The 144,179-nt window shown below is 42.8% G+C and overlaps 3 protein-coding genes and 1 long non-coding RNA gene across 6 annotated transcripts; 3 read left to right on the top strand and 1 right to left on the bottom strand.

Moving 5' to 3' along the window:
- Positions 1–26,794: 26,794 nt before the first annotated feature.
- GPR180 (G protein-coupled receptor 180) lies at positions 26,795–46,511 on the bottom strand. Its single transcript, XM_083435853.1, has 9 exons — positions 46,134–46,511; positions 43,742–43,900; positions 41,109–41,309; positions 38,203–38,383; positions 35,494–35,543; positions 32,982–33,139; positions 30,044–30,235; positions 28,887–28,964; positions 26,795–28,053 (listed from the first exon to the last, which is right to left on the bottom strand). Exons 1-9 carry the CDS (start codon positions 46,270–46,272, stop codon positions 27,895–27,897), a joined length of 1,317 nt encoding a protein of 438 aa, XP_083291979.1. The 5' UTR covers positions 46,273–46,511; the 3' UTR covers positions 26,795–27,894.
- Positions 33,146–98,945, top strand: LOC310675440. The gene is made up of 2 exons (XR_014510156.1): positions 33,146–34,524; positions 98,645–98,945. It is a non-coding gene; the product is annotated as an uncharacterized lncRNA (long non-coding RNA).
- Positions 47,516–65,888, top strand: TGDS (TDP-glucose 4,6-dehydratase). 3 transcript variants are annotated; one of them, XM_083435887.1, is made up of 12 exons: positions 47,517–47,682; positions 48,893–48,959; positions 49,924–49,992; positions 50,324–50,414; positions 51,038–51,180; positions 53,261–53,359; positions 55,775–55,834; positions 56,366–56,409; positions 57,333–57,498; positions 60,004–60,062; positions 63,554–63,651; positions 65,054–65,888. In XM_083435887.1, the coding sequence occupies exons 1-12, from the start codon at positions 47,594–47,596 to the stop codon at positions 65,137–65,139; spliced, it is 1,071 nt and encodes a 356-aa protein (XP_083292013.1). In that variant the 5' UTR covers positions 47,517–47,593; the 3' UTR covers positions 65,140–65,888. The 3 variants fall into 3 exon arrangements, with proteins under 3 accessions (XP_083292015.1, XP_083292014.1, XP_083292013.1); XM_083435889.1 differs by lacking the exons at positions 63,554–63,651; positions 65,054–65,888 and adding an exon at positions 61,535–62,228 and having other exon boundaries at positions 47,516–47,682; XM_083435888.1 differs by lacking the exons at positions 63,554–63,651; positions 65,054–65,888 and adding an exon at positions 60,241–60,360 and having other exon boundaries at positions 47,516–47,682.
- Positions 77,247–97,904, top strand: DCT (dopachrome tautomerase). The gene is made up of 8 exons (XM_083435843.1): positions 77,247–77,793; positions 83,490–83,789; positions 85,080–85,180; positions 87,748–87,914; positions 89,782–89,961; positions 90,043–90,178; positions 94,731–94,932; positions 97,152–97,904. Exons 1-8 carry the CDS (start codon positions 77,496–77,498, stop codon positions 97,331–97,333), a joined length of 1,566 nt encoding a protein of 521 aa, XP_083291969.1. The 5' UTR covers positions 77,247–77,495; the 3' UTR covers positions 97,334–97,904.
- Positions 98,946–144,179: the final 45,234 nt, after the last annotated feature.

The following is a 144,179-nucleotide window of genomic DNA, read 5'->3' as shown; positions in this document are numbered from 1 at the left end:
GAGAAATTACGATCAATTACTAAGCAAGGGGAATGTAAAGGAAACTTTGGGAGGGGAGGAAAAGAAGACGGGGGGAGAGCCAAATAACTGTCAGGTTACATAATCCAGTATTCCTTCATGCTTCTAACAAAGTAAACCCATGAAAACTGTGGCAGTTTTCTCACTGAACCAGGTATATGCAAGATCAGATTTTTAGATTCTATATTAATTTGTCTAGAACAAATGTTAAACTCAATTCTCTGGTTTGGTCTTGACAACTAATACAATTAAAAAGAAATATAGGTAAAGGGACCCCTGACAGTTAAGTCCAGTCGTGAACGACTCTGGGGTTGCGGCGCTCATCTCGCTTTACAGGCCGAGGGAGCCGGCGTTTGTCTGCTTCCACAGACAGTTTTTCCACGTCGTGTGGCCAGCATGACTAAACCACTTCTGGGGCAATGGAACACCGTGACGGAAACCAGAGCGCACGGAAACACCGTTTACTTTCCCGCTGCAGTGGTACCTATTTATCTACTTGCACTGTGTACTTTCAAACTGCTAGGTTGGCAGGAGAATAAAAAATATAGAGAACATTAACAAACCACCCTGCAATGTGAACTGTGTTTTTTGTTTTGCACATAACTCACTACAGAGTAGCTACAGCTTAAAACAGCTTTAATTACCATTTTGTTCAGAGTAGCTAAAGAATTGCAAAAGGTTGGGTATTTCCTGAACTTATCCAGTGCATGATTGTGGGACTCTTCTTTTAATCCCCTGTTGAGCTTATTTATTCCAGAAATACCCCTCATAGTCACCATAACTGATTAGAATGACTGGTCTATACGTTAAGACTTAAGGTTTAAGTGCTCCTCGGAGGACTGAAAAAATCATATTTATTTTATCATTTCTAACCTACTTCTCAGAAAAAATAAAAAAAATAAAAATGAATGTTCAGGGAAAACGACTTCATACAATCACATGAATGTCTACCTTGAGAGCATTGTACACACTATGACTTACTTCTGAGTAACATGCAGAGAAGTGGGACACACATGTCCAAGGTGCATAACTAGTTTCTTCTTCCATACTTTCCCCAAGTCTAGTGGATGAGAGTTGAACTATGACCAGTCATCACGTCCCTTTTAAGGGCAGAAAGTCAACACGTAAATTCAAAGATTAGGAACTCCGGTTAGGCATTTGGATGTAATCAAACTTTGTCAGATACCTTTGTCTAATTTTTTTATAGTAGTGTTGGTGGACTAGGTTTTTTAAAAAAATAGTGATAGTAGTAATGAAACCACGACAATATGACATTTTTTTGGATGTGGCAACTGGTCTTATGAATGCTACATTTACACACATCAAGACAGTGATAAACCGCTTGGTTGGAACTTAGTCCTAGAACATGTTCCTCAGGAAGGTCTACCTGTTATCATTTAGGCATCAGGAAAAGACCATTTTATCTCCTCAGGCTTTTCAATTACTTTCGTCTTTATCTGTGCTGGGTTATTTCTTACAATGTCTATAATTGGCCATACGATGTTTTAATTGCTATTTTATTATGATCAAAATATCTTAAATAATAAATTATGCCAAGGATATAGACTTGGGTGTCCAAAGTTTGTAGGGATTTTCACAGCCTCGTGCCAATTAGACCCTTGTCTGAGTCCAGCCAGCTGCAATGTCTGTGGCAACCTGGTTGTCCAACTCCCTTGTAATGAGGCTACCCTGGTGCTCATTTTATTACCTTTTAGGCACCAGGGTACAACATTTTTATTCTTCCAGGTGTTTGTACTTCTAAACAATGGAATTGGGTTTTTTGTTTTGCTGTTTTAGTTTGTGTATTGTGCTGTTAGTGTTATTTTTAACAAATATTTCTCAATGGTTGCCTGCACATTCCATTGCTTTGTTTTAAATCACACTGTGAACTGCACAGGGATAAATATTATGATGAGCATTATCTAAATACGTGGGCTGAGCAATCCTGTGGTTGAGAATTCACAAGCCCAAATGTATGCTTTATAGCAAAACAACCCAAAACCACCCCCAACTTAGGAGGGGAGGGGTGAAAACAAGAGAAAGGAAGAGGTGGACTTCCCACAGCCTGACTTAGAATTGGATCGGCACTTACAAGTGTACCTGGAAAATGTTATGTACCGTATTTTTTGCTCTATAAGACACACTTTTCCCCTCCTAAAAAGTAAGGGGAAATGTGTGTGCGTCTTATGGAGCGAATGCAGGCTGCGCAGCTATCCCAGAAACCAGAACAGCAAGAGGGATTGCTGCTTTCACTGCGCAGCGATCCCTCTTGCTGTTCTGGCTTCTGGGATTCAGAATATTTTTTTTCTTGTTTTCCTCCTCCAAAAACTAGGTGCGTCTTGTGGTCTGGTGCGTCTTATAGAGCGAAAAATACGGTATATCTGTATGCACACAGATTCAAACACAATATTCTGAAAGGGCTTTTAATCGGGTCATTTTAATTTTTTTACACATGCATGTATTCCAGAAAGCAACCTGCATGTGCATATATATATATATATATATATATATGGGAAAAGGTGGGGAGAAGAATGTTGCTTGGGAATTTAGGGGGTGAGACAGTAATTCCTACAGGTAGGTATCCGTGTTGGTCTGCCGTCGTCGAAACAAAATAAAAAAATTCCTTCCAGTAGTACTTAGAGACCAACTAAGTTTGTTATTGGTATGAGCTTTCGTGTGCATGCACACTTCTTCAGACACATTTCCTACAATTATGGCAGATAGACACTGATAAATTCAACTCTCCGCTCTCAAAACAAAAACATCCGGTAGCAAGGTTTTAACTCTGAAATGGGGTTGGGGTGGGGCAGTGATAACAAAAAATTAAAAGCATTAATTTTTTTTTAAAAAAAACCCCTTCAGGAAACAGTTTTTGAGAATTGACTCAAATATGTTCCACGGAAAACAACAGGATGCTTGGTCAGGCTGTGTGTTTCACAACAATCAGCAAGAATAAGGGTTTAATGTTAATTAACCTCTGTACATGTACTTACAAGGCATCTAGTTTTGAGCGGCAAATCTGCCGAAACATGACTAAGCATGGTCAGAATCTTCTTTAACTGTTCCAAGCCAGATACGAACTTCTCAAGGAAATCACACTTAATTCAGAGTGGGACCAGTTCGTATTTTGAACTGAGCAGTTACAAACTTTGGGACCTCGATCTGCAGAAGTGCTGTACCCTTTGCCAAATATTTAAGCCCTCACAGTTAGCTTTGTCAACATAAATTGATGTGTTCAAGAGAAACATACTGCAGGTTGTTCCTAAATGTGGATTTCTAGACCAAGATTCCCATAAAATAGATAGCTGGAAACAAGCAAATATTGAGGGCATGTTGTAAAGCTAAGTGCATACATATTCTTTTCCAATGATGAAGCATCACAGAGTACAATTTCCAAGATGCCTCATATCTAGTGATATCTCCTGTATTTCTGCTTTTCAAGGCAACATGTAATTAAAAAACTGAGTGCAGTACCTGGATCAATTTATTTTACTGCCTTCTTTATAAATTTATTTTGTCCTGCAGAATTCATGTAAACTTGAGAGTTTTGAAATAAAACTTATCCCTATATTTGAGTATTTTGAAAAGAGAAAGGGGGGATTTTAAAATCCACACAGGAGTGGAGTCAATTTTTCTTCCTCTACTCTCTATTCCTTTTCCAAAATTCCCCTTTCTTAAAGCTCCCTTTTAAATGCAAAGATAAAATATTATATTCACATTTCCTGGATTACTTTGAAGCAATGTGTGTCTTCTTGTGTTTGGTCACACCAAAATTGCAACAACTCTTGAGCTCATCACAAAATATATTGTAATAGTACCCATAATATTAACCAGAAATAACAATAAGCTATCAGCATCCAATACAATTTGGACAATACAAGTCTCTAACCAACACTAGATATCTCAAGAGGTCTATATCCCCTCACCCCTCATCAAATAACACATTCAGTTTTGCAATGAATCTACATAAATGTATTTAGGTTCTGGTAGCAGGGTATGGGTCCAAGCAATTTTCGGCATGAACTATATTATGGATTGCAGCTAGATTTCAGTATGGAACCATGCAGCGAAGGCAAGCAAGATGGGATTCAAACACAGGGTCTGAAGACTGCAAACAGATCACTTCATTAGCAGACTGGAGAGAGGAATTTCAATTGGCAATTCCACTCTGAAGTGGGGAATTCTAGTTCCTGAATCCATATCTGGTTATGTTCAGGTTACAAGACTCATGGAAATCTCTCAACTGGTTTCTTTGACAACCACATACAAGAAGTAGAGGCCACACCTGAGCACTGTCTCTTCAGAAAGTTGTTGACTGGACAGTTGTTTCTTGACCACATTATGTACCTACTTTGCTGTGACTTCTTTAGGACAACATATATATAATTTCAGAACTGAGGTGGAGGTAGCAGAGGTAGCAGAAAAGAGTTTAAAGCCTTTGTAATTGCTTGTTATGAAAATAAGCGCTCTGTGAATCCTCATAATATAAGTGGGGCCAAATAGAGACCATGTTCTCAGTGCTTCAATATATAATGACTATAGTTAAAACTTTGGTTTTCTGGTAATAAAAGCAGAGGCACTATTGCCTATGGAAAAGGGATGCATTTATTTTAAATAAAGTAGGATTGTCAACACTCCCATGAAAATTCAGAAGGCAAGACTATTCCTGGCATGCAAGTGATGGGGAATCACTTTACCTGCTTAATTGCTGTTTTGCCAGGTTGTCATTAGAGGCACGGTAGCAAGGCCCCAAAAGCAAAAATACAAACTGACATCTAGCACTAAGCAATATAGAAGACCTGCGTGTAAAAGAAGCCAATAGAAGGACAACATTTGTTTCACTGATATGACAAGTTTATTCACAGAATATCAAGGACTGTAGCCATGAGCTGAAATTTAACAGATGTGGTGTTGAAAATCAAGGATGCACCCTATGGGCCAACTAGGTTAACTGCCTGTTCTTAAACATGTACCGGTAATCCAATGCTCAAAGCTTCTACAGCAGATGTCTGGCAAACATTTTCCTGAAATCTTGTATCAGTCTTCCGAGGTGGTTTATTTCATTGCTAAATTGCTCTTAACCTCTAGGATGTTTTTGTTTGTGGCAATGACAATGATCCACTATTATCCTCATACATTCTCCTCTTAATCCTTTTCAAGCTGCCATAAAATCGAGGATGCTTAGCCAGTACTGGCTATAATAGCTTCTATTTCTTTTTTAGCAGTGCAATCCTATACAGCTTTACTCAAAAGTAAAGACCTAATGTGTCCAGTGGCACTTGACGTAATCCCAGAAAACCATGGTTGGGATTGCAATCTAACAGCACAACACTGTATTTACCTGCAATTACTGGTAAATTCTACCATAATCAGTGCAGCTAACCTCCAGATAATTTGAACAGGATTGCAACTGGAGTCTCTGAAATGTTTAAAGTAATTGTAAATGGCAGCATCACAGTTGACTCTAGTTCAGTTTGTTGAATCTCTGCATATTTCTTGAAAGTGTTGCTTGGTTATCATCTGATTTATATTATAAACTGGCACCTTATTTTGTATGATATTTGCATCTTATTTACATTTTGTTACATTTTGTTTAATTTTTTCACCCAGGAGGGCAATTTTTCTGAGCTAATTTAAACATTTTTATCCCCTAAAGTGATAGGCAGTGAGCAAAGGGCAGCTTGCAGACTATATCAGACACCTCAACCAGTTTAGTCCTACAGCACCTGCCAGCAAACAGAGGGAGTCTCTCACACAGCTGTTGTTTTTGTACCACATCCCTGTTAGGTAGGTTCATATTATATACAAATTTCAAGATGAGGGTGTAAGTGGCTTGTTTATGACGTAATACTGAGTTTATGGCTGAAGTGAAATTTGAATCTGGGACTTCGTAGCTTGCACTCTTAGGTACCACACAGCACAGTTATCATGTCACAATTAAGCAGTTACATTTATAATAAAGAAAGAAGACAGACAATGCTTTTCAGGAGGGATGGGGCCTATTCACCATTTGCTGACAGAAAAAAGTTAGGCTGAAGGATAGAGAAAGGAATAAATCTATTTCCCAAAAAATATACAGTGTTGTTCACAATTACGGAACATGGTGCCATTTTGTAGTAACATTATTAACTGAGCTGAGTGCCTATAAGAGGCTTTGTGCTAAATCAGCTGACATTAGATTTCAAATTTAATTTAAAATAGTATGTAAAAATTGTGAGCTATGGAGTGTACTCCTATGTATGTTTGCTCAGAAATAAGTTACACTGTATTCAATAGGGCTTATTTCCTAATTGGTGTATTTAGTATGGCAGCCACAGGCAAACATACATTATTGCTCTGTTTTAATTCCCAAACCTTGTGACAGTAATGCAAGCACTATTGGTGTGAATAGGCCTTGAGTAAGCAGTACAATGGTGCTAGCCCTGAAATTAAGATGAATCTACAGGGGTTTTTTTATTTCAGTGCAAATATTACTAAGAAACACATACTTTCCATTAAGATTGCCATGAAGTATCATCCCTCCTGCCATCAAATAATTCACAAATAAAATAACAGTATACTGTATTTTTTGCTCTATAAGACTCGCTTTTTCCCTCCTAAAAATAAGGGGAAATGTGTGTGCGTCTTATGGAGCGAATGCAGGCTGCGCAGCTATCCCAGAAGCCAGAACAGCAAGAGGGATTGCTGCTTTCACTGCGCAGTGATCCCTCTTGCTGTTCTGGCTTCTGAGATTCAGAATATTTTTTTTCTTGTTTTCCTCCTCCAAAAACTAGGTGCGTCTTATGGTCTGGTGTGTCTTATAGAGCGAAAAATACGGTAAATGGGAGAGCTATTCACAAAAGGCCAGAACGATGAGAGTCAACTTGGGGGAATATAGTTATATAGTTCAGCCACATCCCTGCCAATTGGTCATTTCACTTTGAGGAGCTTTCCCTCTAACAATCACCCAGTCAGAGAAACACAGTGAAGCTGGCTATTTTTAATTGTAAGATCTGGGCAGGAGCCAGCCTTAAGTATTAAACACGAGACACCACCTAATATGGTTTTTAGGTCACTTTTACTACTTCATTCAGTGCCTGATACCACATTTTCCCATGTTGTTATCTCTTCTGGGCCTGACACTATTTCATCTGGGCTGTGCATCTTTAACAGGGAATTCAAACTGGCAGTGTGGAGAATTAAGAGATTATCAGCCATCAGATGATAGGCAAGTTGGATTTATGTTTAAACATTACAGTATCGCTGGTTTAAGAAATATATCAAAAGGTACATTTCAATGTGGTTTGAAATGTGATTTGAAAAGATGACCCTAATCTTCTGAGAGTCTGTCTGGACACATGTGTATTTCACTAGATTGTACCTTTTCTCTCCCTCTTTCCCCCACCCTGAGGAATTTAAAGAGATATGCTAAACTGTTACCTAATGCAGCTTTTCTGTACAGGAAGTGTTAAACTACAGCTACTGATAGAAGCGGTTGATAAAGCCCATGAAATATATGCCACTGCTTTGCTAGGAAGCTCCATTTTTACATGTCTGAAGCTGAAGTAAAGAGCAGGTTGCCTGGAACCAAAACTTCCTATGCTGAAATTGTAAGGGGAAGAGAGATTTGGGATGTAATGAGTATCCTTATCCTCCCTGGTATCTTTTACAACTGCTTTAGATGACTTCCTAATGGTTGCTTTAATACATTTTAATTAGGACGACACTTCCTCATTTTCGAGGATGATATATTAATATTACAGATCATTAACATTGCTAAATGGCTGTAATGGCACAGAAGTCTTTAATTGTCCCAGTTAGACAGAGACCCACTTTTTCATTTGGCTTTTTTCTTTTCTTCCTTTTTTGCTATTGGTCATACAGAGAATTCAGGAATGACTCCCCAGTCTTTAAAGCATGTAGCAAGAAGCAGCTACACCCTCCTTATTAAATCATGGATAGAAGAAAGACTCTTGTGTCTTTCTTCTCGAGATTTCTTTCTCGAGATTTCTTTCGATTTCTTCTTGAGACTGCATGACAGTTAATATTGTCTTTCTAATATCCACTTCATCAATATCAGAAGTTAGGAAACTTTGGCTCTTGAGCAGAGCTTTTTTTAAAAAAACAATTAGAGCAGACTGTATTTAACATCTGCAAAATACTCATGCTTATAAGGAATGAGCTGTTCCATTCTGTTTGCAATGGTTTTAATCTCTTAACTTTAATATATGTCCTCTAGCAGGCTACACTACTTGGATTTCATTTTTAGATCCTTAAGGCTGCATATATCTGTCAAACAGACATAATGAATTTAAAGTGCTAATGCTTAGGAGGCAAGAAAAAAACAACAACATTGAAATATATCCTCGGTTGATTAAATTGCCACCTCCAGCTACTTTACCTCCTTATGTCCAAACTGATTTCCTTTTCTACTTTCCAGGTACTGGATCTAGAAGATGTGGAAGATGTAATTTAATGGTAAAACATGCACAAGTATTTAGACAAGAACATTTTCTTTAAGCATCTTTTTGACTCTGTGTCTATAAGATAGGGCTTCTAACTGACTTGAGGGACTTTCAATTATACTCAACCTCCAGGCTGACCTTAGGCTGAAGGAAGACTTTTGTATACCGGCACCAAAAGATGATTAGGGTTAAAAATATCTGACACCACACTTCAAATTTCAAACAGCCTATCTCCCTCTTTCTCAGTTTAACTTGTTCTGCTTATATCATGATTTATTCCATTATACACAATTGGTAGTGTGTGCTGTCCACACCTAATACTGTAACCTATTGTGCCCTACCTCTGTGTGATTTTGCCACCAAAATAAACAATCCTCTTAATGTGAATTTAATTATCACACTTTTTGGGGAGGAGGGAGAAAAGTGTTTACTATCAGATCATTCCCACTACTTAATTCTTCTACTATCAGATCATTGCTTCACTGGCAGTAGTTTTTGCAACAAGCAATTGCCTTGCTTTGCATCTATAGCTGGGCCATCATCATCATCATCATCATCATGCAGTAGCTCATCAAAAATAATCTATATAATGTCTTGCTCCTGCTGTCATTGTGAAGTGTAGTGCCACGGTTCACATGGTTCTTCCTTATTGCATGGGAAGTGTCCATGCCAATCTGGCCCAGTCTTGTGGTACTTGAGCTGTGTAGAAGAATTAAGTAGTGGGAAGAATTAAGCTGGAGATGGTACTCCCTGCTATGGTAGTAGACTGGATAAAATACTCTATGGAGGCTGTTACGGTGTGATCAAAATAATATACAGACCAGGCTTTACTCATAATAGTTGAAAGCAGGGAGCATGGGGAATTATATGGGTTAAGCAAGGTTATAGAAACGTCTTGGTCTCCATAGCATCATGGTATTGGAAGGACACCATGTTCTCTTGTCCTGGAAGGTGCTAAAGGTTTGAAAATATGCCTGTGCAACCACAACATGTATATATGTGCCATATACTCTAATAAAAACATGAATATTCAAATAAATTCAGAAACGCAAAGGCACAAATATGAAGGAAATTCTCCCATATGTACACATTTAGTCTACGTAAAAAAGTTTACACATGCAAGTAGCTACACAAACACAAATCCAGTTCAGGAATATTAACTCGCACAAGAGAGAGGGAGTGTGTGTAGATAGATAGATGATAGATAGAAGATAGATAGATAGATGATAGATAGATAGATGATAGATAGATAGATAGATAGATAGATAGATAGATAGATAGATAGATAGATAGATGATAGATAGATCGTACCCATTCAGGTAGCTCTACTACCCCATAAGTACACTTAAATGAATAAATGGCTGTTGCATCTAATATATACCATAATTAATCTTACTCTTTCATCTTTCAGGAAATACAGACATAAACATAGTCAGACCTTGCAAGAATGTGCTTGTGTAAATCTTCATAATAATAAAAAACGCCCTATCCTTCATATTCTTCTCAAGATAACTCACATCCACACAATCCAGGGGTTGCACAGTTACAAATATTTGTTTCCTTGGCAGCCTCAAACTATGCACAACAATCCTAAGCACAAATATGCATGTGGTCAAGATGAACTTGCATATACGACCCCTACGGAAGCGCTGTTGCTTCCTCCAGACACATCAATGCCCCTTCACCCCAAACACAAATGTGAACAACACACTCAGTTCGCACCAAACATGAATGCTCTCAGTTCTTGGCCTGGGCTCCTTTGGTAGGAAGGGTGGGATACAAATGACATAGTGAATGGCAATTTCCCTATTCAAACGCTCTCATCTTCTTTCATTTTCCTCAGAACCAGATCCGCCCAATGGACTGCAAGAAGATAAAATCTAGCCATTCTGAAGGAAATCAGCCCTGAGTGCTCACTGGAAGGACAGATCCTGAAGCTGAGGCTCCAATACTTTGGCCACCTCATGAGAAGAGAAGACTCCCTGGAAAAGACCCTGATGTTGGGAAAGATGGAGGGCACAAGGAGAAGGGGACGACAGAGGACGAGATGGTTGGACAGTGTTCTCGAAGCTACCAGCATGAGTTTGACCAAACTGCGGGAGGCAGTGGAAGACAGGAGTGCCTGGTGTGCTCTGGTCCATGGGGTTACAAAGAGTTGGACACAACTAAATGACTAAACAACAACAACATCCGCCCAAGCATCCTCCCAACATGGCGTTCACACTTTGTATCCACCCTCACAAAATATGACCGCAGCTACCTTGAGATGCACATTTCTAGACTTTCCCCACATTCGGATTGGAGCACACTTTATCATCCCAGAACAACCACCATCAGCACCGACCTCACACTTATTTACCATTTTATTTCATTTTTTACACTTCTTCCCCACTAAGGAGCTCAAGGTGGCACACATACTTCTGCTTGTACAACAACCCTGTGAGGTAGGCTAGGGGGAGAGCAAATGCAGGGCCCAACATCACCCAGCAAGCTGCGCTGCCAAGCGGGGATTCGAACCCTTCTCGGGGAAATTTGCCTAGAAATACCGCTCACCCCACAAAGCCTAATACGTGGCCCACCCACTTCTTCCGTTTGCTCAAAGAAGCGCCCCATGTTACGCTGAAGCACCCTCGCACCCCGTCACGCCTCACGCCAATGCCCCCATGCTCTCCCATCTCTCCCTGCACCCACACAATGCCCGGTTGGCAGAGCGCGAGACCCTTTTAACCTCAGGGCCGTGGGTTCGAGCCCCACCTTGGGCTAAAGGTTCCTGCATTGCAAGGCATTGGACTACATGGACTATGCCCTTTTAAAATGTGGTTCTTTTTGGAGTGTGTGTGTGTGTCTGTTATTGGGTTGCTGTTTTTAGTTTGATTATATATATCCTTCAGTTTTATGTTTTGATTTTGTTCTGTGAACTGCCCTGCGACCTCTAGGTATAGGGCAGTAATGAAATGAAATGAAATGTCAGGGTTTTCCAATCTCAGGTCTCCAGCTATTGCCGGACTATGACTCCCATCATCCCTAGCTAGTAGGATCAGTGGCCGGGGATGATGGGAACTGTAGTCCAGAAACCGCTGGAGACCCAAATTTGAGAAACCCTTGGGGTCCCTTCCAACTCTACAGTTTTGTGAGGCATCCCTTGGCCCTTCCTCTCAAATGCAAACAGGCTTAAGCAGTGGCGTAGCGTGGGTTGTCAGCACCCGGGGCAAGGCAAGTAATTTGCGCCCCCCCCACTGCACTGTCCCTCCCCCAGATAGTCCCTCGCTCTCTCTCCGCACCGCACTGCACGCCTGGCACCCTCCCCTCCACAGTGGGCGGCGACCCGGCGGCTCGGATCGGATTCGCACAGCCAGCACTGCAGTGAGAGAGAGTGAGTGAGCCAGGTAGGGGCAGAGAGCTGCGAGTGCGAGCGTGCCCCCCCCCAGATGTTGCGCCCGGTGCGGCCGGCCCCCCTGCACCCCCCACGCTACGCCACTGGGCTTAAGCCACACATAGTAAATGGCCACTTCTTCAAGTTTCTGTCTCACACACTCACAAGACACACTTTCCCCGCCCAGCAGTACAGATACACACACGTGTCGATCGATCTAGATAGGGCTCTCTTTTTCTCCCTCTGGAATCAATATGGTGGCGTTCCCTTGTGACGTGAGGGGCCATCTTCCCATGAAAAGCCACCTCGCCTACTCTGGAGAAAAGAGTTTTCCGCCAAAACTCCCTTGCCATAAAATTCCCTCCCCCCCCTTTGGAAAATTTATTTATTTGGTTTTTCAGTTGAAAGGTTTTACAATCACACGTCCAACATGCAACATGAAAACAAGATTCCAAAGAATGTTCTGGACTTCCCTCCTCCCCTTTGTGGGTCCCATTATTAGTCATTTCCTCCTGCATTTTATAATATTTTATTTTATATTTTATATTTTATAATTATTTTATAATAACCCAAATCTATTACTATTACTACTACTACTACTACTATTATTATTATTATTATTATTATTATTATTATTATTATTTATATACCGCCCTAAACCCAGGGTCTCAGGGTGGTTTTGCATCTCCATTAAGTACAAAATTCACCATTAAACTGTTGTTGTTGTTATTGTTGTTGTTTAGTCGTTTAGTCATGTCCGACTCTTTGTGACCCCCTGGACCAGAGCACGCCAGGCACTCCTGTCTTCCACTGCCTCCCACAGTTTGGTCAAACTCATGCTGGTAGCTTCGAGAACACTGTCCAACCATTTTGTCTTACATTCCAGGTTCCTATGCAATATTTTTCTTTACAGCATTGGACTTTCCTTTCGCTTCCAGGCATATCTGCAACTGAGCGACCTTTCGGCTTTGGCCCAGCCGCTTCTTCAGCTCTGGAATCTACTTGTACTTGTCCTCCGCTCTTCCCCAGTAGCATGTTGGATGCCTTCCGACCTGAGGGGCTCATCTTCCAGCGTCATAACTTTTATATGCCTGTTGTCTTTGTCCATGGAGTTTTCTTGGCAGGGATACTGGAGTGGCTTGCCGGTTCCTGCTCCAGGTGGATCACGTTTGGTCAAAACTCTCCACTATGACCTGTCCATCTTGGGTGGCCCTGCACGGCATAGCTCATAGCTTCTCTGAGTTATTCAAGCCCCTTTGCCACAGCAAGGCAGTGATCCATGAAGGAGACCCATTAAACTACAAGTGTAATTCCAACCCTACTAACGATTTTAGCTGTTTGCAATGGTTTTTTTTCAGATAAATTATAAATTTTCCAAATTCTTTATTGAAATTTTGGTCTTCCTGATCAGGAAAATCAGGACATTTCCTCTCCGCCACGGCAAGACAGTGATCCATGAAGGAGGCCCATTAAACTACAAGTGTTATTCCAACCCTACTAACGATTTTAGCTGTTTGCAATGGTTTTTTTCAGATAAATTATAATTTTTCCAAATTCCTTACTAAAATTTTGGTCTTCCTGATCAGGAAAATCAGGGCGTTTCCTCTCTTTTGCAATGGGAGGTGTTTACCCTGCCTTTCCCCCCCCCTTCCCCTCAGCCAGGGCCACAAGGGCCAAGCGGGCTCAAGTTTGCCAAAGGCCTGAGGGGCTCTCTCTCTCTCTTTGCCGCCATTTTGTTTGATGCACATGCCTTCCTCTCCCTCCTCAGCAGCAGACAGAGCTGAGGGGGAAAAAGGGGGGGGGACACAAATGGGGCCTTTCTTCTTCCTCCATTGCTGATGCTGGAGGGTTGGTGGGGCCTCTGAGGCGCCCACAACATGACCAAGGGAAGGGGCTATGACAGATAGACATATGTAGGCATCGTTGGATAAGGAGCTTTCCCTCAGTTTTTCGTTTATTTTATTATTTTTTGAAAAGAAAACGAGTGCCCCCAACAGATGAACAAAGTCCCCACAATTTGAAGTGGGTGGGTGGGGGTTAGGGGGCGATGGGTGTGGGGCAGCATGAGGTAAAAATGAACAGGGGACTGTGAAGTTGGGGGGGGGTGTAGGGAGAAGCAAATGGAAATGAGTGAGACAAAAAAAAAAAGGGAAAAAAGGCAGAGAGAAAAAGAAAAGAGAACAAGAGGGGGAAAAAGAAGTAATATTTTCCTTGATAAAAATGCACAAAAGGGAAGATGAACTTTGTTCTTTTTCTCTTTCTACTCTCCTCTCTCTTTCTGCTTTTCGCCTCGCAGCACGCCAGCCTAAGCTGAGAGCTGTAATGTCATTAAATTGCAAATGCTTTTTCATTTCCGACACACACTGTTTACTTATCTGGCAAAAACATATGTTGGAAGGAATCCGTTAAATTCTGCCCATTGCCTTGGGTAAAAGTGCAATGGAAACGGACCCAGTGAGCGTCTTCTTTCTTCTTCTTTTAGCACTTCCCTTATCTACAAGACTGCTTCGCAGCAAACTGGCTAGTTCAATGAAAAATGAAGATACAGCAGGAGATTAGAGAAGAACAGTGAGCAAAAAATTCCTGGAGAGAGGGTCACTTCATTGCAAATGATTTCACTTCTCTAGATCTGCATAAATTACTATTTTTAAGGCATCTCCAAAGTCTGTATATTTTTCTCACTCTGTCAAACATTTAATTTCACGCCCCGTGTTCTGAATATGCTAAAATGCATATCTCTGATGCACCTTTAAGCCAGAAAAACGAATGCAAAATTGAAGATAAAATGATGTGATTTGCACTACAAGCCTATTACTTGAGGTATTTACATATAGTTTACCTCTGCAGTTCTGAGAATGATTTATTAAAAAAAAAAATCGGGATTAAGCTCATATAAATATGTATAAATCTTTGTTTAGAAAATAGATTTTGCAGCTGTTGTGTCAAGAAGTTCTTTAAGATTCTGTGAAGAATTTTCCTTTTAGTGTGCCTTTCTATTTAAAAAACAACAACAAAAAGAAAGAAAAGAATTTGACAACCTTCTTTGGCAGGAAAACACATATTTTTTCCTAATGCCTTGGGGTTTCCCCCCAAAGATTCACTTGAAGTCCCCCCCCCCCTTTTGCCTCTCCCCACCTATTTTCCTATTGCCACTTGGGTCCTTTCTGTCTTATTTGTTTGGACCCTGAAAATAACCGCTATGGTATCTCTCGAATTCAAAGGGAATATTCCGGATTTATAAAAGTAGATCAAACCACTGTGGATTTCTCTTATTCCCACTAAACTATTGTTGTTGCATAGGCTCCAGCTATGGGAAAGAGAGCTCTTCAGATTTAAAAGATTCTTGAAACAGAAGCATCCTTTTTAAAAAGGGATGGGGAGGGTTGTCCCTTTTATTTTGAAATTGATGCTCCTTTAATCGCCTCAGTTTAGGTGAACAATGCTTTCCAGATCTGGCATCCTTTCACCTGGTGAAATAGAAAATAATGACATTATGACGTGTTCACCCTCCTTGTAATAAATCCCATCCCCACCTCCTAACACTGAGAGTCTAACTCTTCTCTCCGGCCTTTGCTTACAGATATCAAAGCGATGGGAGATGCAAAAGCAAGGCTGAGCCAATGTGCTGCCAGTCTCCAAACTAAAACCAGGAAGATGCTTCTGGTTTCCTCTGCTCTGGTGCTTGCTAGCTCAGCTAGTTCAGGTGCTGGAGGAAAAGCAGGTACTTCAAAGGTTACGTTAATGCAATTAAAAAGACGAAAGGACTTTGGCCAGAGACAGATTGTACTGGAGAGAGTGAGAGAGTTTGCTGTTTGCTTACAAAAGCTGCGATTGAGAGCTCTTAAGATGCGCTTGCTTGGAGTTGCCTAATGACCGCTGGGAAGAGGGGAGGGGGGAAAACACCCACAAACTTAACAGTTACTTCCAGAAATTCAATTTAATTTTCTCCCACACACAAAATGGTTTAACAATCCCCCTAGCGGTATTTCTAGTGCTACTGTAAGTACACACACAAAAAAATGCACATAAACAAATTCCTACTTGCAAGTGATAGCACGGTTAAAAGATGGAGATCGTATAGGAAGGATGTGTGTGTGAGTGAGAGAGAGAGAGAGAGAGATCATTCATGTTGTGAAATAAGCACAGCTTATGTTGTATATAAACTGCACATGCATATGCCTGTGAAGAGATATAAAAATGTATTTTAACAAATGTTTTTACCCTGCACATCTCAGATCAAACACATTGGTATAAACTAATTTGTCAGCATTCTTTATCAAATGGGGCAATAAATTAAAAGTAAGCATCCTTTGGATAATTAAATTGTGTCAATCTCTCAGCTGTTAACCATTTCCTGAAACAGGACTGACTATGACCACTGCCTATTCTCCAGTTAACCAATCCTATAACTAAGATTCAGAGTTCAACGCGACTAACTCCCGGTAAATGAGTATAGGAGGACTGTAGCCTAAATACTATACATCTGTAAAACGAATATAAAAGCTTTATTGGCTAAAACCCAAATTTGATTTTCAAGTTAGCTTTCTTACACTGGATTCAAGTATCAGGTTATGTATTTCAGCACAAAGTGTGTGAAACATGTGCTGTCATCATTTGTGAAAATGCAGTAGAAGAACCATTTTACATATTATGCAGAAAGAGTTGTTAAGCTGTGGTGGTAGATTACTGGAGCATACCACTTCAGACTCCAGGTGGAGTTCATATTATTGAATGCGTTCCCTACTTAAACAGCAAATAATAATAATATTAGTTACTGCTACCTCCATCTAATGTGCAGAAAGACTCTAACATATCAGCTCACTAAAGCAAGGAAGTATATAAACAATAACTTTTGATTGTTACTGTCTATAGCTGTTGTCTGACATACGTAGCTGAAATATTATAAATGTATTCATATGAGTTTGTACAACGTAAGGGCCAAACTGCATCCCTGTAGTAGCAGTTTATCTGAAACAATTAAAGTTTGTGTGGTCTTCCCATTCCAATGCTATCTTAACCTTACATTTTCCACACACCTGCGATTTCAAAGGTTAAAGGTGGGTTGCTCCTTTTGCTATAAGATTGCATCCTGTCACCTGTTTGCAGTTATTATAGAAAATTGCATGCTTTATTTTATCTATTGTCCATTTCCTCTGCTTTTACATGCACTTAAAAAAGCAACTTTGTGAGCTATCTACATCTTAGCCTCAAATGCTCCACAGTCATGTTTGGAAAATGTTGCTCTTTCTGATTTACAAAAATACAAAGGTAGTTTTGAATGGTGTTTGTGGTGGTTTAAGCAAGAGCAGAAGGCAGGCATGACCTGCAGACTTTCCTGGTTTTCAGAGCCCAAAGAAAGAAATTACTCTAGGGTAATGCGCATACAGTAGGTGCTGCAATACACGCTTTGTATATTAGGACTGATGCAGGAGCAGTGGCGTAGCGTGGGTTGTCAGCACCCGGGGCAAGGCAAGTAATTTGCGCCCCCCTAACCCGTGGATTTGCGCCCCCTAACCCTAACCCCCAGATGTTGTGCCCGGTGCGGCTGGCCCCCCCTGCACCCCCCACGCTACGCCACTGTGCAGGAGTTACACTGGGACAACCTTTGTACTTGTGGAACATCTCCCAACAACCACATTCATGTGACTAACGTAACAAATGAGACAGAAGCCTAAGACCTCTGCTCTCTAATGCACGTTAGACATATTGCTGTGGATGAGGTTCACACGGTTTGCTGCTAGGAAGAATGCCAGGAGAGCTTGGTGACTGCAAAAATTACCTCCGTGTAATGTTAAAATTGGTCCTTAGATATGTAGGTGAAAATGCCTTTTGCCTGACACAAGCAATTGATATTCATGATAGCCTTTTGCTCCAGTGGCAAATAATTCCAACCCTTTGGAATTCCCTCTCTTAAAATATTAGGCAGACACTATTACCGTAGCCTTTTGGGTACCTACTGAAGTCCTTCTTCTTTCAATAGTCCTTTTAAGTGGAGCTCTTTCCCAGTCCACATCTGTACTGAGATTGTTTTTAGATGTCTTAATTGTTTTCCTCTGGGCTCCTTTGGCAGGAAGTGTAGGATATAAATTTGAATAATGATAATGGTAATAATTTTCTTGTCTTCCATTTATATCCCACCTTTCTTTCATTGTGAAAGTATGTCCAAAGTAAGTGCACTTCATGGTATAAAAAGTAAACATGCATTTTGTGTATGTTAATGAGACATCGTGTGACTTTTTTAGACAAAGAAGCACAATGTGGTTCTTTTACCCGGGTGGAATCTACACACATGGTAAAAACGCTGTGAAAATGCTTTTTTAAAAAACGTTTTGAAAAATACATTGAATTTGGTATAACTCACTGTCACCATCTAGTGTTACAACACATTTAAACTGTTCTATTTGCAGCTGTATAGCTGAGTCCCAGGTTGCCACTTTCACATACACACATCTCTAGTTTTTGGATATCAGAGCAGCAGCTTTCTTGTTCCAGGGAATGACACATTCATATGTGATTGATATAAGAACTTTCAAGATTGTTGTTACTTCCATTCATTGTTTTCCTAAACACATAGTCTAAGGTCCACTTTTCTAGCAAATGTTTCCCATTTCTATCTTCATTCTCATTGCAACACACTATATGGATGGTGTCAAGCAATGTTTTCCTTTCCAGGAAGGAAAACTATAGTTCTGTAGAGATGATAGAGGTCAGCTCAATTCTACCCGCTTTGCTGTTCACTTCTGACAATATTGCATATGGCAACCAGATCAGGAACTGAGCTTGGACCTGCAGGGGAGCTGTCCAGCAGAATATAAAGCTGAGTTAGGTAGGCTATGTGGCAACCTTCTTCATTGCTTTGTACTGACAACTAGCAGGCCAGTATTTTATAGCAGACTTGGCAGCAGCAGCACCTCTTCCTGAAGCTAAGTAGGCCCAAATCCAAAACATGTACCGTATTTTCTGCTCTATAAGACGCACCAGACCACAAGACACACCTAGCTTTTGGAGGAGGAAAACAAGAAAAAAAAATATTCTGAATCTTAGAAGCCGGAACAGCAAGAGGGATTGCTGTAAAGTGAAAGCAGCAATCCCTCTTGCTGTTCTGGCTTCTGGGATAGACTCTTCTGGGGAGACTCCCCTTCAGGAGTCTCAAAGCGGCTAACATTCTCCTTTCCCTTCCTCCCCCACAACACACACTCAGTGAGGTGAGTGGGGCTGAGAGACTTCAGAGAAGTGTGACTGGCCCAAGGTCACCCAGCAACTGCATGTGGAGGAGCGGAGACGCGAACCCGGTTCCCCAGATTACGAGACTACCACTCTTAACCACTACACCACACTGGCTCTCTGGATAGCTCCACAGCCTGCATTCGCTCCATAAGACGCACACACATTTCCCCTTACTTTTTAGGAGAGAAAAAGTGAGTCTTATAGAGCAAAAAATACGGTATTAGTGCTTGCTTCCTCCTCCTAAGTAGGGAAGAGGGAAGAGAAGTCTTGGGTTGCTGAATGGGCACTGTATCTTCAGTGCCTATTCTTGTACAGGGCCTTCCTTGCCTTTGTTCCTGTGGTCACTGGAGTGATGGTATAGAGTCTAGAGCTGTTTGGGTCCCTAGTGCCCACAACCTCTTGGAGCAGGCGCGATCTGAAATCAGGGCATTAACTCCCTGTGGTCCTTGTATGAGGTGCCGCTCACAGAATGTGCCACCATCCGTGCTCTGCCAGCCCCCGCTAGCAATGGAGAGGCAAGAAGCAGCAGCAGTGGCTTCTTGCAAAATTTCATGGAGCTCTTGTGAGATCTTGCTGGAAGCCACTGTTGCTTCTCCTTGCTTCTCTGCTGCCGCTGTGGACATCCTGCCTGCCTTCTGCTGCCACAACTGGGGGAAATCAAGGCAGCTTCTGGGTTGTGGCAAGATCTGGCAGGACTCTTGCAAGATCTTGCCAGAACCTGGAAGTTGCTGCTGCTGCAGCTGCACATCCCCAATAAGTGAAACTTTGGTGGGGGCAGTGGCACCTTCCCATTTTGCCTCAGGCGGCAAAGCAAGATGCACCAGCCCTCGTGAACACACACAGACCAAAGGCAAATAAAGTTTATTTGCATCTGGATGTACCTAGAATTCCATGGGAAACTCATTAGCCCCAAAGTTGCAGCATTTCCTGTTTTCTACCCTGTGGGTAGAAATAACCCACGTAAGACTTTTCATAGCTGCTCTCAATCCCCTTGCATTTTAGATTAAATCCAGCCTCTCTCATACGCTTATCTTACTGCCATTTTATCTGAATATGTTTATTTAAAAGTCACCCACTGACCTCCACTACTCTTGTGCAGCAATTGCTGCCTATCACTCAAATACATATTTGAGCTTTGAGTAGCACCTTCAGTGTACGTTCGGCAGAAAACCTCCTGTGTCTCTGAAAAGTGGTTGCACTGTGTGTACAGCAGGCACGTTTCAAAGTAAAATATATCTTTTCAAATTATTTTTTTAAGTTTCAAAATACCCAAAGCAGTAAAATCATGTAATTGACTAATCACTTGCCAATTTTCCTTTTTTTAATCTAATCTATTTTAATTTTTAACTGTGCCAAAATGCAAATGAAACTGGTACGCTTCCAAGCTGCTTTATTTCTTTTACAGCACAATTTAAGGTATTCACAACTTAGAGAAAACATTCCCCCCCCCCCCCGAAAAAAATAATAACATTCCCTCTAGTATGCATGAACGTTGTTTTGCAAGTTTCAGCCTGAAGCAAAGGTTCATGTTGAGGGAACTGAATAGAGGCCTTTTGTAAATATTGAAACACCTTTGACTGCAATGTATGTTTTCAGCGTATGGATTGAAATTCATAACTCAATTGTCTTAAAGTGAATCACATGCCCAAGAAATGTTTGTTAAATGACTTACTGTCCTGATTGCCCTTTCAGCTCTACCTACCACATCAAACAAGCCAATAGATGGCCTCCTGAGACTGCCTGTTTGCAGACTTTTCCCTGGTGAGTTTTCTTAGTGTACCGTGAAATACTCATTAACCAGCCTAAACACACTCTTCAGCACTTTATCCTGAAGTGGGAAAACACAATTTAAGTAGGCTGCTTAAATGAACCTTGCCACCATTTTGTTTGTATTCCTTAGTACTCTGTAGAATTCAGGCTGGTTAGCCTAGTGCTTTAAATCAGCCTAGTTCATGGACTGAATACAGCTATCAATGTATGGATTATGCATCTGTCTGTCCAAGAATTCATCCATCCAGAAACATACACACACCACCCACACACTTCCAGAAATCACATATGCAGTCTATTGCAATATTTTTAAATTATGTACGGCAGGGATGTCCAACCGGTAGATCGCGATCCGGCTGATCCTGGTAGATCACGGGATCCTTATCATGTACAAAAAGTTAAGGGGAAATGGCTAAAAAACTCTGTGCGGTCCTCCCCCCAAAAGCTCAACTCTGGGCAATCCACCCACCCCACGCATGCTCCTCCCCCCTCCAATGACAATGGGTAGATTACAGCCAGGTTTTTTTTTATACTGGGAGTAGATCACAGTCTTTTGGGAGTTGGACATGCCTGATGTATGGCTTCTCTTGCCTTTCTTGCTCCAGAGAATTTTTTTAAAAAAGGGTTTTCACAAGGAGAAGGCAACAATGACATTCTGGTGTTTAGAGGTGACAACCATCTAGAGAACCAAGAATAGGATGGGGAATATCTTGGACCTTCTTATTTGCCCAGGTGTTTCTTGATTGCTCATTACGTGTAATTGTTAGACACAAATTATTTCCAGACTGAGGATGTCTCCATTTCCCCACTCTCTTAAGCCTGGGCCCCCTGAAGGCATCGCCACTGCTACTAATGGGTGGTGTCAGGGAACTGCCATCGCAGCCAGAAGGAGAGGGAGGGCTCCAGAGGGATTCCGGAGAGCGTCCCGGGAGGGAGAGAAGCAGCACATCTTCTGGGGAAGGAAATCAGCGTAGCACCAGTGGAGGAGGGGGGCAGATGGGGGAATTGGCGAGGTGGCTCCAAGACTCCTCGCCGGGGACCAGCGGGGAGAGCACGGGTCCTCCGATGCCCACACCCTCCCTGCGCAGAAGGCTTCCGCGCAGGGAGAGTAGGCGGCGACTAGGCGTCAAAGAACTTTTATGCTGGAAAAAGTTCAAGAAACGCCCACTGACGGATTTTGCCAGCGATTGAGACAGCCACGGGTGAGTGGCTGTCCAGACAGAAAGGGTTCACTCAGGCAACCCACCCAAGTGTGGCGCCGATTTACACACGAGCAACCGCTAGAACCATTACAGGTGGGCAGAACAGTATGGCGAGTGTTATGCAGTTCAGGCCTGACATTCCAAAGGGATTCGATGATTAAATCAACTCACGTTGGTTGATCTTGTTTCTATTCAAGCCTTAATGATGAAAGATAAGCAAGAAGTGGGGACAGGCATGAACCAACTGAACACTTTCCAAGTGAGTAGCTTCCTAGAAGTCACAGAGGATGCCTGGGCTAGGCAGGATCTCCCCGCTGTCTCTGGATAAGCACTCTTAAAATGTCCAGATACCATAGCCACCAAACAATACCGTGGTACCTCAGGTTAAGTACTTAATTCGTTCCGGAGGTCTGTTCTTAACCTGAAGCACCACTTTAGCTAATGGGGCCTCCTGCTGCCGCCGCCACGCTGCCAGAGCACGATTTCAGTTCTCATCCTGAAGCAAAGTTCTTAACCTGAAGCACTATTTCTGGGTTAGCGGAGTCTGTAACCTGAAGCATGTGTAACCTGAAGCATATGTAAGCAGAGGTACCACTGCATGTCCAAAATGGGCAGTGTGTCACCATGAAAGCATTTGGAGTTGCCTGATTTTATTCACGGGTATTTCTGTAAAAAATAGCTAGTATGGAACGTGAGCACAGAATTCGCGACTGAAATAAGGCTACTCGTGCAACGCATCAACAGCTGCATCCAGGAGCTCATGTGAGTGTGAAATATAGGCTTTGGCATTGAAGAAGAAGAGTTTGGATTTGATATCCCGCCTTTCACTCCCCTTCAGGAGTCTCAAAGCGGCTAACATTCTCCTTTCCCTTCCTCCCCCACAACAAACACTCTGTGAGGTGAGTGGGGCTGAGAGACTTCAGAGAAGACTCCAGCAGCTGCATGTGGAGGAGCAGGGAATCGAACCCGGTTCACCAGATTACGAGACTAATGCTCTTAACCACTACACCACACTGGCTCTCATTGAATGCAGCATCATGCATGAGAACAGCAATGCAGACTGCAGACAAGTGATGCTGCCTTGATAATAGAACTCTGGTGGAGCCCAAGTGCCTCTAAAGAAGGCTTGGGTTCTCCAGTATTTTATAAAGATAAGCCATTTGATAAAAGAGTGTCATAATAAAATACTGAAAAATGCCACTTGGAGGCCTCCACTTCACTCCGCTTTCAGGTGGACAGCGGAATACTTGGCAGTTGGGCTGACAGGGACAACTGCTGCAGAATCGGTTGTGTAATATATTTAAACTTGTTTAAACGCTATTAACTTACATAGCATTTATTTTAATTTCGAACAACTAGACACTTTTTAAGGCGGGAGATTTTGCTAGGAGGCTTAGCAAATGCAGCTGGCCAGATAAAGTGGCAATTTTGCAGCCTTTCAATTTTGTGCCTAGAGTCCTAACACTGTAAATTGGATAGCGCAGGATACGGGAAGAGAGAGAATTTGAAACAGATTCTGGACAAGTACTGCGCTATTTGGAAAGGGGCATCCAGCAGTGAGTAGCAGGAACAGTCAATCTGAACAGTGGGAACCAGACATTTTAGCAAGAGGTATCAATTAAATTATAAACTAGATTATGTGTACTAATTTACCCTATGCAGATGAGAGTGGTACGGGTACTTGAGAAGTCATATATTAAAGGGAAACAGAAACCTTCTTCTACAGTGGTACCTCAGGTTACAAACACCTCAGGTTACAAACACTTTGGTTTACAAACTCCACTAACCTGGAAGTAGTACCTCGGGTTAAGAACTTTGCCCCAGGATGAGAACAGAAATTGCGTGGCAGCAGCAGGAGGCCCCATTAGCTAAAGTGGTACCTCAGGTTAATGAAGGTTTCAGGTTAAGAAAGGACCTCCGTAACTAATTAAGTTTGTAACCCGAGGTACCACTGTATATGTACTTCATGTCCTCTTCATGTAGCTAACGAACTAAATTTTCTGTCATGAAAGCTGGTACGTCAGAAACAAATTGTGGCCCAGTTGCAGTTCTGGTACTTGTGGTCTGGGTTTAATAGTTCTGTTATGCTGCGTTATATTATCCCGGGCAATTGCCGGGTTTGGTATAGTTTTGATAAGAGTTGTAAAGGACCTTGCAAAGATTTTTAATTTTGAAAGGTGATATGTATATTTATTAAATAAAATGAAATAAAATCAGTCTGTGCTTTATTATTTTTTTGTACAAATTAAGTAGAACAAGCAAACCGGCATGCATTTATTGCCGTACAGTGTTATTCTTCTTTTTACAATCACTGGAAGAGAGAACAGCTGTGCAGACTCCATAAGCAAGCACACCCCTGCCCCACCCAGTTCTGAATCTTGCTTCAGATTAGAACATTTTATCCAGCATCACCCACACATTTACTGCCTTAAGCGCTAGAAACTTTTTCCAATTTTTTTTTGTAAAGCTAGGATTCTGGCCCCTTCTGGGCCTGTGATTGCATGAATAGGGAAAGCATAAAAATCAAGGCAAACGGTAGGATGTATGCGTGGCTGAGAGTGAATCAGAGCATGGAGGAGGTCAGTCAGGGCATCAGCGATTCAAAATGGGTATTGATAATGGCCATCATCTTTCAAGACCATACCTTTTGGAGACCTGCAAAGAGAACTAAATGGTGCCCTGGTGCCTTAGCCGCTAAATGGTGTCTTACACTCTCAGTTTAAGGGGAGGTGCAACCTAATAATAGAATCTAACAAAATATGAGACAAGGGCCTGCAGTTCTGAGATTACTTTTATTGCCATTAGGGCTTGTTCACTTAGAAAATCAGAGTCTGTTACATTAGCATCACTTGAAATATTGTGCATATTAGCAGAACAATAGATTGCTTAATTTCCCCCCCTATTCCCATTCTATTTATAAGACCTTTAAAAAAAGCCACACACCCAATGAATGCCCTCTCCACTAATGCACGATATAGCAATATTTTTTTTTTACTCTTAAACCAAAAAATGTGATGAACTAGCATCCAACAATGTGTTGATCGACTAGCTTCTGAGAGAGCACCCTCTCTGTATCCTGAACCTTTTCTAAATTATTAACTATGTTGGCTATGTTTGCACAGGCTTCCACAGCTCCAAATACGCCCACTGGGTGCTGCTCAAAGGGCCACAAAGCAGGATAGTGCTGGTTCTCTAGGCTGCCCTCTTGCACCGTTGCTGGAATTCTAATGAAGGATGGTGTGGCGATCACACAGGGGCCCCGGACGTTTGACGGTCTATTGACCCTGTGCCACCACTGTGATTGCGTGCTGACCTTTAAAGCCCTAAACGGCCTCGGTCCAGTATACTTGAAGGAGCGTCTCCACCCCAATCGTTCTACCCGGACACTGAGGTCCAGCACCAAGGGCCTTCTGGCGGTTCCCTCACTGCGAGAAGCCAAGTTACAGGGAACCAGGCAGAGGACCTTCTCGGTAGTGGCGCCCTCCCTGTGGAACGCCCTCCCACCAGATGTCAAAGAGAACAACAACTACCAGACTTTTAGAAGACATCTGAAGGCAGCCCTGTTTAGGGAAGCTTTTAATGTTTGATGTATCACAGTATTTTAATATTCTTTTGGAAGCCGCACAGAGTGGCTGGGGAAAGCCAGCCAGATGGGCGGGGTATAAATTATTATTATTAATTATTATTATTATTATTATTATTATTATTATTATTATTATTGCTGAGCTGAGAGACTTCAGAGAAGTGTGACTGGCCCAAGGTCACCCAGCAGCTGCATGTGGAGGAGCAGGGAATCGAACCCGGTTCACCAGTTTACGAGTCCACCGCTCTTAACCACTACACCACACTGGCTCTCGTGGTGCAAGCCTTGTGTGCATTTTGCGTGAGAGGAAACCCAGATATATGTTCTCTTGTATTATTAAAAGTTTGTGCCAAAACCCACCTTTTCTATTCTGAATATGAGCACAGAGATAAACACAATTTAAGCCGACAACATTTTGATGTGGCTACCAGAGAAATGCAAAAATTAACGTTGCAGTCGTTCTGCTGATGGCATGAAAGTCTACGATTTCAGTCTTTCCAGCCTCAACCTGCCGTTCTTGTCCTGAATTACAAAGAGTAACGAGTGAATCTGTTTAATGAACAACTTTGTCATGTTGCCATTTGCCTTAGTCAGAGGCAAAAATGTGGCACCTATAAACTTAAATGAAATCCCGAGACTGAATCTCAAAGCGGTTTGTAACTGGAAGCTCTATTACCTTTAGTAAGGCTTGTGCTGAAGCAGTGCTTTTGAAGACTAGACTGTCTGATTTTAAAGGCTGCATTCCTAAAATTATGTTCAAGCTTGTACTGTATCAGGATTGCCGCCTCAGGCTCCCCTGACGCTCTCCCCGTACACTCCTGACCAAGTTCTTTGAGGATAAGTCTGCCATAGTTGTATTCCCCACTGCTGCTAATCCTGGTGTGAAGGGGGAAAGAGAGTGGGGAAGGGGATAAGTGGGAAGCATTAGTTTTGTACGGCCTTCTCCTTTCTTCTGGCAGTTGGCTCAACACAGTGCGAGTATTGCCTTGGAGCAAGTAGGAAGAGTAAATAAGCATGAATCAATCAGCTTTCATGGCTGGCTTTTGATGATGGTACAAACACAGCCTTGTGTCTGGAACTCAGAAAAAAAACTAAAGCGTATTATAAAACCAGCTTCACATTTCCTCCGAGACACCAGTTTACAAGCACGATTTAATAGCACACAACAGCACAGAAATTACTTAACAGGAATGTTTATTTTATATAGCAAAAGTCATTCAAATTATTTCAATCTTGAGCAATAAATAGGCACTTCAACAAGAGTATATATTTACAATGGCAGTCTGAATGCTAGGAATCATTTCAAAGTGTGCTTCTACTACAATGGGTGGGAGATGGCAACTACTTAGAACCCACTGCCAACATGGATTATAACAAATCCAGTGAGTATTTTGTTTTTCAATTATTCATAGAAAATTTAATCCTGATTAAGTATCCTTGGGCAGGAATTCATGGGTAGTTGATGACTGAAACTAACATTTATTTGAAATGCTTCTGTTAATTTAATCTGTGAATATGGCTTAATTATGATTGAATCCTCAATGTAAGAGTAATGAATTATATCAGGATTAAAATTCTAGTGCTGCATCGCATACCCCCCCCCCCCAAGTTTAGGAGATGCTAGCCTGCTGTTTTTATAACCTTAACAATGCCAAGTTTTTGTTTTTTAAAAAACAGAACTCAAGTTAGTCCATCACCCTTATGCTCTTGTAACATTTGTCACAAACATGGTGTGTAAAAAGCAATTGGTAATCAAGCTGAAATCTGAATTGCATCCAAATCTCAAGGCAAGGAAGTGTTTTTTTCTTTTCGTTTTAAAAAACACAAATAATGAGTGCTACAGTTTGCTGTAAACATTTTACACTGGTTTCCTGGACCTATTACAATTTTCAAGTGCTTTTAAACTCCTGCACAATTTGCACGGTTTCAAAGCAACTTTAAAACAATATATTATTTTAATTCCAAAAGTGGTCTATGTGATCCATTTATGCTTGCAGTTATGACAATTTGGATCTAGTTCCAACATAAGATGAGGCAGTTTTTAAGTGAAAACACCGAGGTTAAGAATTTTCCTTGACTTCATCCAAGATGCTTGGTCACAATTTTTGAGAAAATCTGCCTCATACCTGCACTCGTTCAGCTCCTGCTGCAGTGTAATTCTGTATACTGATTGTTTCGTTTCTCCCAAAGATCCTCTGTGGTGGATTCACTGCTGAAAACAGCTGCACATTTCCAAGTCTTTATTGCACATTTGTCAACGGATCTCCCAGATGCATCTCAGAAGTGATGGCGGCTTTTATGTCCAGATGCTACAGTAAGTGGCAGTGTTACTGAAGAGAGGGAGGACACTTCCCAATACAGACTATGGGAAACAAAGAGTCGGTACAGGAGGACCATGGAGAACAACTGGCAGAGGATGACGCCTATGGTAATGACCTAAAATATGAAAGGAAAAGAAAACAAAGAGAGCTTTGTAGGAAGAACAGAATATTCACCTGAAATTTACTGGACCGACCCAGGAATTCAAGTTTAGAAGTTCACCTTGGGAATCGCCAGATCTCTTAAAACACAATTTCATGTAGAAGAAGAAGAGAAGAGTTTGGATTTGATATCCCGCCTTTCACTCCCTTTTTAAGGAGTCTCAAAGCGGCTAACATTCTCCTTTCCCTTCCTCCCCCACAACAAACACTCTGTGAGGTGAGTGGGGCTGAGAGACTTCAGAGAAGTGTGACTGGCCCAAGGTCACCCAGCAGCTGCATGTGGAGGAGCAGGGAATCGAACCCGGTTCACCAGATTACGAGACTACCGCTCTGAACCACTACACCACACTGGCTTTCATGGGATCTCTTAACGTCACAATTCTAAAGCTGCCTGCATACATTACGCACATGAAGGGGCAATACCGGTAGCAAGGGACTGTGCAGTTCCCTCTGGCCCCGCCATTCACGTTTTGCAGGCTTTCCTGGATCTTGCACAATTAGAGTTCCAGGATATGAGGAAGTCAACATGCACAGATTTCCCTGCCTCAAGCATCCACATGACTGGTGGGGCCAGGGGAACTTGATGTGCTGGAGGAAGGGAAGGGGGTCCCACAACTCCCCCCCTATACATGTTGCTCCTTCATGTGGAATGATTGAAGGGGGCTACAGGGGAAAAAATAGATTCAGAAATTCCTATTACTTATCAAAGTTTAACAATCCAAAGTCTTGCATACATTTAAGCCTTCATTCGGTAACTGACTCAAGTTTTATTATGCTGTATCTACCTACCTTCTCTCGCTGGTAATCTCTTAACACTAGAGATATGGATACAAGACTTGGGTGACACAAAAACCACAGAAGACAGCCCTGAAAGAAGAAGGAAGACCACTATCAGCTAAGGAGCATCTCCACCTCCATCGTTCAGCCCGGACACTGAGGTCCTTCTCCGAGGGCCTTCTGGCGGTTCCCTCACTGCGAGAAGTGAGGTTACAGGGAACCAGGCAGAGGGCCTTAGTGGTAGTGGTACCCACCCTGTGGAATGCCCTCCCATCAGATGTCAAGGACATAAACAACTATCTGACTTTAGAAGACACCTAAAGGCAGCCCTGTTTAGGAAAGTTATCATCATCATCATCATCATCATCATCATCATCATCATCTGTCAGTACTAAAAGTCACTCTGTCCATTAACAGATCTCTAGTTACATATTTTCATTTTCATTTCACATGTTAAAATACGTTCTGTAACTTACTAAGTGCTCTTCTGCATCAAGCCATAGACCATTATGAGAGTCTTGATGTATAACATCATACCTTGCTTAACCAAACCCTATGTATGTACATTATTTTTCGCCCTATAGGGCGCACCGGCCCATAGGGCGCACCTAGTTTTGGGGGGGGGGGAAATAAAGGGGAAAAAAAATATTTCCCCCCCAGGCCCGAGCTTGACCCCAGCCCCCAGAACAGGCTGCTATCCGCAAGCCTTGGGAGCCCGGCAGGAACTCCCATCGGTCTCCCCAGGCTTGCAGATAGCTTCCTGAAGCCTGGAAAGCGAGAGGGGTCGGTGCGCACCGACCCCTCTCGCTCTCCAGGCTTCAGTGAAAGCCTGCATTCGCCCCATAGGACGCACACACATTTCTCCTTCATTTTTGGAGGGGAAAAAGTGCGTCCTATAGGGCGAAAAATACGGTATGTATGTATGTATGTATGTACTCAGAAGTGAAGTCTCACTGTGTTCCATGGGGTTTACTTCCATGTAAGTGTGCATAGGATTGGAGCCTCAAACTACAATCCTGTACACAATAACTTGGAAATAAGCTCCATTAAACACAATCAAACATTTGTAAGTACATATGAGATTGCACTGTTTTATTTTCCTCCAAACTAGACACTGCATTCAATAGCGCTCTGGAAGAATACACTGAGTTTCTATATGATGCACATACCTTTGTGAAAGTGATATAGAATTCTCTTTTCAGTGTGCTTCTCTCAATTCGGATGATCTGGTAAAGTCCGCAGCCAAGCGACAGAGCTAGGCAAATTCTCAAGCCAATGAGAAGACCGCCTGCTAAACTTTGGTGTGAGTGGTAGCTGTGATGATTTGTATCCTCAAACTGTTCCCAAATTAGCAAAATGCCCTGCAAAAGAACAAGGAACACAATTAGAAGAAAGATAGTGTCCAGATGGATCTTTTTTCATATAACTTTGTACAGTATAAAAACAATATATGATGGCCCCACATTGTTAGTCTAGGCAGTGGGGAGGGAGGAAGGAGGAACAAAAAGAGTAGAATTCACTGAAGCCCTCTTCAATAAAACTGAGATTCTAGTCAGCAATTTTGTTTTTTAATACAATCTTTTTAGGATGTGAGGTGGTCAGGGGTGGACAAAAGTTCAAGGACTCTCTGTTTGGGACTGATGTGGATAATTTTGCTTCAATTATAGGGTCCCAATTCAGTGGCAGATTCCTTCTGTTGACAACACCATGCAGGCTTCTATAAGGTGTGACAGGCACTTGCCAAGAGAACTCTGTGAATGGGCTTTTTAGCCTTGGGAGAAGAAATAAACAAGCATTAGTTTAGAAATAATTAGAACTATGTCAGAGAAGGAAACCTTTCACCTGTGCCCATTTAGCTTGTTTGTTTAAAAGGTAATATAATCTTTCAATATTCCGTATTTTCCCCTGTATAAGACTAGGCTTTTTTTCCTAAAAAATAATATCAAAATAGGGGGCATCTTATACATGGGGGAGTCTATAATATGGAAAATACGGTACCTGTGTATGTGTGTGTGTGTGTGTGAGAGAGAGAGAGAGAGAGAGAGAGAGAGGGAAAGAGAGAAAGATATCACAGTAAAAATTAAATGGCAGACAACACTTATCATGGCTGGTGCGCATATAATACATGTACCAGCTCAGGGCCACATGTTGTAATGGGGTTCTCAGAGGCATATGGCTGAGAGGTGAGAACTGTTTTTTTCTGCTGAATGCCCATCAATATATGAAGCACAGAGGGCCAATGAATGAATGAATGCTTGGAGACATGTCTCTTCATTCTCAGGACCAGGGGTGGATAAATCAAGGCCTAATCCCATGGCATCCTGAGTTCGTACAGGTAACAAGGGAAAACCAGGGAGTTAAATGGAGAGAACGGAGTGGTAAAAAAAGAGAAATAAAAGAGAAGCAGTGCCATCCACCTTTGGTGCCAATATGCGGTCCCCCACAGATTACCCTAAGGGTGTGAAGCCCTTGAAAGAAAAGAGTTTGTTCACCACTGCTCTAGACAATAGTCCAAGAAGTATATTTTGCCAAAAATGAGAAAGAAAAGAATCCCGTCTATAGGCTGTCATGAAATCTTTGGGTAACTGATCAGTTGGAACATTGCATACCTTCCCCCCGCCCGCCCCCCAAAAGGCATGTAAGATTCATATGTGAAATTTTCCTCACAGCTTTTGAGAACATTGGCCTTTTCCTTTCTAGTGATGAGCTGGACAAAATAGTTACCAAATCTTTATTTGAATTTGATAGAGTTGCTGGGGGATTGCGACAGGTCAATTACAGTGGACTCTCTAGTTACATACCGCTCTGGATACATAACTTTCGGGTTATGAACGTGGCAAACCCGGAAGTGTATATACTTCTGGGTTTCGCCGCGCGCAGAAGCGGCACCTCTGCCTACGGACTTTTCGGGTTGCGGATGGACCCCGGAACAAATTTAATTCATATCCGGAGGGTCCACTGTACTTTGGCAACTAGTAAGCCAGTGCTGGTATGAAGAGAAAAACAGTTTGCCTGTGGCAGCGGCGGCAAACTTGGTGCCCTCTAGACACTGGGCTACAAATTCCACCATCTCTGACCGTTTGCCATGCGGTCAGGAGGTGATAAGGATTTTAGTCCAGCAACATTTGGGTGGGTGAGGGGGGCAGGCTGGCTTCCCCTGGCTTAAAACAGCAAAGGAAGTTCATGATTAAGAGCAGATTTGAATGAGGGACTTCCCATTTCACATTTTGGGCAGTGTATCAGTGTAGCTAAAGGAGAGACTCTGAGTGACCCTGGAAATACTTAGCCATCAGTGAGGATTTAGAAAATGTACAACCAGGTACTTAGGGCTGCTACTTTTTCAGGAGCTAGGTATTACATCAAATCCTCTGTCAGCCTGCAAGAGCTCTCCTGAAGAGTTTTCAATCATCTGTATCACTACCATCGACAGCAGCATTTGCAGTATTTTGGGTTGGATACCCTTTCACAACATTCCCAAAGGAACATCAGTACAGACAGCCTCTTCTCTTCGTGCAGGATCATTACCACATCATATGCTTATTAATGCTTATTATGCTTATTAAGGTCCGTATAGTAAAAGCTATGGTCTTCCCAGTAGTGATGTATGGAAGTGTGAGCTGGACCATAAAGAAGGCTGATCGCCGAAGAATTGACGCTTTTGAATTATGGTGCTGGAGGAGAGTCTTGAGAGTCCCATGGACTGCAAGAAGATCAAACCTATCCATTCTTAAGGAAATCAGCCCTGAGTGCTCACTGGAAGGACAGATTGTGAAGCTGAGGCTCCAAGACTTTGGCCACCTCATGAGAAGAGAAGACTCCCTGGAAAAGACCCTGATGCTGGGAAAGATGGAGGGCACAAGGAGAAGGGGACGACAGAGGACGAAATGGTTGGACAGTGTTCTCGAAGCTACAAACATGAGTCTGACCAAACTGCGGGTGGCAGTGGAAGACAGGAGTGCCTGGCGTGCTCTGGTCCATGGGGTCACGAAGAGTCGGACATGACTGAACGACTAAACAACAACACAACAACAACATGCTTATTAATGTTTCTTAATTACCCCCCAAAGCACTTCCACAGTAAATAAAACACCCAGCGCGAAAACAGACCTGTGTTACCACGACAGCTATTGCAATGGCTGTGGAGGTTGGAGTAGAATCCCACTGGAGAGGTTTACTCTGAGATTTCTTCATTCTCCCTATTGTCCATCCCATGCACAAACTGAGCAACAGATAGAGCATCTGCACCTGAGAGATTATGTCGCACACTAAGGGGAAGAACATTAATATAACTGAATTGTCTGAAATACGCCACCAAGAAAAACCTCTGTATAAAATGGCCTGTTGTAGAGCTTTACTTCTGCAAAACATACCGGTACATAAGAGGTCAATTAACACTGTTGTAAACACTTCAATATAACTAGCGGGATGATCTAGCCTAGATAAATAGCATGCATACTGACCAGCACTCTTGGAGTACAAATTCATTAAAATTTTGTCCATTGGTGTTCCAATACAAAGCTTCCTGTATACATCGGCTTTTTCCTCAATATTTAGAGCCTCTGCTGTACACAATGTCCTCTAGTGGAGGAATGCAATTTTCATAATCTGGACCAGACTTCCCCAACCTCGGGACCCAAGATCTTCATCACCCCCAACAACTGGCCATGATGTTAGGGAAGGCTGGTCCAGAGCTTTACTGTGGTTGTCACTGCAACCACAGTATGGACAGTGTGCAGCGACAGCCTTGCATGGCTTTTAAACGTATTTTTGGAACGCTTAAACCAGAATCAGATCTATGGAACGCACAAGGAAGAAGGGAAATGCCATAAAAATATTTCTGAAATGAGAGGGGACAAAATGAAGGAGGACCATGATTTCATGCTTATGTTTTCCCCCTCCCTCTTGAGAGCCTGTACACGTCATCTATCCAGAGCTGTTCTGTATGTGTCCAGAAAAGCATCTTAAAAAAACAAAAAGGTCTATGTCACCGGATGCATCCAGTACAGTGGTACCTTGGTTCTCAAATGCTTTGGTTCTCAAACGCCTTGGGTTCCCAAATGCTGAAAACCCAGAAGTAAGTGTTCCGGTTTTCAAACGTTTTCCAGAAGCCGAACGTCCGATGTGGTTGTCGGCTATTGTTTCTGGGGCACCTGCACCAATCAGAAGCTGTGCCTTGGTTTTTGAACATTTCAGAAGTCAAATGGACTTTCGGAACAGATTAAGTTTGGTGCTTTTGTTTCTGCCATTTATTTTGCGTTTTTGTTTTTGAGGCTTTTTTGGTTCATTTGTTTTTGTGACTGTGTGGAACCCTGTTCAGCTACTGATTGGTTGTGCGACTGTGGAAATGGATAAAAGCCCCCCATCCAAACAATGACTATCATCAGTGCAGGTAAGAATTTTTTTAAAAACATTTTTTTTAATCATCTACAATACTGTCTTATTTAATAGTACAGTACATTGATTATTGCTTTCATTTTATGGATCAATGGTCTTGTTAGATAGTAAAATTCATAATAAATTGCTGTTGCTTTTAAAAGTCTGGAACGGACTAATCCGTTTAGCATTACTTTCTATGGAAAAGTGTGCCTTGGTTTTGGACCGCTTTGGTTTTGGAACGGACTTTCAGAACGGATTAAGTTTGAGAACCAAGGTACCATTGTATTTGCCACACAACAGCAACACAGTCACCTTTTGTACACTGAAGGTCAACAGTTGCAATAGCTAGGGACAGAAATGTGTTTTTTCCCGACACTGGCAGGAGATACACTGGTTTGCAATTAAGTAAGTTTCGCTGCAACAAAAGCATTGACTGCTCCAATTAACACTGCACAGTCCTCCTGGAAGTACAAGAGCCCCAGGAAACAGCACAGTATTGTAAAAATTGTACCCAACAGATTTTACGCAATATGCTAGAAGAAAAATTAAATTAAATGAAATTAAAATCAGCACATGTAAGGGTGGAGTCGTGTTGGCATATCTTGAAATAGTAGGTTTCAGGTTTAGCTTTTGCTGCAAGAAATTTAGCAAAGGCGTGCATGACTGTATGGAGACTTGAGTCTACAACATCTGGGGAAAATGCACACCTCTTTTGTGAGGAAGCAAGAGAAAGAATCTGGAAGTGAGGAAAGGAGCAGTGGCAAATCACAGAGTGGGGTCTAACCTGTGCCACGTCTTTACAGGAATATTTGCACAAGAAACTGTCTGCCTGGAACACCCTAAGGGGGGAAATGAAATTTGTTTAGCTGAAGCGATTTAACTTGTAGTTAAGCTACAATCCTATATTGACTTATATGAATGAAGTTTTACTGATTTCATGGGGCTTAGTTTTGAGCAGAATGCTTGAGTGGACTCTAACACTGTTCTAAAAAGCATAACTATTTTTAATAAATAAGGGTAAAGAGCCCCATTTGCTGCAGACGCAGCCGGGAATTGCAACTCTGTGCAAAGACAGTTTTCTAGGTGTGGCTTAAATTTTTTATCTAATATTTTAAACCACTCTGACTTTCCAAGAGACTCAGCATTTCATGTTATACAAGTTATATTAACATCCAGATAACGTGCTTCCCTAAAACCAACGTCCTCATTTGTGACCAGCTCAAAGAAAGCAAGATGTACTTACACTCTGCAAGGCTTCCCATAAAAGGTGCTCCTACTCCATTTTTAGAGTAACTAAAAAGGAAAACCAGCTTGATAAATTATACTAAAGAAATACGCATCATAAAAGCATAAACACAACCACCACTAATACTATTTTTGGATATTAAAAAAAATGAAAATAACTTTGTAAAAGCTTTAAGAATACATAACATGAAAATCAGCTGGGTTTGCCTCCAGCTTGTAAATGATAAAGGAAATGGGCCAATCTACTAGCATATAACTATTTTGCATTCCGCACAGAAACTCCAGAATTCTGCTTTTCTCATATGAATTTCTGTGAAGCAGATTTGACTTCTTAACAGAAGAGGCTACACTAGCGGTGCGCAGTGGCATGCAAATTGGGTTGATCTGGAGGTCTCCTGGCTCCCAAAATGCAATGCCAATACCTCCCATCATCCTGAGTTGGATTAGCTGCTGCACATAATGGCCTTTTTCTGCACTGTATTTCCTATTTTTCTTTAGGTCCACAAGTTTTGCAACAAGTGGGGCTGTCCAAAACGTTGCCTGCAGAACACTGAAAAGATGGCAGTTGTTTTTTGTGGAAGTGCAGCAAAAGAGGACTTTCAAAAACTTAAAAGCTTTTATTTACTTTTTAAAGTGTTTTTTAATTGGAGGGCAAAAGAGCAATACATATATATATAGGGAGAGAGTGAGTGAGAAAATGCACTTGATTGAATTTATGTAACTCTTTTTACATAAAGGGGAAATACTGAAACAAAATGTCAATACTATTCTGTTGTATTGGTAAAAAGGTAAAGGGACCCCTGACCGTTGGGTCCAGTCGTGGCCGGCTCTGGGGTTGCGGCGCTCATCTCGCTTTACTGGCCGAGGGAGCCGGCATACAGCTTCCGGGTCACGTGGCCAGCATGACTAAGCCGCTTCTGGCGAACCAGAGCAGCGCACGGAAACGCCGTTTACCTTCCCGCCAGAGCGGTACCTATTTATCAACTTGCATTGCGTGCTTTCGAGCTGCTAGGTTGGCAGGAGCAGGGACCGAGCAACGGGAGCTCATCCCGTCGTGGGGATTCAAACCGCCGACCTTCTGATCAGCAAGCCCTAGGTTCTGTGGTTTAACCCACAGTGCCACCCGCGTCCCCTCCAGAGTGGTAGGCCTCAGTTAAGTTTAAATGCAGCAAATCTAGAGGAACCAACAATAATGACAATTGATCAATACATCTGAGTTGAAAGGAAGCTGAAGCATACATGTTTAATTACAAGAAAATAAAATTAAGGTGGAAGAACACCTTTAGAACAGCATATTTAGGCTTTATAGTGGAAAGTGACAACAGTTTGTTTCTTCACCTGTTTTCAGCATTGAATTGCATTCCCTACTACAAAACCTAAATGAGCTCTGCTAAATGGTTATTTCCTATCTCACTCTTTTGTACAGAGAACAGTGGATGATCATCTATTGGGGATGGTGTAAATATTAGGAGATAGATGTGTTTCCTTGCACACCCACACACCAGTGTTTCCTGAAGCAAATATGTATTATGTAAAGTGTGGGAAACATTCACACCTGTGAATGCATATGGAGACTCTGGCGATTCAGGGTTCCAACATACATTTACATGTTTGTATGTCTTTTATGCTGTTCTAGGAAACAGCAGTGTAATACCGTGGTACCTCGGGCTACAGACGTTTCAGCTTACAGACTCCGCTAACCCAGAAATAGTACCTCGGGTTAAGAACTTAGCTTCAGGATGAGAACAGAAATCGTGTTCCGGTGGCGCGGCGGCGGCAGGAAGCCCCATTAGCTAAAGTGGTGCTTCAGGTTAAGAACAGTTTCAGGTTAAGAACGGACCTCCAGAACAAATTAAGTTCTTAACTCGAGGTACCACTGTATTGCAGTATATGTAGCAAAAACATTTATTGTGCAAAGCAGGGAGCTGCCCTAAGATACATGTAGCCTACCTTTGCACAGTTGTTCAGGTAATTGTATCAGTGTGCCTGCGAGTTCGAAACCTGCTGTTCCCCTGTGCTGGGGCAGACCAGCACCCTGTATTTTGCTCTACCACCCTTGTGTGGTGATTTGCAGAAAGAACATTTCAGATTCAATCTGAAGGGAACAAAGGAACGTGGGTAGCAATGACTTCTGGGTCAACTGTGGGCAATGGAGGACGATGGAGGCCACTCACTCTGAGTGGTCCGATTGCTGTGAGGAAATGGGAAGGGAGCACGGGTAAAGCACCTTCTCAAAAAAGTCGAAAGGAAAAGTTTGAATTCTGAAGGGTCCAGCAGTGTTAAAGGATGCTCTATAGGAGCTCCCAAAGCTTCGGAGGGAGCGGCTGGAGCAACAAGATCGAGCACAGACACACAACGTGATCGAGACCCACAGCAAACTGCCTCAAGAGCTGCCATTGAAGCAGCGACTTTTCCAAATAAAATAAATTCAGACCAATTTGACAATGCAAATTCCTTCTTGAAACCTGGGAAGGTCACTACCAAAGCAAGACCAGGGTTGGGGGACCTGTAGCCCTCCAGATGTTGGACTCCACCCTGCATTTGCTCCAGGCAGAATCACCAATGATATGGGGTGATCACTGTCAAACAACATCCGGAGAGCCACAACTTCCCCATCCCTGACACAGACAGCACTAGACGTGGAAGACCAATGATGTTACTTGGTATGGCAGCTTCGTATGCCCAAAGGCGGAGGGTTTAAATTTACCTTGAAAAATGTAGGTAGTTAGCAAAAGCGGAAGCGGCTTGCAAGAGCAGAACAGTCGACAGAACTTTTAACACAGTGTGCATAGGCCCTGCTTTTTTAATCGTCTGCCACAATGTCTGAGCGTATATGCAAGCAGCGACGAAGTATGCCAGAACAAGCAGGAAGAAGAACTCATGGAGGCCTGCAAAGAGAAGAAGTACCTTACATAACATTTCTTTACTTAGATATTTAATGTCCAACCCTTCAAAAAACAAAAAAATACCAGAGCTAAAATAATGACAAAACACAGTAGCAACCTGACCAGATAAAATTTAAATTAAGAACAGAAGTCTCAAAGGGAACTCAAAAGGGTTTCACTTAGTAAGGGTACTACAGAAAACGACTCATCTCTGGTGTGCAGAGATGAGCCTATTGAACAGGAGAAAGAAGTGGTCCCTAAGGTACAGCCAAAGCAGGGTTATTATTAATATAGGCCTATATTTCAACAGAGACAATTGCTAGCTCAGTTTTTTTAAAAAGGCTGGAAAAAAATTTCTATTAATAAATAGAAGCAAGAAACTACAACTACTGCCCCAGCAGATTGTAAGTACTGTGCTTGTATATATACTCACAATACCAGCATAACAACACTGGAAATGCTGGAGTCTTATCAATAATTATATTTGTTACCTGTCTTTCATGTCCCAGAACAGGCTGCATCTAAAAAGATAACACAATACAATTATGCTGATATGCCCTAACCTATGATGTTGTGTGCTACCTTTCAAGAGCATTGCAACCAATTTATTTCAAAGAACCAATTAAGATGTGACCAAAGAATATTTTGTTCCTTCACCAAAATAACTTAATAGATTTTAAAATAACTGTTAACTATAACACCAATATTTCCAGTGTGATGCTGGTACAATGAATATTGCTTACAAACCTTGGGGACAGATATTGGATTTTCTTGTTTCTGTCTAGTAACAAATAATTTGCAGCCTACTTTATTTTTACTAAGCCAGCAACCGTCTCTGTTGAAATTACTAAGTATATATGCAAACACACGCGCCTTGTCAGAAATGTCTGAAACTTACTGTGCTCAGTGACAAGAATCTAGCCTTTGGGTAAATGTAGCTCCTCTTTGCAGTCATGGAATAGAGCTGACTTTGCAATACAAACATTATACGTTTGCCTTGAGGATACGGCATTTGTGAACAGTGCTCTCAACTCAACAAATCTGTTTATACGAAGACTTCTTTGTTGCTGTTGTAATGTCTTTTGCTAAAGCAGTTGACAAACACTAAGTGACTGAAATGTTTCAAGCACAGCACACACAGAAGTATAGTAAACGCCAGGATAGTAGTATATGCATGTCGGTCACTCCCAGCTAATGCCACATCCATTGTGAATGGGCATCAGAGCCACGCTTCACACACAAAATATTATTGCTTCCCAAGGGTGTGATTCTCTGAACCCTAGCTTGAAAGCGTCACTGAATTAATGGGATTTACTTCTGCGTAAACATGTGGAGGTTTGCACTATAAAAAGTGCTTCCCATGCACTCATATCTCTATTTCCCCTCACAATACCAAAAAGAGATGTTTGCAGCATGTCTGCTGCAAATATTCATAGCGATCGCAGCATTTGAAGAGGAGGTTCTCAGGTGTCGGTTGGCAGACATACATTTCTCTTCAAATATAATGCTGGACATGCTCCAAACACCACTTTTTCATACGGAACAAAGAAGCTTCCACTTTTGCTTCAGACTTGCGGACACAATTGACTCACCGAGATTTTACTATGCCAACATTTGAGAGGCCGTGCAACAGATGTGTGAAACATTCATCTTACCACTAGATGTCATTGCTGCAACATTTAAAAGGCATAGCCAGTCCACAACGCACTTATTTTCAGTTTTGAAAGAATGATGTTCATGTTCTATGGTGTGTAACATGAAGATGAATTAAAGAAACCTGGTCTCTGAATTTCTCAATATTTTATTTTCCTTTTATACTTGTCTGGATTTTTATTTTATTTTTATTTTTGCTGTGTAAGAAGTAGTCATTTATCTCTGTTACATTGTAAATTCTTAGCCCATTCAATGAACTGCAAATAACTTTCTTTAAAGCTGTGTTTGCAGTCAGAACTAAAATGTCCTATATATCAGCAACTAATGCTAATTATGTAATAATAAAATTGAAGTGGTTGATTCTATTAATGTGTCACTGTATCTTCTGAGACATCACAATTAAAGGTAAAGGTAAAGGGACCCCTGACCATTAGGTCCAGTCGTGGCCGACTCTGGGGTTGCGGCGCTCATCTCGCTTTACTGGCTGAGGGAGCCGGCATACAGCTTCCAGGTCACGTGGCCAGCATGACTAAGCTGCTTCTGGCGAACCAGAGCAGCGCACGGAAACGCCGTTTACCTCCCGCTGGAAGGTAATTTATCTACTTGCCTATTTATCTACTTGTACTTTGACATGCTTTCGAATTGCTAGGTTGGCAGGAGCAGGGACTGAGCCATGGGAGCTCATCGCGTCGCGAGGATTCGAACCGCCGACCTTCTGATCGGCAAGTCCTAGGCTCTGTGGTTTAACCCACAGCGCCACCCGCGTCCTGACATCACAATTAGAATGCACCAAAAATGGAACTAAGTGGACACTTTGGGTAATTGTCCTGGATTGTGAAAAAAAGGGATAAAAAATAGTGGGTGAACACTAATCTATTAGGGCACATTAAAGTTATCAGACACTTCAAAGTCATCATTATATGACCAATGCTATACTTTTCCCAAGCAAGTATGTTTCCCTCATCCTATAGATAACTGGATAGCAACATCTAATATATGTATACAATTTAATGGGTTATTTTTGCCTGTCACTTCCCCAACCAATTTCCTCCAAAGTCCAGAAGAAACATCTTACCTGATTCCCCTGCGCTAAAGTGATCTAAAGGATTCCCTTCCGCATCTGGATTTAGTAACACCATTTCAAATTGAACTTCCTCGGATTCAGAGTCCTCATAATTCACCGCACAGGTAAACTTGTCAACATAAAACACATACCATGTGTCAGGATACGGAATCTGGGACACAGTCAAATTTTGTTCTGTGCTGTTCAGGTGCACTGCAAAAGGAACCAGACTTGAATAAACTCAGAAAGCTTTGGCTTACAGGACATAAAACAAGGCTAGAAAACAAGAAACTTTTCAGGTTAGCTGTGGCTAAGGAATGCACAAGCCGTTTTTGCCAGATGCACATGCATCAAGGGGCTTTTTAAAAAACAGATCCATATGATGCATGTGTGTTACATGTTTTAGTGTGCCTGTACCCCTTAAAAACCATACGGTTCAATGCATACACATGTTAAGCAGTTTCAGTGATCTTTTGATTTCAGTAGGAGGCAGTTTAAGCATGTGCATAACTAACTCACTGCAATCAATGGGATATAAAAGTGCTAAGCTGTGCTTAGATTGTGATCATAATATTTGGTCTAGTTCAAATGTTAATTCAGTGGCATGCCTTCAGCCCCAAACCACATTCTCAATTCTCTACTTGTCCATGGTAAAATCTGAACAGGCTGGGCTAAAGGAAAAGGGGGGGGGGGGAATTCAATTATAACTAGACTTGTTCATATAAATACACAAATGATACTACAATAATGTTTTTAGTATCTGTTCAATTCAGTTATATAATTATACTGTCCTGAGATATAATTTGCACGTCTTTATTTTGATCAATAAAATTAAGAATGATCATGATTAGCACTTCTTTGATAATAACTGTAAGAGGAACTTCAATATTTTGTACACTAAATATTTGTGCTCCACAAATGTTATATTAAGATTCTGAACTGCTGACTTCATTTTCAATGAGTCTGTAATTGGACCATGGTAGCGTATGGGGAGATAGGATGATACAAATGACTTAATTTTCCCAGAAACTAAACAACACTGCACGCTTATTCTATGCTAGCTTACTTATGAACTCAAATATTAACACTCAAGATATTCAAAGACAAACCACAATTAAGTGATGAAATTTGTTTTAAACCAGCTGTAAAGAGAGCAGAGCAGTCTCCAAATATTTTGAAGAGATAAAATGTTTAAGAGAGATGAGAAACAAATATTTAGAAAACAAACAGACACTTTGTGCAATGCAATTCTATGCGTATCTACTAATTGCCACTGAGTTTAGAGGAACTTGCTCCCAGGTATATAGGATTGCAGACTTATCAATGTATCTTAAAAACTCAGACATTATGCCAGCAATGAGGAACTTGGGGTCCTCCAGATGTTCTTGGACTACAGCTCTCACCGTCGCTGACAGTTGGTCATGCTAGCTGTGGCTGATGGGAAATAGAGCCCAAAACATCTGGAGGAACACACCTTCCTCACTGCTGCCCTAAAGCACTTGGCATGAAAGCAGGGATGGGAAACCTGTAGCCCTCCAGATGATATTGGACCAGCTCCCATCAGCCCCACCCAGGCAGAATGGTCAGAGGTCAGGGATGAGTTTTATCTGGAGGGCTATAGGTTTCCTACTTCTGAATGTGAGCATAGTCCAGGGGTGGCCAACTCCCAAGAGACTGTGATCTACTCACAGAGTTAAAGACTGGCAGTGATCTACCTCCTTTTTGGGGGTTAAGGTCAAAGTTGATGAGCTTTTTTAGGGGAGCCAAACTTGTTGAGCTTCTTTGGGGGGAGCCAGTGATCTACCACAGACGTCCAGTGATCTACCGGTAGATCACAATCTACTTGTTGGACATGCCTGGATAGTCTATACCTGTAAGAGTTTGGAGATCTCCGAGAGGAGAATTAATAGCAGCTTGGATTCTAACAAGTTCATGGTAGAATAGTTTCCTCCTCCTAATTGCCCTCTAAATCCCAACCAAAATTGTTTAGGAAGACTCCTGATTTCCTGGAGAGGGGTTTTGGTGGAATAACGGGCTGGGAACTTATCTTAGGATGCAAGCCATTTTTTCAATAAATACAAAATTTCCCCCCGGTGGATTATCATGCCAGTTTTGATATAAATAAAAATGGTGGTCACAGAGTGAGCAGGCTGCTTTCTGGATGAGGAAAGGGCAGCTGACATGCTGCTGCATGCATTTTGCATGTGCTGAGATGCTTCTTGCACATGATGCATTGCCGTGTATATTTTTATGTGATGTGCTATTGCACATGCTTGCTCACGACACAGTTCAGCCTGCTGCTGCATGTGCTTGCGCGAGACACACTGCTGCACACATTGCTGTGTGAATGTGCTGTGCATTGTTACCCCAATATGAAAATTGTGGCTGAAAAACCACAGGAAAGTGCATGTATGAAGGCTAAGTTGCAATCAGGCACAATATATACCGCTTGCATGGCATGGAAGTTAAGTCTAGGTACCTTGGCTTACAATTCCATGCCTTTTGTTTACATGAGCAAATTTATAAACACCATAACTCTTCTCTTAGTTTTTTCTTCATCCTAAACCTATTGTTCAACTGATGCATATAATAAGCTATGAACTGACTCAGTATATTTATGACACCCACTGCCCATTCGAACTCACTTATCAGCTGAGCTTTGGACAATCTCTCTTTACAGCTGTAATCCTGGTGGCTTTCTTGCAGCTTTAGCCATTCCTGAGCTTGAAAGAGGTGAAGCTTGGCTTCTTTTCCAACTGCTGTTGCTACATTGTTGATTCTGACATACAGAAGAGCACAATCACCTTGATATTTAAAAAGAAGTCAAAGTCTATTACACAGATAAGGACGGAAATAAAGGAGAAATATTATCTAGAAAGCTTTTAATGCTGGCAGAATTGCCTCTTAATGCAAACCGCTGCCAAGTGTTCATTTTCCTACCAATATTTAGTTCAACAAATAGTTGTATAAGAAGCCTGCAATTATTTTTCCAGCTTACATCAAGGCACAAAAAATTCCAAACTGCAAAAATGCTCTACATTGGGCTGCTATATATTTATCTTAAAATAGGATTGTAGAACCTAGATTTATTTGGGGAAGGGACATTCTGACGTGGGTATTAAAAATGTTTTGGATTGTCCCTGCTGCAGAATGTTATTTATACAGCAAAGTGATTTCAGTTGGCTCAAATCAGACAGCTGAGTGACTCAATTACACCCATGTACTCACTGGATCTCTATGGAAGCAACCCTATACATAAGACACTGGCATAAAGCAAGCTGATATAACTTAAACTAGGGTAAAATTACACCAGATCCAGACTCCGTTCAGCAGTGGGGCTGCAGCTGGCTGAGCTTGCCTAAGTCTGGCAGAGAGTGTGTTTGAGTTGTTTCACTTGTTTTGCCTTTAACTTCTTGAGGCTTAGGATCCAGCCCTAAGTCTCTGCCCTCTGCCCCTATAGCGCCCTTTATTCAGGGCTTACCTTGGGCCTACGATTACTGGGGCAATCTCATAGATCCAAACCAGCAGAAAGGAGATGCGACTAGCAAGGCAATGCTTGTCATCTGACAGATGCCTGCAGGATAGATAGCTCAGTCAGTAGAAGAGCATGAAGCACTTTATCTCAGGGTTGTGAGTTCGAGCTCCATGTTGAGCAAATAGATTCCTGTATTGCAGGGGGTTGGGCTAGGAGACCCTCGTGATCCCTTCCAACCCTACGATTCTATGACCCTCCAAAGGGGAAAACAAGAAGCCACTCCAACAGGAGAAAAACTCCTGCTGCAACAGTGCCGTCCTCCCTCTTTGACAGCGAATGCTGTTTGTTAAAAGTGGGGCATGCAAAATTTAATTGCTTACCTAAGATATATAAAAAGGTAAAGGACTCATGGACAGTTAAACCCAGTTGAAGGCAACTATGGGGTTGTGGCGCTCATCTCGCTTTTAGGCCAAGGGAGCTGGCGTTTGTCCACAGACAGCTTTCTGGGTCATGTGGCCAGCATGACTAAACCGATTCTGGCGCAATGGAACACTGTGACAGAAACCAGAGCACATGGAAACACCCTTTATCTTCCCGCTGGAGTGGTACCTATTTATCTATTTGCACTGGTGTGCTTTCGAACTGCTAGGTTGGCAGGAGCTGGGACAGAGCAACGGGAGCTCACCCCATGACGGGGATCTGAACCTCCAGCCTTCTGATCGGCAAGCCCAAGAGGCTCAGTGGTTTAGACCACAGCGCCACCCACTTCCCTTTACCTTTACAGTCACTTATATATGCGGGACTAAATGGTTTAAAGGTTGGAGGTTCAAATCCCTGTGATGGAGTGAGCTCCTGTTGCTCTGTCCCAGCTCCTGCCAACCTAGCAGTTCGAAAGCACGCCAGTGCAAGTAGATAAATAGGTACCGCTGTGGTGGGGAAGGTAAATGGCGTTTCCATGCGCTCTGGTTTCCATCACGGGATCCCGTTGCACCAGAAGCGGTTTATTCATGCTGGCGAGATGAGTGCTGCACCCCATAGTCACCTCTGACTGAACTTAACCATCCAGAGATCCTTTACCTTACCTATATAGGTGACGATATACTGTACATGGCTGCAAGATCAGCTGAGGTCCAGTCAGAGCCGTAGCTACGGAGGGGCTAAAGGGCGGTGGACTTCAGGGTGGGGCGAGTCTCACAGCCCCCTGGAGTCCGGGCAAACCCTTGTCAAATCCAGAAAGGGCGCATAACGCGTGGAATTGGGCGCAAACAGCAGAAAAGGCCCGGGCACGGGATCCCTCGCATCCCTCCTTCTCCCAACCGAAGGCCCTGCTGCGCTCCATCGCGAGCTCGGCGCGCATAGGATCGCGCTGCGCAAAGGCGCATAACGCGTGGAAACGGGCGCAAACAGCAGAAAACGCCCTGGCACGGGGTCCCTCGCATCCCTCCGTCTCCTCCCAACCGAAGACCCTGCTGCGCTCGATCCCGAGCTCGGCTCGTATAGGATCGCGCTGCGAAAAGGCGCTGGGCGAGATCCTCCTCCGGGCCGGGCAGCGCCCCGCTTACCGTGGAATTGGAACTGCGCCGCCGCCTGGCCAGCCCTAGCGGCCGCGCTGGAGAAGCCGCCCCGGACCGTCTTGGCCTGCGCCGCCGGGAGCCACGCGCCCCAGCACAGGGTGGCCCAGGCGAGCCACGGAAGCCCCATGGTCGTTCCCTCGGCGGCGGGAGCGGCCGCCTCAGTCACCGCTTTCCCATCCCCGTACCACGTCTACAACCTCACGGGTGGGCGGGCGGGAGCGGGATTGACCGCGCAGCTAACCAATAGCGTTCTTCGGATCGGCGGGGTGGGCGGGGCCAGCCGATAGAGACGGGAATACTTCCGGCCTGCAGCCCGTTTGAATCCCCCACTTCTGCGCGCGGCGGCGGTTGCTAGGGAACGAGCTCTCCAACCGCGTGACCCGGCCGTGTTTGACGAGCCTGTTGATTGGTTGCTGGGTGGGTAGGGGGGCGGGGAAACTTCGAAAGAAGGGCAGAGGGTGAGGGAACGCGGCGTCAGAAGGGACTCGTGACGTCATGGCCGTGGGACACGTCTTATACAGGATGATTATTGTCATTCTGATGATTATTTATTGAATTTATATACCCCGAGGTCTCAGGGCGGTTCACAGAACAAAATCAAAAGATAAAAGCACAAAATATATAATCAGTATTCGTATTTTACTTTATATTCAGAATCAGAAGAATCTTTTATTTGCATCAGCCACTAAGCAGTGGTAATAAAATAAAATAAATTGTACTGTAGAGAGGTAAAAAAAATTCAAAATACATTTTGCAGGTTTACATCAATAATCAAATAATAGATCTTATTCTAATTGTCCCCGCTAAAAGCCTTTCAGTTTTTGCTGTCAGCTGATCATCTTGATCTGCTAAAAGAAAGTGCTAAAAGACACAGAAGCAATGGTCGAGCGACAATAATAGAGGGGTAATAACTTCACTCCTCAAATCTTTACAAAGAGTGCAAGCCAGAAGCACTTTATATTGATTAAATGGGAGATCCAAGGGCGGTTCACAGAAAAAAAAGCAGGGTAATACGCAGGTAAATAATTAAAGCAAAACAACAAAACTAAAACTCCCCCCCTTTCCCACGGATAACATTTAAAAGGCTGTAGGATATTCAAAAGTCTGGTTGAAGAGGAACGCATGCCGCCTTTGCACAGTGCCAGCCACGCTCAAAAAAAAACCACATCGCTGCCACATAACAGAAAAAAATGAATACTTTGGGGGAGACGAAACAACTTTATTTCATCACGCCCAGTTTTGGAAAGAGGGAGCGCCCGAGTGCGCATGCCCAGGACACCGCCCCCCTTGCGCTACGTTCGCAGAACGCAGAGAGAGGCGCACGTGCAAAGGTCGCTGTAGGTGACAGTAGCAGGCGGAAGTGACGTATACAGCCGTGGCGGAAGTGACGCGTCGACGGGGAGGAGGCGAGAGAGGGAGGAAGGAAAGGCTCTCCAGCTGTGGGGAGAATGTCTGGCGGGTTGTCCGGGTCCGAGGCCGCCCCGCTCCCCCCGGGCTTCGCCAAGAGGATTTTGGTGACCGGCGGCGCGGGCTTCATGTAAATTCCCGCCTGGGTTGGGTTTTTTTTTGGGGGGGGGGGGGGCTTTCAGGCTTCCTAGAAGCCCTCGCGAAAGGAGCAAAAAGCGCACTGAATATGATGGGGTGGGCTTACTCCTGAGTAAAGGTGCCTAGAGTTTTGTGTGTGTGTGTGTGTGTTTAAAAAACCAAAAACTTTTGGCCTGCTTTCTCTGCCAGCGTGTCTTTCAAGCAGCCTTGCGAAATTTAGATTGCATAAATTACCGGAGTACCACTTCCTTAAAAAAAAGAAAAAAGAAAGAAAGCTTGCAAAAATAGGTTTTAGTATAACTCCTCTACCTGGTGTGCTGCAGGGTAGTTCTTTACCTATTAAGATTTCCTTCTCAGAAAATATGGGCCTGGAAAGAGAGAAAGGTTTCTTCTGTTTCTTCTTCATTGAAGTTCTTTACAACGAAAAAACAAACTTGCTTGTGTTTGCTACTTAAGAAAAAGAGAGGAAAGCAATAGGTTTTAGTATAATTCCTCTACCTGGTGAGCTGCAGGGTCATTCTTTACCTACCATTCGTGATTTGGCTTGTGTCCGCTTACAGGGTTGGGTTGGGGTGAATTTGGGGCAAGGGATTAAAGGCTTTAAGCTTTCCTTCTCAGAAAATACAGGTTTGAAAAGAGAGAAAGGTGTCTTATGCTTCTTCTGCATTGACATTCATTCATGAGGCCCATGTCATGTTTTCCATGACTGTAAAAATAAAGAAATCCTAATATGTATGACTGGAAAGGGTGTCACTTATTTCTTGATGCCCCTAATAAAGGGGTGGGAAGTTCAAACTATTTGGAGGTGGGTAGGTAAGTTGCTTATTTGCCAGAAGCTTTTTATGTTTTTGTTTCTTAAAGAAAACCACAGTTGTTTCTTAAAGAAAACAATATTTTGGATTATTCTGAAAAAGTTTACAAACAAATATTCTAAGAGCTCCACAACTGAATATATTTTCCACTGAGATTTGCTTCTCTGTTCAGGCTTATTTCTTGAGAGACAGTTCGTGAGACATTGCCACAAGACTCTGTGGTGGTGTGCCAGTCTTAGTGACAGAAAAAGCAATCTGACCATAGCAGCAGAAACAAGGGAGCAGCATGGGACTGGTTCATGTGTGTATGTGTTTTGGAAATGTATCTGAAATCAATGCAGTTTGAATTTGAAATATGTTGATTTTTTGTTTTTTCTTCAAAACCTGCAGTGCATCTCATGTAGTGGTTTCCCTCGTAGAGAAGCATCCAAACTATATGATTATTAATCTTGATAAGGTAAGACTCTTTTGCTTAAATAAACATAAATTAGCAAACCAACATATACTTGACAGGCAATCAGTGACTGCATGCAAGATTTCAGGTCTTGATTTTAAAGTAAGCTATTACCATGGAACTCATAAGATCCGGAAGGCCAGTGTCTTGCAAAATACTCTATTTACTTAGCTCTGAAGATAAACAACAGTAAATGAGATTTGAATGTTTGCAGCTATACCACTTTAATCCAAATAGCCATGCTCTAAGGGAGAAATCCCATGCAGAAGAAGCTGATGTAAAGTGAGCTAGTGTAAATTAAGGTGGCCTAAGGTTACACTAGATTCAAACCCTGTTCAGCAGTTGCTTTGTTGCTATAATATAATAAAAATAGTCATTCAAACCTCCTCAATATACCTGCTTGTTCTTATATAAATTGAAGGATCACTCAGAGTATAGATTACAGATACCACTTAAGGTTTCTTCATATGATACATATTTTACCCGGTAACAGATTCTAAACAATGAAGTTCAGTGCATTGACATTAATGAAGAAAAAAACCCTTAGCCTTCACAGCTTGCTGTTACTGTTTCTTTTTGTAATCTTGCACTTTTATCCATGTAAATAAAAAATTAAACTCTTCCTTGGAAGTGTTTATAATGAAAATACAGTCTCTATATCTCCTTCAGATATTAACTCTGCAGACCAAGGATTTGTCATTAAACACATCCTTGCTTTCATTATACTTTTTCTCTCTCTTACAAATTCATTTTCTTGACATTATTTTTGTAATTGAAATGTGGATGTGATGGTTTTCATTTATTGCATACTAAGACACACCTGAGTTTAATTAAAAGGGTTGATTTGTATGAGCCCCAAGATACAGAGAAGGTGGGTTGGAAGAGAATGCTATGAGACAAAATGGAGGAGCAGAGGCTTGACTCAAGAAATAAAACTTCTCTGTTATTTTCTTTTTTTGCTGTTAAGCTGGACTATTGTGCAAGCTTAAAAAATCTTGAGAGAGTTTCTGAGAGACAGAACTACAAGTTTATCCAGGTAAACTAGACCTTTTTTTTTTTTTTTGTAATTCATTGTTATTTTAAAAACAATCTACAGTATGAAGGCTGCAATCCTGCACAGACTTACCTGAGCGTAGGTCTTGTTAACTGACATGGAGCTGGAAGCTTTTTCTTTTCTTTGTTACTGAGTATTTCACTGTGTACACTGAAGTTTGAACTGACTGGAGCATCCCTCCACAGAGCTTTGTGAAGTGAAAATATTACATTTTCTGCAGCAGCTGTAAAATTTGGTGTAGTTGAAGAGTTTGGGGGTATACATAAGCAAACCTGATGTTGACTACTAATTTTATACTTTTCATCTTTTATAGGGGGATATCTGTGAACCCAATTTTGTAAAAGAATTATTTGAGGCTGAGAAATTTGATATAGTGCTACATTTTGCAGCTCAAACACATGTAGGTGAGCATTGCATGTCACTACAATAATCTACTAGTAGTAGTAGCTTCCAGTTTTTGCGCGAGGGGCAGAGGATACTTCTTATGCTGGCACTGCTAACATAGCTGGACACCTATCCTGCTGTACCTCTTAGTGACAATGTGCACAAATTGCTATGTTTTACTGTTTTGCCATTGTGTCCCTTGATTCATCAGTGCGTAAACTTTTGACGTCAGGTGATAACTATGCTGCTGCTGTAAGTGGCACAGAACATCTGGCCCATGGACCTTATTACCGTAATGTCTTTAATAGGAGCTGCTCAGAGTGGCTGGGGAAACCCAGCCAGATGGGTGAGGTATAAATAATAAAATTATTATTGTTATTATTAGGCTCCTTAGGGATCAGCCTGCAGTAGCTCCTTGGGTCTGATGGAACTTTATCATGGCTTAATTTACACTGGCTTGCTTTATACCAGCTTCTTGTGTGTAAGATTGTTCTCTTAAGAGTAGTTTTGTTCTACTGCATATGGAGATAACATTTTTTCTTGAGTTCTTGTTGTAGGTCTGAAGGTCCCCCAAGGCCTTCAGGCTTTTTTTGGTACCAAGCTGGACTTACATTTCTCTTTATTATTTTGTCTCAAAACTTAGATCTTTCTTTTTGGCACAAGCTTGAATTCAACTACGTCAACGTTTATGGAACTTGCATTCTGGTTGGTGCTGCTTATGAGGCTAATGTGGAGAAGTTCATATATGTCAGTACTGATGAAGTTTATGGGGGAAGCTACAACAAGGTGAGCTTGAATTAAATGAGTTTCTTACATCTCTTACCTTCATGTTTGTCTCTTGGGTGAATTAAACAGGGCATGATCTTGTAATGACCAGGATGTGGAGACTGTTAGCTTTCTTTAACTAGTACCACCTTACTTCCCATGGCCAACTAATAAAAATAGACAAACATTAGGAACTGAGCCTCTCTTGTTTCCAGCTTAGTAAGCATATTGTTTTACATTTACACCAATGTTCGGCCACTTGAAAATAACCAAAAGATAATGATAATCTTACACAGAAGGAATGTGCTGGTACAAATTTGACCTAAAGAGCTTTCGATTCTGCTTTCTTTAAAGGATGCAAGAGTTTTTGTTAGTACTTTGGTATTTTAGGATTGCTGTGCAAGTACAGTGGTACCTCGCAAGACGAATGCCTCGCAAGACGAAAAACTCGCTAGACGAAAGAGTTTTTTGTTTTTTGAGTTGCTTTGCAAGACAAATTTCCCTATGGGCTTGCTTCGCAAGACGAAAACGTCTTGCGCCTTTTTCTTAAAACCGTCAATGCATTCCTATGGGAAACCGTCAATGCATTTCCTATGGGAAACCGTGCTTCGCAAGACGAAAAATTCACAAGACGAAAAAACTCGCAGAACGAATTAATTTTGTCTTGCGAGGCACCACTGTAAATACTTTTTTTTCAGTAAGAGGATGGAACATGAAACCTCACTTGTCACGGAGCAAGAGTAAAATATTAATTCCCGGTAAAGGTCGTCAGAGTTGAATTTAGGAGAACACTTTGGGCAGGGTGGTTTCCTTATACTATATAGGTAGACAGGTTCACTCTCCCTTTCCCCATGATTTCAGCTGCATCTGCTAGGAAAAGGATCAGGCCCTCTGGGGTATCTTGCAGCACAATCCTAACCAACATCTACTCAGAAGTAAGCCCTGTTGAATTCAGCAGGGCTTACTTCTAGGCAAGTGGGTTAGTATTTTATCCTTATGTGCTTAGCTGGGGGTAGATTTTCTTAGCACTACTGCTAATTAGAGAATGGAAGTATTATTTAGGTATAATGTTAGATAACTAGCAATGAGAAAGATTCAGGTAGGTAGCCTTGTTGGTCTGACGCAGTCAAAATAAATTTTAAAAAATCAAAAATTATTTTTTTTAAAAAAATAATAAAATAGTCTAGTAGCGCCTTAGAGACCAACTACGTTTGTTCTAGGTTTGCATGCACACTTCTTCAGATACTCTTCATGCACATGAAAGCTTATACCTAGAACAAACTTAGTTGGTCTCTAAGGTGCTACTAGACTATTTTTAAATTTTTAATTTTTTTTAGCAATGAGAAAAACCTCTTAAATTTTTTCAATCCATATATAGCATTTTGGTGGTGTTTTTTTTAAATTTATTACATGTTTTTGGCAAGCTTGCACTGCTTATTTGTGTTAATTCAAACCAAAAAAGGAAAGGTGTCTAAAGTAACAATTTGCATGCAATTCCACAACTATCTTAAACATTACTGTTGGTATATAAAGGTAGAATTTAGTATTGTGCAACTATTAGCCAAACTGAACAACGTTTCCATGAATTATTGCTACATTAGTAACTTAACGTTTCTAGTTTCGAGTTTATCCTCAATCACTAGTCTAGTTTGTAGACTATTTAAGCCATGAATTACTGTTTCCTGAAAACACTGGCAAAAGACATAACTGTGGTTTATTTATTACCAAGAAACCAGAATATAAAGTTGTGATTTGTTGTTGGATTACAAACCCTGCTTTGTTTTACCTATGACTTGCTCTTAATGTGTGAGTCTAGTACCCTTCCTTAACCATAGTTTGTTTGGTTGCTTAACCCCAGATGCTCACTAAGCTACAAAGACACAAGGCTAGTGTTAAAAAAACCCCAAACAGTGGAGGGACAAGCTGATCTCTGCTGCTTTATCAGACAGCTCATGGTTAATCTGAGGTTTGTTAAATAAGTCATAGTTTACCATTATGTGAGAATCGGGCCATTAACAAGAGTCATTTTAAGCTGGCTTGTAAATCAATATAAATTCTTTTTAAGACTTTGAATGTCTGGCATGTAAAAAAATTGTTCTAGGAATTTGATGAATCCTCATCTAAAAAACCGTCAAATCCTTATGCAGCTTCTAAGGCGGCAGCTGAATGCATTGTCCTGTCATATTGGGAAAGATACCAGGTAAGCAGAAATGAAACTTGATATTTTAGGTACTATTATTAATTATTTGGATTACTGAATACAGTGGTGCCTCGCAAGACGAAAAGAATCCGTTCCGCGAGTCTCTTCGTCTAGCGGTTTTTTCGTCTTGCGAAGCAACCCTATTAGCGGATTAGCGCTATTAGCAGTTTAGCGGCTATTAGCGGCTATTAAAGCCTTAAGGGATTAGCGGATTAGCTGCTAAAAGACTATCAGCAGCTTAGTGCCTTAGAAAAGGGGGGTGGGGAGTGAAAAAAAATCGCAAGAATCGCAAGACATTTTCGTCTTGCGAAGCAAGCCCATAGAGAAATTCGTCCTGTGAAGCACCTCCAAAACGGAAAACCCTTTCGTCTAGCGGGTTTTCCGTCTTGCGAGGCATTCGTCTTGCGGGGCACCACTGTATGATCCATATGCCCAAAGATGTTTTGGACACAGAAGAACCCACACTGAGGTTAAAGAAGTTACCACCACAAACTATATACATTTAGTCAGAAGTCAATTTCATTATGTTCAATGGGCTAACCAGTGCTGCGTCCTCCAGATACGATGGGACTACAACTCACATCACTCCTCACCATTGGCCATGCTGGCTAGGGCTGATGGGAGCTGTAGGACTGGAGCACACAATATTGGCTACCCCTGCTAAGCTGGTACTAGTGAGTTTTAAAATACATAGTAGATTTCCAGTATAAAATATGGTAGTTATATCTTTGCTGTGGGCTTACAACAAAAAATGAACATTTAAAAACTTGATATGTAACCTGCTAAACTTGCTATGCTTGTTTGCAGTTTTCTGTGAAATGCTGCACCACAGGTATCAATTTCCTGATAACGTCTGGCTTTTCCCTCTTTTGAGAATATCTGTTTAGCCTCTGACTCCAAAGCCCAGCCTTTAAGACAGGCATCCCCAAACTCGGCCCTCCAGATGTTTTGGGACTACAGTTCCCATCACCCCTGACCACTGGTCCTGTTGGTTACGGATGATGGGAGTTGTAGTCCCAAAATATCTGGAGGGCCGAGTTTGTGGGTGCCTGCTTTAAGAGAAGTGAAGCATGTCCCAGAGTCCTCTTTCTGCTGCTCCATATTGGAAGCAAGGAATACTTTAAAACAGAACACCACTGATTACTCTTGCTGCGTCTGGTGGCCATGTGGTACGATGTATAGGTATGCTTGTCAAGGAGCAAGTTTTTTTTAGTTTGTGTACGTGGTGATAAGCCCAGGCTTGCCATTGTATAACATGCAATAGGGCCCAAAGTCCTATCCCAAAAGTGTATTATTTTGATCTTAGCTGATATTCTTCTTCAGAGCTGTGAAAAGTACACCACTTACTGCTTCTTCTGTTTGTGGAAGAAGGCATTAGTTTGTATCTTTACTAGTCCCTTGCAAACAGAAGGCCTTGTTTCATTTGCAGAGGGAACTGTGAGGCTAGGACATGATTTTTTCATTTCATTTCACTTCACTTTTAATTTCTATGCCGTCTTTCTATTTTACAATACCCAAGGCGGTTTACAAGCTGAAGAAACAAAGAATGTACACCTTACAACAATCTAATTCAATTAAAAAATGTGATAATAAAACATACCTTTAAAATAAAGAACTTATATCAAATAAAGTAATATTCAACAATCCAGTAGAATAGCATAAAGGGAAAGGTACCCCTGACCGTTAGGTCCATTCGTGGCCGACTGAGGTTGCGGTGCTCATCTCACTTTATTGGCCGAGGGAGCCGGCGTACAGCTTCCGGGTCATGTGGCCAGCATGACTAAGCCGCTTCTGGCGAACCAGAGCAGCGCATGGAAACGCCGTCTACCTTCCCGCCAGAGTGGTACCTATTTATCTACTTGTACTTTGACGTGTTTTCGAACTGCTAGTTTGGCAGGAGCAGGGACCAAGCAATGGGAGCTCACCCCTTCGTGGGGATTCAAACCGCTGACCTTCTGATCGGCAAGTCCTAGGTTCTGTGGTTTAACCCACAGCGCCACCTTAAAACAGTATAGAATAATATGAAATATCAGCATATAAAAAATTAAACAGAAATCCACTCTTAACAATTACAATAAATAATTTCTAAACTATATTCAGTAAAACAATTGCAAATCACAGTGCATAAAATAATACAATACAAATTGATTAGCAGAGACTTGCGGGTGGAGCAAGGCAGATGGAAGAAGGCCTTGCCTGATGAAGTCTCTCCCCTCACATGCTTCTCATGCTGCTTTGGAGGATATACCAACACCCTAGAGCAGGTTTCACAGGGGGAAATCAGCTGGGTGGTGGGAGGAAGGGGAGATGCCCCCCCCCCAGCAGAACCTGAGTTAGGATCTAAGCCACCGCAAACTTTTTTATGGCTGTTCTCCTTGAATTTGTACTGGCACACTCATAGTATATCCTTTAAAGTTTCCAGTGGTTATCACGCGGAGCAGCAATGTTTATGGACCCCATCAGTTTCCAGAAAAAGTAAGTGAGATGAAGGCATTTCTTTTATCAAACAAACCCTTTGTGAGCCCTCAGTTAACAAGTCACAGTACTTTGCCAAGCATTTATTACGTGGTCTTTCTTCTATAGAATTATTGCTTAATTAATGTGCATGCCGTTAAATATTAAGAGTTGGCCATTCATCTAGCTAGGGATTCTAGCATGTGAAAATAGGCTTCCATGCAAATATTAAATCCCAGCTGGGCAAGGAACCATGCATGTAGCTAAGTGCTACCCATCCAGCAGCCAAAATTGTGTGTGCAGAACCCATAATTGAAAACATTTTGGCTTTTAATTGGCTGTTTAGCAGATGGAGCAGGTTGTGGTTTCAGCCCCTTCCCTTTAAAAAAAGAAAAAAGAAGGCACTGCTACAAGTGATTAGCGGTCTTTATTACTGTCCGTTGCTAGAATTAAATACGTTCTCACACAAATATTTCAGAAAAGCTGAAAGGTTTATCATTCTCTTTAAGTAGCCTGGGTTAACAATTGCTGCCTATTTTTAATGTTTCTCAGGTTATTCCAAAGTTCATTTCTCGCTTGCAGCAGAACAGAAAATGGTATGTATCACGGTCATATTCGGTCCCCCTGCCCCTTCCGTTATAAGTGTATGGCAAGCTAAGCCAGTCACATACCCTTGAAATTGAACACCCCGTTCTAAAAACCAGTCCGGACAGTAAAATGGGTCACGTTTTGAGACCACACTGCCCTGGAACAAAACCTGCATGCCCAACTTCTTTTAATCAACAACAGTAGGTACCGTATTTTTTGCTCTATAAGACTCACTTTTTCCCTCATAAAAAGTAAGGGGAAATGTGTGTGCGTCTTATGGAGCGAATGCAGGCTGTGCAGCTATCCCAGAAGCCAGAACAACAAGAGGGATCACTGCTTTCGCTGTGCAGAGATCCCTCTTGCTGTTCTGGCTTCTGGGATTCAGAATATTTTTTTTCTTGTTTTCCTCCTCCAAAAACTAGGTGCGTCTAGTGGTCTGGTGCGTCTTATAGAGCGAAAAATACGGCATATGGTTTCTTAATACTCTGTCCCACCACAAGAGGTCATAGATGGACATAGCAGAGTCACTGTTTCATGCTTTTCACTAATTTAAAAACCTTGCTTAAGAGAATGTATAATGTTGGGGTAAGGAAGATTTGTTTTCTTGGACTTGTACTTAGCCTTTCTCATTGACATGGATTTGCACCTGTTATATGTTTTAACACTGCTAGGACACACACTGTAGTGCAAAGTCTGACAAAGTGTGCAGTGCAATAGCCACTTTCCCATAATTCTTTGTAACTTGCTGTGTGTGCCACCAGGTTTATTGCCTTTGTGAAGAATTAGCATGAATGGAGGTTGTGTTTTGTTATCACATACTTTGCGCTTTGCCCTTTGTAAGCATTTAAATAATTTTGCCAGCCTGGCTGGAATGTTAGAATAGCGTTTGAAAAGCAATGCTAAATGTATGCACTATCTTACTTGCTTGTAGCTGTATTCATGGCTCAGGACTTCAGAGAAGAAATTTTCTTTATGCCAGTGATGTAGTCGAAGCATTTCTTACCGTTATGAAGAAGGGGCAACCAGGGGAAATCTACAACATTGGGACCAGCTTTGAGATGTCGATTGCACAACTTGCAAAGGAATTAATCCACCTAGTGAGTAATAAACAGTGTTTGGACATTGGTGGCTTAGTAGCAATAAATACTGACTAGGACAAATGAACGCTATTGATGCATTTCAGTAAATGACTCTAAGATATTTGGAAATGGGGGAGCATGTGCAAACTTTTATTTTACTAACCAGTGGGGTCTGTTTGCTCTGCCTTTGATCCTGTGTCGACAAATTCATTTCCATCATATTTCAGGCAGGCTTTCTGCTTTTGGTTTTGTTGTTTATTTCCTAGCACTTGCATGGTTAGAGGTTTACACATTTGACTTAACCTCTTTTTGTCTATAACTATTATTATTTGTTGTTTATTTCCTAGCACTTGCATGGTTAGAGGTTTACACATTTGACTTAACCTCTTTTTGTCTATAACTATTATTATTATTGGGACGCGGGTGGCGCTGTGGGTTAAAGCCTCAGTGCCTAGGGCTTGCCGATCGAAAGGTCGGCGGTTCGAATCCCCGCGGCGGGGTGCGCTCCCGTTGTTCGGTCCCAGCGCCTGCCAACCTAGCAGTTCGAAAGCACTCTCGGGTGCAAGTAGATAAATAGGGACCGCTTACTAGCGGGAAGGTAAACGGCGTTTCCGTCTGCGGCTCTGGCTCGCCAGAGCAGCGATGTCACGCTGGCCACGTGACCCGGAAGTGTCTCCGGACAGCGCTGGTCCCCGGCCTCTTGAGTGAGATGGGCACACAACCCTAGAGTCTGTCAAGACTGGCCCGTACGGGCAGGGGTACCTTTACCTTACCTTTTATTATTATTATTGCTGTTATTGAATTTGTATGCTGCCCTTCATCCAAAGATCCCATAGTGTTTCACAACATAAAATACAAAATGAGAACACAAAATATGTAATAAAAAACAAAAATAATCCCCTCCCACAACACTTGGAAAACTCCAATGACAAGAAAAGTGGCTTCATTACTGATGCTAGAGAAATCAGTTAGGCTTTCATAGAGGAAGGTTGATCATAGAATCATAGAATTGTACAGTTGGATGGGATCCTGAGGGTCATCAAGTCCAGCTCCCTACAATAATAATAATAGTAATAAATTTTTATTTATACCCCGCCCTTCCCGGTTCAGAAAACTGGGCTCAGGGTGGCTAACAACAAATTTAAAACACTTGATTGATGCAACAAAAAACAGCATAAAATACAGAATAAAATGTGAAGAACAATAAATTCAGAATTCAAAAATCAATCTAGGGGGAAAATCTATCCAATAAACATTAGATGATCACCAGGCCTAGCTGGTTAAATTAGTCCTATTTGGTCCAGCAAGGAGACCAGGGGAGAATTAGCTGTGGGATCCCAGAGCGGGTAATCTTCATAAAAAGGGGAGGGGGAGGGAAGGAAGGAAGGAAAAGATCAGGCTAAGTTCAAATTGAAAGCCAGGTGGAATAGCTCTGTCTTACAGGCCCTGCAGGGCCCTGGTCTCATGGGACAGAGCATTCCACCAGGTCGGAGCCATCAGTGAGAAGGCCCTGGTGGAGGATAATCTGACTTCCTTAGGGCCCGCGACCTCTAAACTATGATTATTCATGAACCTTAAGGTCCTCTGTGGGGCATGCCAGGAGAGGCGGTCCCGTAAATACAAGGGCCCTAAGCCACAAAGGAATCTCAACTAAATGCATTCAACCTCTGCTTAAAAACCTTCCGGGAAGAAGGGTCAACCCCTTTCCATGAGGAGCCGTTCCACTGTCGAATAACTCTTAACATCAGAAAGTTCTTTCTGATGTTAGCCAGAATTTCCCTGTAACTTGAAGCCATTGGTTCAGGTGTTACCCTCTAGAGTAGGAGAGAACAAACTTGTTCCGCCTTTCGTGTGACAGCCCTCAATCCATTTTCTGCTCAAACCAATCCTTGTCGTCCCCCCCAAGTTCAAACCAGGGAAGAATGTGGCTTGCCCAATTGCAGCAGACTTCCTATGGTGGACTCCTCACTGAAATGTTGTGTTTATGGATGTACCCATTAATTCCATTAGAGTCTCCCTTCCTGACACTTTCAGGTATCACCAATTATATAAGAACACGGCAGTTCTTTTTCTTCTCTTTAAGTGATTCAAGGTAGTTCCATACAAACTACTAGGGCAAATCCTCATCACTAATCTGCATGGCTTCACGCTCTTATATTACGGTCAATATTGCATGGCTCAGAATATATTTAGTAAGCATGTTAGTCACATACACCAAAAGATAAACACCTTTGATTTCGGCCGACTAGCTAGCACTTAGCATCTTAAATGTAAGATTTATTACAGCCACTTGAGTGTTTCTCACAACTTACGTCTCTTGTTTTCCTTAGTAGTTTTATAGATACAGCTAGCAGCACTTGGGAATCGTCTACATTTTAAACAAAACAGAGGATGGAAATGTTTGTGGAAATCTGTTCATTAGAAGTAGTTGTGCTTACAACGCAATAGAAATCAAAAACATTTTGTTAAATGTTAAGTCTCTCACTGCTGACATAGATCTCCCCCCTCCCTCCTGATTTACAGATTAAAAATACCAGTTCTGAAGCAGAGACAGAATATTGGATGGATTATGTTAAAGACAGGTAAGATATTTCTTATTTCATTACAAATATTTTGCCCTGTCATGTAAAATATCCCACAGGATTTCCGATGCCATCTTAATTTGGGTAATATGTGTCCTCTTCTTTAGTGGTACAGAATGTTTTCCTTATGTTACAGTGAAGCCAAATTTTGAGCTCCTCCGCCCCCCACCCTTTGTAGGTTGGGCTGTGGCATAGAGAGGCAAGCATGGAGCTTTGCTGTACAATCCTTTCCTGCTCCAGGGTAGGAAGATGAGTTTGGTCCTGGGTTCTCAGGGTAAAAAGGTAAAGGTAGAGGACCCCTGGATGGTTAAGTCCAGTCAAAGGCAACTATGGGGTTGCGGCGCTTATCTCACTTTCAGACCGAGGGAGCCGGCGTGTTCACAGACAGCTTTCTGGGTCATGTGGCCAACATGACTAAACCGCTTCTTGCGCAATGGGACACTGTGACAGAAGCCAGAGCGCACGGAAACTCCTTCCCGCCACAGTGGTACCTGTTTATCTACACCCTTGTGCAAATTAATTGAAACAAAGCATATTTTCTGTCTTACTCGTAATCCTGTACTCAAAACAAACACGAAAAGTCGCTTGATCATTGTGGTGTCGGAAGCCTGCAGCCAATAGAAGGAATGATGCGCTTGCTGCAATATATTGAGGTTCTAGCAAAGAGAGTTATTCCAGAGCTGGAAAAGAGGTATCCTGACAGTACCTCTGTCACACATCGAAAGTGGTGAAGAAATTCATGACAGAGCAGTACTTGATTGGCCAGGGAATTCCCCAGACATAAATCCCATTGAGAATTTGTGGGCTATATGCAAAAGTCGCCTCCGTGCTATAGACTGTATGACTATGGAGAAACTCAGGCGCTGATTCAAGTGTGGTACAGGGATCCAAAAATCAGCAGTGACTGTTCGAAACTAGTAGACTCCATGCCAAACCGTGTTCAAATGCTGCTTAAAAATAGCGGAGGTCCTATCCGTTACTAATGTACGTATATGTGAGTTTTGTACAATAAACAACATTGTTTGTTTCAATTAATGTGCACAAGGGTGTACTAGTACTGGTGTGCTTTTGAACTGCTAGGTTGGCAGGAGCTGGGACAGAGCAACGGGAGCTCATCCTGTCATGGGGATTCGAACCACCAACCTTCTGACCAGCAAGCCCAAGGGGCTCAGTGGTTTAGACCAATACACACTACCATGAGCAGTGAACCCAGAACAAACCTTTGGTGCAGCTTTGCATGCAAGCAAAGTCACTGCATTTCATATTGGCGTAGACACTGTTTTTATGTTTTACCAACCATCAAGTGACTTGCTTGAGACTTTTAACGATTTGAAAGTAGCTATAACTATTTGAAAGTAGCTTATAGTTTATTGCTACAGTTAAACAAAGACCCTATGCTTGGATTTGGATATAAAAGTAATGAGGCAAACTACCCAGTATTTTTACTGGGACATTTTATTTCTGTTTTATAGTTCCTTGAAGCAATTCAGTTAAAGATTTCATATAATGAAGATTCTTCTTCTTAAAAAACCAAAAACATCACAAGAGATATTCAATTGGGTCTGCGGTCACACGGCAATTTTTTGGTCTTCCTGGCATTTCCTGTTATTTTCTGCATTGCATTTGATCTTTCACACAACGGAAATCTGGTTGAATTTAGCATTAATTGCTTTACAGATAAATTCTGTATCCAACTCTTTTAGCTTGGAAAACCACAGGAATCTGGCATTGTAATTTCATGTGACAAATTTTGGGGTGGTATCCCAGCATGCAGTTCTTTCCTGCCATTTAAAATTTAGTGTAACATGGTAGTATATCAGTTTAGTGTAACGTGGTATATCAATCAATTTAGTGTAACATGGTGATATATCGATCAAAAAGCCACCACTCCAGAATGAAACAAGTACTTCAGTGTGAAAGGAACTTTTGAAATCAGGACAGAAATGTTATATATAATAAGAAAAACTAACACAGTAATCCCCTCATCTGAATTCGCACAGAATGATTGAATCAATGGACCTAAGTTAACTGACTTTAGTGGGTCTGCTCTAAGTATGATGAATGTTGTTTATTGCTAGATGCAGCTACTGAAATAGTCCTAAATGTGGCTTGTTCTTATCTATCTCATTTTCTTTACATGTACCAATAAAATGTTTCATCTGCGTCTATGTGATTTATGGTCTCGCTTAATACATTTAGGGTTGTAGAAAGAGTGGTTTTCTTTTATGAGAAATGAGAAGTCGTCAGTGTGGTGTAATAGATAAAATATGAGTCTTGAATCAAGAATATTTGAGGTTGAAGGGATGCGGGTGGTGCTGTGGTTTAAACCACTGAACCTTGCTGGCTTGCTGACCAGAAGGTTGGCGGTTTGAATCCCTGCAACGGGATGAGCTTCCTTTGGTCTGTCCCAGCTCCTGCCAATCTAGCAGTTCGAAAGCACGCCAGTGCAAGTAGATAAATAGTTACCGCTGTGGTGGGAAGGTAAACGGCATTTCCATGTGCTCTGGTTCCGTTGTACCAGAAGCAGTTTAGTCAGGCTGGCCACATGACCCGGAAAGCTGTCTGCGGACAAATGCTGGCTCCCTCGGCCTGAAGCGAGATGAGCGCCACAACCCCATAGTAGCTTTTGACTGGACTTAACCGTCTAGGGTCCTTTACCTTTTACTTGAGGTTGAATCATTTCTCAACAATGGCGCTTATGACTCTGTCAGCCTAAGCAACCTTCTAGAGTTGTTAGGATACGATGAGAGCTCCTTGGACAAAGAGTGGGACAGAAACGTAGTAAACTTTGAAATGGAGTTTTGAATATGCAAGGGCTTTCAAAACTCCATTTCAATGTTTTGATACATTTCCTGAAAAATGCTGTTGGTGTTAAGGCTTAAGGATGTTCATAATACTCCTTTCTATTTATTTTTTTTTAAATATAAATTGACTGGGATCTGATTTGGCATGTTTGTGTTATGTGTTTCACGTGGTTTTAATTTACACACGCCCCATTTAGTGACTGGAATTGTGATGGGTTATATAAATTAAAACTAAAATAAAGTTATTCATAATCAGAATGTATATGAATATATCTATGCACCTGCTAGGGACAGTCACCTGAAAATGCAATTACAACTGCTCAGATTCATTGGTATTCATCCATAATATTCCAAATAAATTTCCCATGTTTGAGGTTAGTGGTAGTGTATTTTTCTGCCCCACATGACTGATCTTTGCTATGATTACTCACACGCAGGTCTGTGATTGCAGTAATCGAGTCACAGATTGGAAATTATTTGGGTGCCTTGCAAGTGCGTAATATTTGTGAATATTGACTATTCTGTGTAAATCATGCGTGTTTAACAGGAGAAGGAAGGGTAGCCTAAAGATTAATCCAAAGGAATAAAGTGCTGAATTCCTAAATGTCCTTTGAAGGTAATTAATACACATGTTATATGAAACTTTGAGTTCTCCATAGGAATAACACTCTTCTCATTTATTTAAAGGCCTACAAATGACTTGGGATATCCAATGAATTCTGGAAAAATGCACAGCTTGGGCTGGAGACCTAAAGTGCCTTGGAATGAAGGAATAAAGAAAACCAGTATGTTGTATTGATACTAAATCTGGAATGAGAGTGAAAGGAAAGCAGGGCAGCACTATTTTCAAAAGAGCTGTTTTTTATAGGCTACTTTGGAGAGTAAGCTGTTTACTGAATTAGCTAAAGCTAGATTTTTTAAAGTAAAGGCTTTGAACCTCCCATTGTATTTTTGTTTTTTTATACAGTCATACCTTGGATCCCAAACTCCGAACAAATTGGATCTGGTTTTCGAACATTCTTTTGGAAGCCGAATGTCCGACAGGGCTTCTGCGGCTTCTGATTGGCTGCAGGAGTTTCCTGCAGCCAATGAGAAGCCATGCTTTGGTTTCCAAACGTTTTGGAAGTCGAACGGAATCCATTCGATTCCGTTCGACTTCCAAGGTATGGCTGTAATGGTAAGAGAGCAAATAAATGTTGCTTCTGTGAGCTTGAGAGTAGGCACTGTATGTTGGGGTGGGGGAAGCAGTAGGAAATATGAGAATAAAAATTATCTTCATCCAGGCAGCTGTTAGACTAGACCACATAAGCACTTTTCACATACATAATTTACGTTTGGACGTGGTATGTGCTTGGTTGCCGTTGGTGCTTTTTTTTCTAAAAAATTTTTTAGGGGTACTCTCATTTTCCTACCCATATTGAAATACTGCCCCTCAATGAGGCCAAACTTAGATTTATAAAATGTTTAGGGGTACGTGTACCCCTGCCCCCCCAAAAAGCACTGGTTTCCACCATTAGCTTAAGTGCCCCATTAAGTTCCTAGGCTGCTCTGGAAACTTGGCAAAGGACTGCAGACCTCGACTTAAACTTCCACAAGACAAATATTTGTTCACAAGTTAACCTGGAATTCAGGGCCTTCTGTGTGTGAGCAAAAGCCAACTCTGCTCGTGCAAGAATTGCCTGAGTTTCACCAACTTCTGCTAAAACCCTGTGGACCTTAAGGAGTGGGAGTGCCTTCTCAAGAGACACAAGGGCCAGTAGAGGAAGATAGGTTGGCTTGTTGTGAGAGCAGAGTTCTGCATACCTTGTCTCTGGTTCCAACCAGAGAAACAAGTCTGTATATGCTGTGAGATGAAATTGACTTCCTTTAGGGGCGAACAAATGCCCTGCTTAATCCTAAATGTCTGGCATTATTACTCTGCTGTTAACAACATTTCAACCATCATAAACCAAAACTTTTTATTTGTGCCTTTTGGTTCCTGAATCCTTGAAATGTGCTGCCAAAAAAATCATGAGATAGAAACCTTCTTCAAGCTGTAAAATACACTGTCTTGATTATAACTAGTACCCTGTAATCTGTCACCCTCTGCACTTAATGATTTTTTGTATGTTTGAGCCTGCATGGAATAGCACTGTAAGATTGCTTATTACATATTCATGCTTTGAAATCTTCTTTTTCTTGTGCTAGTTGAATGGTATCAAGAAAACTTCCACAACTGGAAGAACGCGGAGAAAGCTTTGGAGCCTTTTCCTGTTGCTGAAGAATCGGTATGATTTAGTCTGCGGCAAAGTTGTGAAGAAAAATAATGATGAAGGAAAACATTCTACCTCAAGATCATCGCATTAATGAAAAACTGTACTCAAGCAGCAAAATGGGATTGTATTCATGGAATATCAATAATATCAAGAAAGACAATGGAGTACAATTTTACAGTATGGGCTGTAAGGGCTAACGCCTTTTAATCAGCATTCCAGTGCAATATTGAAGCTTTAATATTTTTCTATAAAAATAATAATTGAATTGGAACAATTTTTATTAAATAATGCACTTTTTAATACGTACAGCTGTTTTGCATTTTAATTATTTATTACTGTATTGTATTGACAGGATTATAGTTTTTTACAACCTAGGCAGCAGATTCTGGTTCAGGAGTATTTTCTGCTTTTTGTAGTTGTATCTTCCTGTCCTAGAAGTTTGTTCTTGACCATGTGCTTGTTTTAAAATACTGTCATATCATGTATCCTCAATGATCTGGTAAGGAAATCTGTCTCTCATTGCTCTACAGAAATTGAGCTTTGGAGACAGACAAAGACTTCCCTGAATTCAAGAATACAGTATAGAAACCTGAGAGTGCCCTCATGCCAAATATTTATCATTTCCAATAGCTTCTTTCAAATTTATTTTGAAGAATCACAGTGCTTCCGAATTTAATTTGTCTTCCTTGTTGCCTAGAAGTATTTTAACTCTACGAACATGTGAAATTATGTGAACAATACTAAAATGTAAGACTATGTTAAATGTAGGACACATACCCAGTGGTGCATTTTCTAAGCTAGACCTGGAGCTGTGTATTCAAAAGGTAGAAAAGTGCAACAGCTGGCATCTGTTTTGTTGCTGAGCAATCTGGAAGGTAACTCCCATGCTTAACTACTAGTCTTAATAATGATGATAATAACAACAACAATAATTTATTGTTTATATGCCGCCCATCTGACTGGGTTGCCCCAACCACTCTGGGCAGCTTCCAGCGAATTAGAACACCAAACACAATAAAACTCCAAACATTAAAAACTTCCCTATACAGGGCTGCCTTCAGATAGTTGTTTATGTCCTTGACATCTGACGGGAGGGCGTTCCACGGGGAAGGCACCATTGCCAAGACGACCCTCTGTCTGGTTCCCTGTAATCATGCAGTGAAGGAACCTCGCCAGAAGGCCCTCGGAGCTGGACCTCAGTGTCTGGACTAAATGATGAGGATGGAGACGCCTCTTCAAGTATAAAGGGCCAAAACCATTTAGGGCTTTAGAGGTCAGCACCAACACTTTGAATTGTGCTCGGAAACATAATGGGGGACAATGTAGATCTTTAGGCTGACATGTATCCCATAGTTTCTCATTTCACTTACAGTCACACCTTGGGTTACAGACGCTTCAGGTTGCGTGTTTTCGGGTTGCGCACTGCGCCGAACCCAGAAACACCGGAACGGGTTACTTCCGGGTTTCGGCGCTCGTGAATGTGCAGAAACACTAAATCGCTCTTTGCGCATGCGCAGAAGTGCCGAATTGCAACGCATGTGCGCAGATGCAGCGCTGTGGATTGCGAACGCTGCGGGTTGCGAACGTGCCTCCCACACGGATCACGTTCGCAACCCAAGCCTCCATTGTACTGTTGATGCCACTTGCACATTGTATCTAAAGGCACTGAAAATATCAAACCCAATTAGCTGGTACATTGCTTTATGTTGATAGAGATACAGTGGTACCTCAGGTTACATACACTTCAGGTTACAGACTCTGCTAACCCAGAAATAGTGCTTCAGGTTAAGAACTTCGCTTCAGGATGAGAACAGAAATTGTGCTCCGGCGGCACAGTGGCAGCGGAAGGCCCCATTAGCTAAAGTGGTGCTTCAGGTTAAGAACAGTTTCAGGTTAAGTACGGAACTCCGGAACGAATTAAGTACTTAACCTGAGGTACCACTGTACTGAACCAGTGATAAGTATTCTTCATCACAAGCTGCAGTCATATAAAGGCGCTCTGCCAAACCCCTCGAACATTGAATCCAAGGCTAAAACACCGTAACTACATTCTGTTGTGCCAAATGGGTCGTGTGAATTTTAGCACTACTCTGTTCCCAAAGCTTTCAGTATGAGGAAACTATGATCAAGATATTCTGAGGCCAAATTTCATGTCATGTTGGCCACTGGTGAAGCATTTGCCTATATGACAGAGGGAGCTTGCCTTAGGCCAACTTGGTCCAGTGATTCATTTAGTATTATTGACACTGACTTAAGAAATGGCTGTCCAAGGTTTCAGGCTGAAGTCTTTCCCAGCCCTGCCTGGGGACACCCAGGGATGGAAGTGGAGACCTTTTGCGTGCAAGGCATGCGCTGCACCATCAAACTCTGCCTGTCATGTCATTTAAATGGTCTTCTCGCTTGTGCTGGCCCATATGCCTGCCGTGTTGGCATGCCAGCAGCAGCTCTGTAGGGCTCAGAATTCACCAGCATGCAAATACTGCATGTGATAAGAGAATATAAACAAGATGCCGGCTTTGTGGAACGCTTACCTGAGTAAATGGCTTGCCCAAGCTCGACAGAGCCTTGAAAATCTAGTGAAATCGCAATGGAAAATGTTTCCCAAAGAGGAATGCATGCATGTCCATATTGTGTAAAAAAAATAAAATGCGAAAAAGGGCAGACTATAATTGAAATGGCATAGACTACACATTCAATATTATTATAACGCAGGAATCGAGCAAAAGTCTTATAAACCCCTAACTCTGTTTAGCTCCTGAAATGAAAGATGCGAAAATGGAATAGTTTTCCTTTGTCCCCCTTTTTTTATTTCAAAAATTTTATTGGTTTTCACAATATTGTAAACAAACAAACACACAAGACAAACAAACATAAATCATAACCTTATTGAAAATTACAGTTATTAACTTTGTTAAGTGGCTTCCTCGCATCCCCTTGGTTGAATTTCATTGCATGTCCTTTTAACGGTTTTCCAAATCCCAATTTTTATGAAATTTAACATCCTTAGATCTTCACCTTATGGAATTAAACATATTAATTCATCACTTAACATAAATAAAATCCTAAGCCCATTAAGTATCTGCAAGCTATTTTCAGTTAATTTAACTTAACAAATTTGACTAAATAATCCTTAAATTTATTCCACTCTTCCTGATGCTGCTCCTCCTTCTGGTCGCGGACTCTTCCGGTTAGGTCGGCTAGCGAAAATTCCATCATCTTCATCTGCCATTCTTCTATTGTTGGTGATTCTTGGGTTTTCCACTTTTTAGCTAACAAAATACAAGCAGCAGTTGTGGCATACAAAAATAATTTAACATCTTTCTTGGGCAATTCCAAACCTGTTATTCCAAGAAGAAAGGCCTCTGGTTTCTTTATAAATGGATATTTCAACATTTTTTTCAATTCATTATAAATCTTCTCCCAGAAGTCTTTCACCTTGGGACAGGTCCACCACATATGATAAAAGGTTCCTTCCTTTTCTTTACATTTCCAACATATATCGTCACAATTATGATATATCTTTGCTAATTTTACAGGCGTCAAATACCATCTATACATCATTTTCATTATATTTTCCTTTAACAAAGTACATGCGGTGAACTTGTTTGTCCCACTTTTTTTTAATGCTAAACCATTGAAGACTAAATCAGCTGAATCCCTCGAAGGCATGTTTCCTCACTATGTTAGTTGTATGGAATAATTCATTAATTATGGTCATTTAAAAAACAACGCAGAGAACTTTGATGGCTACTACTTGAAAGCCCTACTTGCCTAAACGACCTCCCCCAGTCAATGTGTTTTGATGAGTGCAATGTGCCATCCTTTGAAAGCAACCCAGGACCGTCAGCTGGTTCAGAGGACGCCAGCACACATTTTTGTCGTCTGCGAGGTCTTCCGGTCCATTTGCATGTCGAGGTCCCCAAGCCACCCGCCAAATAACTCACAACGCACACTTAATTTTTGTTTAAGGTTTTTGGCATAATTTTGGCCACAACTTTATTTAAATACAAAACCGTGAATGGTTGTTTAGGCATTGGTTAAGACTATCTGTCCCCCCGCCTGGGGACAGAACTGACTTCCGGGCACCACCGAAAGACAGTGCGGGGGAAAGCAAGTCGGGGAGAAAAGGAGCTGAGTCACAGACCCTCAATTCTCACCCGCATGCTCCCCGAAGGCTTGCCGGCCCTAGTCCCATTCCAGGGATTGGATGAAAAGATGGCAAGCCCCAGGATTCCTTTAACGGAATTCCCTTTCCGCAGCAACCATGGAGGGGCAGGCACAGCCTATCCTAACCCCTCCTCCACCAATTTATAACCAATGGCTAACCACACCTTACAAGTTGTGACGATTTGCTACGCAGTAGGCAAAACCAAAATTGCCCAGCCAATCAGCCAGATGGACAAAATTCCTACCAGGCCCCTGCCCCAACGGCAGACGACCCCATGACAAGCATAGCAAGGTCAACGCAACAACCCCTTACTCAAGGGCGGGTGGGCGGGTGATCCGTTGCACGCAGCAAAGAGAAAGCTCCAGGCTGCGTGCAGAGTATTTAAACATTTTACCCCTCCCACCAAAATTGCAACATAACTTTTACCCCAGCAACCCAGTGAACCGATCACTGCCCCAGGCCATCTTTAGAGACCCTGCCTGGTAACAGAGGGGTGGCTCAGCAGACCCCACCGCAACACGTGCTCTCCATGAAGGAGAACACGCTTTCTGTGTCCAATTCAAAGTGCTGACGTTAACCTTCAAAGCCCCAAATAATTTTGCGCCAGGTTATCTCAAAGGACTGCCTTCTCCCACAAATACCGCTCAAGCTTAGCCCCTAAGAGCTTGGAATGTTCTTCATGTTCCCCCACCCAATGAAGTGAGGTGAGGGGACCTTTTGGGTTAATAGCAACCCACTGCAGTGCCCTCAAAGATACTTGCATCGTAACCTACCACCAGGTAAAACACTTTTTATTCTTCCAGGCCTTTGCACAACATTTGCATATTTTAGTACTTTTTATATTCCTCAACCCTTTGGGTTTTTATGCTATTTCATGTTGATTTATGCTGCTGGGGGCATTTTTGTTTGTTTTATCTTCTTTTTTATATATCATTTTTATTAAATTTTCTGTTTTACAATTTACTCATTTTTATATCCTCAAAATATCGGGGACTTCCCTTCTTCTCGTTCCATGGTTCATTTTACTTTGCCTGCATATTTTACAGAAACGATACCATTCAGTATTCCATTATTACATCCATCAAAACTTATTTACACTGTTGAGTTTATCTTAATGTGGCCAGCGTTTTCAGCTGTTGCTTGTTTCATCTTCTATTTGCATGCGTGCAGCTAATTCATGCTACAGTACAGTATATATATTTTTCTGATTGTATGTTTAATACAATGGTAAGCCACTCAAGGGCCAATATATAGAAATGCAGTTTCAGTAGTGTGTTAATAATAATAATAAATAAGAAGAAGAAGGCAAAACCTTGCATGCTGCCTTTAAAACCCCACGTGGCAAAACTTGACCGCAGCTGATTTCGCTGCCATAACTTGGAAGTAACTCCCGTTGAAGTCAATGGGCCTTAACTTGAAAAGCAAACATTGGCAGAGTTGCCACGTGGGCATCTTTAATAGTGCTGTTATTGCTGGAGGAAAGGCGACAGAGGCTGCCCATCTCGCGATTTCCTCCTTTTCATATATAAAAATTTAATTTTTTATATGTATATTTAAGTTTATTTTTATATATAAATATATAAATATATATATTTGAATATCGGCATGGGCTTTGCAGAGAGCACCACGTGAGCTAAAAGTTTTCCTGGGAGTTTATACACACACACACACACACACAAAAAAAAAATATTTTATATATATATATATATATATATATATATATATATATATATATAAACTCCCAGGAAAACTTTTAGCTCACGTGGTGCTCTCTGCAAAGCCCATGCCGTTACTAAAATATAAATATTACACACACACACACACACACACACACACACACACTTGAATATAAATACATTTAAATTTCTATATATGAAAAGGAGGAAATCACAGGCTGGCACGTTTTTCAGAACGTGTGTAAAAATAAGTCCTAAAGAAATCGCCAGCCTTGTCGGGGGGAATCTTTCCAGGTGGTTGTTATTATTTAAATAGTTTTTTTCCCCCTTTAAGCAGAGGCGCTGCTCACAGCCACTGCCACGAAATGGAACCTGCAACTAATTCAACCATCGTCGAGAAGCTGCCCAAGGCAACACCAGCGCCGAGCGAATATATATACAGTATATGTATTTTCAAATACAAACCACGGAATTAATCAAGCGGGAGAGTCCTTTTGTCAGTCCTTCCTCGAAAGCGGCAGAGCAGCTGCCGAAATAGCTCAGTTGGGAGAGCGTTAGACTGAAGATCTAAAGGTCCCTGGTTCGATCCCGGGTTTCGGCAGGCGGTGTTTCCTTCGAAAGGGAGATATTTTTTCCTCCCCTTCTTCAACTACTTCCTGCACGTTAAAATCTGCTTTTCTGGAGAGGTTAATCGCTGAAGCTCGATAGCTGCTCTGCAGGATCGCACACAGACGGAAGCTGAGCTTTTTCTCTTTTTTTGCTTTGAAAAAGCAAAGGCTGCCAGAGCTCTGTTTGCTGTCTGAAAAACCAGAATTAAGAGGGCTTAACTCCAGACAGAAAGCTTAATGTTGCAAACCGGTCGTTCAGATATCATAAATAGGTTGACAACATTAAAACAAGCCCCCCCCCAACACACACACACACACACACACACAACTTGCTGGGTTTTCTGTAGAAAATGTCAAACTGGATTCAATTGGGGGCTGGCTGGCAATTTTTATGCAGTTTATATAGAAAAATAGAGGTGGTTGGCTTCTGCTGCCCAACTCCCCAAAGGACTGAGGGGTCCCCTAAGTTCATGATCTGTCAGAGATGAATGGATAGAGGCAGGATGCCGTGAAAACAAGGCAGATCTTTATTTTTCTGTTGCAGTGGAGTCCCCTCGCCTCCTAGCAAGGAGGCAAGAGAGACCCAGAACCAAGAAGAAACATTATTATTATTATTATTATTATTATTATTATTATTATTATTAATAATATTTATACCCCACCCGTCTGGCTGGGTTTCCCCAGCCTCTCTGGGCGGCTCCCAACAGAATATTAAAAACACTATGAAACATCAAACATTAAAAACTTCCCTAAACAGGGCTGCCTTCATTTTGGCATGGAGTAGAAGCACATCTTCTCTACAAGCAGTCAGAAAATACATCACACCTGAGGTGGGGTTACTGTGGCTCAGGCAGGCCAAGGTGTGATATTCCTGAGGATTTAGCAAGTTTTACATAGTTCCAGACACAATTTACGCAAAACATTAGCATTGGATCATAAGACCATCAGGATGCCCCTCGGAAAATTCCCTCAATGCAGAATTCCTTCAGCAACTTCCCTGATTGCTCTCTGCCTGCGTGTTCTCAGGCAAGGGGGATTAAGGAGGCAGAGGAGATATTGAGGGTCTTTAGGAGAGCCAAGATGGCTTTTGGATTGCTCTCCTGTACTATTTTAGACTTGTGGTTTATATATTTATGTACGTGCGTTTACCTTATGCAGTTATCAACATTTATTCTATATTGGCAAACTTTTTCAACAGGGGGCCAGTCCACTGTCCCTCAGACCTTGTGGGGGGCCAGACTATATTTTGAAGAAAGAAAGAAAGAAAGAAAAAAAAAACGAATTCCTATGCCCCACAAATAACCCAGAGATGCATTTTAAATAAAAGGACACATTCTACTCATGTAAAAACATGCTGATTTTCGGACTTCCCGGGGGCCTGATTTAGAAAGTGATTGGGCCGGGCCTTAGTTTGCCTAAAGGTAAAGGGACCCCTGACCATTAGGTCCAGTCACGGACGACTCTGGGGTTGCGACGCTCATCTCACTTTACTGGCCAAGGGAGCCGGTGTTTGTCCACAGACAGTTTTTCTGGGTCATGACTAAGCCGCTTCTGGCGGAACCAGAGCAGCGCACGAAAACACCATTTACCTTCCTGCTGGAACGGTACCTATTTATCTACTTGCACTTTGACGTGCTTTCGAACTGCTAGGTGGGCAGGAGCAGGGACCAAGCAATGGGAGTTCACCCTATTGCGGGGATTCGAACCGCTGAGCTTCCGATCGGCAAGCCCTAGGCTCAGTGGTTTAGACGCAACCTGTGTCCTCTACCCATGCCTTAAAAAGGTAAAGGTACCCCTGACCATTCGGTCCAGTCGCGGACGACTCTGGGGTTGCGGTGCTCATCTCGATCTATAGGCTGTGGAAGCCGGCGTTTGTCTGCAGACAGCTTCCGGGTCATATGGCCAGCATGACTAAGCCGCTTCTGACGTACCAGAGCAGCACACGGAAACGCCGTTTACCTTCCTGCCAGAGCGGTACCTATTTATCAACTTGCACTTTTACGTGCTTTCGAACTGCTAGGTGGGCAGGAGCAGGGACCGAACACTGGGAAAAGCTTGCCTGCCTGAGGAGCAGTGATGCCGCAATAAACACATGTTTAGAAGGTGTTCCTTCTGCTCCTCATCTGCATGGCTTGCGATAGGGCCAGCCTAGCCCACAGATCATTTAGGAACATTTGCCCTAAATAACATCATGTTGCTTCTAGGTCAAAATCCATCATAAAATAAATTTACGGCTATATTGTTCAGGAAAGCCTTACGGCTTAAAGAAAGAAGCTTGCTTTGTTTAGCTACTACTACTTCTACTATTTATTTCAGGCAATCAATGCTTCCATTGTTCCACATGCAGAAATATGTCAATGAATTTGAGTGACTTCTGCACAGCCGTGTTGTTGTGTTTCCTTCTGCCAACTTCGAGACCTGGGTTTCTGCACGGATAAAAAGCAAAGCAAATAAACCACTCTCAGGGAGCATGTGATTCACTTCAGTGCTTGCTCACGTACGCACACATATCCAGGGCAAACAATTGCGTGATTTGGTAATATGGCTTCCCATGTCCGGTGAACAAACAGTCGTGCCGATGGCTCACATTTCCTGATTCCCAGAAGGACAAGCCAGTCATTAAAGTACCATCACATCGACACAAACCGAAACACCAGAGACAAAGTGTTCCACACACAGAAGACTCATTCATTGAACGTTTGCTGAATGTTTGTGCCTGCTGCCTTGTCTTGTTCATAGGATAGTATGCCCTTTGGTGCTGAACTGTTTTCTCAGATCTTGCTTTGAAAAGAACTTTTTGAAGATGAAAAATCGAGTAGGAGAGCCGGTGCCGGGCTTCGCTGGAACTTCAGCATGGTGCTGACAGCAAGATGGGCCCCTGCTTGAAACTCAATGCCTGACCCAATGTTTGGTCAAGTTTTGAGTTCCGGGGCAATGTGGCCACCGCAGAGCAGAGCCAAGCATGAGTTTGACTCCTGTTTAAAAGTGAGGTTTGTGTGAAGTGATGGCAGCAAGCGGCAACAGCTTTGGTGGTGGTGAACATGGCAGGGCCACAAAGCGCCAGTAGATGGTCCTGATGACATCTGGCAGATGTGGGTAGGCGATGGCCCTTTCTGAGTCCCGGGAGGTACCCATCCATGCTGATCCCTGGTGTTGGGCCTGCCAGGAAGCCATACATTTGAGGAGAAACGTCATTTCTGCACTATCCCTTGGAATCCAGCCACCACATACTTGATATCAGAGGAACAGGAGATGAGGATTCCAGGTAGGAATTGGAGTGATTCTTGAGAGCTCTTGGGAAGTTTCTGGCTAGAATGGTTGACTATTCTGTCAATGTCCTGGTCATTCTGTGTGATGCTTTTGTTACTGGTCTGAGGCCTCTTACAGCTTTTCTCATGGTGTAATACAGAGGAACCCTGTTAACATGTGTGCTATGCACTTTGAGGAGAGGAATTGCATTGTCTCAGGAACCACAGTTTCTGCAGATTAGCCAAGGGGTGTGTTCAGAGCACCATCTAGTCATTTTCTATGGGATGCATAGCTTCAGTGCCTGAAGGAGCCCCAGCTTTACAAGGCGCTTGAGCCTACGGCTGGAGATATAATTCAGATTCCAGCTGGAGTGATGATGATGAGAACTGTGTGAGGCTGTTTGTCCAAATATCTAAGCATACTTCCATCCAAATATAGATACCTGGTAAAATCAGAATGTGTATTAGTTAAATAATTGTCGCACACTAGCTAATGGGGTGCGATAACATTAAATTTGACAGTGACAGGGGTAGGTTGGAAGAGCTTGTGTCATTTAACTTCCAACTTAATTTCCGATATTTCTCAGATGAAAATAGGAGCTTGCTTGTTAATTCTCCAATTCTCGTCCCAAGGATTTCTGCCAGAGTCCCAGCCACCTCCTCTGTGACACATTGCAGAAGTCTAGTGTTTGCTAGTGTTTCTTTCATGGGCTGCACTCATGCTCTGCCTTCTAATGATAAAAAACCCAAGAAGATTCGGGCAAAGAGGTACTAAGTGCAATAATCCCATGAGGTTGCTTAGGCTGTGATAACCTTGCAGCCCAAACGACCTCACGGGATTATTGCAAGCATACAATGAAATCGAAAGCTTTGAACCTTCAGGGGAAGGGGGAGATGTCACCTGAATGAGTATGTACATGTTTGATATCATCTTAAAAGTCTGGCCTGGGTAAGTTGGCAGACAACTTGCCTACCGTTTCTTGAGATGGGGTTGCTCAAGGCGAATTTCTGGTGAATTAATTGCGTTTGTAATGCTGTTTCATTACTTTAGGAAATGAATCCTCAGTTTAGAGAGATTGGCAGATGCAAGATGGCACAAGAAAACAAAACCAAACAAGCCTTGTGGGCAGGAATTGGGGCAGGCAATCTTATGGGGTGGGTGTGCTTGGAGGGAGAACATTGACATTGGAGGGTGTACCCCTGTGAAAGTAGGGGGGGGAGGAAAGCCCACAGCAAGGACTCATTCACACTTCTTCTTGCCCTGTGCCCAGAAAGTCCCCAAAACACTTGTTCCAGTCCTGGAACTGGACCTGAGATCTTATGCATGTGCAGAGTTATGGACCAGCCTCCCCAGAAACAGTTGCACATGGAAAGCTGTCTTATACCAAGTTAGCCCTGCTTCCAATCCGTTTATCTGAACCTTCACATAAGTCTTTATGCATACAAAGCATGTGACTCACTTCCCAGCAGTCTGGCATCCCCTTCCGTTGCTGAGCAAGGACTATAGCAATTGTTGGCTTCTGTTTCCTTTCCTTTCCTTTCTCCCTCCTTCCTTTTTTGACATTCTTCAGGCCAGAAATATACTTAAAAGAGGGAGGGAGGGAGAGAGAGAGAAAGACAGAGAGAGAGAGAGAAGAAAATGGTTTGGAAGAGGAATGTCACTATTAGTGGCTTGCAAACTCATATTGCTTTTTCCTCCAGTAACAATATTTAGCAGATTTTCGATACTGTTTAAAAGACCTGCAAATCCTGTCTTCTCAGAGGTAACAATGGTACAAAAGATGTGTGTGTATGCTCCACGTTGAGAAGCGAAAACTTCCCTCCAACTGCTCTTGGTTTTCTCATAAATGATTATCTGCTTCCAATTTATTTATACAGTACTTATTTTATTTATCTCTAGAGAAGTTCTACACCTCAGCCATCTGGTGCCTGCATGCTACTTTTTGCAGCTACGAACAATTAAAACCAACCTGAAAATACAAGGCAAGTCCGAAAGAACAAAGACAAGACAAAGAAACTCACAATATTATCAAACGAGAGATAGGTGCAGCAGATAGGCTGAGGCTTTCAGCGCTGAGTATTTATTTAAGGCTTTTATAGTAGGTTACTGTTTTAAATTTATTCTCTCTCTCTCTCTGCATAACATTATATTTATTCTAGCTATCTATGCCACAAAGAAACCGGTGTCTCCATGCACAGTGCATGAACTCTGATGCTAGAGGTGTTGCAGAATACAAAAGAGAACAAACGAGAGGGAAGACAAGGAGACCCAGAGCCAAAGTCTTTCACATATCCCCCACCTCTCAAAAGGCCTCTTTTTGCCCTTGATGTCATGTGCTAAGCACGAGGGTTGGTAGAAAGCTAATCCTTCTAATTAGGGTTTGCTGCCCCTACACAGAAACCCCCCAGCCGTGGCCTCTTGGCAAGCAACAAAGGACCAAACTGTCCTCGTTTCTACCGCATTCAATAAAATTAGGCTCCAGGATTAAGCAAACGCCCCAAAGTCTAACCCGCTAGGCTGTGACGGGTTGTGGGTTGGAGACCTCATTTGGTCACATAAAACCTGGCTTGCTTGTTCAGCCCAGAGGCTGCAAATAAGACCGCCTGCCCTGAATCCCATACTGACTTTGCAGGTTGAACAAAGCGAGTCGAGAAGTCCTGGAGTCTGATACTGATGGCCTTCCTGCTGCTTTGCTGCGTTCTCTTAGGATGCCTGAGCCCCTTTCGGCTTCCGGAGACCACGGCGCAATTCCCACGAGCCTGCATGACTGTGGAGATGCTGCAGTCCAAGCAATGCTGCCCTCCTTTGGGGCCTAATCCTAACAACGTGTGTGGCTCGCAGCAAGGCAGGGGCATCTGTAAGGAGGTGCAAGTGGACACCAGACCTTGGAGTGGGCCCTACACTCTCCGCAATGTGGACGACCGAGAACGATGGCCGCTGAAATTCTTCAACAGAAGTTGTCAGTGTACAGGTGAGAAAATAATAATAATAATAATAATAATAATAATAATAATACCCTGCCCACTCTGGGCGACTCCCAACAGAATATTAAAAACACGACAAGACATCAAACATTAAAAACTTCCATAAATAGGGTTGTCTTCAGATGTCTTCTAAAAGTCAGATAGTTGTTTATTTCCTTGACATCTGATGGGAGGGCGTTCCACAGGGCGGTGCCACTACCGAGAAGGCCCTCTGCCTGCTTCCCTGTAACCTCACTTCTCACAGTGAGGGAACTGCCAGAAGGCCCTGGGAGCTGGACCTCAGTGTATGAGGGCTGAATGATGGGTGTGGAGACGCTCCTTCAGGTATACTGGGAGGGAGGTTCCTTACTCTCTGGAGAAAGCCAGGGAGATTCAGAAATATACAGTGGTACCTCAGGTTACATATGCTTCAGGTTACATACGCTTCAGGTTACAGACTCCGCTAACCCAGAAATAGTGCTTCAGGTTAAGAACTTTGCTTCAGGATGAGAACAGAAATTGTGCTCCGGCGGCGCAGTGGCAGCAGGAGGCCCCATTAGCTAAAGTGTTGCTTCAGGTTAAGAACAGTTTCAGGTTAAGAACGGACCTCCGGAACAAATTAAGTACTTAACCCGAGGTACCACTGTACAAGAAAGTCCCCATGATTCTGCCGGGTTCCATCTATTTTGCATGTGCAAAATAGACACAAAGCTACGTTTTATATTTCTTATTTTCATCCCCAGTACTTGTGATATGTATCGACAGCTTCCGATGTTACTTTTCCCTATTAACGTTCCAAAAATAGCTATGCAGAAGCAGGAAGAAAATGGCTACAGGTGCACAGCTTTGTAATGTGTTCAGACCCGAATCGGACGTACATCGTGATGAAAGGCAGGAGAGGAGAGTTTTGCCACTTTTGCCACTTTTAGGCTTTCCCCCACATTAAAAAGAGCCCTTTTGATTCATGGAACTTACTAATTGCCTGACAAGAAAGACACTGAGAGCAATGGTTATATGGTCCTCATTTTCCTGAATGGCAAAATTTTACAAGGGAAGAGCTACAAATTTAACTTCCTTTGGGGGAGAGACCACTAGAGATTTATGGTGCCTTTGCAATATATGTTGAAATTGTAAGTATATGAGCAGAGCATATTGGAAGCAAACAGAAACTCCTACAGCAGAAAGCAAATCCCATACAGCGTTTCTGAAAGCTCAGTTCAGCTTTTATACCTCCAGACAATTTTACAGCTCCCAAACTCTCTCTAATGCTCTCTAAATTCAGACTGACATCTGGATCCAACTTTATTTACTCTGCCTCTCACCTAGAGAGTCGTCATCTTTTCCAAGCACTGGATATCACATTGCAGAAGCTGGATTTCTGTTCCAGCTATCTCCTATCATTTGGGAATGTTTTAGTAGTCAACAGACTGATAAATAGATGCTCACAGTCACCAAACAATAACAAAACAGTATTAAAATGAATACGACATTTTCTTCCCTCCCTGCTCTTGGGTTTTTGAAATGTGTTAATTTGGAGGAAGATCTGGAGCTAATTGCCAGTTTAGTAGCAGCAATTAGACAAACAAGAGATCTTTTTGGAAATCTCCAAGATCTCCCCAAGTGTGTTCTCTGGTATATTTGTTTGTTTTTCTAATGCATTAGTTTAACCTTCTGGTGGCTGCTTTGCTGATAATATCGCTCTGTTATGCTAAAGGCAGCACTGTTCCGTCTTTGCCAAATGTTTCAGCCACCAGAACACAGAGTGCAGTTATGAGACCTCATGTAAGAACAGCGCATGAGGCAGCTTGAAGGAAAGTTTTGAGCTGACAGATAAGGTTTCATTTGAAAGCATTTGTGTGTTCCGCATCAAATGCATTAGGGTGGCCAATTTGCCCAGAGGCGAGAAAAGGAAAAAGAAAGAAAAGAGCCAGTAACAGGTTGTACCTATCAAGTCCCTCAATGTCAATTTGATTGCCGGGTTAAAACACAGAGATAATGCTATGTTAATTTATTCATTATATTTACATCCCATTTTTTACTTCAAGGATCTTAAGGCAGGGGAAATGATCCTCCCCACTTTTATGTGGACTAGACAGATCTTTGGTCTGAACTGGGAGCTCTCTTAAGGGACTCATGTTTGTAGGCAGTCTAGAGAGGGTATTTTGTTCATGAGCTCCCAAAATCTGGAGCTGGCATTGTCTGCAGGTAAGCTTCAAACAGGAGCCAGGTGGCAACTAGATACTTCAGACCACAAAGGTTTCGGTTCTGAAAATAGGGCATTTGCACCTCATCAAACAACATATGTTCTCGTCATCTTCATTTTCTCCATTGCGGGGTAATTTTGACTGTATCCTTCCCAGATGCAGTTAAAGAGTTAGTGATGACATTTGCTTGCCTGAACCATCTGAAACAATTGCAGCTTGTCACTGCAGTTATCAGAAGAGTTATTTAGAAGTGTGGCTTAAATGTCCCTGCAGAGCTTCAGCACTTTAAAACTGTCATCAGGCATGACACTACTTCTGAATGCAGTTGTTTTCAAGCCAGAGCAGGGAAAATAATTCCTGCTTGTCAGAACTGGTTCGTCCCCATACACTCATGCCCAAATTTAGATCGGGTCTGCACAACTTGTGCCCCAGCAGCCATGTGGTGGCCCACTAAAGGTAAAGGGACCCCTGACCATTAGGTCCAGTCGTGGCCGACTCTGGGGTTGCGGCGCTCATCTTGTTTTATTGGCCGAGGGAGCCGGCGTACAGCTTCCGGGTCATGTGGCCAGCATGACTAAGCCGCTTCTGGCAAACCAGAGCGGCACACGGAAACACCGTTTACCTTCCTGCCAGAGTGGTACCTATTTATCTACTTGCACTTTGATGTGCTTTCGAACTGCTAGGTTGGCAGGAGCTTGCTTCTGGTCTGGGACCATAGAGGCTGGGAGATTACAAAGCAAGGGGCCAGTACATGACTGGTGGTCTCTCTTGAGTTAGGTGGGTCAATCAACACAGACTGGCAACCTAGCTGGATTTCCTGAGAGACCAAGGTTGTCCATGCTATATACGCAAACCCTCCAAGTGCCCCTATTTTCCAGGGATAGCCCCGGATTTACAGAAGCTGTCCCGGTTTCTGATTTGATCCCAGAATGTCCCGCTTTTCCTTAGGACGTCCCTAGTTTCATCAGAGAAATGTTGGAGAGCATGGAATAGGATGTCCCTATTTTCATTGGAGAAATGTTGGAAGGTAAAAGGTAAAGGACGCCTGGACGGTTAAGTCCAGTCAAAGGCAACTATGGGGTTGTGGCGCTCATCTCACTTTCAGGCTGAGCGAGCCGGTGTTTGTCCACAGACAGCTTTCCGGGTCATGTGTCCAGCATGACTAAACCGCTTCTGGCGCTATGGGACACTGTGACGGAAACCAGAGTGCACAGAAACACTGTTTACCTTCCCACCGCAGCGGTACCTATTTATCTACTTGCACAGGTGTGCTTTCGAACTGCTAGGTTGGCAGGAGCTGAGACAGAGCAACGGGAGCTCACCCCGTAGCGGGGATTTGAACTGCCGACCTTCTGATTGGCAAGCCCAAGAGGCTCAGTGGTTGCAGTTAATGACAGTGGCAAACTCTCAAATTTCAGTGGTGCCTTGCCCAATGCTAAAATTGAGTACCCCCACCTCTCACACTCTGTTTTGCAGCATCATTTTGGCGCCCCTGCAATGCAACCACAGTGCTTGCACTTCTATAAAACTGCCTCTGTTAATGACCTACCATTGGGGAGGTGGCTCAGTGGCCTTACTGAGCTACTGTTATTAGAGCAATACTTTGTTCTGTGGACACTGCTCCTCCTTGTAGCTAGGGCATTATAAATCAGAAATAATTGAATATGAAAGTCTGACCTATCCCAGTTTTCTTCTGCTAATACTGCTTGTAAGGGATTATTGTTTGAATGCGTCGACTGATTTAGGGCAGAGGTCATGAATGTAATTGCAAGCAATTACCAGCCATTATGGCTCTTAGATGGCTTCTTCCATACTTCATCTTTTATGAATGTGATAGATTTTCCTTGTATGTTGAGACAAGTCAGCAAATCCTGTCCACACATTCCCCTTTTCTCTGCATCCCATGTGCTCCCTGTACCATTTTGGGAAGTGGTGTTCACAGGGCGTTAGTCCCAATCAGTATCTATACTGTCATTTCTTATCAAGTACTGCATTTTGGGGTCTTTCCCCCCCAAACCAGCTTTGATCTGAATTGAGGCAAAGAATGACCCTGGCCATTTCTACACAGTCTGTACTCTGTTTCTGGGGTTTTTATTTCTGCTGAAGCTAAATCCCAGGGGGCAGTGATCTCTCCAGATCTCAGAACCAGGGAAGGGGAATACTACTGCTTAAAAATAAATGCATATTTTAAATCTGTTCTCATAGCTGGCTCCGTGTTACCTACTGCATGGTGAGCTTGTTCATCAGGTTTAGGCTGCTTTTTTCCAAATGTCATACCAACTCTGCAGACTTCAGGGAGGATGGCTGGCAAAACTGACCAAGGTAGCAGTCATGGTCTCATTTGTTCACAGTGTCTTTAGCGTACACAGGGTCAGTGGCGTAGCGTGGGTTGTTAGCACCCGGGGCAAGGCAAGTAATTTGCGCCCCCCCCCGCTGCATTGTCCCTCCTCCAGATAGTCCCTCGCTCTCTCTTCGCACCGCACCGCAAGCCTGGCACCCTCCCCTCCACAGTGGGCGGCGACCCGGCGGCTCGGATCGGATTCGCACAGCCAGCACTGCAGTGAGAGAGAGTGAGTGCGCCAGGTAGGGGCAGAGAGCTGCGAGTGCGAGCGCCCCCCCCAGATGTTGCGCCCGGTGCGGCCGGCCCCCCCTGCACCCCCCACGCTACGCCACTGCACATGGTGGTGGATTTATGGAAACAGCCCTCCTGAGATGTTGGAGAGCATGTAGTCATTTTGGCTGCATACACAACATACATTTAAAGAATCACAAAGAATCATGGAAAATGGAATTTACCCCTCTCTGAGTTACAATTCCCAGCCTCCTTAACAAATTATAGTTCTCAGGATTCTTGATGGGCATGTGTGTGCTTTTGTCAGGCTTCAGGGAATTGGCTTCCCCTCCCGTGGCAGTAGGTAGGCAGAACAAAGGAAAAGGAGTCTTCTTACCAGTTAGAAACTTTAATAATCACAGCGAGAGAGCAAAGAACACATCTCCTAGAAATGGCGGTGCTCCCAGTTAAGGAATCCACCCCTTTCCGTCCCTATTAATCTATGTCACTCCTATGTCTTGTAATCTGAGCTTGTACCCTCTGTGCTTTCTGTTATGCCACTTTCTGAGCTCTCCTTGACTTTGGAGAAGGGGAGTGAATGCTGTCCAGAGACTGTGAATCTGTTAACCCTCTCTCTCCCAGTGTTTCTTCTCCTAGCTGTTCCCCATCCAGTATTTCCCAGCTTCTGCTTTCTGAACTATGCCCCTCTGCAAGCCACTGTTCCAAATCTATACGGTCCTCCTGCTCCTGGGAGGATTCAGGATCTGGAGCAGGAGCAGGCGGAGGGGGAGGGGAGGCTCCTCAGTGCAGACCTCCTTAACACGGTCCCTGATAGCTTTGAATGTTTAGCATTTATTCAGCCTTTAACTCCTCGTCATCACAGAGAGGTTTGGGTAACATCTTCTGCTTCTGTATGCTGACGTATGACTGATGCTGTCTTTTAATACAGGGAACTTTGCCGGCTACAATTGTGGGGACTGCAAATTTGGTTGGTCAGGACCCAACTGTGATGAGAAGAAGCCTCTGGTTGTCCGGAAGAATATCCACACTTTGACGGAGGAAGAGCGAGAGCAATTCTTGGATGCCCTCAACCGTGCAAAGACCACCGTTCACCCTGACTATGTGATCACTACGCAGCACTGGCTGAGTCTGCTTGGTCCCAGTGGAAATGACCCGCAAGTTGCAAATTGCAGCATTTACAATTACTATGTGTGGCTTCATTATTACTCAGTCAGAGACACTCTTTTAGGTTGGTGATTTCCATTAGCAAGGGATAAGATAGAAAAAACTGAAACACACACTAAAAGGAATGTTGAGTGTTGTTGTTGTTTTTTCAAAAGCCACTTTGGAAAAACACACTGTAGTTAACATATGAAATGGAACACTTCCAACACAGTGGATGTGATTTGTCTGAGAACTTCCCCTCTTCTGGGGAAGAGGATTTTTTCCCCATTCTTCCTACTTAGAAGCTTCGGAATGCTCCTTGAAGCTTCTTAGGATTCCTGTAATTTTTGGAATAGTCTAGTTAGTAGAAAGGCAGTATGGTTTGCACAGTACTGAGGTTTGAATTTGTATTACATTTATTTTACACTGTTTGGGTTTTTTTGGGGGGGCGCGCATACACTTTTCTTTAAAAACACACAAGAAAGCCATTCAAAAAACCCAAATAAATCAGAAATAGATGTGGAAATGTTCTAGTATTACGTTCCTTTGTCTGAAACATAAAGTTTAGAACCACATACGATCACTGTTCTGATAGCCAAAAATGGAAATAGTTTTCCATTCTGACTTCCCACACAAAACATACAGGGTTTTCACCACAGGATAAGAAGAAAGAAGAGTGCTGGCAGATAACATTTCACCTGAGCCTACCTGGCCTAATCTGACTCCTGGCATATGGCAGTCAGCAAAATGGGTAGATATCTAGACTTTTAGAAACAAGAATGTGCCATAATTTATAAGCCAGGACAGCAAAAGGCACAGCTTTCCCTCGTCTGTCAAGGCATTGTAGCAATGTTTTTTAAAATGGATTTCTAGCCAATGTGAACGTGTCCAGAGGAGGGCAACCGAAATGGTCAAAGGCCTGGAAACGATGCCTTATGAGGAACGGCTAAGGGAGCTGGGCATGTTTAGCCTGGAGAAGAGGAGGTTAAGGAGTGATATGATAGCCATGTTCAAATATATAAAAGGATGTCCCATAGAGGAGGGAGAAAGGTTGTTTTCTGCTGCTCCAGAGAAGCGGACATGGAGCAATGGATCCAAACTACAAGAAAGAGGATTCCACCTAAACATTAGGAAGAACTTCCTGACAGTAAGAGCTGTTCGACAGTGGAATTTGCTGCCAAGGAGTGTGGTGGAGTCTCCTTCTTTGGAGGTCTTTAAGCAGAGGCTTGACAACCATATGTCAGGAGTGCTCTGATGATGTTTCCTGCTTGGCAGGGGGTTGGACTCGATGGCCCTTGTGGTCTCTTCCAACTCTATGATTCTATGTGATAGAGAAAACGTCCCCTTTCTAAGTTTAATTCCATTTTAACCACAGGACCAGGCCGCCCCTTCACAGCAATAGACTTCTCCCACCAAGGTCCTGCCTTTGTAACTTGGCACAGGTATCACTTGCTGCTGCTGGAAAGAGATCTGCAGGTTAGTGAAAACACCGACTGGTGTATGTTTGAAAGATGTAAATAGAGACGCTTCTAAGCCCTCCCTCCCTCTCACCCCCACCCCATTCCTGAGAGGGAGGAATTCTCAGCATAATGAGCTTCTTTAAGGTTTAGCATTCTAGCACAAAATGGGAAGTGTGTAAAGATGGTCCTGAGGAAAGAGAATGATGTGACAAAGGATTTGAAGCTTCCCTATCTGTTGCATTGGTAAAGGTAAAGGTAAATGACCCTTGGATGGTTAGGTCCAGTCAAAGGTGACTATGGGGATGCGGCGCTCATCTCGCTTTCAGGCTGAGGGAGCCGGCATTTGTCCACAGACAGCTTTCTGGGTCATGTGGCCAGCAGGACTAAACCGCTTCCGGTGCAACGGAACACCGTGACGGAAACCAGAGCGCACGGAAATGCTGTTTACCTTCCTGCCACAGTGGTACCTATTTATCTACTTTCACTGGTGTGCTTTCGAACTACTAGGTTGGCAGGAGCTGGGACAGAGCAATGGAAGCTCACCCCGTCGTGGGGATTCAAACTGTTGACCTTCTGATCAGCAAGCCCAAGAGGCTCAGTGGTTTAGACCACAGCTGCATTGGCTGGTAGAGGGATCGGTTGAGGTGGGGATAAACTACACAGACAATAATCCAAGGCCATCCCACTCTAATTAGGCATGTAAGAATGATTGTTTTCCATGCCCAGGCGGTGACCCCCTGACCCCTGAGAGACCACTGCATGCTTTGCTGTTGGCTCCGCCCCCTAATAAATAGCACGAGTAGACCGGAGTGAATCCTGCTCACTCCCGGTCCCCTCGGCTGGCCCCGCCTCCACCAATGCCACTGATTGGATTATTTGAACCAAGGTTTGGTGGGAACACCCAACGGCTGCAGCATCAGGGAGGCGGGTCAGCATGGCGAGCTGGTAGGTCCCACGAGTCTTGGGGGTGCTGCATGTGGTCCCACAAAGGGCACCCACAGTCTGAGGACTGAGCGTTCCTTCTCTTCCCCCCTGTATTTTAACATGCAACACTGTTTCCATTCCACTGCTGTTCATCTTCTGCTAAAACTATGTTTGCCTTGCTGTCCGTTGTCTGCTATCATTACATTGTTCCTCTCTTTTCATTTTGATGCAAAGGCAATTCATTGGATAGCTCAGTTGGTTACAGCATGGTGCTGATAACAGCAAGGTCGCAGGTTCAATCCCTATATGGGACAGCTGTATATTCCTGTGAAATATACCATATTTTTCACTCTATAGGACGCACTTTTCCCCCTCCAAAAATGAAGGGGAAATGTGTGTGCGTCCTATGGAGCGAATGCAGGGGGGAGGCAGGCAGGAAAAGCCCCCAAAAGCCGCACACAAGCTCTGCGCGGCTCTTGCAAGCTTCTCCTCAGGAGGGACAAGGGACTGACGCGAACAGTCAGTCCCTTCTCCCTCCTCGTAGAAAAGCCCACAGGAGCCGCATGCTCCTTAAAGGGTGCGCGGCTCCTGTGGGCTTTTGCGGGAGGTGGGGGTATTGCCATAGCCCCACGACCCTCTCCCGGCTGGAGAGGTGGCGCGCGGCTATAGCAGCAGCCTCTCCGCTGCGCGCCTTTCCGCTGCTCCCCAAACCTGCTCTTTGGGGCTGGCGGTGGGCTTCCCCCCCAACTCCAAAGAGCAGGTCGAAAGGAACCTTGAGCCTGGAGAGTGAGGCTTGCTCTCCAGGCTTCCAAGGTAGCCGCCTGAAGGCGACTGAACACACCTTGAATGGCACCTTGTTTTAGAGGGGAAAAACAAGGGGGGGAAATTCTCCTCCTCTCTGTGCAGCACCTCCTGCCGCTTCACTGAAGGGGCGCTGGGCAGAGAGGGGGAGAATTTTTTCCCCTTGTTCTCCCCCCTCTAAAACAAGGTGTGTCCTATTGTCCGGTGCATCCTATAGAGCGAAAAATACGGTACTCAGAGTCTAGAGTGGATTTCATGCTCTTTATTCAGCTCATAGTGGTGAGGAGGAATGAAAGTTCCCCCAGAATATCTGCTTTATATACATTATTTACACAATGGGCCCCACGTGATTGGCTAATTCCGGGATTCACCTGTAGGCCAATCAGGTTGCGGATTCACTTCCACCTGGAGCTGGATTGGGTGGCTCCTGTGGACCAATCAGACTGCTGCATTTGGGACCCTATTGTTCTAGGACCAATCAGACTGCTGCATTCTGAATCCTATTCAACTCAGTACATAACATCCTGCATTGCAAAGGCTTGGACTCAATGATCCTCAGCGTCCCTTCTGATAGAATCATAGATTTGTTTTGTATGCAACACAAGGCACATGTGTGTGTGTATAAACTTTGTGCTCTGATTTCAGGCAAATATAGCACACCTACCTGAAGAGATATCCATGTTTTTGAAGGGATTGGGATGGCCTGGGTTTGAAAAAGGAAAGAGACAGTTTGGGATAGTGTTGCAAAGAGGTTATATGAAGTTGGTTGAGCTGCAGAAATTTTTTTAACAAATGTTTTATGCAAAGAACTAATCCAAAGTGGCTTCATCTCCACCCCCCTCCATCTCTCATGTTTAGCGGATGATTGGGAACGATTCCTTTGCATTGCCTTACTGGAATTTTGCTACAGGCAGAAATGAATGTGATGTGTGCACTGATCAGCTTTTGGGAGCACCGAGTTCAGACGACCCAAACCTAATAAGTCGGAATTCAAGGTTTTCACAGTGGCAGATAGTATGCAACAGGTAACACAATTTTGTTTACAACTGAGATATTGGGGATACCTATGCATCCAGGTTTTTAACTCCTTCTTTGAATTTTTTTTTGAGCTGTCAATAGATTCAAGAATTACCTGCCTTTTCGTTGATGAATAAATTCATTCATTGCATTAAAAGAAATGCTGCATCAAAACCTCAATAAAGGTGACATTTTAAAATTTCTGGAGGAAGTGTAAGATAATTTTCGGTTTAATAAGTAATAGCTGCCACCAAGACTTGGTTCAGATGTAATGCTAAACTATGGTTTGGTGTTACATACAGAGCCTCAGGCTCTGTTCTCCCTCTTCCTTCTGCAGCACAGCTGCAGTTAACTCTGGTTTGCTCTTATGCCCAAAGCCACAACTGTGGTTAAACTATGGTTTAGCGAAACAAGCCAGGACCACAAGCCACAGTTTGAAGTTGACTTCTTTTCCTAAAGTGTAGATAAAACTATCCACAGTTTGTTTGGATTCAGACATAACAACAAACCTTAGTTAGTCAAAAATGGAAGCAAAAGCTTCTGATTTCCTCTCAGCAAAATGGAGAGGGGGGGGGGGGAGCAGCTTATGCATAGGTGGCTGAATACAGCCAACTATTTGAAGAAAAGTCTATTTTTAATTTGTTGAGCATGATTTATTTCACCTTCCTTGCACATGGCTCCAAGAGGGATTCCTCAGTTAGGACCTCTAACTCCCCCAGCCCTGAATCTGCCTGACCATTATCTCAACTGTGTGTGTGTGTGGGGGGGGGGGTATGTTTGTACTTCCAACACAAAGATCCAACACTTTGTACCTCCTATGCAAGGCCATCTTAAGCATTAGCCCTAGGACCCCCGTACCTACGGGACCGCCTCTCCTGGTATGCACCGCGGAGGACCTTAAGGACCACAAATGACAACATTTTGGAGGTCGCAAGGTGCTTAGATTGGTCTCAACTAGGGTCAGGGCCTTTTCAGTACTGGCCCTGACTTGTGGAACGCTCTGTCGCAAGAGACTAGGGCCCTGGGGGACTTGACATCTTTCTGCAGGGCCTGCAAGACAGAGCTGTTCTGCCTGGCCTTTGGTTTGGACTCAGTCTGACCCTTATGTTTCCCTCCCCTTGTGGTTTTGATCTATGGGTGACTTTTAAAATGAGGCTGCATTTTAAATTGCATTTTAACCTGTATTTTAAATTGCCCCCCCCATTATGTTTTTACTGTAATTTTACTGGTGTTAACCGCCCTGAGCCTGGCTCTGGCCGGGGAGGGCGGGGTATAAATAAAAATTATTATTATTATTATTATTATTATTATTATTATTATTATATCCGGCGCCGTGGTGCAAAACTTTCCTCAGAGTTTTTTTAAGGAGGACTGCACTGCCGGCAGGGCTGCAGGAGGCGGACAGCGGCTGGAGGGTGGCTCCTCCGGTGGGGAAGAGGCGGAGGCTGGATGCGATTCCGTATTTTTCGCTCTATAAGATGCACCAGACTGGCCAATTCCGTATTTTTCGCTCTATAAGATGCACCAGACCATAAGACGCACCTAGTTTTTGGAGGAGGAAAACAAGGAAAAAAATATTCTGAATCCCAGAAGCCAGAACAGCAAGAGGGAGCGCTGCGCAGTGATCCCTCTCGCTGTTCTGGCTTCTGGGATAGCTGTGCAGCCTGCATTTGCTCCATAAGACGCACACACATTCCCCCTTACTTTATAGGAGGGGAAAAGTGCATCTTATAGAGCGACAAAAAACGGTAATCTTCCAGTTAAAACCAATTAAAGCTTTTGGCCTGTTTTCCTCCCTGCATAAAATCAATAACAAGAAAGCTCAGCACAAAATCAAGTCTGTCTGCTTCATGTCTCTCTATTTGTAAACCCAAGTTTGGATGACTATAACCGCCTGGTTACACTTTGTAACGGGACCAATGAAGGACTTCTGCAGAGGAACCCATTCAGCAAAGCAGGGGACCGGCTACCAACCATGGAAGATGTCCAGAATTGCCTCTCTCTGCAAGACTTTGACAAGCCGCCTTTCTTTCGGAATTCTAGTTTTAGCTTCAGGTTAGTTCTTTGGTTTGCATCGTTTGCTTTGCTGAACAACGGAGCTTGTGAGATGGTAATGCTCTGCGTTGCTTGACACAGGAATACTTTGGAAGGCTTTGATGAACCCAACGGAACCCTGGGCCCATCAGCCGTGAGCCTCCATAACTTGGTCCACTCGGTCTTGAACGGAACAAGTGCTTTCCCTCATTCTGCAGTGAATGACCCTGTCTTTGTGGTATGTCTTTATCTCATTTTGGGTCCCTTGAAGTCCTTGTAACCAAATATGCCTATTGGGACATGGCTGCTGCTGTGGTCTAAACCAGTGTTCCCCAACCTTGGGCCTCCAGCTGTTTTTGGACTACAACTCCCATCATCCTTGTCTTGCTAGCGAGGGATGATGGGAGTTGTAGTCCAAAAACAGCTGGAGACCCAAGGTTGGGGAACACTGGTCTAAACCACTGAGCCTCTTGGGCTTGCCGATCGGAAGGTTGTCAGTTTGAATCCCCATGTTGGAGCTCCCGTTGCTCTGTCCCAGCTCCTGCCAACCTTGCAGTTCGAAAGCACACCAGTCCTACTAAATAAATAGGTACCACTGCGGCGGGAAGGTAAACGGCATTTCCGTGCGCTCTGGTTTCCGTCATGGTGTTCCGCTGCACCAGAAGCGGTTTAGTCATGCTGGCCACGTGACCCGGAAAGCCGTCTGTGGACAAACGTAGGCTCCCTTGGCCTGAAGCGAGATGAGCGCCGCAACCCCATAGTTGCCTTTGACTGGACCTAACTGTTCAGGGGTCCTTTACCTTTACCTATTGGGGAACATTTCCCAGGAGGACCACTTCTACGAATGAGAACAGAACATGTCTTCTCTTGATTATTTGGTGTACCTGCTGATGCTATCCAGCCAATATTGACATTTTCAATTTTTGCTAGAGTCAGACATGTGCCGTTTTTGGAGCTGCAATCTGCAGCAAGAAATGTGCCCAGCCACAATCGCACATGTTTTAAGGTGCTGTGCTCTCACATGATAGCATGGCTCCCCAAAACAGGATGTCCCGGAACTGTGATGGGTGGATTACACAAATCCCCTGGAGTGAATCACCAGTTAAGAACCACTGGGTTAAAGTGTTGCCACTTCAGATTTAACCAACATATGTCAAAAGTACTCAGGTTGGTGAATCGGTGATCTTATGCCGTATAAACAGACTTCAGTACGCTTTTGAAATCTGGCCTGTGTTTCAAAATAATGGAATGAATTGTGGAGGTAAAAACAACTCTCTGATCAGATCATATAGTCACAGAAGGGAGGAGGCTGTGAAACACCCTCCCATCAGATGTCAAGGAAATAAACAACTATCTGACTTTTAGAAGACATCTGAAGGCAGTCCTGTTTAGGGAAGTTCTTAATGTTTGGTGTTTTTAATATTCTGTTGGGGAATATTCCTCATCCTAGAGTGGCTGGGGAAACCCAGCCAGATGGGTGGGGTATAAATAAGTGTATTATTATTATTATTATTATTATTATTATTAAAAAAGAGACAAATCAAAATCTGATTCATTACTAGTTTTGTTTTGCTAAAGTGTTTACAACCCTTTTGTGAGGACAAGAGTGTCCTATTCGTGCACCTTACAGAACCCCTATGTGGGCAGACGGGGGGGGGGGGGAGCAGGGAAGAAGGAATATTTCATATGCATGAAAGTGCCTCTGTTAATTCATAAGATCTTTCATCGGTGTTCTGGGGGCATAATGGAGTATGTGAGCTCCATCTGGTGGCTAAATTAAAGCTTGAACCCTGCAGCTTTAGTAATGCAAATAGAAGAACTACGGTACATGGAAAAAAACTTGTAGGAAATGTAAGAACGCTGATTGACTGCAGTACAATTCTGTAATGATGCCTAAGGAAAGAAGCCGCAGCTGCGTTCCTTCATGGCAGGTTTTTAAAGAATGGTTGATACCCAAAGAAGGAGGTGGATTTTCATTCTCTGTGGCCCAGAGAAGGACCTGAAGGTGCAAGATGCTGGTCTCAGTAGAGGTGATGCCTTTATAGATCTCACAGAACCCCATGTAAAACGTCCTGAACTCAACAGGGATCTAAATGTAACAAATACAACTGATGAAAACGGAGAGAAAATGAAAACCCGCATCCCAGGACCAGCCTATTAGAGAATCTAGACGGGACGCGGGTGGCTAGGACTTGCCGATCGCATGGTCGGCGGTTCGAATCCCCACGGCGGGGTGCGCTTCCGTCGTTCGGTCCCAGCGCCTGCCAACCTAGCAGTTCGAAAGCACCTCCGGGTGCAAGTAGATAAATAGAGACCGCTTACCAGCGGGAAGGTAAACGGCGTTCCGTGTGCTGCGCTGGCTCGCCAGATGCAGCTTGTCACGCTGGCCACATGACCCGGAAGTGTCTGCAGACAGCGCTGGCTCCTGGCCTATAGAGTGAGATGAGCGCACAACCCTAGAGTCTGGCAAGACTGGCCCGTACGGGCAGGGGTAGCTTTACCTTTACCTAGACGTAGTAATATTGATATATTATTAAATCGAATCTTGCAATTCTTAAATATTGTTGTTGACTTCAGTCTGTCTCAAGAGAATATCGAGTGCACCTCCAAATCACTGTGCTAGCTGCACCGAAGTAACCTTCCACTGTGTGCAACTTGGGCAGTATGTATGGAGGTCCTGGGCTGTCTAGACAAGATCTCCCTGATTCTTTCTTTCTTCTTCTTCCTTTCTTTGGTGATCACTCGTATAGCTGAGTAAGATTGTCTGCCATAAACACGGTTTTAACAATGAGTCCGTAAGTGACTGTGGAGGCCAATTCTGGATCCACACGTCCTTCCACAGTGGGGACATTGATAATCCAGTCAGGGAAAAAGGGAGGCAGACTATGTTTAGGGCACCTTTTCTAGCTCCTCCCCCTTTTTGGGGTGAGAAGAGTGGATCCTAAAAAGGGCCGCTCAGTCATGGATACAGCTGCTGAGCTGCTCAACTGCCTCGTTCCTTGAGTCAGAACGACTAAATCTGTATTCACCGCCCATGTGCCAGTTCATGACTAGGGGCTTCCAGATTTCACGATCCTGCCCCCGTTACCATATGCCGATCAACATGGGACTTTTGGGGTTTGGCTTTGGGTTGGGTTTTTGGAAGATGCCTGTGCTTGCATTTGTTCTATGTGTGTAGATCAGTGCATGCTGACCAACGCACAGTCTTCGCAGTAAGGCTCTGTTCCAATGGCATGAGTAGTCACGATGACCAGTAGATTCTTATCTGCTGCAGCCTTCATCCACCTTCACAGCTGTTGTAACATACCGCTTGTTATTACCTCCCTGATGTGGTCCAAAGGAAAGCAGAGCAATATGTTTGACACTAGCTTGGCTGCAGGAGTTGCTGGAAAGAGGTGTACAAGGTCCAACCATCTTAGGTCCATCCACTCCAGATTTGTGTAGAGTTTATTCCTTAACCTTTTCTTTTCGCAAAGGTAAAGGGATCCCTGACCATTAGGTCCAGTCGTGACCGACTCTGGGGTTGCGGCACTCATCTCGCTTTATTGGCCGAGGGAGCCGGCGTACAGCTTCTGGGTCATGTGGCCAGCATGACTAAGCCGCTTCTGGCGAACCAGAGCAGCGCATGGAAATGCCGTTTGCCTTCCCGCCGGAGTGGTACCTATTTATCTACTTGCACTTTGACGTGCTTTTGAACTGCTAGGTTGGCAGGAGCAGGGACCGAACAACGGGAGCTCACCCTGTCATGGGGATTCGAACCGCCAACCTTCTAATCAGCAAGTCCTAGGCTCTGTGGTTTAACCCACAGTGCCACCAGCGTCTCTTTTCCCAAAGGTATCCTGTGAGATAACAAGATGGGCTACTTTTTGTGGTTGAAGAGCCCCATCTGCCCCTTACTTTCTTCTACAACACATGCAGAAACCATATTTTTGACCATTGGACCCACTCTTAGTCTCATCTGCTCAATCCACTACAGCCTCACTTTGCATGCAGCAGAAGTCCTTAACTCACCGAGGGTTTGAGGCTCATTTGCTCCCCTTACCTACAGATCGTGGCTTCATTTATCTGAAATTTGGATTATTTTAAATATTGAGTCTTGGTGTCACTTCAAAGCATGCCAGGAAGTAACAGCCAGCACTGCTGATTGCATTATGATAGGACTAGGAAATGTGTGGGCCTTCAAGTGTTGATAGACTCCGACTCAACCTCCCATCCATCTGGTCTAGGGAACCACCCACTAACAGTGCGTCAGTCTTATCTGCCTTGAGCTTCAGTTTGTTGGCTCTCATCCGGTCTATTACTGAGGCATGACATCGGTCCAGCACACCCACTGCCTCACCTCACAGATGTAAAAGAGAAACAGAGTTGTGTATCACCAGCGTATTGCTGTCAATGTACAGTGGTACCTTGGTTTACGAACTTAATCCGTTCTGGAAGTCCGTTCTCAAACTGAAACCGTTCTTAAACTGAGATGTGTTCCCTAATGAGGCCTCCTGCCTCCGATGCCCTTCCACCATTCGGCTTCCGTTCTTAGACCAAGGTAAAGTTCACAAACCGGGACACTACTTCCAGTTTTGCGGAGTTTCGTAAACCGAATAGTTCATAAATAGGGCTGTTCTTAACCGAGGCACCGCTGTGCTCCAAAACTCCAGATGACCCCACTCAGTAGTTTCATATAGATGATAAACAGCACAGGGAATAAAATGAACATGGGCAAATTATTTGTTTTCATCATTTTGGCCTGGGCATATCCCTGTGAGCTTAAGATCATATGTGAATTGGCTTCCCAGGTCCTCCATTCCTTTACGGACGCTATTTTTGATGAATGGATGAAACGATTTCGCCCATCTGGCAATGCATGGCCCGAAGAACTGGCTCCTATTGGCCACAACCGGAAGTTCAACATGGTGCCTTTCTTCCCTCCAGTGGCCAACGATGAACTGTTTCTCCCTGCAGAACAACTTGGCTACAGCTATGCCATTGACTTGCCTGGTAACTAGATAGTTTTGTGAGTTATATAGTTTAGCTTGCAAGAGCTCAGCACTGCAGCACGTACCAGTTGTCGCAGTGTGGTACCACTCTGGGCTAAGGGCACAGTGTGGTAGCCTTTGCCAAACTGGTGCCCCTGGTTGTTTTGGCTTACAATCCCCACCGGTTTAATAGCATGGCTATTAAAAACAATGGAAGCATTGTCAATTATGGCAGCTGTCCAGGGATTTAGTGTAATGGTTAGAGTGTGGCTGTGGCTTTGTTCTTTGTCCTTTTTACAAAATTAATTTTTTGGTGTTTCAAATTAAAAATTTAGAGTTATATTAGGCATAAATCATAAAAGCAAGATTCCAAGGAATCTCCTGGACTTCCATCCTCCCCTATTTTGGTCCTATTATTAATCCTTTCCTCCCTCATCTTTAATCCAAATCCTTTACCTCTTCCACTATGTCCGGAATTTAACCTTAAACTACAAGTGATATCCCAATCCTACTAACGATTTTAACTGTTTACAATGGTCTTTAAGGTAGCTTATAAATTTCCCCCATTCCTTATTGAAATTTTGGTCTTCCTGATTTCTTCCGGTCATTTTAGCCATTTCAGCATAATCCATTTACTCCATCTGCCATTCTTCTCTGGTAGGAAATTTATCTTCTTTCCATCTCTGGGCCAGTAACATCAGTGCAGCCGTGGTCATATACATAAATAGTATTTTCTGCTCCTTTGGGATTTCCACACCTAGAATTCCTAAAAGGAAGACTTCAGGCTTTTAAACAAAGATTATTTTAAACATTTTTTCCCAACTCATTATATATCATTTCCCAAAATCCTTTTACTACCTTACAATTCCACCACATATGATAAAAGGTGCCTTCTTTCCCCTTACATTTCCAGCATACATTTGAGCACATTTTTGCTAATTTACTAGGAGTTTGATGCCGTCGGTACATCATTTTCATATAATTTTCTTTCAGTGTATAACATGCCGTGAACTTCAAGTCCCCAAAATCACAAAGCTATTTATCTGTTTGACATCTGTTGGGGGAAGGCGTTCCACAGGGCGGACGCAACTACCCAAAAGGCCATCTGCCTGGTTCCCTGTAAGCTCATATCTCACAATGAGGGAACCACTAGAAGACCCTCAGACCAACAGCTTCAGACACTCAGTGTCACTCTCAGCACCACCCAACCCTTGGCAGCAGACATGCCAACTTTGAGGGCTGACGTATCTCCGGCCCATTCAGTCTTCGTTGCGGCCTAGGACCCTCATACCTACGGCACCGCCTCTCCTGATATGCCCCACGGAGGACCTTAAGGTCCATAAATAACAACACTTTGGAGGTCCCAAGCCGCAAGGTGGTTAGATTGGTCTCAACTAGGGCCAGGGCCTTTTCAGTACTGGCCCCGACTTGGTGGAACGCTCTGTCACAAGAGACTAGGGCCCTGGGGGACTTGACATCTTTCCGCACGGCCTGCAAGACGGAGCTGTTCCACCTGGCCTTTGGTTTGGACTCAGTCTGACCCTTATGTTTCCCTCCCCTTATGGTTTTATTTATGGGCTACTATTAAAATAAGGCTGCATTTTAAATTGTATTTTAACCCGTATTTTAATAAACTTTTTTTTTTTTTAGTTTCTCCCCCCCCCCTTATGTTTTATTGTAATTTTATTGGTGTTAGCTGCCCTGAGCCCAGCTCTGGCTGGAGAGGGTGGGGTATAAATTATTATTATTATTATTATTATTAGGGCTGGGACCCCTTGGTATTGAGGGGGCCCAGCGCATGTCCCACAGGCGTGACATATAACATGCCGTGAACTTTAAATCCCAATTCCATAACTTCTCCCAAGCTGTGAGCTGTATGTTATACCCAAAGTCTCCCGCCCAGTGTATCATTACAGATTTGACCTTTTTGTCTTTTGTAGACTATAATTGGTGTTATGTACTGAAGTTCTCACCCTGGGCCAACAGGGGGATACTATAGATAGTTTTCACTCAGGTCCACATATGCAAATAAGGGATTGAAAGTGACGTTCAGTGATTGGATAGTTACAGAAAATGGTTACTGTTGCGTTCTAGTGGAGCTCTTATAAGCAGGCTGGCTGAACCCTTCAGTTCAGTTCTGTTCTGGCCTGTGAATAAACAAGAGCTGTTTGAAGTATCGCTGTGTCGTCTGATATGTTCACCCACAACTTAACAATTGCCTTTGCTCTTCTGCCTTCACAGAATCTGCTGAAGAGGCCCGCGCTTGGGCTCTCATGGTTGGATCTACCATTGGAGGAGCTCTGATTGCTTTACTTGTTCTGGTCCTTCTGCTTGTCCTCTTCCAGCACCGGCGACACCGGAAAGGTTTTGAGCCGCTAATGAACGCAAGGTTTAATGTGAAGAAATACAGCGACGAAGCCTAAGGGTGGGTACGAAGTGTTTTGCAATTGACTGCCCTTGAGAAGTCAGTTGGTCAACCCATACCATTTGTTGCTTTAGCATCTTGACAGAGAACAACGCCCGGACAACTTATACATTTACAACCAGTTCAACTAAGCATCCATTCCTTTCTGATTTGAGGCTGTCATCTCGCACGTCAACACCCTTTGAAAGGACAGGTGCGGATCTTGATTCCTGTTCCACGGACTGCAACTCATCGGCTCTCACAGGATTTAAAGTGGGGTGCGCACATGTGCAGGAAGGAATCCTCCCCAGGTTGCCGAATCTCTGTGAAATTGATTTGTCTGCTCATAGCCCAGAGTTACCTTGAGAGATTTCTCTTAGGTGTTATAGGTGGCTAGGTGCACAAATATAGAGGAGAAGAACTGATGTGTTGCACACATTCAAAATACAGTGGTACCTTGGTTCTCAAACGCCTTGGTACTCAAACAACTTGGAACCCAAACACTGCAAACCCAGAAGTAAGTGTTCTGGTTTGCAAACTTTTTTCGGAAACCGAACATACTCCATTTTGACACTGAGGCCTGTCTGTTTTTGCTATTGATTTTGCATTTTCGTTTTTGCGGCTTTATTGTTTTGTTTTTGTGACTATGTGGAACCCAGTTCAGCTACTGATTCAGCTACTGTTTGCTTGTCTGCAAACAACTGCAGTACATTGTTTATTGCTTTCATTTTATGAATCAATGGTCTCGTTAGGTAGTAAAATTCATGTTAAATTGCTGTTTTAGGGGTTGTTTTTAAAAATCTGGAGTGGATTAATCCATTTTGCCTTACTTTCCATGGGAAAGCACGCCTTGGTTTTGGAACACTTTGGTTTTGTAATGGACTTCCGGAATGAATTAAGTCATAGAATCATTGAATCATAGAATCATAGAGTTGGAATAGACCACAAGGGCCATCGAGTCCAAACCCCTGCCAAGCAGGAAACACCATCAGAGCACTCCTGACATATGGTTGTCAAGCCTCTGCTTAAAGACCTCCAAAGAAGGAGACTCCACCACACTCCTTGGCAGCAAATTCCACTGTGGAACAGCTCTTACTGTCAGGAAGTTCTTCCTAATGTTTAGGTGGAATCTTCTTTCTTGCAGTTTGGATCCATTGCTCCGTGTCCACTTCTCTGGAGCAGCAGAAAACAACCTTTCTCCCTCCTCTATGTGACATCCTTTTATATATTTGAACATGGCTATCATATCACCCCTTAACCTCCTGTTCTCCAGGCTAAACATGACCAGCTCCCTTAGCCATTCCTCATAAGGCATTGTTTGAGAACCAAGATACCACTGTATGCCTTGTTATAGACAGGCAATGCTGATATCCAAATATCCATCATATGGGTAACACCACTTTGATCTCCTAACTACTTAACTGTGAATGCTGTTCTAACATTTATTTAGCACAGCGTGCTAAGTGCTGTACAGAGCATGCCCACGGTGCTTAAAGAACACTTGCCAGGGGAGAACTGTTGTCGTTGGATACCTTCCTATATTTTAGTCGGCTCTGAGTGCTTATTACACTGTGCTTCGCATGTTTCACTGAAGTGTTCTGTATACATTAAATTCCTCATCTCTTTGTGTGTAGTAACATACTTTGATTCCTACTTGTATGTCTGCTCACTGGTGAAAAGGTGTTCACCAGTATCTGATAGTGCTAATTGCCTGTTGGAGAGCATGAGAAAAAATGTGGATTCAGTGGGCCTCTCCCCTCTATCCTGCTTCCAAAAGTGATTATTATTTGTTTTTATCTCAGTTTTCCTCTAAGGACCTCAAGAATAATGCATGGCATTCCCTCTCTGCCCATTTTATTTGCACAACAACCCTTGGAGGTAGGTGAGGCTGAAAACCGATGACTGGTCCAAGGTCCCCAAGTGAGCTAAATGGCTGAATAGGGATTTGAACCCAAGTCTCCCTTGTGCTAAGGGTTGGCTGTTTGAATCCCTGCGATGGGGTGAGCTCCCGTTGCTCGGTCCCTGCTCCTGCCAACCTAGCAGTTCAAAAGAACGTCAAAGTGCAAGTAGATAAATAGGTACCGCTCCAGCGGGAAGGTAAACGGCGTTTCCGTGCGCTGCTCTAGTTCTCCAGAAGTAGCTTAGTCATGCTGGCCACATGTCCCGGTAGCTGTACGCCGGCTCCCTCGGCCAATAAAGCGAGATGAGCGCTGCAACCCCAGAGTTGGCCACGACTGGACCTAATGGTCAGGGGTCCCTTTACCTTTACCTCCCTTGTGCTAGTCAGATACAAATAGTGGGTGCACTTTTTGGAAACAAATATATAGGCCTGATTCAGAGCAGCTCCAGGTAATGCAGGACACAGAAGAACATTGCTTCAAGTGCAGCAAGTGATTGCTGGATTTTACATTGTTTTGTTTAACTGCTTACATGAATTCATTTTTTTTTAAAAATGTGCTGAGATTTCTGTATTACATCCTTGGCTAATACACATTGCAGTAGCACTTTGGATCCCAGTGAAATGTGGTTGTTCGACTTACAAATCATGGAGCTGTAAGTCTTACTTTCCCTCCTGTGTTTTGCTTGCTTCATTAAATAAAACGTAATCTTCAAAAACTGCAAGAAGGAAGAGAAAACTTTGTTTTAGAAGGAATGGGAAACTGTTCTGCATGAAAGTGTGGGTTGCCCTCTTGTGGCTCGCTTGAGAACTACCTCTTCTGCTTGATCAGAATCAAAACCGAGGACCAAACCTTGGGGGGGAAAGCATGGTTCAACTGGCCACTTTTGTTTTGAAGAAAAAGCAGCTGTGGCATCCTGACCTGAAACACGGTCTCAACCCAGATCAAGGGCTCCATGTTGGAGGGCCTCTTCCAACAGAGGTGCACTCTAAGCTCTGTCCCACCTCCTGCCAACCTAGCAGTTCAAAAGCACACCAGTGCAAGTAGATAAATAGGTACTGCTGCAGCAGGAAGGTAAATGGTGTTTTTGTGCACTCTGGTTTCTGTCGCTGTGTCCCGTTGTGCCAGAAGTGGTTTAGTAATGCTGGCCACATGACCCAGAAAGCTGTCTGTGGACCAATGCCGGCTCCCTCAGCCTGAAACTGAGCTGAGTGCTGCACTCCATAGTCACCTTTGATGGGACTTAACCGTCCAGCGGTCCTTTACCTTTTTTACTCTAAGCTACAAGGGGGTGGTATCAAAAAAACTGTTGTTCAGACGTCGAGGGCTAATTCTGTTTCCCATGATACAAACCCATCTGTTTCCACCCAAAAAGCTTTGAGTCGATCATTTGCAACAGTTTGGCACCATTTCTGAGAGAATTGCAGAACCTCAGATTTTTGCTGAAATTGTGACCGCGCGGCTTAGGGATTTTTTCAAAAAAAGGTGTTCAGACGTCGAGGGCTAATTCTGTTTCCCATGATACAAACCCATCTGTTTCCACCAAAAAGCTTTCAGGGGATCGTTTGCAACATTTTGGCACCATTTTTGATTGAATTGCAGAACGTCAGATTTTTGCTGAAATTGTGACCGCGCGGCTTAGGGATTTTTTCAAAAAAAATAGTTCAGTCGTCGAGGGCTAATTCTGTTTCCCATGATAAAAACCCATCTGTTTCCACCGAAAAAGCTTTCAGGGGATCATTTGCAACATTTTGGCAGCTTTTTTGAGTGAATGGCAGAACGTCAGATTTTTGCTGAAATTGTGACCGCGCGGCTTAGGGATTTTTTCAAAAAAAGGTGTTCAGACATTGAGGGCTAATTCTGTTTCCCATGATAAAAACCCATCTGTTTCCACCGAAAAAGCTTTCAGGGGATCGTTTGCAACAGTGCGGCACCATTTCTGAGTGAATTGCAGAACGTCAGATTTTTGCTGAAATTGTGACCGCGCGGCTTAGGGATTTTTTCAAAAAAAGTTGATCAGACGTCGAGGGCTAATTCTGTTTCCCAGGATTAAAACCCATCTGTTTCCACCGAAAAAGGTTTCAGGGGATCGTTTGCAACATTTTGGCAGCATTTTTGAGTGAATTGCAGAACGTCAGATTTTTGCTGAAATTGGGACCGCGCGGTTTAGGGATTTTTTCAAAAAAAGTTGTTCAGATGTCGAGGGCTAATACTGTTTCCCAGGATTAAAAGCCATCTGTTTCCACCGAAAAGGCTTTCAGGGGATCGTTTGCAGCAGTTTGGCACCATTTTTGACTAAATTGCAGAACGTCAGATTTTTGCTGAAATTGTGACCGCGCGGCTTAGGGATGGTGCCAAACAGCAAAAATCTGACGTTCTGCAATTTAGTCAAAAATGGTGCCAAACTGTTGCAAACGATCCCCTGAAAGCTTTTTCGGTGGAATCAGATGGGTTTTTATCATGGGAAACAGAATTAGCCCTCGACGTCCGAACAACTTTTTTTGAAAAAATCCCTAAGCCGCGCGGTCACAATTTCAGCAAAAATCTGACGTTCTGCAATTCACTCAAAAATGGTGCCACACTGTTGCAAACCATCCCCTGAAAGCTTTTTCGGTGGAAACAGATGGGTTTTAATCCAGGGAAAAAGAATTAGCCCTCGACGTCTGAACAACTTTTTTGGAAAAAATCCCTAAGCCGCGCGGTCACAATTTCAGCAAAAATCTGACGTTCTGCAATTTAGTCAAAAATGGTGCCAAACTGTTGCAAACGATCCCCTGAAAGCTTTTTCGGTGGAAACAGATGGGTTTTTATCATGGGAAACAGAATTAGCCCTCGACGTCTGAACACCTTTTTTTGAGAAAATCCCTAAGCCGCGCGGTCACAATTTCAGCAAAAATCTGACGTTCTGCAATTTAGTCAAAAATGGTGCCAAACTGTTGCAAACGATCCCCTGAAAGCTTTTACGGTGGAAACAGATGGGTTTTAATGCTGGGAAACAGAATCAGCCCTCGACGTCTGGACAACTTTTTTTGAAAAAATCCCTACGCCGCGCGGTCACAATTTCAGCAAAAATCTGACGTTCTGCAATTTAGTCAAAAATGGTGCCAAACTGTTGCAAACGATCCCCTGAAAGCTTTTTCGGTGGAAACAGATGGGTTTTTATCATGGGAAACAGAATTAGCCCTCGACGTCTGAACACCTTTTTTTGAGAAAATCCCTAAGCCGCGCGGTCACAATTTCAGCAAAAATCTGACCTTCTGCAATTCACTCAAAAATGGTGCCACACTGTTGCAAACCATCCCCTGAAAGCTTTTTCGGTGGAAACAGATGGGTTTTAATACTGGGAAACAGAATTAGCCCTCGTCGTCTGAACACCTTTTTTTGAAAAAATCCCTAAGCCGCGCGGTCACAATTTCAGCAAAAATCTGACGTTCTGCAATTTAGTCAAAAATGGTTCCAAACTGTTGTAAACGATCCCCTGAAAGCTTTTTCGGTGGAAACAGATGGGTTTTAATCCTGGGAAACAGAATTAGCCCTTGACGTCTGGACAACTTTTTTTGAAAAAATCCCTAAGCCGCGCAGTCACAATTTCAGCAAAAATCTGACGTTCTGCAATTCACTCAAAAATGGTGCCAAAATGTTGCAAACGATCCCCTGAAACTTTTTCGGTGGAAACAGATGGGTTTTAATCCTGGGAAACCGAATTAGCCCTCGACGTCTGAACAACTTTTTTTGAAAAAATCCCTAAGCCGCGCGGTCACAATTTCAGCAAAAATCTGACGTTCTGCAATTCACTCAAAAATGGTGCCACACTGTTGCAAACCATCTCCTGAAACTTTTTCGGTGGAAACAGATGGGTTTTAATCCTGGGAAACAGAATCAGCCCTCGACGTCTGGACAACTTTTTTTGAAAAAATCCCTAAGCCGCGCAGTCACAATTTCAGCAAAAATCTGACGTTCTGCAATTTAGTCAAAAATGGTGCCAAACTCTTGCAAAGGATCCCCTGAAAGCTTTTTTGGTGGAAACAGATGCGTTTTAATCCTGGGAAACAGAATTAGCCCTTGACGTCTGGCCAACTTTTTTTGAAAAAATCCCTAAGGCGCGCGGTCACAATTTCAGCAAAAATCTGACGTTCTGCAATTCACTCAAAAATGGTGCCAAAATGTTGCAAACGATCCCCTGAAACTTTTTCGGTGGAAACAGATGGGTTTTAATCCTGGGAAACCGAATTAGCCCTCGACGTCTGAACAACTTTTTTTGAAAAAATCCCTAAGCCGCGCGGTCACAATTTCAGCAAAAATCTGACGTTCTGCAATTCAGTCAAAAATGGTGCCACACTGTTGCAAACCATTCCCTGAAACTTTTTCGGTGGAAACAGATGGGTTTTAATCCTGGGAAACCGAATCAGCCCTCGACGTCTGAACAACTTTTTTTGAAAAAATCCCTAAGCCGCGCGGTCACAATTTCACCAAAAATCTGACGTTCTGCAATTCACTCAAAAATGCTACCAAAGTGTTGCAAACGATCCCCTGAAAGCTTTTTCGGTGGAAACAGATGGGTTTTTATCATGGGAAACAGAATTAGCCATCGACGTCTGAACAACTTTTTTTGAAAAAATCCCTAAGCCGCGCGGTCACAATTTCAGCAAAAATCTGACGTTCTGCAATTTAGTCAAAAATGGTGCCAAACTGTTGCAAACGATCCCCTGAAAGCTTTTTCGGTGGAAACAGATGGGTTTTTATCATGGGAAACAGAATTAGCCCTCGACGTCTGAACACCTGTTTTTGAAAAAATCCCTAAGCCGCGCGGTTACAATTTCAGCAAAAATCTGACGTTCTGCAATTCACTCAAAAATGGTGCCACAGTGTTGCAAACGATCCCCTGAAAGCTTTTACGGTGGAAACAGATGGGTTTTAATGCAGGGAAACAGAATCAGCCCTTGACGTCTGGACAACATTTTTTGAAAAAATCCCTAAGCCGCGCGGTCACAATTTCAGCAAAAATCTGACGTTCTGCAATTCACTCATAAATGCTGCCAAAATGTTGCAAACAATCCCCTGAAAGCTTTTTCGGTGGAAACAGATGGGTTTTAATCCTGGGAAAAAGAATTAGCCCTCGACGTCTGAACAACTTTTTTTGAAAAAATCCCTAAGGCGCGCGGTCACAATTTCAGCAAAAATCTGACGTTCTGCAATTCACTCAAAAATGGTGCCACACTGTTGCAAACCATCCCCTGAAAGCTTTTTCGGTGGAAACAGATGGGTTTTTTTCATGGGAAACAGAATTAGCCCTCGAGGTCTGAACACCTTTTTTTGAAAAAATCCCTAAGCCGCGCGGTCACAATTTCAGCAAAAATCTGACGTTCTGCAATTTAGTCAAAAATGGTGCCAAACTGTTGCAAACGATCCCCTGAAAGCTTTTACGGTGGAAACAGATGGGTTTTAATCCTGGGAAACAGAATCAGCCCTCGACGTCTGAACACCTTTTTTTGAAAAAATCCCTAAGCCGCGCGGTCACAATTTCAGCAAAAATCTGACGTTCTGCAATTCACTCAAAAATGGTGCCAAACTGTTGCAAACGATCCCCTGAAAGCTTTTTCGGTGGAAACAGATGGGTTTTTATCATGGGAAACAGAATTAGCCCTCGACGTCTGAACAACTTTTTTTGAAAAAATCCCTAAGCCGCGCGGTCACAATTTCAGCAAAAATCTGACGTTCTGCAATTCACTCAAAAATGGTGCCACACTGTTGCAAACCATCCCCTGAAAGCTTTTTCGGTGGAAACAGATGGGTTTTAATCCTGGGAAACAGAATTAGCCCTCGACGTCTGGACAACTTTTTTTGAAAAAATCCCTAAGCCGCGCGGTCACAATTTCAGCAAAAATCTGACGTTCTGCAATTTAGTCAAAAATGGTGCCAAACTGTTGCAAACGATCCCCTGAAAGCTTTTACGGTGGAAACAGATGGGTTTTAATGCTGGGAAACAGAATCAGCCCTCGACGTCTGGACAACTTTTTTTGAAAAAATCCCAAAGCCGCGCGGTCACAATTTCAGCAAAAATCTGACGTTCTGCAATTCACTCAAAAATGCTGCCAAAATGTTGCAAACGATCCCCTGAAAGCTTTTACGGTGGAAACAGATGGGTTTTAATACAGGGAAACAGAATCAGCCCTCGACGTCTGGACAACTTTTTTTGAAAAAATCCCTAAGGCGCGCGGTCACAATTTCAGCAAAAATCTGACGTTCTGCAATTCACTCAAAAATGCTGCCAAAATGTTGCAAACGATCCCCTGAAAGCTTTTACGGTGGAAACAGATGGGTTTTAATACAGGGAAACAGAATCAGCCCTCGACGTCTGGACAACTTTTTTTGAAAAAATCCCTAAGCCGCGCGGTCACAATTTCAGCAAAAATCTGACGTTCTGCAATTCACTCAAAAATGGTGCCAAACTGTTGCAAACGATCCCCTGAAAGCTTTTTCGGTGGAAACAGATGGGTTTTTATCATGGGAAACAGAATTAGCCCTCGACGTCTGAACAACTTTTTTTGAAAAAATCCCTAAGCCGCGCGGTCACAATTTCAGCAAAAATCTGACGTTCTGCAATTCACTCAAAAATGGTGCCACACTGTTGCAAACCATCCCCTGAAAGCTTTTTCGGTGGAAACAGATGGGTTTTAATCCTGGGAAACAGAATTAGCCCTCGACGTCTGGACAACTTTTTTTGAAAAAATCCCTAAGCCGCGCGGTCACAATTTCAGCAAAAATCTGACGTTCTGCAATTTAGTCAAAAATGGTGCCAAACTGTTGCAAACGATCCCCTGAAAGCTTTTACGGTGGAAACAGATGGGTTTTAATGCTGGGAAACAGAATCAGCCCTCGACGTCTGGACAACTTTTTTTGAAAAAATCCCAAAGCCGCGCGGTCACAATTTCAGCAAAAATCTGACGTTCTGCAATTCACTCAAAAATGCTGCCAAAATGTTGCAAACGATCCCCTGAAAGCTTTTTCGGTGGAAACAGATGTGTTTTTATCATGGGAAACAGAATTTGCCCTCGAGGTCTGAACACCTTTTTTTGAAAAAATCCCTAAGGCGCGCGGTCACAATTTCAGCAAAAATCTGACGTTCTGCAATTCACTCAAAAATGCTGCCAAAATGTTGCAAACGATCCCCTGAAAGCTTTTACGGTGGAAACAGATGGGTTTTAATACAGGGAAACAGAATCAGCCCTCGACGTCTGGACAACTTTTTTTGAAAAAATCCCTAAGCCGCGCGGTCACAATTTCAGCAAAAATCTGACGTTCTGCAATTCACTCAAAAATGGTGCCAAACTGTTGCAAACAATCCCCTGAAAGCTTTTTCGGTGGAAACAGATGGGTTTTAATCCTGGGAAAAAGAATTAGCCCTCGACGTCTGAACAACTTTTTTGGAAAAAATCCCTAAGCCGCGCAGTCACAATTTCAGCAAAAATCTGACGTTCTGCAATTCACTCAAAAATGGTGCCACACTGTTGCAAACAATCCCCTGAAAGCTTTTTCGGTGGAAACAGATGGGTTTTTATCATGGGAAACAGAATTAGCCCTCGAGGTCTGAACACCTTTTTTTGAAAAAATCCCTAAGCCGCGCGGTCACAATTTCAGCAAAAATCTGACGTTCTGCAATTTAGTCAAAAATGGTGCCAAACTGTTGCAAACGATCCCCTGAAAGCTTTTACGGTGGAAACAGATGGGTTTTAATGCAGGGAAACAGAATCAGCCCTCGACGTCTGGACAACTTTTTTTGAAAAAATCCCTAAGCCGCGCGGTCACAATTTCAGCAAAAATCTGACGTTCTGCAATTCACTCAAAAATGGTGCCACACTGTTGCAAAAAATCCCCTGAAAGCTTTTTCGGTGGAAACAGATGGGTTTTAATCCTGGGAAAAAGAATTAGCCCTCGACGTCTGAACAACTTTTTTTGAAAAAATCCCTAAGCCGCGCGGTCACAATTTCAGCAAAATTCTGACGTTCTGCAATTCACTCAAAAATGGTGCCACACTGTTGCAAACGATCCCCTGAAAGCTTTTACGGTGGAAACAGATGGGTTTTAATGCAGGGAAACAGAATCAGCCCTCGACGTCAGAACACCTTTTTTTGAAAAAATCCCTAAGCCGCGCGGTCACAATTTCAGCAAAAATCTGACGTTCTGCAATTTAGTCAAAAATGGTGCCAAACTGTTGCAAACGATCCCCTGAAAGCTTTTTCGGTGGAATCAGATGGGTTTTTATCATGGGAAACAGAATTAGCCCTCGACGTCTGAACAACTTTTTTTGAAAAAATCCCTAAGCCGCGCGGTCACAATTTCAGCAAAAATCTGACGTTCTGCAATTCACTCAAAAATGGTGCCACACTGTTGCAAACCATCCCCTGAAAGCTTTTTCGGTGGAAACAGATGGGTTTTAATCCTGGGAAACAGAATTAGCCCTTGACGTCTGGACAACTTTTTTTGAAAAAATCCCTAAGCCGCGCGGTCACAATTTCAGCAAAAATCTGACGTTCTGCAATTTAGTCAAAAATGGTGCCAAACTCTTGCAAACGATCCCCTGAAAGCTTTTACGGTGGAAACAGATGGGTTTTAATGCTGGGAAACAGAATCAGCCCTCGACGTCTGGACAACTTTTTTTGAAAAAATCCCAAAGCCGCGCGGTCACAATTTCAGCAAAAATCTGACGTTCTGCAATTCACTCAAAAATGCTGCCAAAATGTTGCAAACGATCCCCTGAAAGCTTTTTCGGTGGAAACAGATGTGTTTTTATCATGGGAAACAGAATTAGCCATCGACGTCTGAACAACTTTTTTTGAAAAAATCCCTAAGCCGCGCGGTCACAATTTCAGCAAAAATCTGACGTTCTGCAATTCACTCAAAAATGCTGCCAAAATGTTGCAAACGATCCCCTGAAAGCTTTTACGGTGGAAACAGATGGGTTTTAATACAGGGAAACAGAATCAGCCCTCGACGTCTGGACAACTTTTTTTGAAAAAATCCCTAAGCCGCGCGGTCACAATTTCAGCAAAAATCTGACGTTCTGCAATTCACTCAAAAATGGTGCCAAACTGTTGCAAACAATCCCCTGAAAGCTTTTTCGGTGGAAACAGATGGGTTTTAATCCTGGGAAAAAGAATTAGCCCTCGACGTCTGAACAACTTTTTTGGAAAAAATCCCTAAGCCGCGCAGTCACAATTTCAGCAAAAATCTGACGTTCTGCAATTCACTCAAAAATGGTGCCACACTGTTGCAAACAATCCCCTGAAAGCTTTTTCGGTGGAAACAGATGGGTTTTTATCATGGGAAACAGAATTAGCCCTCGAGGTCTGAACACCTTTTTTTGAAAAAATCCCTAAGCCGCGCGGTCACAATTTCAGCAAAAATCTGACGTTCTGCAATTTAGTCAAAAATGGTGCCAAACTGTTGCAAACGATCCCCTGAAAGCTTTTACGGTGGAAACAGATGGGTTTTAATGCAGGGAAACAGAATCAGCCCTCGACGTCTGGACAACTTTTTTTGAAAAAATCCCTAAGCCGCGCGGTCACAATTTCAGCAAAAATCTGACGTTCTGCAATTCACTCAAAAATGGTGCCACACTGTTGCAAAAAATCCCCTGAAAGCTTTTTCGGTGGAAACAGATGGGTTTTAATCCTGGGAAAAAGAATTAGCCCTCGACGTCTGAACAACTTTTTTTGAAAAAATCCCTAAGCCGCGCGGTCACAATTTCAGCAAAATTCTGACGTTCTGCAATTCACTCAAAAATGGTGCCACACTGTTGCAAACGATCCCCTGAAAGCTTTTACGGTGGAAACAGATGGGTTTTAATGCAGGGAAACAGAATCAGCCCTCGACGTCAGAACACCTTTTTTTGAAAAAATCCCTAAGCCGCGCGGTCACAATTTCAGCAAAAATCTGACGTTCTGCAATTTAGTCAAAAATGGTGCCAAACTGTTGCAAACGATCCCCTGAAAGCTTTTTCGGTGGAATCAGATGGGTTTTTATCATGGGAAACAGAATTAGCCCTCGACGTCTGAACAACTTTTTTTGAAAAAATCCCTAAGCCGCGCGGTCACAATTTCAGCAAAAATCTGACGTTCTGCAATTCACTCAAAAATGGTGCCACACTGTTGCAAACCATCCCCTGAAAGCTTTTTCGGTGGAAACAGATGGGTTTTAATCCTGGGAAACAGAATTAGCCCTTGACGTCTGGACAACTTTTTTTGAAAAAATCCCTAAGCCGCGCGGTCACAATTTCAGCAAAAATCTGACGTTCTGCAATTTAGTCAAAAATGGTGCCAAACTCTTGCAAACGATCCCCTGAAAGCTTTTACGGTGGAAACAGATGGGTTTTAATGCTGGGAAACAGAATCAGCCCTCGACGTCTGGACAACTTTTTTTGAAAAAATCCCAAAGCCGCGCGGTCACAATTTCAGCAAAAATCTGACGTTCTGCAATTCACTCAAAAATGCTGCCAAAATGTTGCAAACGATCCCCTGAAAGCTTTTTCGGTGGAAACAGATGTGTTTTTATCATGGGAAACAGAATTAGCCATCGACGTCTGAACAACTTTTTTTGAAAAAATCCCTAAGCCGTGCGGTCACAATTTCAGCAAAAATCTGACGTTCTGCAATTTAGTCAAAAATGGTGCCAAACTGTTGCAAACGATCCCCTGAAAGCTTTTTCGGTGGAAACAGATGTGTTTTTATCATGGGAAACAGAATTTGCCCTCGAGGTCTGAACACCTTTTTTTGAAAAAATCCCTAAGGCGCGCGGTCACAATTTCAGCAAAAATCTGACGTTCTGCAATTCACTCAAAAATGCTGCCAAAATGTTGCAAACGATCCCCTGAAAGCTTTTACGGTGGAAACAGATGGGTTTTAATGCAGGGAAACAGAATCAGCCCTCGACGTCTGGACAACTTTTTTTGAAAAAATCCCTAAGCCGCGCGGTCACAATTTCAGCAAAAATCTGACGTTCTGCAATTCACTCAAAAATGCTGCCAAAATGTTGCAAACGATCCCCTGAAAGCTTTTTCGGTGGAAACAGATGGGTTTTAATCCTGGGAAAAAGAATTAGCCCTCGACGTCTGAACAACTTTTTTGGAAAAAATCCCTAAGCCGCGCAGTCACAATTTCAGCAAAAATCTGACGTTCTGCAATTTAGTCAAAAATGGTGCCAAACTCTTGCAAACGATCCCCTGAAAGCTTTTTCAGTGGAAACAGATGTGTTTTTATCATGGGAAACAGAATTAGCCCTCGACGTCTGAACACCTTTTTTTGAAAAAATCCCTAAGCCGCGCGGTCACAATTTCAGCAAAAATCTGACGTTCTGCAATTTAGTCAAAAATGGTGCCAAACTGTTGCAAACGATCCCCTGAAAGCTTTTTCGGTGGAATCAGATGGGTTTTTATCATGGGAAACAGAATTAGCCCTCGACGTCCGAACAACTTTTTTTGAAAAAATCCCTAAGCCGCGCGGTCACAATTTCAGCAAAAATCTGACGTTCTGCAATTCACTCAAAAATGGTGCCACACTGTTGCAAACCATCCCCTGAAAGCTTTTTCGGTGGAAACAGATGGGTTTTAATCCTGGGAAAAAGAATTAGCCCTCGACGTCTGAACAACTTTTTTTGAAAAAATCCCTAAGCCGCGCGGTCACAATTTCAGCAAAAATCTGACGTTCTGCAATTTAGTCAAAAATAGTGCCAAACTGTTGCAAACGATCCCCTGAAAGCTTTTTCGGTGGAAACAGATGGGTTTTAATCCTGGGAAAAAGAATTAGCCCTCGACGTCTGAACAACTTTTTTTGAAAAAATCCCTAAGCCGCGCGGTCACAATTTCAGCAAAAATCTGACGTTCTGCAATTTAGTCAAAAATAGTGCCAAACTGTTGCAAACGATCCCCTGAAAGCTTTTTCGGTGGAAACAGATGGGTTTTTATCATGGGAAACAGAATTAGCCCTCGACGTCTGAACAACTTTTTTTGAAAAAATCCCTAAGCCGCGCGGTCACAATTTCAGCAAAAATCTGACGTTCTGCAATTTAGTCAAAAATGGTGCCAAACTGTTGCAAACGATCCCCTGAAAGCTTTTACGGTGGAAACAGATGGGTTTTAATGCAGGGAAACAGAATCAGCCCTCGACGTCTGGACAACTTTTTTTGAAAAAATCCCTAAGCCGCGCGGTCACAATCTCAGCAAAAATCTGACGTTCTGCAATTCACTCATAAATGCTGCCAAAATGTTGCAAACAATCCCCTGAAAGCTTTTTCGGTGGAAACAGATGGGTTTTAATCCTGGGAAAAAGAATTAGCCCTCGACGTCTGAACAACGTTTTTTGAAAAAATCCCTAAGCCGCGCGGTCACAATTTCAGCAAAAATCTGACGTTCTGCAATTCACTCAAAAATGGTGCCACACTGTTGCAAACGATCCCCTGAAAGCTTTTACGGTGGAAACAGATGGGTTTTAATGCAGGGAAACAGAATCAGCCCTCGACGTCAGAACACCTTTTTTTGAAAAAATCCCTAAGCCGTGCGGTCACAATTTCAGCAAAAATCTGACGTTCTGCAATTTAGTCAAAAATGGTGCCAAACTGTTGCAAACGATCCCCTGAAAGCTTTTTCGGTGGAATCAGATGGGTTTTTATCATGGGAAACAGAATTAGCCCTTGACGTCTGGACAACTTTTTTTGAAAAAATCCCTAAGCCGCGCGGTCACAATTTCAGCAAAAATCTGACGTTCTGCAATTTAGTCAAAAATGGTGCCAAACTCTTGCAAACGATCCCCTGAAAGCTTTTACGGTGGAAACAGATGGGTTTTAATGCTGGGAAACAGAATCAGCCCTCGACGTCTGGACAACTTTTTTTGAAAAAATCCCAAAGCCGCGCGGTCACAATTTCAGCAAAAATCTGACGTTCTGCAATTCACTCAAAAATGCTGCCAAAATGTTGCAAACGATCCCCTGAAAGCTTTTTCGGTGGAAACAGATGTGTTTTTATCATGGGAAACAGAATTAGCCATCGACGTCTGAACAACTTTTTTTGAAAAAATCCCTAAGCCGCGCGGTCACAATTTCAGCAAAAATCTGACGTTCTGCAATTTAGTCAAAAATGGTGCCAAACTGTTGCAAACGATCCCCTGAAAGCTTTTTCGGTGGAAACAGATGTGTTTTTATCATGGGAAACAGAATTTGCCCTCGAGGTCTGAACACCTTTTTTTGAAAAAATCCCGAAGGCGCGCGGTCACAATTTCAGCAAAAATCTGACGTTCTGCAATTCACTCAAAAATGCTGCCAAAATGTTGCAAACGATCCCCTGAAAGCTTTTTCGGTGGAAACAGATATGTTTTTATCATGGGAAACAGAATCAGCCATCGACGTCTGAACAACTTTTTTTGAAAAAATCCCTAAGCCGCGCGGTCACAATTTCAGCAAAAATCTGACGTTCTGCAATTTAGTCAAAAATGGTGCCAAACTGTTGCAAACGATCCCCTGAAAGCTTTTTCGGTGGAAACAGATGTGTTTTTATCATGGGAAACAGAATTTGCCCTCGAGGTCTGAACACCTTTTTTTGAAAAAATCCCTAAGGCGCGCGGTCACAATTTCAGCAAAAATCTGACGTTCTGCAATTCACTAAAAAATGCTGCCAAAATGTTGCAAACGATCCCCTGAAAGCTTTTACGGTGGAAACAGATGGGTTTTAATGCAGGGAAACAGAATCAGCCCTCGACGTCTGGACAACTTTTTTTGAAAAAATCCCTAAGCCGCGCGGTCACAATTTCAGCAAAAATCTGACGTTCTGCAATTCACTCAAAAATGCTGCCAAAATGTTGCAAACAATCCCCTGAAAGCTTTTTCGGTGGAAACAGATGGGTTTTAATCCTGGGAAAAAGAATTAGCCCTCGACGTCTGAACAACTTTTTTGGAAAAAATCCCTAAGCCGCGCAGTCACAATTTCAGCAAAAATCTGACGTTCTGCAATTCACTCAAAAATGGTGCCACACTGTTGCAAACCATCCCCTGAAAGCTTTTTCGGTGGAAACAGATGGGTTTTTATCATGGGAAACAGAATTAGCCCTCGAGGTCTGAACACCTTTTTTTGAAAAAATCCCTAAGCCGCGCGGTCACAATTTCAGCAAAAATCTGACGTTCTGCAATTTAGTCAAAAATGGTGCCAAACTGTTGCAAACGATCCCCTGAAAGCTTTTACGGTGGAAACAGATGGGTTTTAATGCAGGGAAACAGAATCAGCCCTCGACGTCTGAACACCTTTTTTTGAAAAAATCCCTAAGCCGCGCGGTCACAATTTCAGCAAAAATCTGACCTTCTGCAATTTAGTCAAAAATGGTGCCAAACTGTTGCAAAGGATCCCCTGAAAGCTTTTTCGGTGGAATCAGATGGGTTTTTATCATGGGAAACAGAATTAGCCCTCGACGTCCGAACAACTTTTTTTGAAAAAATCCCTAAGCCGCGCGGTCACAATTTCAGCAAAAATCTGACGTTCTGCAATTCACTCAAAAATGGTGCCACACTGTTGCAAACCATCCCCTGAAAGCTTTTTCGGTGGAAACAGATGGGTTTTAATCCTGGGAAAAAGAATTAGCCCTCGACGTCTGAACAACTTTTTTTGAAAAAATCCCTAAGCCGCGCGGTCACAATTTCAGCAAAAATCTGACGTTCTGCAATTTAGTCAAAAATGGTGCCAAACTGTTGCAAACGATCCCCTGAAAGCTTTTTCGGTGGAAACAGATGTGTTTTTATCATGGGAAACAGAATTAGCCCTCGACGTCTGAACACCTTTTTTTGAAAAAATCCCTAAGCCGCGCGGTCACAATTTCAGCAAAAATCTGACGTTCTGCAATTCACTCAAAAATGCTGCCAAAATGTTGCAAACGATCCCCTGAAAGCTTTTTCGGTGGAATCAGATGGGTTTTTATCATAGGAAACAGAATTAGCCCTCGACGTCCGAACAACTTTTTTTGAAAAAATCCCTAAGCCGCGCGGTCACAATTTCAGCAAAAATCTGACGTTCTGCAATTCACTCAAAAATGGTGCCACACTGTTGCAAACCATCCCCTGAAAGCTTTTTCGGTGGAAACAGATGGGTTTTAATCCAGGGAAAAAGAATTAGCCCTCGACGTCTGAACAACTTTTTTGGAAAAAATCCCTAAGCCGCGCGGTCACAATTTCAGCAAAAATCTGACGTTCTGCAATTTAGTCAAAAATGGTGCCAAACTGTTGCAAACGATCCCCTGAAAGCTTTTTCGGTGGAAACAGATGTGTTTTTATCATGGGAAACAGAATTAGCCCTCGACGTCTGAACACCTTTTTTTGAAAAAATCCCTAAGCCGCGCGGTCACAATTTCAGCAAAAATCTGACGTTCTGCAATTTAGTCAAAAATGGTGCCAAACTGTTGCAAACGATCCCCTGAAAGCTTTTACGGTGGAAACAGATGGGTTTTAATGCAGGGAAACAGAATCAGCCCTCGACGTCTGGACAACTTTTTTTGAAAAAATCCCTAAGCCGCGCGGTCACAATTTCAGCAAAAATCTGACGTTCTGCAATTCACTCATAAATGGTGCCAAAATGTTGCAAACAATCCCCTGAAAGCTTTTTCGGAGGAAACAGATGGGTTTTAATCCTGGGAAAAAGAATTAGCCCTCGACGTCTGAACAACTTTTTTTGAAAAAATCCCTAAGCCGCGCGGTCACAATTTCAGCAAAAATCTGACGTTCTGCAATTCGCTCAAAAATGGTGCCACACTGTTGCAAACGATCCCCTGAAAGCTTTTACGGTGGAAACAGATGGGTTTTAATGCAGGGAAACAGAATCAGCCCTCGACGTCAGAACACCTTTTTTTGAAAAAATCCCTAAGCCGCGCGGTCACAATTTCAGCAAAAATCTGACGTTCTGCAATTTAGTCAAAAATGGTGCCAAACTGTTGTAAACGATCCCCTGAAAGCTTTTTCGGTGGAATCAGATGGGTTTTTATCATGGGAAACAGAATTAGCCCTCGACGTCCGAACAACTTTTTTTGAAAAAATCCCTAAGCCGCGCGGTCACAATTTCAGCAAAAATCTGACGTTCTGCAATTCACTCAAAAATGGTGCCACACTGTTGCAAACCATCCCCTGAAAGCTTTTTTGGTGGAAACAGATGGGTTTTAATCCTGGGAAACAGAATTAGCCCTTGACGTCTGGACAACTTTTTTTGAAAAAATCCCTAAGCCGCGCGGTCACAATTTCAGCAAAAATCTGACGTTCTGCAATTTAGTCAAAAATGGTGCCAAACTCTTGCAAACGATCCCCTGAAAGCTTTTACGGTGGAAACAGATGGGTTTTAATGCTGGGAAACAGAATCAGCCCTCGACGTCTGGACAACTTTTTTTGAAAAAATCCCAAAGCCGCGCAGTCACAATTTCAGCAAAAATCTGACGTTCTGCAATTCACTCAAAAATGCTGCCAAAATGTTGCAAACGATCCCCTGAAAGCTTTTTCGGTGGAAACAGATGTGTTTTTATCATGGGAAACAGAATTAGCCATCGACGTCTGAACAACTTTTTTTGAAAAAATCCCTAAGCCGCGCGGTCACAATTTCAGCAAAAATCTGACGTTCTGCAATTTAGTCAAAAATGGTGCCAAACTGTTGCAAACGATCCCCTGAAAGCTTTTTCGGTGGAAACAGATGTGTTTTTATCATGGGAAACAGAATTTGCCCTCCAGGTCTGAACACCTTTTTTTGAAAAAATCCCTAAGGCGCGCGGTCACAATTTCAGCAAAAATCTGACGTTCTGCAATTCACTCAAAAATGCTGCCAAAATGTTGCAAACGATCCCCTGAAAGCTTTTTCGGTGGAAACAGATGTGTTTTTATCATGGGAAACAGAATCAGCCCTCGACGTCCGAACAACTTTTTTTGAAAAAATCCCTAAGCCGCGCGGTCACAATTTCAGCAAAAATCTGACGTTCTGCAATTCACTCAAAAATGGTGCCACACTGTTGCAAACCATCCCCTGAAAGCTTTTTCGGTGGAAACAGATGGGTTTTAATCCTGGGAAAAAGAATTAGCCCTCGACGTCTGAACAACTTTTTTTGAAAAAATCCCTAAGCCGCGCGGTCACAATTTCAGCAAAAATCTGACGTTCTGCAATTTAGTCAAAAATGGTGCCAAACTGTTGCAAACGATCCCCTGAAAGCTTTTTCGGTGGAAACAGATGTGTTTTTATCAAGGGAAACAGAATTAGCCCTCGACGTCTGAACACCTTTTTTTGAAAAAATCCCTAAGCCGCGCGGTCACAATTTCAGCAAAAATCTGACGTTCTGCAATTCACTCAAAAATGCTGCCAAAATGTTGCAAACGATCCCCTGAAAGCTTTTTCGGTGGAATCAGATGGGTTTTTATCATGGGAAACAGAATTAGCCCTCGACGTCCGAACAACTTTTTTTGAAAAAATCCCTAAGCCGCGCGGTCACAATTTCAGCAAAAATCTGACGTTCTGCAATTCACTCAAAAATGGTGCCACACTGTTGCAAACCATCCCCTGAAAGCTTTTTCGGTGGAAACAGATGGGTTTTAATCCAGGGAAAAAGAATTAGCCCTCGACGTCTGAACAACTTTTTTGGAAAAAATCCCTAAGCCGCGCGGTCACAATTTCAGCAAAAATCTGACGTTCTGCAATTTAGTCAAAAATGGTGCCAAACTGTTGCAAACGATCCCCTGAAAGCTTTTTCGGTGGAAACAGATGTGTTTTTATCATGGGAAACAGAATTAGCCCTCGACGTCTGAACACCTTTTTTTGAAAAAATCCCTAAGCCGCGCGGTCACAATTTCAGCAAAAATCTGACGTTCTGCAATTTAGTCAAAAATGGTGCCAAACTGTTGCAAACGATCCCCTGAAAGCTTTTACGGTGGAAACAGATGGGTTTTAATGCGGGGAAACAGAATCAGCCCTCGACGTCTGGACAACTTTTTTTGAAAAAATCCCTAAGCCGCGCGGTCACAATTTCAGCAAAAATCTGACGTTCTGCAATTCACTCATAAATGGTGCCAAAATGTTGCAAACAATCCCCTGAAAGCTTTTTCGGAGGAAACAGATGGGTTTTAATCCTGGGAAAAAGAATGAGCCCTCGACGTCTGAACAACTTTTTTTGAAAAAATCCCTAAGCCGCGCGGTCACAATTTCAGCAAAAATCTGACGTTCTGCAATTCGCTCAAAAATGGTGCCACACTGTTGCAAACGATCCCCTGAAAGCTTTTACGGTGGAAACAGATGGGTTTTAATGCAGGGAAACAGAATCAGCCCTCGACGTCAGAACACCTTTTTTTGAAAAAATCCCTAAGCCGCGCGGTCACAATTTCAGCAAAAATCTGACGTTCTGCAATTTAGTCAAAAATGGTGCCAAACTGTTGCAAACGATCCCCTGAAAGCTTTTTCGGTGGAATCAGATGGGTTTTTATCATGGGAAACAGAATTAGCCCTCGACGTCCGAACAACTTTTTTTGAAAAAATCCCTAAGCCGCGCGGTCACAATTTCAGCAAAAATCTGACGTTCTGCAATTCACTCAAAAATGGTGCCACACTGTTGCAAACCATCCCCTGAAAGCTTTTTTGGTGGAAACAGATGGGTTTTAATCCTGGGAAACAGAATTAGCCCTTGACGTCTGGACAACTTTTTTTGAAAAAATCCCTAAGCCGCGCGGTCACAATTTCAGCAAAAATCTGACGTTCTGCAATTTAGTCAAAAATGGTGCCAAACTCTTGCAAACGATCCCCTGAAAGCTTTTACGGTGGAAACAGATGGGTTTTAATGCTGGGAAACAGAATCAGCCCTCGACGTCTGGACAACTTTTTTTGAAAAAATCCCAAAGCCGCGCAGTCACAATTTCAGCAAAAATCTGACGTTCTGCAATTCACTCAAAAATGCTGCCAAAATGTTGCAAACGATCCACTGAAAGCTTTTTCGGTGGAAACAGATGTGTTTTTATCATGGGAAACAGAATTAGCCATCGACGTCTGAACAACTTTTTTTGAAAAAATCCCTAAGCCGCGCGGTCACAATTTCAGCAAAAATCTGACGTTCTGCAATTTAGTCAAAAATGGTGCCAAACTGTTGCAAACGATCCCCTGAAAGCTTTTTCGGTGGAAACAGATGTGTTTTTATCATGGGAAACAGAATTTGCCCTCCAGGTCTGAACACCTTTTTTTGAAAAAATCCCTAAGGCGCGCGGTCACAATTTCAGCAAAAATCTGACGTTCTGCAATTCACTCAAAAATGCTGCCAAAATGTTGCAAACGATCCCCTGAAAGCTTTTACGGTGGAAACAGATGGGTTTTAATGCAGGGAAACAGAATCAGCCCTCGACGTCTGAACACCTTTTTTTGAAAAAATCCCTAAGCCGCGCGGTCACAATTTCAGCAAAAATCTGACCTTCTGCAATTTAGTCAAAAATGGTGCCAAACTGTTGCAAACGATCCCCTGAAAGCTTTTTCGGTGGAAACAGATGTGTTTTTATCATGGGAAACAGAATTTGCCCTCGAGGTCTGAACACCTTTTTTTGAAAAAATCCCGAAGGCGCGCGGTCACAATTTCAGCAAAAATCTGACGTTCTGCAATTCACTCAAAAATGCTGCCAAAATGTTGCAAACGATCCCCTGAAAGCTTTTTCGGTGGAAACAGATGTGTTTTTATCATGGGAAACAGAATCAGCCATCGACGTCTGAACAACTTTTTTTGAAAAAATCCCTAAGCCGCGCGGTCACAATTTCAGCAAAAATCTGACGTTCTGCAATTTAGTCAAAAATGGTGCCAAACTGTTGCAAACGATCCCCTGAAAGCTTTTTCGGTGGAAACAGATGTGTTTTTATCATGGGAAACAGAATTTGCCCTCGAGGTCTGAACACCTTTTTTTGAAAAAATCCCTAAGGCGCGCGGTCACAATTTCAGCAAAAATCTGACGTTCTGCAATTCACTAAAAAATGCTGCCAAAATGTTGCAAACGATCCCCTGAAAGCTTTTACGGTGGAAACAGATGGGTTTTAATGCAGGGAAACAGAATCAGCCCTCGACGTTTGGACAACTTTTTTTGAAAAAATCCCTAAGCCGCGCGGTCACAATTTCAGCAAAAATCTGACGTTCTGCAATTCACTCAAAAATGCTGCCAAAATGTTGCAAACAATCCCCTGAAAGCTTTTTCGGTGGAAACAGATGGGTTTTAATCCTGGGAAAAAGAATTAGCCCTCGACGTCTGAACAACTTTTTTGGAAAAAATCCCTAAGCCGCGCAGTCACAATTTCAGCAAAAATCTGACGTTCTGCAATTCACTCAAAAATGGTGCCACACTGTTGCAAACCATCCCCTGAAAGCTTTTTCGGTGGAAACAGATGGGTTTTTATCATGGGAAACAGAATTAGCCCTCGAGGTCTGAACACCTTTTTTTGAAAAAATCCCTAAGCCGCGCGGTCACAATTTCAGCAAAAATCTGACGTTCTGCAATTTAGTCAAAAATGGTGCCAAACTGTTGCAAACGATCCCCTGAAAGCTTTTACGGTGGAAACAGATGGGTTTTAATGCAGGGAAACAGAATCAGCCCTCGACGTCTGAACACCTTTTTTTGAAAAAATCCCTAAGCCGCGCGGTCACAATTTCAGCAAAAATCTGACCTTCTGCAATTTAGTCAAAAATGGTGCCAAACTGTTGCAAAGGATCCCCTGAAAGCTTTTTCGGTGGAATCAGATGGGTTTTTATCATGGGAAACAGAATTAGCCCTCGACGTCCGAAGAACTTTTTTTGAAAAAATCCCTAAGCCGCGCGGTCACAATTTCAGCAAAAATCTGACGTTCTGCAATTCACTCAAAAATGGTGCCACACTGTTGCAAACCATCCCCTGAAAGCTTTTTCGGTGGAAACAGATGGGTTTTAATCCTGGGAAAAAGAATTAGCCCTCGACGTCTGAACAACTTTTTTTGAAAAAATCCCTAAGCCGCGCGGTCACAATTTCAGCAAAAATCTGACGTTCTGCAATTTAGTCAAAAATGGTGCCAAACTGTTGCAAACGATCCCCTGAAAGCTTTTTCGGTGGAATCAGATGGGTTTTTATCATGGGAAACAGAATTAGCCCTCGACGTCCGAACAACTTTTTTTGAAAAAATCCCTAAGCCGCGCGGTCACAATTTCAGCAAAAATCTGACGTTCTGCAATTCACTCAAAAATGGTGCCACACTGTTGCAAACCATCCCCTGAAAGCTTTTTCGGTGGAAACAGATGGGTTTTAATCCAGGGAAAAAGAATTAGCCCTCGACGTCTGAACAACTTTTTGGAAAAAATCCCTAAGCCGCGCGGTCACAATTTCAGCAAAAATCTGACGTTCTGCAATTTAGTCAAAAATGGTGCCAAACTGTTGCAAACGATCCCCTGAAAGCTTTTTCGGTGGAAACAGATGTGTTTTTATCATGGGAAACAGAATTAGCCCTCGACGTCTGAACACCTTTTTTTGAAAAAATCCCTAAGCCGCGCGATCACAATTTCAGCAAAAATCTGACCTTCTGCAATTTAGTCAAAAATGGTGCCAAACTGTTGCAAACGATCCCCTGAAAGCTTTTACGGTGGAAACAGATGGGTTTTAATGCAGGGAAACAGAATCAGCCCTCGACGTCTGGACAACTTTTTTTGAAAAAATCCCTAAGCCGCGCGGTCACAATTTCAGCAAAAATCTGACGTTCTGCAATTCACTCATAAATGGTGCCAAAATGTTGCAAACAATCCCCTGAAAGCTTTTTCGGAGGAAACAGATGGGTTTTAATCCTGGGAAAAAGAATTAGCCCTCGACGTCTGAACAACTTTTTTTGAAAAAATCCCTAAGCCGCGCGGTCACAATTTCAGCAAAAATCTGACGTTCTGCAATTCACTCAAAAATGTTCCCAAACTGTTGCAAACCATCCCCTGAAAGCTTTTACGGTGGAAACAGATGGGTTTTAATGCAGGGAAACAGAATCAGCCCTCGACGTCAGAACACCTTTTTTTGAAAAAATCCCTAAGCCGCGCGGTCACAATTTCAGCAAAAATCTGACGTTCTGCAATTTAGTCAAAAATGGTGCCAAACTGTTGCAAACGATCCCCTGAAAGCTTTTTCGGTGGAATCAGATGGGTTTTTATCATGGGAAACAGAATTAGCCCTCGACGTCCGAACAACTTTTTTTGAAAAAATCCCTAAGCCGCGCGGTCACAATTTCAGCAAAAATCTGACGTTCTGCAATTCACTCAAAAATGGTGCCACACTGTTGCAAACCATCCCCTGAAAGCTTTTTTGGTGGAAACAGATGGGTTTTAATCCTGGGAAACAGAATTAGCCCTTGACGTCTGGACAACTTTTTTTGAAAAAATCCCTAAGCCGCGCGGTCACAATTTCAGCAAAAATCTGACGTTCTGCAATTTAGTCAAAAATGGTGCCAAACTCTTGCAAACGATCCCCTGAAAGCTTTTACGGTGGAAACAGATGGGTTTTAATGCTGGGAAACAGAATCAGCCCTCGACGTCTGGACAACTTTTTTTGAAAAAATCCCAAAGCCGCGCGGTCACAATTTCAGCAAAAATCTGACGTTCTGCAATTCACTCAAAAATGCTGCCAAAATGTTGCAAACGATCCCCTGAAAGCTTTTTCGGTGGAAACAGATGTGTTTTTATCATGGGAAACAGAATTAGCCATCGACGTCTGAACAACTTTTTTTGAAAAAATCCCTAAGCCGCGCGGTCACAATTTCAGCAAAAATCTGACGTTCTGCAATTTAGTCAAAAATGGTGCCAAACTGTTGCAAACGATCCCCTGAAAGCTTTTTCGGTGGAAACAGATGTGTTTTTATCATGGGAAACAGAATTTGCCCTCGAGGTCTGAACACCTTTTTTTGAAAAAATCCCTAAGGCGCGCGGTCACAATTTCAGCAAAAATCTGACGTTCTGCAATTCACTCAAAAATGCTGCCAAAATGTTGCAAACGATCCCCTGAAAGCTTTTACGGTGGAAACAGATGGGTTTTAATGCAGGGAAACAGAATCAGCCCTCGACGTCTGAACACCTTTTTTTGAAAAAATCCCTAAGCCGCGCGGTCACAATTTCAGCAAAAATCTGACCTTCTGCAATTTAGTAAAAAATGGTGCCAAACTGTTGCAAAGGATCCCCTGAAAGCTTTTTCGGTGGAAACAGATGTGTTTTTATCATGGGAAACAGAATTAGCCATCGACGTCTGAACAACTTTTTTTGAAAAAATCCCTAAGCCGCGCAGTCACAATTTCAGCAAAAATCTGACGTTCTGCAATTCACTCAAAAATGGTGCCACACTGTTGCAAACCATCCCCTGAAAGCTTTTTCGGTGGAAACAGATGGGTTTTAATCCTGGGAAAAAGAATTAGCCCTCGACGTCTGAACAACTTTTTTTGAAAAAATCCCTAAGCCGCGCGGTCACAATTTCAGCAAAAATCTGACGTTCTGCAATTCACTCAAAAATGGTCCCACACTGTTGCAAACGATCCCCTGAAAGCTTTTACGGTGGAAACAGATGGGTTTTAATGCAGGGAAACAGAATCAGCCCTCGACGTCAGAACACCTTTTTTTGAAAAAATCCCTAAGCCGCGCGGTCACAATTTCAGCAAAAATCTGACGTTCTGCAATTTAGTCAAAAATGGTGCCAAACTGTTGCAAACGATCCCCTGAAAGCTTTTTCGTTGGAATCAGATGGGTTTTTATCATGGGAAACAGAATTAGCCCTCGACGTCCGAACAACTTTTTTTGAAAAAATCCCTAAGCCGCGCGGTCACAATTTCAGCAAAAATCTGACGTTCTGCAATTCACTCAAAAATGGTGCCACACTGTTGCAAACCATCCCCTGAAAGCTTTTTCGGTGGAAACAGATGGGTTTTAATGCTGGGAAACAGAATCAGCCCTCGACGTCTGGACAACTTTTTTTGAAAAAATCCCAAAGCCGCGCGGTCACAATTTCAGCAAAAATCTGACGTTCTGCAATTCACTCAAAAATGCTGCCAAAATGTTGCAAACGATCCCCTGAAAGCTTTTTCGGTGGAAACAGATGTGTTTTTATCATGGGAAACAGAATTAGCCATCGACGTCTGAACAACTTTTTTTGAAACAATCCCTAAGCCGCGCGGTCACAATTTCAGCAAAAATCTGACGTTCTGCAATTTAGTCAAAAATGGTGCCAAACTGTTGCAAACGATCCCCTGAAAGCTTTTTCGGTGGAATCAGATGGGTTTTTATCATGGGAAACAGAATTAGCCCTCGACGTCCGAACAACTTTTTTTGAAAAAATCCCTAAGCCGCGCGGTCACAATTTCAGCAAAAATCTGACGTTCTGCAATTCACTCAAAAATGGTGCCACACTGTTGCAAACCATCCCCTGAAAGCTTTTTCGGTGGAAACAGATGGGTTTTAATCCTGGGAAACAGAATTAGCCCTTGACGTCTGAACAACTTTTTTTGAAAAAATCCCTAAGCCGCGCGGTCACAATTTCAGCAAAAATCTGACGTTCTGCAATTTAGTCAAAAATGGTGCCAAACTCTTGCAAACGATCCCCTGAAAGCTTTTACGGTGGAAACAGATGGGTTTTAATGCTGGGAAACAGAATCAGCCCTCGACGTCTGGACAACTTTTTTTGAAAAAATCCCTAAGCCGCGCGGTCACAATTTCAGCAAAAATCTGACGTTCTGCAATTCACTCAAAAATGCTGCCAAAATGTTGCAAACGATCCCCTGAAAGCTTTTTCGGTGGAAACAGATGTGTTTTTATCATGGGAAACAGAATTAGCCATCGACGTCTGAACAACTTTTTTTGAAAAAATCCCTAAGCCGCGCGGTCACAATTTCAGCAAAAATCTGACGTTCTGCAATTTAGTCAAAAATGGTGCCAAACTGTTGCAAACCATCCCCTGAAAGCTTTTTCGGTGGAAACAGATGGGTTTTTATCATGGGAAACAGAATTTGCCCTCGACGTCCGAACAACTTTTTTTGAAAAAATCCCTAAGCCGCGCGGTCACAATTTCAGCAAAAATCTGACGTTCTGCAATTCACTCAAAAATGGTGCCACACTGTTGCAAACCATCCCCTGAAAGCTTTTTCGGTGGAAACAGATGGGTTTTAATGCAGGGAAACAGAATCAGCCCTCGACGTCTGGACAACTTTTTTTGAAAAAATCCCTAAGCCGCGCGGTCACAATTTCAGCAAAAATCTGACGTTCTGCAATTCACTCAAAAATGCTGCCAAAATGTTGCAAACGATCCCCTGAAAGCTTTTTCGGTGGAAACAGATGGGTTTTAATCCTGGGAAAAAGAATTAGCCCTCGACGTCTGAACAACTTTTTTGGAAAAAATCCCTAAGCCGCGCAGTCACAATTTCAGCAAAAATCTGACGTTCTGCAATTCACTCAAAAATGGTGCCACACTGTTGCAAACCATCCCCTGAAAGCTTTTTCGGTGGAAACAGATGGGTTTTTATCCTGGGAAACAGAATTAGCCCTCGAGGTCTGAACACCTTTTTTTCAAAAAATCCCTAAGCCGCGCGGTCACAATTTCAGCAAAAATCTGACGTTCTGCAATTTAGTCAAAAATGGTGCCAAACTCTTGCAAACGATCCCCTGAAAGCTTTTACGGTGGAAACAGATGGGTTTTAATGCTGGGAAACAGAATCAGCCCTCGACGTCTGGACAACTTTTTTTGAAAAAATCCCAAAGCCGCGCGGTCACAATTTCAGCAAAAATCTGACGTTCTGCAATTCACTCAAAAATGCTGCCAAAATGTTGCAAACGATCCCCTGAAAGCTTTTTCGGTGGAAACAGATGTGTTTTTATCATGGGAAACAGAATTAGCCATCGACGTCTGAACAACTTTTTTTGAAAAAATCCCTAAGCCGCGCGGTCACAATTTCAGCAAAAATCTGACGTTCTGCAATTTAGTCAAAAATGGTGCCAAACTGTTGCAAACCATCCCCTGAAAGCTTTTTCGGTGGAAACAGATGGGTTTTTATCATGGGAAACAGAATTTGCCCTCGACGTCCGAACAACTTTTTTTGAAAAAATCCCTAAGCCGCGCGGTCACAATTTCAGCAAAAATCTGACGTTCTGCAATTCACTCAAAAATGGTGCCACACTGTTGCAAACCATCCCCTGAAAGCTTTTTCGGTGGAAACAGATGGGTTTTAATGCAGGGAAACAGAATCAGCCCTCGACGTCTGGACAACTTTTTTTGAAAAAATCCCTAAGCCGCGCGGTCACAATTTCAGCAAAAATCTGACGTTCTGCAATTCACTCAAAAATGCTGCCAAAATGTTGCAAACGATCCCCTGAAAGCTTTTTCGGTGGAAACAGATGGGTTTTAATCCTGGGAAAAAGAATTAGCCCTCGACGTCTGAACAACTTTTTTGGAAAAAATCCCTAAGCCGCGCAGTCACAATTTCAGCAAAAATCTGACGTTCTGCAATTCACTCAAAAATGGTGCCACACTGTTGCAAACCATCCCCTGAAAGCTTTTTCGGTGGAAACAGATGGGTTTTTATCATGGGAAACAGAATTAGCCCTCGAGGTCTGAACACCTTTTTTTCAAAAAATCCCTAAGCCGCGCGGTCACAATTTCAGCAAAAATCTGACGTTCTGCAATTCAGTCAAAAATGGTGCCAAACTGTTGCAAACGATCCCCTGAAAGCTTTTACGGTGGAAACAGATGGGTTTTTATCATGGGAAACAGAATTAGCCCTCGACGTCCGAACAACTTTTTTTGAAAAAATCCCTAAGCCGCGCGGTCACAATTTCAGCAAAAATCTGACGTTCTGCAATTCACTCAAAAATGGTGCCACACTGTTGCAAACCATCCCCTGAAAGCTTTTTCGGTGGAAACAGATGGGTTTTAATCCTGGGAAACAGAATTAGCCCTTGACGTCTGAACAACTTTTTTTGAAAAAATCCCTAAGCCGCGCGGTCACAATTTCAGCAAAAATCTGACGTTCTGCAATTTAGTCAAAAATGGTGCCAAACTCTTGCAAACGATCCCCTGAAAGCTTTTACGGTGGAAACAGATGGGTTTTAATGCTGGGAAACAGAATCAGCCCTCGACGTCTGGACAACTTTTTTTGAAAAAATCCCAAAGCCGCGCGGTCACAATTTCAGCAAAAATCTGACGTTCTGCAATTCACTCAAAAATGCTGCCAAAATGTTGCAAACGATCCCCTGAAAGCTTTTTCGGTGGAAACAGATGTGTTTTTATCATGGGAAACAGAATTAGCCATCGACGTCTGAACAACTTTTTTTGAAAAAATCCCTAAGCCGCGCGGTCACAATTTCAGCAAAAATCTGACGTTCTGCAATTTAGTCAAAAATGGTGCCAAACTGTTGCAAACCATCCCCTGAAAGCTTTTTCGGTGGAAACAGATGGGTTTTTATCATGGGAAACAGAATTTGCCCTCGACGTCCGAACAACTTTTTTTGAAAAAATCCCTAAGCCGCGCGGTCACAATTTCAGCAAAAATCTGACGTTCTGCAATTCACTCAAAAATGGTGCCACACTGTTGCAAACCATCCCCTGAAAGCTTTTTCGGTGGAAACAGATGGGTTTTAATGCAGGGAAACAGAATCAGCCCTCGACGTCTGGACAACTTTTTTTGAAAAAATCCCTAAGCCGCGCGGTCACAATTTCAGCAAAAATCTGACGTTCTGCAATTCACTCAAAAATGCTGCCAAAATGTTGCAAACGATCCCCTGAAAGCTTTTTCGGTGGAAACAGATGGGTTTTAATCCTGGGAAAAAGAATTAGCCCTCGACGTCTGAACAACTTTTTTGGAAAAAATCCCTAAGCCGCGCAGTCACAATTTCAGCAAAAATCTGACGTTCTGCAATTCACTCAAAAATGGTGCCACACTGTTGCAAACCATCCCCTGAAAGCTTTTTCGGTGGAAACAGATGGGTTTTTATCCTGGGAAACAGAATTAGCCCTCGAGGTCTGAACACCTTTTTTTCAAAAAATCCCTAAGCCGCGCGGTCACAATTTCAGCAAAAATCTGACGTTCTGCAATTTAGTCAAAAATGGTGCCAAACTCTTGCAAACGATCCCCTGAAAGCTTTTACGGTGGAAACAGATGGGTTTTAATGCTGGGAAACAGAATCAGCCCTCGACGTCTGGACAACTTTTTTTGAAAAAATCCCAAAGCCGCGCGGTCACAATTTCAGCAAAAATCTGACGTTCTGCAATTCACTCAAAAATGCTGCCAAAATGTTGCAAACGATCCCCTGAAAGCTTTTTCGGTGGAAACAGATGGGTTTTAATCCTGGGAAACAGAATTAGCCCTTGACGTCTGAACAACTTTTTTTGAAAAAATCCCTAAGCCGCGCGGTCACAATTTCAGCAAAAATCTGACGTTCTGCAATTTAGTCAAAAATGGTGCCAAACTCTTGCAAACGATCCCCTGAAAGCTTTTACGGTGGAAACAGATGGGTTTTAATGCTGGGAAACAGAATCAGCCCTCGACGTCTGGACAACTTTTTTTGAAAAAATCCCAAAGCCGCGCGGTCACAATTTCAGCAAAAATCTGACGTTCTGCAATTCACTCAAAAATGCTGCCAAAATGTTGCAAACGATCCCCTGAAAGCTTTTTCGGTGGAAACAGATGTGTTTTTATCAGGGGAAACAGAATTAGCCATCGACGTCTGAACAACTTTTTTTGAAAAAATCCCTAAGCCGCGCGGTCACAATTTCAGCAAAAATCTGACGTTCTGCAATTTAGTCAAAAATGGTGCCAAACTGTTGCAAACCATCCCCTGAAAGCTTTTTCGGTGGAAACAGATGGGTTTTTATCATGGGAAACAGAATTTGCCCTCGACGTCCGAACAACTTTTTTTGAAAAAATCCCTAAGCCGCGCGGTCACAATTTCAGCAAAAATCTGACGTTCTGCAATTCACTCAAAAATGGTGCCACACTGTTGCAAACCATCCCCTGAAAGCTTTTTCGGTGGAAACAGATGGGTTTTAATGCAGGGAAACAGAATCAGCCCTCGACGTCTGGACAACTTTTTTTGAAAAAATCCCTAAGCCGCGCGGTCACAATTTCAGCAAAAATCTGACGTTCTGCAATTCACTCAAAAATGCTGCCAAAATGTTGCAAACGATCCCCTGAAAGCTTTTTCGGTGGAAACAGATGGGTTTTAATCCTGGGAAAAAGAATTAGCCCTCGACGTCTGAACAACTTTTTTGGAAAAAATCCCTAAGCCGCGCAGTCACAATTTCAGCAAAAATCTGACGTTCTGCAATTCACTCAAAAATGGTGCCACACTGTTGCAAACCATCCCCTGAAAGCTTTTTCGGTGGAAACAGATGGGTTTTTATCCTGGGAAACAGAATTAGCCCTCGAGGTCTGAACACCTTTTTTTCAAAAAATCCCTAAGCCGCGCGGTCACAATTTCAGCAAAAATCTGACGTTCTGCAATTTAGTCAAAAATGGTGCCAAACTCTTGCAAACGATCCCCTGAAAGCTTTTACGGTGGAAACAGATGGGTTTTAATGCTGGGAAACAGAATCAGCCCTCGACGTCTGGACAACTTTTTTTGAAAAAATCCCAAAGCCGCGCGGTCACAATTTCAGCAAAAATCTGACGTTCTGCAATTCACTCAAAAATGCTGCCAAAATGTTGCAAACGATCCCCTGAAAGCTTTTTCGGTGGAAACAGATGTGTTTTTATCATGGGAAACAGAATTAGCCATCGACGTCTGAACAACTTTTTTTGAAAAAATCCCTAAGCCGCGCGGTCACAATTTCAGCAAAAATCTGACGTTCTGCAATTTAGTCAAAAATGGTGCCAAACTGTTGCAAACCATCCCCTGAAAGCTTTTTCGGTGGAAACAGATGGGTTTTTATCATGGGAAACAGAATTTGCCCTCGACGTCCGAACAACTTTTTTTGAAAAAATCCCTAAGCCGCGCGGTCACAATTTCAGCAAAAATCTGACGTTCTGCAATTCACTCAAAAATGGTGCCACACTGTTGCAAACCATCCCCTGAAAGCTTTTTCGGTGGAAACAGATGGGTTTTAATGCAGGGAAACAGAATCAGCCCTCGACGTCTGGACAACTTTTTTTGAAAAAATCCCTAAGCCGCGCGGTCACAATTTCAGCAAAAATCTGACGTTCTGCAATTCACTCAAAAATGCTGCCAAAATGTTGCAAACGATCCCCTGAAAGCTTTTTCGGTGGAAACAGATGGGTTTTAATCCTGGGAAAAAGAATTAGCCCTCGACGTCTGAACAACTTTTTTGGAAAAAATCCCTAAGCCGCGCAGTCACAATTTCAGCAAAAATCTGACGTTCTGCAATTCACTCAAAAATGGTGCCACACTGTTGCAAACCATCCCCTGAAAGCTTTTTCGGTGGAAACAGATGGGTTTTTATCATGGGAAACAGAATTAGCCCTCGAGGTCTGAACACCTTTTTTTCAAAAAATCCCTAAGCCGCGCGGTCACAATTTCAGCAAAAATCTGACGTTCTGCAATTTAGTCAAAAATGGTGCCAAACTGTTGCAAACGATCCCCTGAAAGCTTTTACGGTGGAAACAGATGGGTTTTAATGCAGGGAAACAGAATCAGCCCTCGACGTCTGAACACCTTTTTTTGAAAAAATCCCTAAGCCGCGCGGTCACAATTTCAGCAAAAATCTGATGTTCTGCAATTTAGTCAAAAATGGTGCCAAACTGTTGCAAACGATCCCCTGAAAGCTTTTTCGGTGGAATCAGATGGGTTTTTATCATGGGAAACAGAATTAGCCCTCGACGTCCGAACAACTTTTTTTGAAAAAATCCCTAAGCCGCGCGGTCACAATTTCAGCAAAAATCTGACGTTCTGCAATTCACTCAAAAATGGTGCCAAACTGTTGCAAACGATCCCCTGAAAGCTTTTTCGGTGGAATCAGATGGGTTTTAATCCTGGGAAAAAGAATTAGCCCTCGACGTCTGAACAACTTTTTTTGAAAAAATCCCTAAGCCGCGCGGTCACAATTTCAGCAAAAATCTGACGTTCCGCAATTTAGTCAAAAATGGTGCCAAACTGTTGCAAACGATCCCCTGAAAGCTTTTTCGGTGGAAACAGATGTGTTTTTATCATGGGAAACAGAATTAGCCCTCGACGTCTGAACACCTTTTTTTGAAAAAATCCCTAAGGCGCGCGGTCACAATTTCAGCAAAAATCTGACGTTCTGCAATTTAGTCAAAAATGGTGCCAAACTGTTGAAAACGATCCCCTGAAAGCTTTTACGGTGGAAACAGATGGGTTTTAATGCAGGGAAACAGAATCAGCCGTCGACGTCTGGACAACTTTTTTTGAAAAAATCCCTAAGCCGCGCGGTCACAATTTCAGCAAAAATCTGACGTTCTGCAATTCACTCAAAAATGCTGCCAAAATGTTGCAAACAATCCCCTGAAAGCTTTTTCGGTGGAAACAGATGGGTTTTAATCCTGGGAAAAAGAATTATCCCTCGACGTCTGAACAACTTTTTTGGAAAAAATCCCTAAGCCGCGAAGTCACAATTTCAGCAAAAATCTGACGTTCTGCAATTCACTCAAAAATGGTGCCACACTGTTGCAAACCATCCCCTGAAAGCTTTTTCGGTGGAAACAGATGGGTTTTTATCATGGGAAACAGAATTAGCCCTTGACGTCCGAACAACTTTTTTTGAAAAAATCCCTAAGCCGCGCGGTCACAATTTCAGCAAAAATCTGACGTTCTGCAATTCACTCAAAAATGGTGCCACACTGTTGCAAACCATCCCCTGAAAGCTTTTTCGGTGGAAACAGATGGGTTTTAATCCTGGGAAAAAGAATTAGCCCTCGACGTCTGAACAACTTTTTTTGAAAAAATCCCTAAGCCGCGCGGTCACAATTTCAGCAAAAATCTGACGTTCTGCAATTCACTCAAAAATGGTCCCACACTGTTGCAAACGATCCCCTGAAAGCTTTTACGGTGGAAACAGATGGGTTTTAATGCAGGGAAACAGAATCAGCCCTCGACGTCAGAACACCTTTTTTTGAAAAAATCCCTAAGCCGCGCGGTCACAATTTCAGCAAAAATCTGACGTTCTGCAATTTAGTCAAAAATGGTGCCAAACTGTTGCAAACGATCCCCTGAAAGCTTTTTCGGTGGAATCAGATGGGTTTTTATCATGGGAAACAGAATTAGCCCTCGACGTCCGAACAACTTTTTTTGAAAAAATCCCTAAGCCGCGCGGTCACAATTTCAGCAAAAATCTGACGTTCTGCAATTCACTCAAAAATGGTGCCAAACTGTTGCAAACGATCCCCTGAAAGCTTTTTCGGTGGAATCAGATGGGTTTTAATCCTGGGAAAAAGAATTAGCCCTCGACGTCTGAACAACTTTTTTTGAAAAAATCCCTAAGCCGCGCGGTCACAATTTCAGCAAAAATCTGACGTTCCGCAATTTAGTCAAAAATGGTGCCAAACTGTTGCAAACGATCCCCTGAAAGCTTTTTCGGTGGAAACAGATGTGTTTTTATCATGGGAAACAGAATTAGCCCTCGACGTCTGAACACCTTTTTTTGAAAAAATCCCTAAGGCGCGCGGTCACAATTTCAGCAAAAATCTGACGTTCTGCAATTTAGTCAAAAATGGTGCCAAACTGTTGCAAACGATCCCCTGAAAGCTTTTTCGGTGGAATCAGATGGGTTTTTATCATGGGAAACAGAATTAGCCCTCGACGTCCGAACAACTTTTTTTGAAAAAATCCCTAAGCCGCGCGGTCACAATTTCAGCAAAAATCTGACGTTCTGCAATTCACTCAAAAATGGTGCCACACTGTTGCAAACCATCCCCTGAAAGCTTTTTCGGTGGAAACAGATGGGTTTTAATCCTGGGAAAAAGAATTAGCCCTCGACGTCTGAACAACTTTTTTGGAAAAAATCCCTAAGCCGCGAAGTCACAATTTCAGCAAAAATCTGACGTTCTGCAATTCACTCAAAAATGGTGCCACACTGTTGCAAACCATCCCCTGAAAGCTTTTTCGGTGGAAACAGATGGGTTTTTATCATGGGAAACAGAATTAGCCCTCGAGGTCTGAACACCTTTTTTTGAAAAAATCCCTAAGCCGCGCGGTCACAATTTCAGCAAAAATCTGACGTTCTGCAATTTAGTCAAAAATGGTGCCAAACTGTTGCAAACGATCCCCTGAAAGCTTTTACGGTGGAAACAGATGGGTTTTAATGCAGGGAAACAGAATGAGCCCTCGACGTCTGGACAACTTTTTTTGAAAAAATCCCTAAGCCGCGCGGTCACAATTTCAGCAAAAATCTGACGTTCTGCAATTCACTCAAAAATGCTACCAAAATGTTGCAAACAATCCCCTGAAAGCTTTTTCGGTGGAAACAGATGGGTTTTAATCCTGGGAAAAAGAATTAGCCCTCAACGTCTGAACACCTTTTTTTGAAAAAATCCCTAAGCCGCGCGGTCACAATTTCAGCAAAAATCTGACGTTCTTCATTTCAATCAAAAATGGTGCCAAACTGTTGCAAATGATCCCCTGAAAGCTTTTTCGGTGGAAACAGATGGGTTTTTATCATGGGAAACAGAATTAGCCCTCGAGGTCTGAACAACTTTTTTTGAAAAAATGCCTAAGCCGCGCGGTCACAATTTCAGCAAAAATCTGAGGTTCTGCAATTCACTCAAAAATGCTGCCAAAATGTTGCAAACGATCCCCTGAAACTTTTTCGGTGGAAACAGATGGGTTTTAATCCTGGGAAACCGAATTAGCCCTCGACGTCTGAACAACTTTTTTTGAAAAAATCCCTAAGCCGCGCGGTCACAATTTCAGCAAAAATCTGACTTTCTGCAATTCACTCAAAAATGGTGCCACACTGTTGCAAACCATCCCCTGAAAGCTTTTTCGGTGGAAACAGATGGGTTTTAATCCTGGGAAAAAGAATTAGCCCTCGACGTCTGAACAACTTTTTTTGAAAAAATCCCTAAGCCGCGCGGTCACAATTTCAGCAAAAATCTGACGTTCTGCAATTCACTCAAAAATGGTCCCACACTGTTGCAAACGATCCCCTGAAAGCTTTTACGGTGGAAACAGATGGGTTTTAATGCAGGGAAACAGAATCAGCCCTCGACGTCAGAACACCTTTTTTTGAAAAAATCCCTAAGCCGCGCGGTCACAATTTCAGCAAAAATCTGACGTTCTGCAATTTAGTCAAAAATGGTGCCAAACTGTTGCAAACGATCCCCTGAAAGCTTTTTCGGTGGAATCAGATGGGTTTTTATCATGGGAAACAGAATTAGCCCTCGACGTCCGAACAACTTTTTTTGAAAAAATCCCTAAGCCGCGCGGTCACAATTTCAGCAAAAATCTGACGTTCTGCAATTTAGTCAAAAATGGTGCCAAACTCTTGCAAACGATCCCCTGAAAGCTTTTACGGTGGAAACAGATGGGTTTTAATGCTGGGAAACAGAATCAGCCCTCGACGTCTGGACAACTTTTTTTGAAAAAATCCCAAAGCCGCGCGGTCACAATTTCAGCAAAAATCTGACGTTCTGCAATTCACTCAAAAATGCTGCCAAAATGTTGCAAACGATCCCCTGAAAGCTTTTTCGGTGGAAACAGATGTGTTTTTATCATGGGAAACAGAATTAGCCATCGACGTCTGAACAACTTTTTTTGAAAAAATCCCTAAGCCGCGCGGTCACAATTTCAGCAAAAATCTGACGTTCTGCAATTTAGTCAAAAATGGTGCCAAACTGTTGCAAACCATCCCCTGAAAGCTTTTTCGGTGGAAACAGATGGGTTTTTATCATGGGAAACAGAATTTGCCCTCGACGTCCTCACAACTTTTTTTGAAAAAATCCCTAAGGCGCGCGGTCACAATTTCAGCAAAAATCTGACGTTCTGCAATTCACTCAAAAATGGTGCCACACTGTTGCAAACCATCCCCTGAAAGCTTTTTCGGTGGAAACAGATGGGTTTTAATGCAGGGAAACAGAATCAGCCCTCGACGTCTGGACAACTTTTTTTGAAAAAATCCCTAAGCCGCGCGGTCACAATTTCAGCAAAAATCTGACGTTCTGCAATTCACTCAAAAATGCTGCCAAAATGTTGCAAACAATCCCCTGAAAGCTTTTTCGGTGGAAACAGATGGGTTTTAATCCTGGGAAAAAGAATTAGCCCTCGACGTCTGAACAACTTTTTTGGAAAAAATCCCTAAGCCGCGCAGTCACAATTTCAGCAAAAATCTGACGTTCTGCAATTCACTCAAAAATGGTGCCACACTGTTGCAAACCATCCCCTGAAAGCTTTTTCGGTGGAAACAGATGGGTTTTTATCATGGGAAACAGAATTAGCCCTCGAGGTCTGAACACCTTTTTTTGAAAAAATCCCTAAGCCGCGCGGTCACAATTTCAGCAAAAATCTGACGTTCTGCAATTTAGTCAAAAATGGTGCCAAACTGTTGCAAACGATCCCCTGAAAGCTTTTACGGTGGAAACAGATGGGTTTTAATGCAGGGAAACAGAATCAGCCCTCGACGTCTGAACACCTTTTTTTGAAAAAATCCCTAAGCCGCGCGGTCACAATTTCAGCAAAAATCTGACGTTCTGCAATTTAGTCAAAAATGGTGCCAAACTGTTGCAAACGATCCCCTGAAAGCTTTTTCGGTGGAATCAGATGGGTTTTTATCATGGGAAACAGAATTAGCCCTCGACGTCCGAACAACTTTTTTTGAAAAAATCCCTAAGCCGCGCGGTCACAATTTCAGCAAAAATCTGACGTTCTGCAATTCACTCAAAAATGGTGCCAAACTGTTGCAAACGATCCCCTGAAAGCTTTTTCGGTGGAATCAGATGGGTTTTAATCCTGGGAAAAAGAATTAGCCCTCGACGTCTGAACAACTTTTTTTGAAAAAATCCCTAAGCCGCGCGGTCACAATTTCAGCAAAAATCTGACGTTCCGCAATTTAGTCAAAAATGGTGCCAAACTGTTGCAAACGATCCCCTGAAAGCTTTTTCGGTGGAAACAGATGTGTTTTTATCATGGGAAACAGAATTAGCCCTCGACGTCTGAACACCTTTTTTTGAAAAAATCCCTAAGGCGCGCGGTCACAATTTCAGCAAAAATCTGACGTTCTGCAATTTAGTCAAAAATGGTGCCAAACTGTTGAAAACGATCCCCTGAAAGCTTTTTCGGTGGAATCAGATGGGTTTTTATCATGGGAAACAGAATTAGCCCTCGACGTCCGAACAACTTTTTTTGAAAAAATCCCTAAGCCGCGCGGTCACAATTTCAGCAAAAATCTGACGTTCTGCAATTCACTCAAAAATGGTGCCACACTGTTGCAAACCATCCCCTGAAAGCTTTTTCGGTGGAAACAGATGGGTTTTAATCCTGGGAAAAAGAATTAGCCCTCGACGTCTGAACAACTTTTTTGGAAAAAATCCCTAAGCCGCGAAGTCACAATTTCAGCAAAAATCTGACGTTCTGCAATTCACTCAAAAATGGTGCCACACTGTTGCAAACCATCCCCTGAAAGCTTTTTCGGTGGAAACAGATGGGTTTTTATCATGGGAAACAGAATTAGCCCTCGAGGTCTGAACACCTTTTTTTGAAAAAATCCCTAAGCCGCGCGGTCACAATTTCAGCAAAAATCTGACGTTCTGCAATTTAGTCAAAAATGGTGCCAAACTGTTGCAAACGATCCCCTGAAAGCTTTTACGGTGGAAACAGATGGGTTTTAATGCAGGGAAACAGAATGAGCCCTCGACGTCTGGACAACTTTTTTTGAAAAAATCCCTAAGCCGCGCGGTCACAATTTCAGCAAAAATCTGACGTTCTGCAATTCACTCAAAAATGCTACCAAAATGTTGCAAACAATCCCCTGAAAGCTTTTTCGGTGGAAACAGATGGGTTTTAATCCTGGGAAAAAGAATTAGCCCTCAACGTCTGAACACCTTTTTTTGAAAAAATCCCTAAGCCGCGCGGTCACAATTTCAGCAAAAATCTGACGTTCTTCATTTCAATCAAAAATGGTGCCAAACTGTTGCAAATGATCCCCTGAAAGCTTTTTCGGTGGAAACAGATGGGTTTTTATCATGGGAAACAGAATTAGCCCTCGAGGTCTGAACAACTTTTTTTGAAAAAATGCCTAAGCCGCGCGGTCACAATTTCAGCAAAAATCTGAGGTTCTGCAATTCACTCAAAAATGCTGCCAAAATGTTGCAAACGATCCCCTGAAACTTTTTCGGTGGAAACAGATGGGTTTTAATCCTGGGAAACCGAATTAGCCCTCGACGTCTGAACAACTTTTTTTGAAAAAATCCCTAAGCCGCGCGGTCACAATTTCAGCAAAAATCTGACTTTCTGCAATTCACTCAAAAATGGTGCCACACTGTTGCAAACCATCCCCTGAAACTTTTTCGGTGGAAACAGATGGGTTTTAATCCTGGGAAACAGAATCAGCCCTCGACGTCTGGACAACTTTTTTTGAAAAAATCCCTAAGCCGCGCGGTCACAATTTCAGCAAAAATCTGACGTTCTGCAATTCACTCAAAAATGCTACCAAAGTGTTGCAAACAATCCCCTGAAAGCTTTTTCGGTGGAAACAGATGGGTTTTTATCATGGGAAACAGAATTAGCCATCGACGTCTGAACACCTTTTTTTGAAAAAATCCCTAAGCCGCGCGGTCACAATTTCAGCAAAAATCTGACGTTCTGCAATTTAGTCAAAAATGGTGCCAAACTGTTGCAAACGATCCCCTGAAAGCTTTTTCGGTGGAAACAGATGGGTTTTTATCATGGGAAACAGAATTAGCCCTCGACGTCTGGACAACTTTTTTTGAAAAAATCCCTAAGCCGCGCGGTCACAATTTCAGCAAAAATCTGACGTTCTGCAATTTAGTCAAAAATGGTGCCAAACTCTTGCAAACGATCCCCTGAAAGCTTTTTCGGTGGAAACAGATGGGTTTTTATCATGGGAAACAGAATTAGCCCTCGACGTCTGGACAACTTTTTTTGAAAAAATCCCTAAGCCGCGCGGTCACAATTTCAGCAAAAATCTGACGTTCTGCAATTCACTCAAAAATGCTGCCAAAATGTTGCAAACAATCCCCTGAAAGCTTTTTCGGTGGAAACAGATGGGTTTTAATCCTGGGAAAAAGAATTAGCCCTCGACGTCTGAACAACTTTTTTGGAAAAAATCCCTAAGCCGCGAAGTCACAATTTCAGCAAAAATCTGACGTTCTGCAATTCACTCAAAAATGGTGCCACACTGTTGCAAACCATCCCCTGAAAGCTTTTTCGGTGGAAACAGATGGGTTTTTATCATGGGAAACAGAATTAGCCCTCGACGTCCGAACAACTTTTTTTGAAAAAATCCCTAAGCCGCGCGGTCACAATTTCAGCAAAAATCTGACGTTCTGCAATTCACTCAAAAATGGTGCCACACTGTTGCAAACCATCCCCTGAAAGCTTTTTCGGTGGAAACAGATGGGTTTTAATCCTGGGAAAAAGAATTAGCCCTCGACGTCTGAACAACTTTTTTTGAAAAAATCCCTAAGCCGCGCGGTCACAATTTCAGCAAAAATCTGACGTTCTGCAATTCACTCAAAAATGGTCCCACACTGTTGCAAACGATCCCCTGAAAGCTTTTACGGTGGAAACAGATGGGTTTTAATGCAGGGAAACAGAATCAGCCCTCGACGTCAGAACACCTTTTTTTGAAAAAATCCCTAAGCCGCGCGGTCACAATTTCAGCAAAAATCTGACGTTCTGCAATTTAGTCAAAAATGGTGCCAAACTGTTGCAAACGATCCCCTGAAAGCTTTTTCGGTGGAATCAGATGGGTTTTTATCATGGGAAACAGAATTAGCCCTCGACGTCCGAACAACTTTTTTTGAAAAAATCCCTAAGCCGCGCGGTCACAATTTCAGCAAAAATCTGACGTTCTGCAATTTAGTCAAAAATGGTGCCAAACTCTTGCAAACGATCCCCTGAAAGCTTTTACGGTGGAAACAGATGGGTTTTAATGCTGGGAAACAGAATCAGCCCTCGACGTCTGGACAACTTTTTTTGAAAAAATCCCAAAGCCGCGCGGTCACAATTTCAGCAAAAATCTGACGTTCTGCAATTCACTCAAAAATGCTGCCAAAATGTTGCAAACGATCCCCTGAAAGCTTTTTCGGTGGAAACAGATGTGTTTTTATCATGGGAAACAGAATTAGCCATCGACGTCTGAACAACTTTTTTTGAAAAAATCCCTAAGCCGCGCGGTCACAATTTCAGCAAAAATCTGACGTTCTGCAATTTAGTCAAAAATGGTGCCAAACTGTTGCAAACCATCCCCTGAAAGCTTTTTCGGTGGAAACAGATGGGTTTTTATCATGGGAAACAGAATTTGCCCTCGACGTCCTCACAACTTTTTTTGAAAAAATCCCTAAGGCGCGCGGTCACAATTTCAGCAAAAATCTGACGTTCTGCAATTCACTCAAAAATGGTGCCACACTGTTGCAAACCATCCCCTGAAAGCTTTTTCGGTGGAAACAGATGGGTTTTAATGCAGGGAAACAGAATCAGCCCTCGACGTCTGGACAACTTTTTTTGAAAAAATCCCTAAGCCGCGCGGTCACAATTTCAGCAAAAATCTGACGTTCTGCAATTCACTCAAAAATGCTGCCAAAATGTTGCAAACAATCCCCTGAAAGCTTTTTCGGTGGAAACAGATGGGTTTTAATCCTGGGAAAAAGAATTAGCCCTCGACGTCTGAACAACTTTTTTGGAAAAAATCCCTAAGCCGCGCAGTCACAATTTCAGCAAAAATCTGACGTTCTGCAATTCACTCAAAAATGGTGCCACACTGTTGCAAACCATCCCCTGAAAGCTTTTTCGGTGGAAACAGATGGGTTTTTATCATGGGAAACAGAATTAGCCCTCGAGGTCTGAACACCTTTTTTTGAAAAAATCCCTAAGCCGCGCGGTCACAATTTCAGCAAAAATCTGACGTTCTGCAATTTAGTCAAAAATGGTGCCAAACTGTTGCAAACGATCCCCTGAAAGCTTTTACGGTGGAAACAGATGGGTTTTAATGCAGGGAAACAGAATCAGCCCTCGACGTCTGAACACCTTTTTTTGAAAAAATCCCTAAGCCGCGCGGTCACAATTTCAGCAAAAATCTGACGTTCTGCAATTTAGTCAAAAATGGTGCCAAACTGTTGCAAACGATCCCCTGAAAGCTTTTTCGGTGGAATCAGATGGGTTTTTATCATGGGAAACAGAATTAGCCCTCGACGTCCGAACAACTTTTTTTGAAAAAATCCCTAAGCCGCGCGGTCACAATTTCAGCAAAAATCTGACGTTCTGCAATTCACTCAAAAATGGTGCCAAACTGTTGCAAACGATCCCCTGAAAGCTTTTTCGGTGGAATCAGATGGGTTTTAATCCTGGGAAAACGAATTAGCCCTCGACGTCTGAACAACTTTTTTTGAAAAAATCCCTAAGCCGCGCGGTCACAATTTCAGCAAAAATCTGACGTTCCGCAATTTAGTCAAAAATGGTGCCAAACTGTTGAAAACGATCCCCTGAAAGCTTTTTCGGTGGAATCAGATGGGTTTTTATCATGGGAAACAGAATTAGCCCTCGACGTCCGAACAACTTTTTTTGAAAAAATCCCTAAGCCGCGCGGTCACAATTTCAGCAAAAATCTGACGTTCTGCAATTCACTCAAAAATGGTGCCACACTGTTGCAAACCATCCCCTGAAAGCTTTTTCGGTGGAAACAGATGGGTTTTAATCCTGGGAAAAAGAATTAGCCCTCGACGTCTGAACAACTTTTTGGGAAAAAATCCCTAAGCCGCGAAGTCACAATTTCAGCAAAAATCTGACGTTCTGCAATTCACTCAAAAATGGTGCCACACTGTTGCAAACCATCCCCTGAAAGCTTTTTCGGTGGAAACAGATGGGTTTTTATCATGGGAAACAGAATTAGCCCTCGAGGTCTGAACACCTTTTTTTGAAAAAATCCCTAAGCCGCGCGGTCACAATTTCAGCAAAAATCTGACGTTCTGCAATTTAGTCAAAAATGGTGCCAAACTGTTGCAAACGATCCCCTGAAAGCTTTTACGGTGGAAACAGATGGGTTTTAATGCAGGGAAACAGAATGAGCCCTCGACGTCTGGACAACTTTTTTTGAAAAAATCCCTAAGCCGCGCGGTCACAATTTCAGCAAAAATCTGACGTTCTGCAATTCACTCAAAAATGCTACCAAAATGTTGCAAACAATCCCCTGAAAGCTTTTTCGGTGGAAACAGATGGGTTTTAATCCTGGGAAAAAGAATTAGCCCTCAACGTCTGAACACCCTTTTTTGAAAAAATCCCTAAGCCGCGCGGTCACAATTTCAGCAAAAATCTGACGTTCTTCATTTCAATCAAAAATGGTGCCAAACTGTTGCAAATGATCCCCTGAAAGCTTTTTCGGTGGAAACAGATGGGTTTTTATCATGGGAAACAGAATTAGCCCTCGAGGTCTGAACAACTTTTTTTGAAAAAATGCCTAAGCCGCGCGGTCACAATTTCAGCAAAAATCTGAGGTTCTGCAATTCACTCAAAAATGCTGCCAAAATGTTGCAAACGATCCCCTGAAACTTTTTCGGTGGAAACAGATGGGTTTTAATCCTGGGAAACCGAATTAGCCCTCGACGTCTGAACAACTTTTTTTGAAAAAATCCCTAAGCCGCGCGGTCACAATTTCAGCAAAAATCTGACTTTCTGCAATTCACTCAAAAATGGTGCCACACTGTTGCAAACCATCCCCTGAAACTTTTTCGGTGGAAACAGATGGGTTTTAATCCTGGGAAACAGAATCAGCCCTCGACGTCTGGACAACTTTTTTTGAAAAAATCCCTAAGCCGCGCGGTCACAATTTCAGCAAAAATCTGACGTTCTGCAATTCACTCAAAAATGCTACCAAAGTGTTGCAAACAATCCCCTGAAAGCTTTTTCGGTGGAAACAGATGGGTTTTTATCATGGGAAACAGAATTAGCCATCGACGTCTGAACACCTTTTTTTGAAAAAATCCCTAAGCCGCGCGGTCACAATTTCAGCAAAAATCTGACGTTCTGCAATTTAGTCAAAAATGGTGCCAAACTGTTGCAAACGATCCCCTGAAAGCTTTTTCGGTGGAAACAGATGGGTTTTTATCATGGGAAACAGAATTAGCCCTCGACGTCTGGACAACTTTTTTTGAAAAAATCCCTAAGCCGCACGGTCACAATTTCAGCAAAAATCTGACGTTCTGCAATTTAGTCAAAAATGGTGCCAAACTCTTGCAAACGATCCCCTGAAAGCTTTTTCGGTGGAAACAGATGGGTTTTTATCATGGGAAACAGAATTAGCCCTCGACGTCCGAACAACTTTTTTTGAAAAAATCCCTAAGCCGCGCGGTCACAATTTCAGCAAAAATCTGACGTTCTGCAATTCACTCAAAAATGGTGCCACACTGTTGCAAACCATCCCCTGAAAGCTTTTTCGGTGGAAACAGATGGGTTTTAATCCTGGGAAAAAGAATTAGCCCTCGACGTCTGAACAACTTTTTGGGAAAAAATCCCTAAGCCGCGAAGTCACAATTTCAGCAAAAATCTGACGTTCTGCAATTCACTCAAAAATGGTGCCAAACTGTTGCAAACGATCCCCTGAAAGCTTTTACGGTGGAAACAGATGGGTTTTAATGCAGGGAAACAGAATGAGCCCTCGACGTCTGGACAACTTTTTTTGAAAAAATCCCTAAGCCGCGCGGTCACAATTTCAGCAAAAATCTGACGTTCTGCAATTCACTCAAAAATGCTACCAAAATGTTGCCAACAATCCCCTGAAAGCTTTTTCGGTGGAAACAGATGGGTTTTAATCCTGGGAAAAAGAATTAGCCCTCAACGTCTGAACACCTTTTTTTGAAAAAATCCCTAAGCCGCGCGGTCACAATTTCAGCAAAAATCTGACGTTCTTCATTTCAATCAAAAATGGTGCCAAACTGTTGCAAATGATCCCCTGAAAGCTTTTTCGGTGGAAACAGATGGGTTTTTATCATGGGAAACAGAATTAGCCCTCAAGGTCTGAACAACTTTTTTTGAAAAAATGCCTAAGCCGCGCGGTCACAATTTCAGCAAAAATCTGAGGTTCTGCAATTCACTCAAAAATGCTGCCAAAATGTTGCAAACGATCCCCTGAAACTTTTTCGGTGGAAACAGATGGGTTTTAATCCTGGGAAACCGAATTAGCCCTCGACGTCTGAACAACTTTTTTTGAAAAAATCCCTAAGCCGCGCGGTCACAATTTCAGCAAAAATCTGACTTTCTGCAATTCACTCAAAAATGGTGCCACACTGTTGCAAACCATCCCCTGAAACTTTTTCGGTGGAAACAGATGGGTTTTAATCCTGGGAAACAGAATCAGCCCTCGACGTCTGGACAACTTTTTTTGAAAAAATCCCTAAGCCGCGCGGTCACAATTTCAGCAAAAATCTGACGTTCTGCAATTCACTCAAAAATGCTACCAAAGTGTTGCAAACAATCCCCTGAAAGCTTTTTCGGTGGAAACAGATGGGTTTTTATCATGGGAAACAGAATTAGCCATCGACGTCTGAACACCTTTTTTTGAAAAAATCCCTAAGCCGCGCGGTCACAATTTCAGCAAAAATCTGACGTTCTGCAATTTAGTCAAAAATGGTGCCAAACTGTTGCAAACGATCCCCTGAAAGCTTTTTCGGTGGAAACAGATGGGTTTTTATCATGGGAAACAGAATTAGCCCTCGACGTCTGGACAACTTTTTTTGAAAAAATCCCTAAGCCGCACGGTCACAATTTCAGCAAAAATCTGACGTTCTGCAATTTAGTCAAAAATGGTGCCAAACTCTTGCAAACGATCCCCTGAAAGCTTTTTCGGTGGAAACAGATGGGTTTTTATCATGGGAAACAGAATTAGCCCTCGACGTCTGGACAACTTTTTTTGAAAAAATCCCTAAGCCGCGCGGTCACAATTTCAGCAAAAATCTGACGTTCTGCAATTCAATCAAAAATGGTGCCACACTGTTGCAAACCATCCCCTGAAAGCTTTTTCGGTGGAAACAGATGGGTTTTAATCCTGGGAAACAGAATTAGCCCTCGACGTCTGGACAACTTTTTTTGAAAAAATCCCTAAGCCGCGCGGTCACAATTTCAGCAAAAATCTGACGTTCTGCAATTCAATCAAAAATGGTGCCACACTGTTGCAAACCATCCCCTGAAAGCTTTTTCGGTGGAAACAGATGGGTTTTAATCCTGGGAAACAGAATTAGCCCTTGACGTCTGGACAACTTTTTTTGAAAAAATCCCTAAGCCGCGCGGTCACAATTTCAGCAAAAATCTGACGTTCTGCAATTTAGTCAAAAATGGTGCCAAACTCTTGCAAACGATCCCCTGAAAGCTTTTACGGTGGAAACAGATGGGTTTTAATGCTGGGAAACAGAATCAGCCCTCGACGTCTGGACAACTTTTTTTGAAAAAATCCCAAAGCCGCGCGGTCAGAATTTCAGCAAAAATCTGACGTTCTGCAATTCACTCAAAAATGCTGCCAAAATGTTGCAAACGATCCCCTGAAAGCTTTTTCGGTGGAAACAGATGTGTTTTTTTCATGGGAAACAGAATTAGCCATCGACGTCTGAACAACTTTTTTTGAAAAAATCCCTAAGCCGCGCGGTCACAATTTCAGCAAAAATCTGACGTTCTTCATTTCAATCAAAAATGGTGCCAAACTGTTGCAAATGATCCCCTGAAAGCTTTTTCGGTGGAAACAGATGGGTTTTTATCATGGGAAACAGAATTAGCCCTCGAGGTCTGAACAACTTTTTTTGAAAAAATGCCTAAGCCGCGCGGTCACAATTTCAGCAAAAATCTGAGGTTCTGCAATTCA

Source organism: Podarcis tiliguerta (genome assembly GCF_965153285.1).
Source record: "Podarcis tiliguerta genome assembly, chromosome: 4".
NCBI lineage: Eukaryota > Metazoa > Chordata > Lepidosauria > Squamata > Lacertidae > Podarcis > Podarcis tiliguerta.
This window is presented reverse-complemented; position numbering and strand designations above follow the sequence as displayed.

Excerpts from the sequence above, each read along its gene's own strand:
- GPR180 (XM_083435853.1), bottom strand. The coding sequence starts at position 46,272 with ATGGGGCTTCCGTGGCTCGCCTGGGCCACCCTGTGCTGGGGCGCGTGG. Across the intron at positions 41,310-43,741 it reads GTCCAAAGCTCAGCTGATAA|TGCACCTGAACAGCACAGAA; the intron begins GTGAGTTCGAAT and ends TTCCTTTTGCAG. Across the intron at positions 30,236-32,981 it reads TAGCTGTCGTGGTAACACAG|GGCATTTTGCTAATTTGGGA; the intron begins GTCTGTTTTCGC and ends GTTCTTTTGCAG.
- TGDS (XM_083435887.1), top strand. The coding sequence starts at position 47,594 with ATGTCTGGCGGGTTGTCCGGGTCCGAGGCCGCCCCGCTCCCCCCGGGC. Across the intron at positions 49,993-50,323 it reads AGAACTACAAGTTTATCCAG|GGGGATATCTGTGAACCCAA; the intron begins GTAAACTAGACC and ends CATCTTTTATAG. Across the intron at positions 51,181-53,260 it reads ATGGGGGAAGCTACAACAAG|GAATTTGATGAATCCTCATC; the intron begins GTGAGCTTGAAT and ends AAATTGTTCTAG.
- DCT (XM_083435843.1), top strand. The coding sequence starts at position 77,496 with ATGGCCTTCCTGCTGCTTTGCTGCGTTCTCTTAGGATGCCTGAGCCCC. Across the intron at positions 90,179-94,730 it reads TGAATGACCCTGTCTTTGTG|GTCCTCCATTCCTTTACGGA; the intron begins GTATGTCTTTAT and ends TTGGCTTCCCAG. Across the intron at positions 94,933-97,151 it reads CTATGCCATTGACTTGCCTG|AATCTGCTGAAGAGGCCCGC; the intron begins GTAACTAGATAG and ends CTGCCTTCACAG.